This window comes from Myxine glutinosa, chromosome 5, assembly GCF_964187855.1.
Source record: "Myxine glutinosa chromosome 5, kmMyxGlut1.1, whole genome shotgun sequence".
Classification (NCBI taxonomy): Eukaryota; Metazoa; Chordata; class Myxini; order Myxiniformes; family Myxinidae; genus Myxine; species Myxine glutinosa.
In genome coordinates, this window is record NC_136265.1 from 84,182,877 (window position 1) to 84,304,680 (window position 121,804).

At 46.5% G+C, this 121,804-nt stretch overlaps 1 protein-coding gene across 4 annotated transcripts; it reads right to left on the reverse strand.

Annotated features, from left to right (window-relative positions):
- Window positions 1-10,755: 10,755 nt before the first annotated feature.
- LOC137427403 (galactose-3-O-sulfotransferase 2) lies at window positions 10,756-109,844 on the reverse strand. Of its 4 annotated transcripts, XM_068116871.2 has the most exons (7): window positions 109,720-109,844; window positions 45,192-45,237; window positions 44,839-44,967; window positions 17,380-17,450; window positions 16,826-17,166; window positions 13,421-13,798; window positions 10,756-12,948 (listed from the first exon to the last, which is right to left on the reverse strand). In XM_068116871.2, exons 1-7 carry the CDS (start codon window positions 109,808-109,810, stop codon window positions 12,475-12,477), a joined length of 1,530 nt encoding a protein of 509 aa, XP_067972972.2. In that variant the 5' UTR covers window positions 109,811-109,844; the 3' UTR covers window positions 10,756-12,474. The 4 variants fall into 4 exon arrangements, with proteins under 4 accessions (XP_067972972.2, XP_067972974.2, XP_078634365.1 ...); XM_068116873.2 differs by lacking the exon at window positions 45,192-45,237 and having other exon boundaries at window positions 109,720-109,823; XM_078778239.1 differs by lacking the exons at window positions 45,192-45,237; window positions 109,720-109,844 and adding an exon at window positions 57,769-57,867.
- Window positions 109,845-121,804: the final 11,960 nt, after the last annotated feature.

Genomic DNA, 121,804 nt, shown 5'->3' on the forward strand with positions numbered 1-121,804 from the left:
GCATGTCCAGAGTAGAGTGACCTGGTCTGAAACCAAATTGATGATCAGAGATCAAGCCATTGGAGAAGAGGAAAGATTTCATATCAGAAGCAATGATGGATTCCATGACTTTGCTGATAATTGGGAGAAGGCTGATTGGTCTGTAGTTGCTAGGATCTGTTTTTGCACCTTTTTTGTGCAAATGACATCAGAGTAGGGGGTACCGGCTACATTGGGCAAGTGACCCTCTCCCAGCTGCAGCAGCCACTTGGCATATTCCTGTAGTCTCTGGTGGTTGGTTCCATCACCATCGTTCAGGAGATCAAGGACACGCATGTTGGTACGGAGGTAGAGTTGTTGGCTGTGTCTCGACAATGGAGACCTGGTGAGGCAGACGCCTACAATGTTAGGCCACCGTCCTCGGCGAACAACTGGAAGGATTTGACAGAAATCACCTCCAAAGATGAGTATCTTTCCGCCAAATGGTATATCAATCCTCATTCGGTCCCTGAGAGAACGATCGAGGACTTCAAAAAGATGACGATGGCTCATGGGTGCTTTGTCCCACACCAGGAGGTCTGCAGCCTTGAGAAGTCGTCCAGTTTTGTCTCGCGGCGTGAAGTTGTTGCAGGTTGAAGTATGTTCTGGCGGGATGGGTAGCTTGAAGCGTGAATGAGCAGTGCGGCCGAGTCGCAAAAGTAAAGAAGCAATTCCAGAAGATGCCGTGGGCATCGCAATGCGGTTTTGCATATGGACGTATTTATAGAATTATATTGAGGAGGAAAGTCTTGCCGGTGCCACCAGGTGCATCCAGGAAGAAGATGCGCCCTTCTTTATTAGCTATCAATATGCTCTCTGATTGTCTTAAAGATGGTTGCCTGTTCAGCATTGAGGAGGTTAATATGTTCACTGAAGAAGACCTTTGCTCCAGGGTCTGATTCTTCCTCAGCCATGTCCAGTTGATTGCGGTGATGATGATCTGAAGCTGGAAGGTGGCACTTGATTGTTGTGCGACCATGCTGCTTCAGGCGATCATCGAGATTGCAGAGTACGTCATTTTCAGATGCAGATTCCAGTTCCTCTGCATTCATGCCTTGTTGCCGTCGGCGGTAGCAGAAGTCTTCTGAAAGAGCCAGCAGCATAAAGACATTCAATGGATCGCCATGCTCACAGAACAGCAACACAGTGACAAACAGGTGTCTGAGGGTTGATGGCATGTTGGTCTCTGCAGCCTCGGCCAAAGACGGCACCCACTTGTGGTCATCTTCGAGGAGATTCAAATGTTGGCAGGCTTGTTTGAATGTCGCAAACACCTGTCCATCGATCGTCCGTAGATCTGGGAAGCTGGTGCGACTGGTCTTGTGATTCAGCAGGAGGCGAAGGTAAAAGATTTCACCATGACGTGGGTGAACCATGTTTACCTTGCCTATCGCCTGCGGTCTGGGTCCAGGTAGCCGCTGCCAAATTTTGCGGGTATTTTGCCAAGTGAAGTGCTCTGGGAAGTCGCAATACAGGATGTCACATGCACTCGGATCATCTGCATTCTTTGCAAAGAAGGAAGTTAGCTTTGTAGTTTCTGCTGCAGCCAATGCATGGTGCAGGTTGGTAGAGGTGCGGGTTGTATGGAACAACATGGCTGTTATTAACATGATGTTCCTTTCCAGAGACTCTGACCGTTGCTGTATGACCACCTTCAGCAGGACTGCAGCACCTGTAGGTAGGATATGATTACTCTACGAGTTGCGTTTGCTCTCAGAAAAGCATTGGGAAGTCCTTGGAGCACCATCTATTCACCATGTATGAGGAGCTGGGATGACGATTTCCACACGGCCCGTGAACCATATATTTCTTGACGCACTCGTAGAGCTCCCGAGTATGAAGGCTAGCCGGGTCAGGGAATTAGGCACTGACTACCTTGTCAACTCACCATTTTATATAAACCCAAACCGACATTGTAGTGAAAATGTATCAAAGTTGAACCCAGGTGTGATGCTCACTTAAACCACTGAGAGGCGTCTATAAGACCTCGGACGTCCGCGACTCCGAGCCACTTCTGCGACATTTACTCTATGACATGTAGACTCGAATGGTATGTGCATGCAGATATTCTAGGCTTGCTTGCATTGACTAATATTATCGATCCTTCCTATATGATGCCAAGACCCTGATATATATTGCATGATTGTATTCTACAGGATGATGCCAGAGATCTGATTGTTATTAAACCTACCTATGGGACAAAGTTGTGGACTTGATTGATTTCTACAACACTTAATAACAATCAGTCTCGCCGTCCACTCGAGAACAAGAGCCGAACATGGCGGGACACAGGATGATCCAGGTGCCGCAATTTGCAGCCGACCCACAAGCAGCGGATTCGGGCTCAGAGATGACGCATTGGCTCAAGACTCTGGACAATCAGTTCAAAGCCCAGGATGCCGCTGTCACTGATGAAACGAAACTAGAAGTACTTCAGACTAAAGTACACCATAGCGTCTACAGGGGAATCGAACAGTGTACTACATTCAATGCAGCTGTGACAGAGCTAAAACGAATTTACATTAAGAAACGAAGTGTGGTTTATTCCCGGCATCTGCTCGCAATGCGGAGTCAACAGCCCACTGAGACGCTGGACCATTTCGCACAAGAGCTGCGACGTCTGCTTGCTGACAGTACTCCGGAGGTACGCACACATGAGCAAGTACAAGATGATCTTGTACGTGATTCTTTTGTCTCTGGGATCAGCTCTTCAACCATTAGACAAAGACTTTTGGAAACTGCGGACTTGACGTTCACGGAAGCTTTACGGCTGGCGCACGTATACACTGAGGCTCGGGAACAATCTAATGCCTATGACCACACACGTGTCACTGCGGGGACTTCTCAACAAGCCCGACCGGAGAGAGCTACCACCGAGGACGCGGGAGTGGACTCGACCTCACTGCCGGAACCCCTGGCCTCTCCCGAGGAGGACCCAGATCCCGGCTTGGCGGCAGCCGCAGCTGCAGGACCGAAGCCTGGACGAAACGCTACGTGTTACTTCTGCGGGAATCGACAACATCCCAGGTCGGTGTGTCCGGCTCGGGAAGCGATATGTCATTTGTGTTCGACAAAAGGGCACTTTGCAAAAGTTTGCTGAAAAGCTGCGCGGGGCAAACGAACTCGCGCGGCCTTGAATGGGCTTATCGCCGAGCAAAAGGGCCGAACACAGAGCGGGGCTCCTCACCCGACTTTGATGAGCGGCGCTCCTCCTCGTGGGCCCCTGGCTGCGTGCTCGACCATGGTGAGATTCATCGGGCCGCCAAAACAAATGGCGCAAACACGACCGAACGCAGAGCGACTGTCCTTGGCTGGTATCCGAACGTCTCATGATGGCTTTGAGACTCCACGCGTGACTCGAGCGCCATCCGAAGGCTGCTCGTACGAACTACAAGCTCCTGTTTCGGCACGGGAAACTGCAGTTGGCTTCGACACTTCTCGCGTGACATGAGCGCCATCCGCAGGCTGCTCGTACGAACTACAAGCTCCTGCTTTGGCACGGCAAAATGCAGTCGGTTTTGAAACTACGTGCTTGACACGAGCGCCATCCGGAGGCTGCTCGAACGACCGGAGAACTGTAGCTGGCATTGGATCTACACGCGAGGCGCGATCATCTTGCTCGGATGGCTCGATACCTGCCGGTCCACCCGGCCTGGCTCAGGCCATTATCCCACTTATGATCGAAGGCATTTTTGCTCGGGCTTTAATCGATACGGGGTCCACGGATAGTTATGTCGATCATCGACTGGTGCAAAAACATGGCTGGCCGATCCTTGGGACAAGACGTCCGATCTTTATGGCCTCCCAAGGGCTTAGGCTCAGCACAAAAGGGGAATGTCAATTGAAGCTTGTGATAAAGGGACGCATATTTCCAGATGTACATATCATGGTCTTACCTGCATTATGCGCTGATATTTTGTTCGGACATGATTTTCTTAAGCGACATGGACGTTTCGAAATGGAATTTGGTGGTACTGATACGCTTGCTGTGTGTGCACTTGCAGGGATGGAAATTGAGCCTCTGTCGCTGTTCCCCAATATGACCACGGACTGCACACCTGTAGCAGTAAATTTGCGGCGCTACTCACGAGCTGACGCACAATTCATAGCGGAAGAAACGGCCCAGCTCTTAAAGGAAGGTATCATAGAACCTAGCCGGTCGCCGTGGCGGGCCCAGGTCTTAGTGGAGCGCATCGCAAACGCATGGTAATCGACTATTCGCAGACAATTAATCGATTTACACAGCTGGACGCCTACCCTCTACCGTGGATGGACGCACTGGTTTGACAGGTGGCCCAGTACTCGGTCTATAGCACTCTCGATCTGCGTAGTGCGTATCATCAGATCCCCATCTCCTGGGCCGATCGCATCTATACCGCCTTTGAATTGGGTCAAAAGGTTATACCAGTTCACCCGACTACCTTTTGGGGTGACGAACGTGGTTGTCTGTTTTCAGTGGGCTATGGACGACCTCATCGCTAAGGAGAACTTGACAGATGTCTTTGTATATCTGGACAATCTTACGGTTTGCGGGCATGACCAGGGGCATCATGATGCTAATCTGAAGCGCTTCCTCGAGGTTGCGCAGAGGTATCGCCTAACCATGAATGAGGCTAAGTGTCGTTACTCCATGCGCACGATAGATTTCTGGGGTACACCGTGACCCATGGCTCTGTTGCTCCAGATAAGGAGCGTCTGCGACCCTTGCTCGATATGGCCCCACCCTGCGATCGAGCTTCGCTGAAGCGTGCTCTCAGGCTGTTTGCCCATTATTCTAAGTGGGTGCAAAATTTCTCCGTGAAACTCCGCCCACTTATGGCCTGCGAAGCGTTCCCCATGAGCCCTGCCCGCCATGGCTGCTTTTCGGGGCCTTAAATCCGACATCGCTGGCGCTGCTGCGGCAACAATCGACGAGCGCAAATCTTTCGTCTTGGAAAGTGATGCCTCGGATCATGTGATAGCGGCAACTCTCTCCCAGGGGGGAGGGTGGGGGGGGGGGGCTCCCTGTGGCTTTCTTTTCGCGGACTCTCACCTCCGCTGAGCAGAGGCATTCGTCTGTCGAAAAGGAAGCGTACGCGATCGTCGAGTCGATTCGGCGTTGGCGTCCGTACTTGCTCGGACGATGCTTCCAAATCATCACGGACCAACAGAGCGTTGCGTTTATGTACGACACCTTACATGCTCAACGCATTAAGAATGAGAAAATCACTCGCTGGCGTATCGAACTCGCCGACTTCTGCTACACCATCAAATATCGCCCGGGGAGGGATAACCTGGTCGCCGACGCCTTATCGAGGCCGGCTACGTGTGCGGGTCTCATATCTTTGGAGGCACGAGCAAGTACGATCCCTTTGTGGATAAGGTGTAGGTACTCCAGACTAATCCTGAGCATGCTCGCATGGTGATGGCAGATGGACGTTGAGTCCACTGTCTCCGTACGCCATCTCGCCCCTTGTGGGGTCATCGACCCTTACGGGGACATCGACGAACCGATTTACGAGTCTATGGACTCTCCCGATGCTCCGCCTATGGAGCATCTGCCGTCCATCCCATCGCCAGATACACCCCTGCCTGAAGGCACTGTGGTGCCCCCTCCGACGCCTGCCTCCAGCGGCTACTCCGATGCAGGAGACTCAGGGCTTGGGGATGTCGTACCTGGTAGTTTCCGGACCCGTGCTGGCAGGGCAATTCGCCTCCCTGACCACTAAGAATGGACCGACTGACATGGACTGACATCACTAATCAATTATTGCTGTCGCATGCTTGATTCCTGCCTAGTGGCTGTGTAGTTCTAATGGCGGGGAGAATGTAGTGAAAATGTATCAAAGTTGAACCCAGGTGTGATGCTCACTTAAACCACTGAGAGGCGTCTATAAGACCTCGGACGTCCGCGACTCCGAGCCACTCCTGCGACATTTACTCTATGACATGTAGACTCGAATGGTACGTACATGCAGATATTCTAGGCTTGCTTGCATTGACTAATATTATCGATCCTTCCTATATGGTGCCAAGACCCTGATATATATTGCATGATTGTATTCTACAGGATGATGCCAGAGATCTGATTGTTATTAAACCTACCTATGGGACAAAGTTGTGGACTTGATTGATTTCTACAACAGACATCGCCGTAACTCACCATTTTATATAAACCCAAACAGACATCACCTTAACTCACCATTTTATATAAACCCAAACTGACATCACCTTAACTCACCATTTTATATAAACCCAAACCGACATCACCTTAACTCAACATTTTATATAAATCCAAACCGACATCACCTTAACTCACCATTTTATATAAACCCAAACCGACATCACCTTAACTCACCATTTTATATAAACCCAAAACGACATAATCTTAACTCACCATTTTATATAAACCCAAACCGACATCATCTTAACTCACCATTTTATATAAACCCAAACCGACATCGCCGTAACTCACCATTTTATATAAATCCAAACCGACATCACCTTAACTCACCATTTTATATAAATCCAAACCGACATCACCTTAACTCAACATTTTATATAAATCCAAACCGACATCACCTTAACTCACCATTTTATATAAACCCAAACCGACATCACCTTAACTCACCATTTTATATAAACCCAAAACGACATCACCTAAACTCACCATTTTATATAAACCCAAAACGACATCACCTTAACTCGCCATTTTATATAAACCCAAAACGACATCATCTTAACTCACCATTTTATATAAACCCAAACGGACATCGCCGTAACTCACCATTTTATATAAATCCAAACCGACATCACCTTAACTCACCATTTTATATAAATCCAAACCGACATCACCTTAACTCAACATTTTATATAAATCCAAACCGACATCACCTTAACTCACCATTTTATATAAACCCAAACCGACATCACCTTAACTCACCATTTTATATAAACCCAAACCGACATCATCTTAACTCACCATTTTATATAAATCCAAACCGACATCGCCGTAACTCACCATTTTATATAAATCCAAACCGACATCACCTTAACTCACCATTTTATATAAATCCAAACCGACATCACCTTAACTCACCATTTTATATAAATCCAAACCGACATCACCTCAACTCACCATTTTATATAAACCCAAACCAACATCACCTTAACTCACCATTTTATATAAACACAAACCGACATCACCTTAACTCACCATTTTATATAAACCCAAACCGACATCACCTCAACTCACCATTTTATATAAACCCAAACCGACATTGCTGCAACTCACCATTTTATATAAACCCAAACCGACATTGCTGAAACTCACCATTTTATATAAACCCAAACCAACATCACCTTAACTCACCATTTTATATTAACACAAACCGACATAGCCTTAACTCACCATTTTATATAAACCCAAACCAACATCACCTTAACTCACCATTTTATATAAACACAAACCAACATCACCTTAACTCACCATCTACTATATAAGAGAGCCGTCTGTGTGTCTGTCTGTCTGTGTGTCTGCGTTTTATTCAGACATGGCTGAACGGATCTTCCTCAAACTTTCAGAGGTTCATCAGTGAGTGCTTGGGAGTGTTTTAATCAAAAACAAGATATTGTTGAAAAAAAAGGTGTTTTTTTTGGATTAAAAATATATATAATAATAATAATAATAATAAAAATCTCTTTTGTGCTGAAGCCTTTTTGATTGACAGTTGTAATTATATACAAGTACATATTCACATAAATAAATACAAAACAATTCGCAAACATTTGAACACAAATAAATTGAACAATTCCAGAAGTGTACGAAGTTGGTAGTTGGGCTTCTTCTTCTTCCTGAACGTCATCAAACTTAACAAAGAAACATGATGAACGGCACATTCAGCAGCATATATTCAACAAAAAGGTGAAATGATGATTTGACATTTGTGATGAATTCTGATTTGGATGTAATTGCTTTTATCTATATATATATATAAAACAGTGTGTGTGTGTGTGTGTGTGTGTGTGTGTGTGTGTGTGTGTGTGTGTGTGTGTGTGTGTAATGTTACCGATAGACTCCGAAACGGAGAGGCTCACGTGCTTGATATTTGGCGTAGACATGGCCATTGAGCCTGGGACGAACATGGCTGAGACAATATTTGACGAGATCCATATTTTTCTCAGCGCATTTCAGCGAAGTACCCACTAATCTCAGCCAGTGCGAGCAGCTCGCTGATTCGCTCAGAGCGATCACGTGATGTTCCATCCCGTCACACGTTTGCACGTAATTCAGGGCGAAAAGCCATTGCGTTTTTTCACCTTTATGCGATCGTGTTTTGTGTCGATTTTGTGCGATATGAATTAAATTTAAATTCATATTTCGTGTTTACGAATTCGAATATGAAGGATTTCCCCTTTCCCCTTTCGATTTCGAATACGAATCGAATACGAGCTTGAGTCGAGAGGGTGAATGTACGGGTTGGGAATGTACGGGTCTCCCTTCCCCCGCCCGGCAACGCCGGTACTGGAGGGCGTGGGTCACAGGATCGGTGAGTCTCCAAAATCCGCTTCGTGCTCTTGCGAAGATGCAGGACGATGTCGCGATTGTTGTGCTGCTCTCCGACCATGAGAACTGCAACGTAATTGTTGACTGGCCCTCCCCTTCCCCCTCCCCCATCCATCCTCCCCCTCCCTTCCCCCTCCGTCCTCCCCCTCCCCCTCCATTTTCCCCCTCCCTTTTCCCCCTCCCTTTTCCCCCTCCCTTTTCCCCCTCCCCCTCCCTTTTCCTCTCCCCCTCCCTTTTCCCCTCCCCCTCCCTTTTCCCCTCTCCCTCCCTTTTCCCCTCCCCCCTCCCCCTCCTCCCCCCTCTCCCTCCTCCCCCTCCCCCTCTCCCTCCTCCCCCTCCCCCTCTCCCTCCTCCCCCCTCCCCCTCTCCCCTCCCCCCCCCAAAATATGAGTGTTTTAAGCAAAAACAAAATATTGTTGAAAAAAAAGGTGGTTTTTTTTGGGGATAAAAAAAAATTAAAATAATAATAATAATAATAATAATAATCTCTTTTGTGCTGAAGCCTTTTTGATTGACAGTTGTAATTATATACAAGTACATATTCACATAAATAAATACAAAACAATTCGCAAACATTTGAACACAAATAAATCGAACAATTCCAGAAGTGTACGAAGTTGGTAGTTGGGCTTCTTCTTCCTGAACGTCATCAAACTTAACTCAGAAACATGATGAACGGCACATTCAGCAGCATATATTCAACAAAAAGGTGAAATGATGATTTGACATTTGTGATGAATTCTGATTTGAATGTAATTACTTTTATATTATATATTCTCTCATTTCAAATATGTTAATGTTTCTTTTTCGCTTGAGCAACACCAGGTACTCCAGCTATAAACACTTATGTACTTTACTCTGGGTGCAAATACAAATACAACTTTGGCTGGGGGGTAACATAGGCTATGTGGCCGCGGCCTCATGTGGGAGTGTGGGGAACCGGGGGAGGGGCGTAAATTATCTTTGTAAATGTGTACCGTGTAGCGCCACCTGGTGATGGTGGCAGAGGGTATTTCCATTTCCTTTTTTACCTGGGCAATACTGAGGTTAAAGCACTCTTTGCATGAGTAAAATTTTTCTCCTTCCCATCCTCCCTCCCCCAAAACAGAGGGGACGGTCAAAGCCACCCTCCCTCCTCCTCCCCACCCCCGCCTCCCTCAAAATATGTATATGCAGCATATCTTTCCCCTCCCTCTCCCCTCTTGCATCCCTCCCCCTTCCACTCCTTTCCTCACCCCTCCCCCTCCCACCTCCTCCCACCTCCCCCAAAAGATGTATATGCAGTATATCTTTCCCCTCCCTCTACCCTCTTGCATCCCTCCCCCTTCCACTCCTTTCCTCACCCCTCCCCCTCCCACCTCCTCCCACCTCCCCCAAAAGATGTATATGCAGTATATCTTTCCCCTCCCTCTCCCCTCTTGCATCCCTCCCCCTTCCACTCCTTTCCTCACCCCTCCCCCTCCCACCTCCTCCCACCTCCCCCAAAAGATGTATATGCAGTATATCTTTCCCCTCCCTCTCCCCTCTTGCATCCCTCCCCCTTCCACTCCTTTCCTCACCCCTCCCCCTCCCACCTCCTCCCGCCTCCTCCCGCCCCCCCACAATATGTATATGCAGCATATCTTTCCCCTCCCTCTCCCCTCTTGCATCCCTTCCCCTTCCTTCCCTCTCCCACCTCCTCCCTCTCCCCCCCCCATACTCCTGCTAGTTTTATATCAACCCAAACCGACATCGCCTTAACTCACCATTTTATACTCATCAACATCTCGATCCAGCTGTACACCGTCATCTGGTGTTTGAGGGTGAGACAGGGTGCTCTGTCCCTCACGTGGACATTAAGCCGGGTGTCCCATCTGCCAGCCTTTCTGAGTGGACTATAAATATCCCATGGTGTTCTTCACGAAGAGTCGTCGAGTTATCGCTGAAAAAATTACAAATTCCTGTTCTAACCTGCAGGGGGCACTGCATCAGCAGCTAAGCAGAATGTGATACAAACCAGGACCCCTCCTCCTGTGCTACCAAATAAAAGGCTTGAAGTGCTGTTTGCGCATTTAAGGACGAGTACCAACTTGTGTCATCTTTTGCCTGACTACCTTTGTCAAAAAACCTCTTTGCTTGTTCCTGATGATGAAAATTCGTTGTGGAAACCGCCACGAATGAGCCAATTTTGAGGCTGCAGCAGAAAAAGGTGATCACGTGATTTATGTTTTTATTCAATTAGAATGTCGAAGCCAAGACTGAAACAGTTCAAGTACCCGGTGTCAAGTCCATAAACTCATATAGAACCTGATTAAAAGGTATAGGTTAGAAAATGAGCTTCCATGCAAAGCATTGATCTATATTAAGTACCTTTAGAACACCACCTGCACATGTAAATATGTCCCGTATCACGTGATTCACCTTGAAGCAAACTTGTAAATTTTACCCAAATGTTTATAACAAAGTTCATGCACTTGGACTTCCAGGTCTACCTTCCAGAATAGCCATCCACACCTTGAACTTTGTCAACTTTTGCCTGAAAATTCTTTAAACGAATTCTGCTGCTATTTTAAAATCCTTACGATCTGCAATCTTAGTCACACCACCATCTTAGTTTATCAGAAAAAATAATTTAAAAAAGAAAGAAACCTTTTGTGCAATATCAATACAAAGCAGCCATTTTGCATTCCCTTCATGTTCTTATAAAGATTCAGTCTGAATGGGGACTGGTGGACGTTAAACTATGATTCCCGTCTGTATTAGTCGGTGTGCATTAAAGATCCCCACGGTGTCCTTTGCGAAGAGTAGACGAGCTATCGCCGGCACCGATAACAAATTCCAAATTCCTGCTTTAACCCACAGGGGGCACTGCGTCAGCGGCACAGGCATGCCCCAGCACACGAAGCTACCAACGACCATATGCTGCATAAATCGGGATGTGTGCCATCCTCCGGATGGACGTTAAGCCAGGTATCACATCTGCTTGCAAATCCCATGGTGCGATTCATGAACAGCAGGTGAAGTATCACCAGTGACCCTCCAGTCCAGCCGGAGCGCACCGGAGCGGCGCTCCGGCACGTCAATCCAAGGGGGCGGAGTCAATCCATCGGAGGCGGAGCTCAGCTGCACAACAGTTAAAAAATAAATGATAAACTCCCATGTTCACGATTGAGTTATTGTGATTTGTGTGCTTCATGGCCAAATAATAGGGATCGAACCTTGGATATGTCGATACACTCGAAACTTTAGGGAGAGGTATTAAAACAACACAAGTTTTGGCAAAATGCACGTATTTCATTTATCACTCATTTTGGGGACTCATAAGTTCGTGTCATATTAAAACCTGATGTAGATAAGATCTGGTGATGACGTCACAGCCGACACATTTTTCCAGGGCTCCGGTACCTCAAAATTTGGCACTACACCGCCGAGCAGCAACGAAACGCATTCCAAATTCCATCTTCACTGCGTTTAGCAAGTGGCCCGGTCTTCTCGGATATTAATCAAGCTCAGGTTGCACCGCTTGCTATCTCAGAGGGGTCGCCGTGTGGGCAGCAGCTACGACGCCAAGCAAATTCATGCTGACGCACAGGGACAAGATGGCCAATGTGGACTTCTGCGCAAAACCCCTGCTCAGGTATCCTTACATTGAGCACCGGTTCCCATGATCGAAGAGACATCGACTCACATGACGGATGCAGAGCAAAAAAAAAATATCGCGCCAATTTTTCTTTCCATGGAACTTGTCAATGGAACTCGCATTTCCTTTTCTATTCGGATGTTCAAAGAAACGGGACATTTCCATTTCGACTCGCCTTCCTTTCAAAGCCACTTTTGCGTCTTAAAATTAATGTGCATTGTTTTGACGAGGTACAGCTCCAATGATCGCAAAATGACGGTGTCAACAAGAATTTGACCTCGCAGACATCAGCCTATGTTGGTTTACCCACAAGTGGCCGACGCAAGGGAGATCCAGTGGTCCGTTTCCACTTGATGCGAACTTGAATCTTACTCGGGAACTGTCGGAGATAAATGCGATCCTTGTACTGCAACTCGGGCACAATGAAGCGTGAACAGTGAGTGAACTCCTCGCGTGATAGGCCCGGCTTCAACTGATAGCCCAGAATTTGTACCAAGCCGAACTGGAAAGGCTTAAACCGTTTGTCGCTGATGGTCTTTCCTTCCACGGCAGAGCCCTGCAGGCAAAGGGTAGCCAGAACGTTCCTTCGAGCCCTTAGTTCCTGCACTTCAGCATCTAAACGTGCCAGGCCAAAGTGGACTGCACGGTGCCAAAAGGAGGTGTTGAAATGGGAGTAGAGGGCCCAGTCGAGGCTATTCCATTGGCGAAGGCGGACAGCAGTCTCTTGAGATATAGCTTTTATTGTAGCATTGCTGCGGCTGTTAATCTGTGGGGAGGACAAGGGTGGATAAAAAGATTTAACAGTTGAAAAAGATGAGATCTTCCATGTCAGTATCCAATGGGAATTCTCAGGCTATACGGAGAGGTATAAAAGGCAATCATACTCATTAGATCTTCTTTTATCGCTTGCGATGGCTTTAATGGTCTTCCAACGTTAACTTTTTATTACAATTTCTACTTTTGCCGAAACATCCGGCTCAGGATGTCGGAGTACATAACAGCATGGATATGAACTTGAGTGACATGAAACTTCCTTGTATTTCTATTTTTCTAGAACTGCTGGACTGTAATATCTCTGTCTGTGCTTTCCTTTGTTTGAGAGAAAAAACAGGTTTGTTCCATGTGTATAAAGGCAGCGCTAAGTGGAAAAGAGAAAACTTACAAATCCTCTTACCTGAATATTAAATCAGTTTTTTTTAAATCCCTTCAATTCCGTTAACTCTCTCCATCAAACAAACCTTAAAGGTGACAACGTCGTCCAAGGACCAGCAAAGAGCATGCTGGAGCAACACCATCGACTCGTCAAAATAGTCTGCCAAGAGGACGATGCCGAAGGTGTCGTCGAGGCTGCTGAAAATCTTCTGCAGTTCAGTTTGTGTATGATTTTTCTGTGGATCCAGCCCAAGGTCAAACCACATGAGGTTACGGGCATAATTATTTCCCTGGGCACCTGGACGGAAAAACCGAAGAGGATTCTGCATGAAGGAGTCGAGCGAGCTGATGTTGCGGAAGGCCGAAGCTGTAGATTTGTAATAGGAAAAGGATGAAGCTGCCACTTCCACAGGGTGCCTCAAAATGGTAAAGTAGAAGGTGTCTGGGTGCATGACCTTTTTGACCTGCCACAAAAACCAAGAATTGAGAATAAACACTTGTAAATGAAACTTGTAACATGATAATCACAGTTATGATATTCTTTCGTTAGTCACAAGGGATATGCAAAATATGAAATTTTTTTGTCATCGTTGAGCTGATTTTATATATTATATATAGAAAAGAAGGGCCATTGGGAAAATGCCAGGGGCATAGAAAAGGCCCCTTTATATGGTGTGTGCCATGTGGCAAAGTATAGAAAATAAGGGACATTCCATAGCTTGTAGAAAATGTTGAACAATAGAAAAGAAGGGACATTAAAGAAATCTTGTTTGCATGATGTACGACCCTTTTGTTCTTCGGAGGAACGAAGTAAAGCTCTAGAAAAGTTCATGAGGACCTGCCTACTTGGTGTTATGATGTGGCGGCTGGCGCTCAATGGCCTGTTATGGTTGTTTTCATTTAACATTATTGCGGGCCGATTGGTGTGTGTGTGTGTGTGTGTGTGTGTGTGTGTGTGTGTGTGTGTGTGTGTGTGTGTGTGTGTGTGTGTGTTGTCATAAGGAACAAGGGGAAAGGTACAGAGGCCATTTACATACAGGGAATTTACCATTAATCCCTAAATAATTGACATAACCCCACCCCTCGTCATGGAAACAATTATACACTTACGTGACATCCGGTCCAACAGATTTCCTACTTATGGTACATGGGGGGTTCTTCTTCTTCATCACGACATTCAAACCACACTTCCTATACAATTCTACCTGGACTAAGGTATTTCATTGCCTATCCCCCACAAACGTAACACAGCCCCCCCCCCCCCCCCTCAAAATCCGAGGTTCTGTTGTAGAAAGCGCACATCTAAGATCTGCCTCACATTCAAGGCGGTTCCGAGACTTTGTCTTCAGCTGCACCAACGTTGAGAAGCCTGATTCACAAAGATAAGTTGTTGCAAAGGGCAGGAGTTTCCGAAGGCATTCCTTTGCAATGTTGGGGTAGCTTCCCATCATTTTTGGCCAAAACTCAGAGCTAGAGGAAGCTTCAAAGACATCTCTGCATCCAGAATAATTTTGAAATTCAATCAGTTCATCTTGCAGGTCATCCTGGACATCACTGACTTTAACAAGAAAAGGATTCCTCATGAGCGCCAGTCCTTCTCTCCCAATTTCTGGGAAGTACTGCAGAAATTCTTCTCGGAGACAGCTGAGGTGTGTCACAACATCCTTTGCAATGCCAGGATCTAACGGCTCATTAATAGTGACTTCTGAAAGAGATTCGAACATGGTAAAGTTCCCTTCCTCAGCCTTTCGTTTCCAGTTTTCAAGGTTCTGTATAAATGCACTGAAAGTGTCAATGAACTGAATGATAGTTGTTCCCTTTCCTTGCAGCTTGAGATTCAGTCTGTTAAGTTGATCAAAAATATCCACAAGGGATGCGAGGCGAAAGACCCACAGCTTTTCATGGAAGGAAGCTTCAAGTTTGTGCTTTTCTTGCATCTGTAGGAAACTCTGCATCTCTTCTCGGAGTTCAAACACTCGTACCACAACATTTCCTTTTGATAGCCAACTCACCTTGGTGTAGTAAAGCAGGTTCTTATGCTCTGAATCCATTTCTGTGCACAATTGCTTGAACAGTCAGGAATTCATAGCACTGCTTTTCACGTAGTTCACAATTTTGATGACTTGTTCAAGAACATCCTGAAGATGAGCTGGAAGGGTTTTTGAAGCAAGAGCTTGCCGATGAATCAGACAATGAACAGAAATGATGCCTGGAGATAGATTTCGAACAAGCGCTTGGAAGCCACTTTTTGCTCCGAGCATAGCTGGGGTGCCATTGTGGGGTGCACACTCCACAGAGATTGTGCCAGTTCAGTTCCTCATGGTCAAAGAACTCTGTTACTTTTTCGATCACATCCACAGCTCTGGTATTTCTTTCGAGAGAACAGCAGAATAAGAATTCTTCCTTGATGGAATCACCCTTCACATACCGAACAAAGGCAAGAAGCTGGGAACAGGATGAAACATCTGTGAATTCATCCAACTGAATTGAGAACAATCCAAATGCAGCGTCTTTGATTTCAGCAATCACGCTGAAACACGCTGCAACCTGTGCCTGCAGAAAACTGATGTTTTGGAACACCAGCCACATTTTCCATCCAATTACAATGTAACTTTAAAAAATTTTTATCCTTGGGTAGGCGCTCCTATGTTTTAGGTTTTGTGTTAATCAAGCGGTTGGGAGAAAATCAATTTAAAAGTAAATAAAAGTGAAAAAGTGAGGACAGAAGAAAGACGCATATTACTCACATATTTTATTAAAATTTTAAGGTAACAGTTCAGCTGTTATTACATCCGTCACCAAATATGGACTGAGGTTATGTTTTCACCCGTCTCAAATTGTCGTGAGCAGTATGTCTCAAAATAGTATTGTCGGATTCAGACGAAACTTGGTGGACATGGTCGGCGTGTGGCAAGCACAAATTGCTTCGATTTTGGTGAAGATCCAGATCTGGATCCGGATGCATTTCTAATCTTTTTAAAAGTGATTCTTCACCATTGAGAGACTGGGCCAACAATTATATATAGCATGATATGGTATTTTGGTTCTCATGATATGATATCTGCATATCAAGGTTATGATTCCTGCATGATATGAAATCTGAAAAAGTTGTGGACGGATTATGACAAAACTTCGTGAATGAGTCGGTTAGGCGACAATAACAAGCCAATTTGATTTTGGTGATGGTCTGGATGAAGATCCGGCCTATTTTATTGGGGTGCAAAACGTAAACCGTTCAGTCTGGCGGAGGTATGAGCTCTACCAAGTGCCATTCTACTTGATCTCGTGTTTAGCTGTGATCAGGATAATCCACCATGCATCTGCAGGAAATAAACATGAGGCAAAACATTACAGGGTGAAGGAAATGTACTCTCTAAGTTCGGGATTTATTTATTTTTTTGTATACAGAATTCAGGCTCATGTAAAAACTACAATCCATCATTTCTGGTACAGAAATCCATCATTCTTGTTGGGGAAACAGGAAGACTCACCTCAGAAAGTCGGAACCGCATATGGTTGCACATCAAGTCAAAGCGCTGGCCAGCATCATGACCTTTGACCCACATTGCCCGAAATAAGGATGGGTATCCAAATTGATAATGGACTGGCAATGCAAAGCTGAGGTTCCAGTAGTCGCCGTAGCGGTAAAGTATATTCAGAACTGTACTTCCTGCTGTCTTGTGGGTCTTCAGAAACATTATGTGATGGCGTGGTTTGCATTCCTCTGGCCTGACCTCGGTTGACTTCTGCCCCGCTGTGCTTTTTGACTGCAATAGGAGGTGATCCGTTCCATGTCCTCTGAGGGAAGTGGTGTCGATAGTGCCGACTTTCCCTGGAAGATGCAGCGATATCACATGTCTCACTTTGCTTGACAATTCACTCAATTAATCACCACATAATGGATTTATTGTCAGTAAACAACCCCTTTGTACCAATGATCCACACGTAGAACAATCCAAAAAATTCATTTTGTCCTCTGTTGCATTTCTCATCCCCACAATCCACGTGATACTGTGGAACGTATTGATAGAAACTACCACCATACCTTGGCTTTCGTTTCCGAGGATGGAAGATACAAAGCCAGCAGCGATATGTTGTAGACCAACAACCTGCTCACTGGAAATATAAAAGCACACAGAAACAGGGCTTGAAACAATTTTTTTAACAAGTTAAGCTACATTCATAGTAGACGACACCCATGCCAAATAAAGAAATAAAATATCCTCCAGCGTGCAACATATCTGGAGCGCCTCCGGCACCACAATGCAGCACATAATTAATTGATTAATTGTGTAATTACAATAAAGAAATAATAATTGTAAAAATGAATTGGCTAATAGCATACCTATTACCTAAACTACCACTGCTTCATCCGAATCTGTAGCTTTTTGAAAATTAACCAGTTGATTAATCGGAAAATTCAATAATTAATCGATAAATTGATTAATCAATAAATCAAAAATAGCCTTTCCAGCCAAATCACTTGGTCACTGTCGTGTCCAAATATCGTGCTGATGACGTCATGCAATGCCTGGAGATGGGATAGGAAAGGACCGGTGTGCAACATTTATTAATTTTACAGAAGAGAGTGGGAGAGAGAAAGGGCACAGTGAGATCGAAAGACTTCCTTTAGCTTAACGAGTGCATGTTAAAACAACCATCAGGATCATCAGTTGGGAAAGCAAGATGGAACGAGAAAGAGAGAGAGAGAGACTTTTAGACTTTTTATTACAAAAATATAAAAACTACATGCCAGTCAGTGAAGATACTATTCAATAAATAAATAAATAAATAAATAAATAAATAAATAAATAAATAAAAAAACACCTTTAGAGGCCATTTTTCCCCGCAAAGCGGGGGTTGGCCTTTTTCGGGGACCGTGGTTGTTGTTGTTTTTTGGTCCCCTTTTTGAAGCAATGTTTTACGGCCGGATGCCCTTCCTACCGCCAACCCTTTTTGTCGCCTTTTACAACAAGCAGGGAATTACCAGTGAACTGGTACTCAATTAGCCGACCTCGGAAGGATGACAGACTGAGTCAACCCCCCTGGCATCATGGTATTAAGATACTATTCTTAATACGTCATGAAGATACTATTCAATACAAGCACAATAATCAAAAACACAGAAAAGAAAAAAGAAGATAACAGGAAAGGAAAGGAATTGAACAAAAGGAAAAACAAAAAGACTGACCCCACACTAATTCATTCCAAACCAATCTACAAATATATAATTAATTCATTCTCATGCACCATGCAGATCCCATCAAAACACCAAATGTTCATAAACTCATCAATACTTTTCTTTCTTTCAGAGGAACAAAATTCAAGTTTGAGTCTTGCAGATATCAAGGCATTCAAAAAGAACATGACATTGAATTGTCCAATCGGCTTTCCCTTCAGATTTTCTTTCCTCGATAAATAAATTGACATTTTCGCCATGGCCCCTAAAAACAAAAACAACAAATGTACATGTTCTTTCATATCGTTGAAACCAAAAATAAATGATCGCAGAGAGAAAGTGATATTCATTTTTCCAGACATGTAGTTACGCCATTGAAATAAAGGCACAAGCCTTGCACAATCAACATAAGCATGGAATACATCCTATGTGCAAACGCAGAACGGGCCACATGTAGATGTGGGTGCGAAATGATTCACCAATTTATTAGACGGGATGATCCAGTGTTTCAATCGCCACTGGAGATCTCCTGTCCTTTTGCTTACCAGCTTACTGTACATCGATTCCTATGCAGGCTCAGATGGGAGTCCTTCTGGCATTAGCCCTTTCCACCTGGCCACTCCATTTAACAGTGAGTTCCCAAGCAGAACTGTAGTGCATAATAGATACAGGTCTTTACGACTACATTTCTGAAAAATGTTTTGTCCCTCACTAATTGGGGGCAAGTCTCTGTGACAAAGCTGTACAAATAAATCAGGAAATCACCAGTCATTGGATGCCACCAAAACTTCCTGGGTCCATCTTAGTCCAAGTTGAAAGCTTTTCTGTATTATTTCCTTTAGGACTCTTCCAATTATTCGATTTGACCATATTCCAGTCATATCAGCTCTCCTGCACCACCCTCCACCCCCAACCAGAATCATGGCGGAGGTCCAACACTTTGATTATGCCTGCTGTAATAAAGTGTTGATAAAAGTCTCGGCTTCTTGGAATTGCATGAAAAAGTGGGTTGTAAAAAAGGGGTTCTTCCACAAACATCTTTAGTCGCCAGCAGGAAACCTATGCTACAATCAAAAGGCTTTGCCAGGCATTCAGAAGGCTCTGATAGAATGATGGTAGATGAGATGTGTCGACATGTTGGAGTTGGATTAAGAAAAGTTCAAGGCCGTATCCGAGCCTGCTTGCTTTTCGCAACATGTGAGAGGCCAGAAGTCGGTTTGGCAGTCGTTCTTTGCACATCAACTGCTGTATGATGTATGACTTTTTATGTCGATCAGTCCTTGGCCACTTTCAGACAAGGGGTTACATATAACATTTGGCAGTAACCAATGGTGACCACTACAAATAAAATCCACCAGTAGCCTCTGCACTACCTTTAGTAGTGCCTCTGGCGGCTGAAGGCAGATAAACCTATGCCACAGAGAAGAAGCCACCAAATTATTAACCACTAGAACCCTGCCTTTGTAGGAAAGGTGGTGCAGAGCTCGTTTCCACAGTCCCAATCTTTTTTTTTTAACATGTTCAACAATCCCGTCCCAATTTTTGAGGACGTAGTGTGGAGATACCAGGAAAACCCCAAGGTATTTGACTCTGTCTTCCACCCATTTTAACTTTGTTGGTAGATGCACAAGTGGTACCCACACTGTTCTAGGTGGATTGTTCTTGAGACAGGTAATCCATAAGACTTTACTCTTGTCCCAGTTACACTTCAAAGACGAAGCGAGGCAAAAAAAGATTTAAACATTCAACAAGTGCAGGGATATCATTCTCATTCTTAAAAACCACACAGACATCATCTGCATAAGCCGATACACCACTGAAGGACTCCCAGCGGAAAAGGCACTCCTGAAATATTTTTCCTAAATAAATTAGAAGTGATTCCATTACCAAGGAGAATAACAACCCAGAAACCGGGCATCCTTGTCTCACTCCTCTTTGGACCTGTATCGGAGAGCTGAGTTTGTTATTGATTTTAAATAAACCAAATATATTGTTGTACAACAAAGTCACGTAGGCCCTAAAGTTGGCACCAAAGACACATGCTTCCAGCACACGATACAAAAAAAACATGATCAACACTATCAAAAGCCTTTTCCAAATCAAGGAATATTATCCCAAAATATTTTTCCAAGCAATCACACTCCATTAAATCCCTGATCAAAAACATATTATCATAAATAGATCTGTTTGGGATGCAGTAATTCTGATCAGGGTGGACTAGATCACCGATTACCGTCTTCAACCGACTGGCCAACACTTTTGACAATATTTTGTAATCCGTACATGATAACGACACCGGCCGCCAATTCTTTATCTGACGTAGATCTCCAGTCTTTGGAATCAGCGACACCACCGCTCTTCTAAAGCTTAGTGGTAGTTCTCCATGCACCAAGGATGATTCCAGGACACTCAATAATCCAGGGCCCAAAAAGCCAAGAAAAATTCTGCCATTAGACCGCCAATCCCAGGAGCTTTCCCCGAGTCCATTTCAGCTAGGGCCTGTGTTACCGCGTACAACGTAATTGGTGAATGCAGGCCCAGGCACTGAGGCTCAGTTAGGATGAGGCTCCTAACTGAGCCTCAGGCTCAGCTGACGCTCTGTGAGCGCTTGCTGGAGACAGAGACTACGTCTTTGCAAGTCGCGTATGACCAAGCCCGGGTACTCCAACTAGCCCAGGTTAGATCCGAAGCCTATGGGAGGCCATACCTGACGACTAGTGCTGCTGTTTCCGCGAAGCACCGTGAGGCCGACATCTCCGTGGAGAGTGCTTCCGCACGGTCTGACACGCGCCAGGATGAATCGCTAGTCGCGAGCTCGGACGCAGAGGAAAACGAACTTATAACTACGGTTGCGGTGACTCCGGCAAGAAAGACGGCAAAATGTTATTTTTGAGGCAATAGGCGACATCTGAGGTCCTTTTGTCCGGCGAGAGATGCACTGTGCAATAATTGTGGCCGGAAGGGTCATTATGCTAAAGTCTGCCGATCGAGCAAGGCCAAGCGAGTGACGCTGGCGGGGGCCTTCATGTCGAGAGTCGACCCGTTCACCACGGCTGTTCCTCGCGGGCTAGCCAAAGCTGTCATTCCGGTGGAGATTAACAGCGAAGATGCTGATGCATTGATTGACATGGGGAACAGTGACAGTTTTGTCAACCACGCTCTGGTTCGTCGTCACGGATGGCCCATCATTCCGACCTGATTGCCTACCCGGGGCAACATGGCATCCGTGTCTCTATGCCAAAGCAACAAAGGGATCTGTGTTGTAAATTTGGTGGCTAATGGGGTAATGTATACGGATGTTAAGCTGTTAGTATCACAGAATCTGAGCTCAGATGTGCTATTGGGCCACAATTTTTTTTAATTGGCATGGACGACTAGAAATGCAATTCGAGGGAGCTAATGCCAAGACCTTTTTGGTATGCAGTTTAGCGGAAATGGCGATCGATCCCCCTCTGCTTTTTCCGTGTCTAACTCACGACTGCCATCTTATCATGATAAAGTCCAGGCGTTACTCATGGCCGGACACTCAATTTATCGAGGGCGGAACTAGACGATTGCTACGGGAGGGAATTATCGAGGCCAGTATATCGCCTTGGAGAGCCCAAGTACTCGTGGTCACTAATCCTAATCACCAGAAACGAATGGCAATTGACTACTCACAAACGATTACTCATTATACTCAATTGGACGCTTACCCACTCCCCAAGATGGACGATATGGTATGGGAGGTGGCTACCTACCGGTGTTCAGCACCTTGGATCTCCGTAGTGCATACCACCAGAAACCTATCAGAGAAACCGATCGGCCATATACCACCTTTGAATCAGGGCAGCGGCTGTACCAATTTCGAATAATTCCCTTTGGAGTCATGAACGGTGTTTCCTGCTTCCAACGGGCCCTCAATTACATCATAGCAAAAGAGCAATTGAAGGATGTATTTGTGTACGTTGACAATGTGACTGTCTGTGGCCGTGATCAGGTGGACCATGACACAAATCTGCAGAGATTCTAGGCCCTGGTGCGGAAGTACAACCTGACCCTCATCGAAGATACGTGTAAGTATTCAGCCAAAACTATAGACCTGTTGGGGTAAACGGTGACCGACGGAGAGATTAGGCCAGACGCAACCCGCTTGCAACCGTTGCTCGAGATGGCCCTTCCCCCTGATCGGGCTGCGCTGCGCAGGGCGCTCGGTCTGTTCGCGCATTACTCAAAGTGGATCCGACGGTACTCAGAGAAGATCAGACCGCTGGTGGAATGTAAATTATTCCCATTGACCTTATCGGTGAAAGCTGCTTTTCAACAACTCAAAACCGACATAGCGGGGGCCGTCGTGACCTCGATGAATGAAGCGGTACCTTTCATGATCGAGACGGATGCCAGTGACAGCGAGATTGCCGCCACGCTTACAATTGCAGACGAGTACTCACGATTCCCGTTTGTGTACCCCTGTGCTGATATGTCGTCCACAACAGTCATACGCTGTCTTCAGCAACTGCTTCTCATGTTCGGCTACCCCGCTTATGTACACTCAGACCAGGGAACTGCGTTTCTATCTAGGGAAGTTAAGCAATACCTTAAGGAACAGGGAGTAGCCTCCAGCCGTACTACGGCATATAACCCCCAAGGTAACGGCCAAGTGGAACGTTACAATGGGATTGTATGGCGAGCGGTGATGATGAGCTTGAAGACGCACAGTTTGTCTCTGCAATCGTGGGAGCGAGTGTTACCTGAGGCATTGCATGCCATCCGAGCACTACTCTGTACTGCTATGAACGAAACCCCCCACAAGCGGTTATTTCGCTACCAATGGCGCAGTGCTAGCGGGTAGCCTCTACCCTCGTGGCTATCTGAGCCAGGTCCTGCCCTACTGAAGCGAGCGGTCCGGCAGAGCAAGTACGAGCCGCTGGTAGACCGGGTACATATTTTAGAGGCCAACCCGGAATACACTCATGTTAGATTGAAGGACGAGTGGGAAACTACGGTGTCGATCCGACACCTCTCACCCTGTGAAGAGATACTAAATGAGCTGGACACTAAAACTAATGGGGTCACAGAGGTCCCCGACAGATGGAAGCCGCTTGATTCGCCGGAGTCTGATAATGAGTGATCAGAGATGATACTTTGTTATCTGGGTCGCCAGTCCGGACGGTGACAGATAGTCCGCAAAGAAACCTATCTGGAGGGGACGAACTTCCCGCCACAGGCAATGAAGATTGTTTGGAGGAGATGTTTGTTTTGATTGCTTCCTTTGTAGTGCTAATGATTGTTCTTTATTTTGTGTTGCAGGATGAGTGGAGATATAGTTCAATAAAACCTCATTACTTGAAAGAGGTCTGAGTATTGATTTACAACAGGCATACAAGGCCAACTCCACTCATGGGTTTGTTTTTCTTTTTTCATAGTTGAGGCTCATGAAAGAAGACTTTGGAAGACCCTTAAGACCCCAATGACCCTTAACCTTTAGACCCCAAATACCCCTAAGACCACCAATGAACTTTAGACCCCAAAGACCCTTAAATACCCTTTAAGATCATGAAGACCCTAAATACCATTTAAGACCTTGAAGACCCTTTAAAACCCCCAAGGTCCTTAATACCTGAACACTCCCAAAACACTTAAGACCTCTGATACCCCTTAAACTCTGAAGACTCTTAAGACTCGAAGATCCTCAAGACTCCGAAGACCCTTACGACTCCGAAGACGCTTACGACTCCGAAGACGCTTACGACTCCGAAGACGCTTACGACTCCGAAGACGCTTACGACTCCGAAGATCCCGAAGACTCCAATATCCCGAAGACTCCAATATCCCGAAGACTCCAATATCCCGAAGACTCCAATATCCCGAAGACTCCAATATCCCGAAGACTCCAATATCCCGAAGACTCCAATATCCCGAAGACTCCAATATCCCGAAGACTCCAATATCCCGAAGACTCCAATATCCCGAAGACTCCAATATCACGAAGACTCCAATATCCCGAAGACTCCAATATCCCGAAGACTCCAATATCCCGAAGACTCCAATATCCCGAAGACTCCAATATCCCGAAGACTCCAATATCCCGAAGACTCCAATATCCCGAAGACTCCAATATCCCGAAGACTCCAATATCCCGAAGACTCCAATATCCCGAAGACTCCAATATCCCGAAGACTCCAATATCCCGAAGACTCCAAGATCCCGAAGACTCCAAGATCCCGAAGACTCAAAGATCCCGAAGACTCCAATATCCCGAAGACTCCAAGATCCTTTTACCTTTAACATCCTTTCAACACTTTTAGACCCCATCACCTTTTATACCCTTTAAACCCCAAGAACCTTTAGACCTTTACACCCCTCAAGTCACTTTAGACCCCTATGACCTTAGCACCATTTACAGCGGCCTGCAAGAGTATTCACCCCCTCCAAAGTTTTTACATTTTGATGCCACCCGAGCATATTTCATGATGACTTCAAATCAAACTTAATATTGTTGCGGATCCTGGGTTCGTCGATGTACTAAGGGGGGTTTATGCCCTGCTCCCCCTCAAACTCCAGGTCCACTGAGGCCGCCGTCCACGACTAAGTTTGTGGTTGACGGATTGCTAAGCAATTCCGATCGCCAATTTCCCAGCTACGCGTCGAAGAGTTTACTGGTCAATATTCCCAAATACCTTCAAGACACGTGACCGGGAAACCGGGGATCGAACCCTCGCTTCCACACACCTTATTCAATTGCGTGCCGAGCGGATTTGCAGGGTGTGGAAAGCGGCGTTACCTCACGAGATTTATGGACCTGAATCTAGCCAAATTCAGTCTCGGATGATGCTAGGCCAATGGAGAAAAGACGTATCTGAACAGGTTGGAAAGTAACCAAATGTACAGCCTTTTATTTACACATCACCATTTACACATCACCACATGTCCCCCTTTCTTTAACCACATGCATACCATAACTCAGTGACCAACAATATATATAGTTAACTAGATGAAATGTAGTAATGCCACAGCATGTATTAATCATTAAACAAGTAATCATAGACATGCAATAGTTTACCATAGCTTTTTTTTCTTACTCTCTAAGTACTTTAGGTTACATCATCACATAATCTCGTGTCCAGACTGGAGGTCTGCGATCTCTGGCATCCCGGCCGACCGGCACAGATTCTGATGCGTCTTGAGCTGGTGGTGCGGTGATGCCAGGAAGGAGTGGTTGCTCGTTATCGTCTCTTTCATTCCCTTGGCAGGCAGATGCTAAATGAGAAGCATTCCAGATCCGTCCATCGGACAGTTTGTACGTGTGAGATGCTCTTCGCTCCATAACTTGGAGAGGCACTGAAAATTTAGATTGTCCCTTCCGGAGGATGCCAGGTTTCCTCACTCGGACGAAGGGGCCACATTCAAAGTTCACATCCTTTGCCCCCCCGCCGTTTGTCGGTGTACGCCTTTTGCTTGTTCTGCTTCTCTTGTACTGTGAGTGCTGTGTCTTTGTATGACGGTGTGTTGGCCCTTGGCATCTGTAACCCAGATACATGCAGCTTGGTGTGCATCTCTCTCCCATGAAGCAGTTCAGCAGGTGATCGCTGTGTTGTGGCATGTCGGGTTGCCCGGTATGTTTGAAGAAAGTCCGTTGTAAATGTTCTCCAGTCTTTCCCCTCGATGTTAGCAGTGAGCAAGCTTTCTTTTAAGCTTTGATTGAATCATTCTATTTCTCCATTCGCTTGCGGGTAGTAGACTGCTGACTTTCTGTGTGTAATGTCTCTGTCTTTCAGAAAGGTTTCAAATTCCCGAGAGGTGAATTGTGAACCATTGTTGGATATCAACTCTTTTGGGTTACCTTCTCTGCTGAAGACAGATGACAGGACCTTGGTCACTGTAGTGGAAGTGACCTGGGAGGTGAAGGCAATTTCTGGTCATTTGCTAAAGTAATTGATGAGTGTGATAGCGAAACGCGAGTCCAGTGGTGCAGAATCGAAGGGCCCCACTATGTCGATTGCCAGTTTCTCCCAAGCTGCGTCAGGATAAGGAACTGGCTGCAGTGGTGATGCGTGTGTCACAGCTGTCTTGTCGTGCTGCTGACAAGTAATGCAAGCTTTGATTGCGGACTCTACGTGCGCGTCCATTCCCGGCCACCAGTATGGATCCCTTAACCGCTGCTTTGTCCTCACTGTGCCCTGGTGAGTGTCATGCGCTAATTTGATGAAATGTGGTTGTAGTGCATCCGGGACACGGAGGCGGTGAGTACGGTACCTGTCATCACACAGTCCTCTTGTAATGACAGTTCACTTTGCAATCTAAAGTAAGGAAGGAGATCAGGATCCAGGCCTTTCGACGTTTTCGGCCAGCACTTTGTAAGCATTTCCCGCAGCTTTGCCTGAACGGGGCAGGAAATACAGGCAGTTTTGAATTCTTCAGCTGTCACAGCAATGAGGGTTGATGCGAGCACGACAACCTCAACATCATCCTCCAGGCCTGGCTCTGAAGTAGGCAGTGGCAGGCGAGACAAGCAATCAGCTGTTACATTTTCAGAGCTAGGCTTGTACTGAATGTTATAATTAAATGACAGAAGCCATGCGGACCATCTGGCCACGCGCATTCCAGCTCTTCCCAATCCTTTTGTTGAAAGCAGTGTAGTGAGAGGACTGTGGTCAGTGCATAATGTGAAGTGTCTGCCCCAGAGATAAGTCCTCCACTTCTCTGTCGCCCACACGCATCCAAGTGCTTCCTTTTCCCCCGTGGAATATTTTCTTTCCGATTCAGTCAACGTTCGGGATGCAAATGCGATGGTTTTCTCTGTTTTGTCAGCATGGATTTGCGTCAGGACCGCTCCAAGACGAGAATCAGAGGCATCAGTTGTCACTATGGTGTATAGCTCTGGATCAAAAAGAGCGAGAGCTGGACTACTGACAATTAGTTCTTTAACTGAGTCAAAACTTTGCTGTGCCTTGACTGACCAGGAGAAGGTGGATGGTCCACTTAGTAATTCTCTCAGAGGTTCCACGACCGATGCATAGTTAGGGATGAATTTTGCATACCATGACATGAGTCCGAGAAAAGAGCGCAAACTCTGAACGTCTTTCGGTGGGGGTGCTTGGGACACAGCAACAACATGAGCAGGTTCAGGTTTAAGTCCTGCGTGTGACACCACATGTCCTAAAAAGGACAACTCCGTCTGTCTAAAGTAGCATTTTGAAAGGTTCAGTTTCAGCCCAGCTGCATCGATACGTTGTAGTACCTCTCTGAGGTTTTTGTCATGTGCTTCGGGAGTCCCTCCGAAAACGATTACATCGTCAAGGTAACACCGAGCTCCGAGTTGGTTTTTTTAAATGGCAGACATCATCCTCTGGAAACAACTGGGTACTGAAGCGAGCCGGTAAGGGATTCGTTTGTAGCGAAACAGTCCCTCATGCGTAATGAAGGCAGTGAGGTCCCTGCTATGCTCATGCAATACAACCTGGTGGTACGCACTTTGCAGATCCAGTGTGGAGAAAAGGGTGCTGCCTCGCAGCTCGGCAAACATCTCCTCCATATGCGGAAGAGGATATCCGTCAATCACCACCGATTTATTTGGTTCTCTTAAATCCACACACAGGCGAATCCCTCGGTTTTTCTTCATTGTCACTACAATTGGTGAAACCCACTCTGAAGATTCAATTGGCTCAATTACATCCAATTTAACAAACTTTTTCAACTCCTGAGAAACAGCATCTCTCACAGAAAAAGGCAAGCGGCGCAGCTTTTGCTGGACTGGAGTCACATTGGGTCGTATTTTAACGAGATGAATAAACCCCTTTGCACAGCCCAGGGTGTCCTCCTTGCTGTCACCTGTGACATTTGCGACGAGTTCGATTTGCCCTGTTTTGGGTGGTAGAGGTGATGCTACCATTCAGCAATTGCATGTCGAGTGCAGCAACCAGGTCTCTGCCCAGAATGGCAGTGCCGCTCCGCACAATGTAGAATTCAGCAGGTGCACAGTGATTCTCAAAAGTCTCATCAGCATGCAAGCAACCCCGCACAGGAATCGGGTTTCTCAGGTAGCTAACCAGGTGTAGTTTTGGCTGTCAGTGACACATTATTGAAACATTGCCTGTGGACAGATTCAGGAAGTATCGATGCTGCCGAGCCTGTATCTAACATTAGTTCAATGTCCATGGGCTCTCCCCCGGCTGCAGTAACATGTACAGTGCACATTATCTTATCAGCATCTCTAGTCCTATTGTCGACACTCAACACATGCACGTCTGGTACAGTCACTTCGTGAACGTGTTTTGAGCTCCGGCATACTTTAGCAAAATGTCCTCTCTTTTTGCAGCTGTTGCACTGTGCGTCCTTTGCTGGGCATCCATAGTCATTAGCTGTGTGGTTTACAGAACCACATCTATAACATGTCTTCCCTTGAGCCGGTCGAGATTGCTGATCTGAAATACCTCTCCCAGCGAGTCTAAAGGGTCTTTTGCTGCTCTGCGAATCCTGTGTCTGCACAGGGTGTATGGCCTGTATAGCGCTAGCAGCCCCTTGGCCTATGATCTTGGCCTCCACCATTGCCGACTCAGTCTGTCTTGCGATGGTTATAGCTTTCTGTAATGTCAGTCCCGTTTCTCGCAGTAACCACTCTCTAATGCGAGGTGAATTTGTTTTCTCGACCAGCTGGTCCCGGATCATTTCATCTGCCAGCTCTCCAAACTCACATGTGACGACCATCTCCCTTAATGAAGCGATGTATTGTGATGTAGATTCGCCATTTTCGTGACCACGTTGCCGAAATTTATATCGTTCTGCCACGACATGAACTCTTGGGACAAAAAAATTATTCAAGGCCGCAAGTGCAGTCTCATAGCTATTATCAGCTACTGTTAATGTATAGAAGAGTCTCTGACCTTCGGTGCCCAAGCAATGTATCAAAAGTGCGCGCTTTCTCGCATCAGAAAGTGCAGTCTCCTGTATCGCCAGCACGTAGTTTTCAAAGACACGAGTCCAGGCCGTAAAAGGCATCGAAGGCTCACCCGGGTTTTGCAGAAAGGGTGTCGGTGGATTCAGGTTCAATCCCATTCTCGTCGCCAGTTTGTTGTGTCGTTAGGTATTCCAAGAATGAAGAATTCAGTAAGGTCCAACAGTTTTATTCAATCCAACATCGAATGCACGTCCTGTTTCAAATCCTCTCCACGCTCCATCCTCTCCCCGGAACTCCTCTTCTTCTATGCCACGCCCCCTCTAGCATACCATCTATGCACATCACCACAAATATCCTACTCGGAATACAACTTCGCTTCAAATAACAAATTATCATCAATGCTTCCTTTCACCGTGCATGGGCTGAGGGGTTACGCCCGCTTTGCGGTGCTATTTATTGAAATATAGCTTCACCGAATTGAGAGAAAAATCTGGGACTATCCGACCTCAGTGTGTTCAGTGCCTGCAAGTCCTCGCCAATGAATCTATGAAGGAAAACAAATTAAAGCATCATTTGCATTCAATTCGTCCAAACTGTCAAAAGGCCACTGAGTTACTGGGAGGACAAAGAAGAACAGGTAAAACGAAGTCGGATTGATGCTCCCTCGAGTTCAGCCTTTTCTTTGGAGAAAGCTTCCTTGGCGTCCTTTGAAGTGGCCTGGCATATTGCAATATGCAAAAAGCCCCATAACATTGGAGAGGAGCTGGTGAAGCCAGCAGCAGTGGCAATGGTGAAAACTGTATGCAGAGCAGATGTTGCCAAGATTGAATCGGTACCACTTTCTGACAATAGCATCAAACATCAAATTGATCTCATTTCAGATGATAATTTGGCTCAACTGATTGTGGCACTGAAAAAAAGTAGGAAATTTTTCGTTGCAGACGGATAAATCAGTAGACATGGCAGGTGACGCTCAAGTTGGTGTTTGTAAGGTACAGAGGAGAAGACGACATTCTGGAAGAATTTCTTTTCTGCAATGCCCTTTCAAGTACCACCACTGGAGAAGATATCTTTGATGTGATGAACAATTTTTTTTAAAAACATGATCTGGACTGGTTGAATAGTTTGGCTGTGTGCACTGCCAGACCTCCATCGATGATGGGAAGTCGTTTGGGTTTTCACCCCTGAGCCCAAATTGGGCTCAGGGGTATTGTCGTCACGGGTGTCGTCCGGGCGTCCGTCAACTTTTGGTTTCCGTCAATTTCGAGCAGAACGGCTTGTCCGATTAAATCCATTTTTGCAGTGTGTGTTGGGGTTGAGTAGAGGAAGGTTCCTTTCGAAAATGGGCACGCTGCGATTTTCAATATGGCCGCCACGGCAGCCAACTTGAAATTGGTTTCCGTCAATTTCGAGCAGAATGGCTTGTCCGATTAAATCCATGTTTGCAGTGTGTTGTTACGTGTTCCTCCCCGACCTCCTGGTCTTGGTATACCTCCGAACCCCGAGAGGAGCCACGGCAGAAAAAATGTATTATTCCGTGTCGAAATCAATATTGAAACCACACCAATGATTATCCACAAACCAAATAATGTATTAAAAAGCACACAGGAAGAACCATACAATGATAGCAATCAACCATAGAATCAATATCTCAAGATGGCACCATCTTTTCTTTTTTTTTGTATACTGAATCGAGGCTCGTGAAAGAGCTGACATTTATTTCACAAACAAATCAACCAGACAAACAAAATATATAAAAAGAGGGAGCGGAAGACAAGAGAAGGGGAAGCACACAAACACTTGAGGGCACACAACATTTAAGAGCAGGGAGATGTGTGGGAGGGAGAGGGCTTGGGGGGAGGGGGGTGGCAGAAGTATCAAACACAAGGACACCAAGGACTTCCAGGACAGAAGTTGGTATTTCAAAAAAGTGGAATTGGGGTGAAATTAGCGGGGATAGAAAAGTTCAATGTTTTGGATGGGGGAAGATAAGAGATGGTGGTGAACAGCTGTTTTAAAGACCTGGAGAGTGGAGTTGGATTAAAGAGAGTGAGGGAGTTTGTTCCAGAGGCGGGAGAAAAGAGGAATGAAGGAGTGAAGGTGAGCAGAGACACTTGATTTTGGCAGTTTAACCATAAGAGGGTTGCAGGCAGATCTTGTGCGACCTGTAGGAATATTTGCGGCACAGAGCCCAGAGAGAGCTGGGGGGGCAAGGCCAGAGAGGAGTCGGTAGAAGACGGAAAGACCACCAACCTGCCTGCGGTGAGTGAGTGAGAGGCCCTTGGAGATTCCAATGATTCTGAATGCTTTGGTTTCAACAGCGTGAAGACGAGCTAGGTGTGAGGCAGGTGCACCAGCCCAGAGGGGAGAGCAGTATTCCATTGAGCTGTGGATGAAAGCCTTGTATGTGGTGAGGAGCTCAGGTGTGCCAAGGAAGGACTTCACACAATGGAGGATGCCCAGTCAGCGACTGGCTTTGGAGGCCAGATTTGAAATGTGGTTTTCCCAGGAAAGATCATGGCAGATAGTGAGACCCAAAAGCTTGAGTGACAGAACTTCTTGGAGAGGATTATTCAGAAAGTGGATGGGAGGGTTGTCTAGTCGGTCTTTTCGGAGAGACATCGTAAGAGTGTGAGATTTGTCAGGATTGAAAGACATGTTCCACTTGTATGCCCAGTCTGTGATTTTGTCCAGGTCTGCAGAGAGTGAGGAGGCTGCAGACTGCCGATCTGAGGGATGAAGAATGGAGCGACAGAGAGTAGAGTCATCAGCAAAGAGATAGAGAGGATTTTCAAGAGAGTCAGACAGACCATGATGAAGACCAGAAAAAGCACAGGGCCCAGAACACTGCCTTGGGGAACTCCAGCCTGAACAGGTAGAGGAGATTAGAGAAACCCATTCAGGGCCACACGTTGACTACGACTAGAGAGGAAGTCCGCCAGCCATGCGTGGAGATTTCCATGGATACCAAAAGAGGAGAGTTTGGTGAGCAGAGCGGGGTGCCAGACCGTATCGAAGGCACGTGATATGTCAAGGGAGACAGCTCTAATTTCCTGTTTGGCATTGAGGACCTCCATCCATTGTTGAGAAAGCAGAAGCAGCATGTCCAGAGTAGAATGACCTGGTCTGAATCCAAATTGATGATCAGAGATCAAGCCATTGGAGAAGAGGAAAGATTTCATATCTGAAGCAATGATGGATTCCATGACTTTGCTGATAATTGGGAGAAGGCTGATTGGTCTGTAGTTGCTGGGATCTGTTTTGCACCTTTTTTGTGCAAAGCGGTGATGTTGGCAGATGACCTTGAGCAAAAGAGAGGGTGAAGAGAACAGAGAGGGAGTGAAAGAGCGGAAGAACAGGATTTTAGGACCCGTGGGCTGATGCCGTCAGGTCCAGTTGCAGAATCAGAGTCGATGGTTGACAGAAACCTTTCCACCTTGTCAGGAGGAAAGGACACAGAGTCCAGGAGCAGCTGGGTACGACTGGGTACGGTGGGTACGGTGGGTACAGAGAGGGATGGGTTTGGGACACAAGATTTAGAGGCAAACACAGAGTTGAGGCATTCAGCTTTTTCACGTGCGGAATCAGCCGTGTGGCCGTTTGAGGTGAGGGAGGGGATGGAGGGGGAACAAACACCAGAAACAGATTTGACCAGACGCCACCAGGATTTGGAAGAGGGAGACAGATAAGAGAGTTCTGTCCTGAGAATGGCGAGATATTGTTTCCTGGCTCTCCTGAGGGTGGACACACACTTGTTTCGGGCTTTGTGAAAGGAAATGAGATTTCCTTCCGTTGGATTTGCTTTCCAGGAGACGAAAGCAAGTTGTTTCTGGGCAATAGCCTCACCACAAGATTCCGTGTACCATGGACGGGAGGAAGGGTATGACAACTGAAGACGAGATGGGATAAATCTGTGCATGAGAGAGAGCAATTTACTTTGGAAGAATTCCCAGGATGAGTTGATGTCAGAGGCGGTAGAGATGGGAGACCAGTCCAGATGATTGATGGCTGCTTGAAGACCGTGCCAGTTGGCCTGAGTGAAATGCCAGACTCGGCGACGCTGAGGAGGCTCTCTGAGAATGGTCAGAGAGATGTCCACTTTAACAAGCACATGATCAGATGAGCCGATTGGAGCAGAAGAAGAGCAGCAGACATTTTCAGGGAAGTTTGTCATAACCAAGTCCAGAAGAGAAGATGCTCCGTTGACTGAGATCCGGGTCGGGAAATTGACAGATTGTGTCAGTCCCAGTGAGTCACAGAAATCCTTTGCTGAAGAGCCATGGCTGGTGAGTGAGGAACCCACACCCAGCCAACTGGCATGGTGACAATTGAAATCACCACATATGAGGAAGAGAGAGTTGGGATGGGTAGATAGAAGTTGGTCCATATTATCAGACAGCGAGATGTAGATGGAGTCATCACTGTTTGGTGGACGGTACAACACACATATGAACAAAAGGTGGGAGCGAAGGGGAAGCCGTAGCCAAAGGTATTCCTAGGGGTGAGGTGGAGAGAGGGCAGTGCAGGGCGAGTGAGGAAGAGAGTTTTTTTATAAAGATAGCAACTCCCCCTCCAGGACGAGGCTCAGGTCTATCATACCGGAGGAGGGAGTAACCTGGGAGAGATACCAAGGAATCAGAGACATCATGAAGGAGGAAAGTTTCTGTTAAGCAGATCACGTCTTCTCGAGTAACCTAACTCAAACTCACTGTGCTCCCAGTGACTGGACAAAACACCCCTCAATGTCTCTATAACTCAGAGGGGATCCCGGAGAAGAGGCGATGAGGCGCAGAGGCGATGAGGCAAGTAAGGAGGTGTAGGCAGGGCATGGAACGGCACGTGGTCCTAACCAACATCAAACTGGCAGCGAAAAGGGAAAATCCCAAGGGCGCGATCTAGACGTGCACGTTCGCAGTTCAATCAGCGAACTGCAACGTATTCTTGAAACACCGCTTTCGCGCACACACATCCCCGGCAGACGACCGGAGGGTGAGAAAAGTTGACGCGTTACAAAACCTTTTTCGGTGAACGCAGCGCGCGGTGCAAAATGGCGGACGGCTCTTACTCGAGCCGACGCCTCTAGGCGAGGATTCTCCGGAACCTCAATGCCTATACCTGACTAAGCAGGTTTCTCAATCCTACAGCGATAACAGATATCGCACGAAATTCCTTTCAAGGACTCAAAGTTCACTCGCGATGTACGCTCAACCAAGCTCGGTACGGAGCTTCAAGACACATCTTTTTTCCTATCTCCACACGTCTTCTTCCTCCTCTCTATCGTCGTCTTCCGGTGCTCGATCCTGTTTCCTGTCTCGTTTTTCCGTGAGCGCTTTTAACCTTTTAACCACAATAACCATTTCCTTTAAACAACAATAACCATAATCACCGTTTCCTTCAAACCCCAATAATAATAATAATACAGAGAACCATAAGGGTTTCAAGTGGATGAAAACCATAACAGCGGAAGGGACGAATCCGTAACACTTCCCCCCCTCTAGAAAGAAAGTTCGAACCTAGTGAAAACTTTCTTTGTAGGCAACACCCTTTAAACAAACAAAAGCAACTCACCCCCAAATCATCAATTCCCGTGAGCAACAACAACCAATATTTCCCCAAACATAAAGCAACAAAATTCCCAACAACCTACAGGGATATCCAATGTTAATTCACTCTGGACAAAGCATCAACAACGACATTGTCCCTGCCCTTTACAGGTTCAATTTCCCAGTTGGACTCCTGCAAAGCCAAACTCCATCTCAACACCCTCTGATTTTTTTTTTGTATACAAGATCGAGGCTCGTGAAAGAGCTAACATTAATCACACAAAAAGACAAACCGACACACAAAACACAAAAAACAAGGGGAGCGGCAGACAATATGGGGAGAGCTGGAAGGACACAAACACAACATTTGAGAGCAGGGACATCGGGAGGACTTGGGGGGAGGTGGGAGAGGAATAAAACATATGAACACTGCAAGGACTCTGGGGTGAATTACCGGGGGTAGAAAAGATCAAGGTTTTCGATGGGGGAAGATAAGAGATGGTGGTGAACAGCTGTTTTAAAGACCTGGAGGGAGGAGTGGGATTGAAGGGAGTGGGGGAGTTTGTTCCAGAGGCGGGAGAAAAGGGGAATGAAAGAGTGAAGGTGAGCAGAGAGCCTAGACTTTGGCAGTTTAACCATAAGAGGGTTGCAGGCAGATCTTGTGCGACCTGAAGGAATATTGGGGGGACAGAGCACAGAGATCGCTGGGGGAGCAAGGCCGGAGAGGAGTCGGTAGAAGACAGAAAGACCACCAACCTGCCTGCGGTGAGTGAGTGAAAGGCCCTCGGAGTTGACTACATCGCAGGAGATTCCAATGATTCTGAAAGCTTTGGCCTCAACAGCGTGAAGCCGAACAAGGTGTGAGGCAGGAGCACCAGCCCAGAGGGGGGAACAGTATTCCATTGAGCTGCAGATGAAAGCCTTGTATGTGGTGAGGAGCTCAGGTGTACCAAGCAAGGACTTCGCACGACGGAGGATGCCCAGTCGGCGACTGGCTTTGGAGGCCAGCTTGGAAATGTGGTTTTCCCAAGAAAGATCATGGCAGATAGTGAGACCCAAAAGCTTGAGCGACAGAACTTCTTGGAGAGGATTGTTGAGAAAGTAGATGGGAGGGTTGTCCAGTCGGTCCTTTCGGAGAGACATTGTAAGAGTGTGAGATTTGTCAGGATTGAAAGACATGTTCCACTTGTTTGACCAGTCTGTGATTTTGTCCAGGTCTGCAGAGAGTGAGGAGGCTGCAGACTGCCGATCTGAGGGATGAGGAATGGAGCGGCAGATAGTGGAGTCATCAGCAAAGAGATAGGGAGGATTTTGCAGAGAGTCGGAGAGGTCATTGATGAAGACCAGAAATAGCACAGGGCCCAGAACACTACCTTGGGGAACTCCAGCCAGAACAGGTTGGGAAGATGAGAGAAATCCATTCAGGGCCACATGTTGCCTACGACCAGAGAGGAAATCCGCAAGCCATGAGTGGAGATTTCCCTGAATACCATAGGAGGTGAGTTTGGTGAGCAGAGCTGGGTGCCAGACCGTATCGAAGGCACATGATATGTCAAGTGAGACAGCTCTGATTTCCTGTTTGGCATTGAGGACCTCCATCCATTGTTGAGACAGCAGAAGCAACATGTCCAGAGTAGAATGACCTGGTCTGAATCCAAATTGATGATCAGAGATCAAGCCATTGGAGAAGAGGAAGGATTTGATATCTGAAGCAATGATGGATTCCATGACTTTGCTGATAATTGGGAGCAGGCTGATTGGTCTGTAGTTGCAAGGATCTGTTTTTGCACCTTTTTTGTGTAAAGCGGTAATGTTTGCTGATTTCCAAGATGCTGGCAGATGACCTTGAGCAAAAGAGAGGGTGAAAAGAACAGAGAGAGGGTGAGATAGAGCGGCAGAGCAGGATTTTAGGACCCGAGGGCTGATGCCATCTGGTCCAGTTGCAGAATCAGAGTCGACGTTCGATAAAAACTTCTCCACCTTGTCAGGAGAGAAGGACACAGAGTCCAGGAGTAGTTGGGTTCGACTGGGAAAGGTGGGAACAGAGAGAGATGGGTTTGGGACACAAGATTTTGAGGCAAACACAGAGTTGAGGCATTCGGCTTTGTCACGTGCGGTGTCAACTGTGTAGCCATTTGAGGTAAGGGAGGGGATGGAGGGGGAACAAACACCAGAAACGGATTTGACCAGACACCACCAGGATTTGGAGGAAGGAGACAGATTTGAGAGTTCAATCTTGAGTGTGGAGAGATAGTGCTTCCTGGCACTCCTGAGGGTAGAAACACACTTGTTTTGAGCTTGGTGGAAGGAACTGAGATTGCCTTCAGTTGGATTTGCCTTCCAAGATGCAAAGGCAAGTTGTTTCAGGGCAACTGCCTCACCACAAGATTCAGTGTACCATGGACAGGAGGAAGGGTAAGACAACTGAAGACGAGATGGGATAAATCTGTGCATGAGAGAGAGCAGTTTGCTTTGGAAGAATTCCCAGGAAGAATTGATGTCAGAGGCATTAGAGATGGGAGACCAGTCCAGTTGATTGATGGCTGCTTGCAGACCGTGCCAGTCGGCCTGAGTGAAATGCCAGACTCGTCGGCGCTGAGGAGGCTCTCTGAGAATGGCCAGTGAGATGTCCACTTTAACAAGCACATGATCAGAAGAACCGATTGGAGCAGAAGAAGAGCAGCAGACATTTGCAGGGAAGTTAGTCATAACCAAGTCCAGAAGAGAAGATACTCCATTGACCGAGATCCGGGTCAGGAAATTGACAGGTTGTGTCAGTCCCAATGAGTCGCAGAAGTCCTTTGCTGAGGTGCCATGGCCGGTGAGAGATGAACCCACACCCAGCCAGCTGGCATGATGACAGTTGAAGTCGCCACATATGAGGAAGAGAGAGTTTGGATGAGTTGATAGAAGTTGGTCCATGTTGTCCGACAGAGAAATGTAAATGGAGTCATCACTGTTTGGAGGACGGTACAGAACACATATGAACAAAAGGTGGGAGCGGAGAGGAAGCCGTAGCCAGAGGTACTCCTGTGGGTGGGCTGGAGAGAAGGCAGTGCAGGGAGAGTGAGGAAGAGAGTTTTTGATAAAGATAGCCACCCCACCACCAGGACGAGGATCAGGTCTATCGTACCGGAGGAGGGAGTAACCAGGAAGAGATATTAAGGAATCAGAGACATCTTGAAGGAGGAAAGTTTCTGTTAAGCAGATCAAGTCTGGATTTTCAGAAGCAACCTGAATGGAGAGGTCAATCAGGTTTGAGCGAAGGCCCCGGATGTTTGAGGTCCATACCGTTAGTGAGGAGAGAGGGGGAGCATCGGGTGCAGGACAGGGGAGGGGAGGGGTAGGGTCAGATGAAGGGTGAGAGGGGGATGTAGGAAGAGCAGTTGATAGTGTGTCAGAGATTACAGAAGAGTTACAAGAAAGGGAAGGATGAGGAGGACGAAAGGTTTGATGGTGATGGAATGAGGCACAGTGAGAGTTTGTTTGAGGGGGGCAGAGGAAAGTAGAAGGTTGGCCTTGGGGGAGGTGGAGGTATGACATAGGAGGGAGAGGAAGTGGGGAGGAGGCAGCTTTGAGAAGGAGGTGGGAGGAGGGAGAATTTGGGAGGGGTGGTTGGGGGGGAGATTTGAAGGGGAGGGGCAAGGGGGGAGTTTAGAAAGTGGATGATTAATGAAAGATGAACATATATAACAAATTGGGTTTGTTGTGATTTTCAAGTTAGCGATTCGTTTAAGAACGATGGAGGAGGGATGGAATGAATGAGAATTTAGAGCATGGAGTGATTTTGAATCATAAGAGATTGAATATTTTTTGAAATGGAATGGGTTGAAGAGGAAATTGAAAGGAGCCTTTTAAATAAGAAGAAAAACAGCGTGTTGTAATAAACCACTGAATAAAACACTGAAGGGGATAGTTGAAACATATTTAAACAGAACTGTGAAGAACAATCTTATATTCACAAAAATACCAATGGGGAGAGGAAGCCTAGAGCGACGACCACGAGTCACTTGAACAGGGCAAAAGGTGGAAGGCCTTAGTTTCTTTTGAATGAAGGTTAAGGGGCTGTGACCAAAACCCAAAGGCCAGCATATCTATAGCACTTTTCCCGGGAGGCCGAGCTGAAAGCCAGGTTCCATGGTGGTTGGGTGGTGTGGCCTGGAAGTATTCACTACATGGACGCCTTTAGGAACGTGGCGTTCACGGTTAATCCGTGTAGGAATTTTGGCTCGGCTGCTCCGCAGCATTCAGTGCTTCAACTCTTTCTCACTTTCGTATTAATCACGGTTGGACCGCTCGTCACTGTAGTCCTGGGAATAGCGGTCTCCTTCTCGGCCCCTACCCTGATAAATCCTTCCTTCGGGAGCTGCCGTAACTCTGGGAGCCTCCATAATAATATCGATTAGGGCTACCACCAAAACTACTACTCCGTTGTCCTCCTCTGTAGCCCCCTCGACACCTATGAAATGCCTTCCCTACTGTTATGGTCCGACCCTCTAGCTCCTTGCTATTCAGATCCTTTTGTGCATCTCTGGCGTCCTTTGAGTTTCCAAACGTGACAAAGCCAAACCCTCTTGACTTTTGTGTCTCCCTGTCTTTTATCAGCAGCACTTCCAAGAGTGGTCCATATTTGCTGAAGGCAGAGTCCAGAACATCTTCCTTTGTTTTGAAGTTCAGTCCACCTACAAAGAGCTTGCCAATATTGCCTCCATCCCTGACTTGCGTGTGCTGACACTTAGGTTCAGGGTACTTCATCTTCTCTTCAGGGCGTTTCCTACTAGGCTTTTCAACAACCATCGGGTTACCAGAAACTTGACCACCGGCCAAATCATTCCCGATAACAAAAGATACTCCCTCTACAGGAAGAGTGGCTTGTAAACCTACGGTGACCGGTCCTGACACCAAATCAGACTCTAAATGGATGACATGAAGTGGAGATTTAACACAGCTACCAATCCCCTGTTAACGAACATGAACACCAGTTGCCGTCTTCTCTGACAACGGCAAAATGCCTTCAAGCATCAAAGACTGATGTGCTCCTGTGTCCCTCAAGACCCTAACCGGTTTCTGGTTAGTCGAGTCTCCATCCAAGGACACAAACCCCTCTGAAATAAATGGTTGGTAACCCTTTTGAGGGCGATTTCTCACATTTGCCATTGCATTCGGAGTTGTACTAGTCGAACTCCGCTCCTGATTTTCCTTTCCCAGAGCATAACAGTGGGACATCAAGTGTCCCGGTTTATGGCAAAAAGTGCAAGTAGGCCCGGAGGGGAACCTTGTGGTCTGCCTCGAGCCCCCCGTAAGATAAGTCTGTCTTGGAACTGTTGTCTTCTGATTTCTAGAAGTCGTGGTATCAGAGTGGTCCCCATAGTCATCTCGAGGCCACCCCCATCAATTTTCGTTCTCTGCCCCTGATGTACCATAGTTCCCCTGGCTAGGTCTAGGTGAGAAGTTAGGTTTGTGGAACCCCATCCTGTGTGTTAAGGCATAGTCATCTGCCATGGTTGCTGCCTCATACAACTTTGGTACTTTCCTTTCCTCCAGATGTACTTTAATGTCCTCGTGGACACACTGTTGGAATTCCTCCACCAGGATCAATTGTCGCAATAGTTCAAAGTCTTTCCCAACCCCTTTTGAATCACACCACCTATCAAACATGGTTTCTTTCATTCTGGCAAACTCCACATGGGTCTCACTCTCCCTCTTCCTGGCATTCCGGAATTTTTGCCGGTAAGCTTCAGGGACCAATTCATAGGCTTTGAGAATGGTTTTCTTCACTATCTCATAATCTGCACATTGGTCAATTGGTAAAGCCGAATAAATATCTTGAGCTTTACCCACCAGAACACTTTGCACTAACATGGTCCAGGACTCCTCAGGCCATTTTCGGAGTTAATAGTTGAGCCACTGGAGCCACTGGAGTTGAGCCACTTTCTCAAAGTGTGAAAAAAATCTGGCTACCTCCTTTTCATTGAAGGGTGGAACCAGCCTCACATGTCTGCCAACATCCCAGGTGTTCTGACTAGGTGTCGAACCAGTCGGCATGGATGGTACCTCTCCCCGTTCTTTCATTAAATCCAGCTCCTTGAGTTTAAGTTCCTGCTGAAGCGCCATTTCACGGTCCTTTAACTCCCTTTCGGCTTTTCTCTCCTCTGCTTTTTTTCACTTCTAACCTTTCCTGGAGTTCTCGTTCAACTCTCCTTTCCTCTGCTTTTTTCTCTTCTCTTCTTTCCTCCTGTGCTGCTCTTCTTTCCTCGAGTTCTCGTTCCTGTTCTGCTCTTTCCTTTTCTGCTTTCCTTTCCTCTGCTTTTAACCTTTCCTGGCTCTGCAATTGCATCTCCAATTTCCAGAGCTCCACATTTTCTTGTTCCTCGGGTAACCAATCCAAGGCTCCCTCTTCCCATGTTCCTTGTACCACCAGAGATTCTATCACCAATCTCTGCATCTCTGCTTTCCTCATATTCGTTCGGACCTCCAAGCTAAAATGTCTGGCCAATACCAAGAGGTCCGATTTTAGTAACGCTCTGAACTGTGCCTCACTAGGGGTCGCTGCAAGCTTCTCTGTGTCAAACTCCATGGTGACTATTGTTAACACCTGTTAACCTTCACACAAGAAATCCCCAAAAAAAAAATTGGGGAAAATTTGGGAATGTTGGAAAAAGTTCCAAATTTGGGAATTCTGGGAGTGTTAGGGAATTCATTCCCGGACTAAATTTAAGGAATATATTTTTATTTTTTTTATATCCCGGACGAAGACCCAATTTCGAGCCCACGAGTCAATTGGACGAGCCCCCAATTTCTGTTACGTGTCCCTCCCCGACGTCCTGGTCTTGGTATACCTCCGAACCCCGAGAAGAGCCACGGCAAAAAAAAATGTATTATTCCGTGTCGAAATCAATATTGAAACCACACCAATGATTATCCACAAACCAAATAATGTATTAAAAAGCACACAGGAAGAACCATACAACAATGATAGCAATCAACCACATAATCAATATCTTAAGATGGTACCATCTTCTCGAGTAACCTAACTCAAACTCACTGCGCTCCCAGTGACTGGACAAAACACTCCTCAATGTCTCTATAACTCAGAGGGGATCCCGGAGATGAGGGGCAGAGGCGATGAGGTGAGTAAGGAGGTGTAGGCAGGGCATGGACCGTCACGTGGTCCGAACCAACATCAAACTGGCGGCAGAAAGGGAAAATCCCAAGGGCGCGATCCAGACGTGCACGTTCGCAGTTCAATCAACGAACTGCAAAGTATTCTTCAAACGCCGCTTTCGCGCACACACATCCCCGACAGACGACCAGAGGGTGAGAAAAGTTGACGCGTTACAAAACCTTTTTCGGTGAACGCAGCGCGTGGTGCAAAATGGCGGACGGCTCTTACTCGAGCCGACGCCTCTAGGCGAGGATTCTCCGGAACCTCCATGCCTATACCTGACTAAGCAGGTTTCTCAATCCTACAGCGATAACAGATATCGCACGAAATTCCTTTCAAGGACTCAAAGTTCACTCGTGATGTACGCTCGACCACGCTCGGTACGGAGCTTCAAGACACATCTTTTTTCCTATCTCCACACGTCTCCTTCCTCCTCTCTATCGTCGTCTTCCGGTGCTCGATCCTGTTTCCTGTCTCGTTTTTCCATGAGCGCTTTTAACCTTTTAACCACAATAACCATTTCCTTTAAACAACAATAACCATAATCGCCGTTTCCTTCAAACTCCAATAATAATAATAATAATAATAATAATAATAATACATAGAACCATACGGGTTTCAAGTGCATGAAAACCACAACAGCGGAAGGGACGAATCCGTAAGAATGTGTTGGGGTTGAGTTGAGGAAGGTGCCTTTCGAAAATTGGCACGCTGCGATTTTCAATATGGCCGCTACGGCAGCCATCTTGAAATTGGTTTCCGTCAATTTTGAGCAGAACAGCTTGTCCGATTAAATCCATTTTTGCAGTGTGTGTTGGGGTTGAGTAGAGGAAGGTTCAGGGGTGCGCTGCGATTTTCAATATGGCCGCCACGGCAGCCATCTTGAAATTGGTTTCCATCAATTTCGAGCAGAACGGCTTGTCCGATTAAATCCATTTTTGCAGTGTGTGTTGGTGTTGAGTAGAGGAAGGTTCCTTTCGAAAATGGGCGCGCAGGGATTTTCAATATGGCCGCCACGGCTTCCTTTCACCATGCACAGGCTGAGGGGTTACGCCCGCTTTGCGGTGCTATTTATTGTTACTTGTGTTAAAGCTGAAAACCCTGATATCAAAATAAATCACTGTTTCTTACATCAGGAAAACCTTGCCACTCAACGTTTGCAACAGGACCTCCATGCAGTTCTCAATGATTCTGTCCAAATTGTGAATTTTGTCAAGGCCAGCGCTGTAACCTAACACATTTTCTATAAAATGTGTGAACAGCTGGGATCACATCACCAGGTCTTGCAACAAGGCTTTCATCCGCAGCTCAATGAAATACTGCTCTCCCCTCTGGGCTAATGGAATCCTAGTCGATCGCTGAAGCCTGTCATCCTTCCGAGGTCGGCAAATTGAGTACCAGTTCACTGGTAATTCCCTGTGTCGCAAGAGTCGACTCACAGGGTTGGTGGCAGGAAGGGCATCCGGCCGTAAAACATTGCTTCAAAAAGGGGACCATGGTGCCTGAAAAAGGCCAACCCCTGCTTTGCAGGGAAAAATGGCCTCTAAAGGTGGTTCTTCCTCTGGGCTAATGCTCCTGCCTCACGCTATTAAAACCAAAACTTTCAGAATCATTGGAATCTCCCGTGATGAAGCTAACTCCGAGGACCTTTCTCTCTCTCGCCGCAGGCAGGTCGGTGGTCTTTCTGTCCTCTACCGACTCCTCTCCGGCCTTGCTCCCCCAACTCTGTCTGTGCTCTGTCCCCCAAATATTCCTTCAGGTCGCGCAAGATCTGCCAGCAACCCTCTCCTGGTGAAACTACCAAAATCAAGACTCTCTGCTCACCTTCACTCTTTCATTCCTCTTTTCTCCCGCCTCTGGAACAAACTCCCTCGCTCTCTTCAATCCCACTCCTCCCTCCAGGTCTTTAAAACAGCTGTTCACCACCATCTCTTATATCTTCCCCCATCGAAAACCTTGATCTTTTCTACCCCCGTTAATTCACCCCAGATCCACTTTTTTGAAATACCGACTTCTTTCCTGGAAGTCCTAGCAGTGTCCATGTGTTTTTTATACCTCTCCCACCCATCCACCCCCTTCCCATGCCTCATCCCCACAATCCCTCTCCCTCCCACAGATCTCCCGATGTCCTTGTCTCCACTGTTGTATTTGTGTGCTTCCCTCTCTCTCCCCATCTTGTCTCCTGCTCCCTTTATTATATGTTTTATGTGTCCATTTGTTTTTTGTGATCAATGTTAGCTCTTACACGAGCCTCGATCTTGTCTACAAAAAAAAATCCAATCCACAAAAAATTTTTTTTAAAACTCTTTGATAAATCATTGTGTTGGTAATTAATTCAATAAAACAATATTCTCCGAGATTGGATTTTCCTGATATAAGCATCATCACAAAGGTTGTCACGAGTTTCAAACGAACATTACAAATAATTAATTAAATATCCATTGCAAGATGGTACGTTCTCACGGCACTCTTCAAACGAGCTTTGAGATTATTAAAGTAAACACAACGTATCAAAATGACAGGTCATTAATCATTGCATGTGCAGCGTTTCGACTTGCCAGGCCAGGACAAGATTGTATTCAGGGTCGCCACCATAAAAGTTTGGGAACCACTGCCTGAGAAACGTACTGTTGGAATGTACCCTTTAGGCCATCTTTAACCTTTTCAGTGCATTCCACGCAAGCATCTCCAGTCTCCTTGGAAAACACAGACTATACTTTTTTTCCAGCAAATATCCATACCTTGTGAGGTCATGGTAGATTGCTAAGAAGGTTAGAATGGTGGCACCAAAGGTCACAACGATCAGGCAGTGATGACGACAAATCCGCATGGCAGCGTGAGGTTGGCCAGTAGATGTCAAGAACACACAGCTGTAAAGAACGGAATAAAAAAAAACTTCAGGTTTTAAACTTGGATATGAATCCATGTTAATAATGTTTTACATTCCCTCGCTCCCTCGCTCAATCCAATGCAGGTCATAATTTTCAAAAATAATCCCAGCCCCACTCCCCCTCAATCGACACCCCCAAACCGATAAGCTCCAATCATTATAGTTCGACAGTAAACTAGAACCAACACTCGATAGAGTGCATACCTCTGCCAGGCTGTCTCCCATCGATTGATCGGATCTGAATCCGGACCTGAAGCAAAATAGAATCAGCTTGTTCATGTCACACACCCAACATCTCCACCAAGTTTTGTCATAACCTGTCCACAACATTTTTGAAATAACAAGCCATACTATATATCGTTTTTGGATCCAATCTCTCAAATGTGAAGAATCACTCAAAAATTATAGCATCCGGATCTTCACCAAAATCGAATCAACTCTTCCTCATCACACACCTAACATCTCCACCAAGTTTTGTCATAACCTGTCCACAACTTTTTGAAATAACAAGCCATACTGTATATCGTTTTTGGATCCAATCTCTCAAATGTGAAGAATCACTCAAAACATTAGAGCATCCGGATCTTCACCAAAATCGAATCAACTCTTCCTCATTACACGCCCAACATCTCCACCAAGTTTTGTCCAAATCCATCAATAACTTGAGTTATCCTGCTCACGGCAGATACACAGACAGCCCGGCCACCTTTGGTGATGGACGTAACAACTGCAAACTCGACCACAAATTAGCCAGTCACACAAAAAAAAGGCCAACATGCTTTTGGAAGATAACATCATCAATTCCTCAAATGAATCATCTTCCGTCCATGGTTTCAAGACAGCTGTTCACCACCACCATCCCCATTCATACCCATGATATTGTTGCGGTTTTGCGAAGCCCGTTCCCTTACAGAGGGGAGATTAAGCCCCTTTTTCTCCTTGGGTCTTCGAACTGCGAGACTGAGTCGCCACCTCCGGGCAGACATGGAAAAGGGTCTCGGGACAATTTTCGCATGTACCGAAGTACCCACGCCGCCGCGGAAGCGGGGATCGAGTCTCGCACGAACCACGCGTAATTGAGTACACCCGAGCGGATGGCGTACCACGTGGTCCGTGCTGTTACCTTGCTATTGGAACCCGATCAGAGCGATCTAATTCGTACCATGCTAAGTCAATGATGGAAGGGACGAAACGGTCGAATCAGAGGAAGAACAGATTTTATTATTATTTACACAATGTACAATGGTAGAAGAAGAAGAGACACAGGGCAGTCTTAAACAGTCTTACTTATTTTCCCAGACAATGGGCCCACTTACACACACAGGGAGATGAAGGATGAATGTTCACGCGCCGAACGCGCCGGCTTTGGTCCTCCAGGAACAGCTCACCCGGCGTGGACCTCTGACGGTCACCGCACGTATCCCGGCGAAGGCAGGCAGGCAGGCGGGAAAATCCTCGCGGCGCGTATCTCAGCAAAGGCAGGCAGGCGGGAAAATACGCGCATCTGTGGCCCGGCGTAGCTGTCATTCACAGCGCGATTAATACAACTGTGCGGAGCGCGGGGAGCAGGGCAAAGTTCATATACCAACGTTCGTACCAACTGAGAACTCACGTATTCGGCCCCGAGTGATAACTCATCTGCCTTATAACTCAACGGAGGACTGAACACAGTGCATCCCTTCTCATCTCATAACTCTGGTGGGGGCTCTGGGCACAGAGTTATATGGTCCCGCCCTGGCCCAACTCGAATGTTCCAAACCCCTCCTTTTGCCGCAGTGGTAAGGCACTCCCCTCGAGCCCTGATTGGCGGCTCGCCTTACCGTCGGCTCCTCCTCCGCCTTCCTTTGGCCTTGATCGATTTGTTCAGGCCGGCCTCGTGGTATTTCGCACCAAAACCCAAAGCATCGAGGCATCGTAAAGGACCTAACTCTCATTGTCCTACTCAACGCAAAACTAAACACAGGAAAGGTCTACGCTTACATTTACTAAGAAATAACTGAGCTTAAACGAGGCTACGTGTTGTAGTGTAACTAAGCTAGGAGGGGAAATTAACCTTTATTATAAAAACACAAAACCGCAACAATATTTTCTACCCTCATCAATCCTCCCCAAACACACCTCTTTCCACATTTACCGATGCCTGTCTCTCTCTGTCTCTCTCTGTCTGCCTCTCTGTCTCTGTCTGTCTCTCTCTCTGTCCATCTCTGTCTGTCAGTCTCTCTGTCCATCTCTCTGTCCGCCTCTCTGTCTGTCTGTCTCTGTCTGTCCATCTCTGTCTCTCTCTGTCTGTCCGTCCATCTCTGTTTGTCCGTCTCTGTCTGTCCGTCTCTCTCTGTCCCTCTCTGTCTGTCTCTCTGTCCGTCTCTCTGTCCATCCATCTCTGTCTGTCCGTCTCTCTGTCCGTCTCTCTGTCTGTCCATCTCTGTCTGTCTGTCTCTGTCTGTCCATCTCTGTCTGTCCATCTGTCTCTCTGTCTGTCTGTCCGTCTCTGTCTGTCCATCTCTGTCTCTCTCTCTGTCCCTCTCTGTCTGTCTCTCTGTCTCTCTCTCTGTCCGTCTCTGTCTGTCTCTCTCTCTGTCTGTCTCTGTCTGTCCGTCTCTTTGTCCGTCTCTCTGTCTGTCCATGTCTGTCCGTCTGTCTCTGTCCGTCCGTCTCTGTCCGTCCGTCCGTCCGTCTGTCTGTCCGTCCGTCTCTGTCCGTCCGTCTCTGTCCGTCCGTCTCTGTCTGTCCGTCTCTGTCTGTCCGTCTCTGTCTGTCCGTCTCTGTCTGTCCGTCTCTGTCTGTCCATCTCTGTCTCTCTGTCTCTCTCTCTCTCTCTCTCTCTCTCTCTCTCTCTGGAATTGGACTCTTCGGATTTATAACGTGGTGAGCCTGTCTCGCTTTTGGGATGGTACTTCCAACTTCAACGTTGAGCCGCTTATTCTGCACTGTCGCTGTCGATCTGCATGTCGCAGTTGAATCCAGTTGTGAGCAGTCGAATGCTCACACAGCGTTGGAGTTGCTCACTTGTTTGCCACATTTTTGGATTTTCCTGATATTAGCATCCTTGTCACATAAAGGTTGTCACGAGTTTCAAACGAACATCACAAACAAGTAATTAAATAACCACGGCAAGATGGCACATGCCCACGCCACCCCTTCTTCAAAGGAGCAAGAAGACCTGATTGTCTTGTTTTCAGTGAGTGTGTCTACCGACCAGAGTAAGACGGATCTCATGAAGCAAAAACGTTACATTTGTGAGACTTTTGAGAGACAGCCAATATTCCAAGTCCTGTCCACAACTTTTTGAAACAACACGCCATACTGTAGGGGAAAGTGGTACAAAATGGACCCCTTGGGTTATATGGACCCCTTGGTATATTCCACCAGCAGCTGCTGCCATCTTGTGGCTGTTCATGTTAAAACATTCCTTTGTGGATTAGCAGAAAGTAACAACATGGTGGCCATCCCTATCCAGTCTTGAACTCGAGCTGAACCATCCAACATTTTGACACCTACTAGGATCTATCGGTAGGTATGTGAGAAAATTGTGTTTGTGGTGACAGAGTGACTCATATTTCCTAGTGTTACTGCATGCTTTTAGAGTATAAGTCAGTCACTAAAATTGACCTTTGAAACATTCTGCCCAGTACATGTGGTTTCCAATGATGTCAGGTTTTCATGGAGGTCGTTCATGGGGCAAAACGGTCCATTTCCCTGGGGTAAAATGGCCCGTGGGGTACCATTTTACCCTTTAGTGGGCCATTTTACCCCATACATGTTTCTTATTTTTGTTACAAATATGTAGGCCTATGTATACATGTAGGCCTACCCTATATGTATGTATGTATGTATGTCTGTATGTATGCATGCTTGCATGCTGGCTGGCTGGCTGGCTGCATGCATGCATGTAACTTATACATATCTACTTATACCATGTCATTTTATGCACTGAAATATAAGTTCATCTATTGGGCAGGGTGCTTCATGATTGTTGTCTGCTTTAGTTAGTGCTGTTCTCACCAAGTCGGGTAATGAGGGTTAGGAATAAGGGATTATGGGTCATCAAAATGGTCACTGTTTGAATTTTGATTTTCTGTGGAAGTAAGATAGAAACATTGGACCTTACTCTCACAAAGGGGCAGGGTGATTATAATAAATCTGAGAGGGCACCCGTGTACAATTGCCTAGTTGGAACAATGCATGAGTATTTATACACACATTTGTGTATTTGCAGGTGAAGATGCCCCGCAATTATGTACGGAAATCAACCAGGCAGTCTTGGACTGTGGAGGCAATGGAGGCAGCCCTTCAAGCAATAGAGAATGGTGACATGGGGTATAAAAAGGCTGCGAAAGAATTTGGAGTCCCCAAAACCACACTTAAACGACGCCACAAGGGTGGGAACAAGACTGCTAGTGCTAAGGGCTCATCAAAAACTCTTGGTCGTTACAAGATGGTCTTCTCCACAGAAATGGAAACAGCACTAGTGCAGTATATATTGAGTATGGAGCAGATGATGTTTGGGATGACCACAGTGGAGGTCCGTCGATTGGCGTACCAGATGGCAGAACAGAATCACCTCCAGCATCCTTTCAAGAATGCAATCGCTGGAAAAGATTGGTTGCGAGGCTTTTTTTCACGACATCAAGACCTTTCCATCCGTCAGCCTGAAGCGACATCTGCTGCAAGAGGCCCTGAAAATGCTGTGAGACCTGTTGGTGGTCCTGCACCTAACGTTAATGCTGTGAGAGGCCCTGAAAATGCTGTGAGACCTGTTGGTGCTCCTGCACCTGATGCTAATGCTGTGAGAGGCCCCGAAAATGCTGTGAGACCCATTGGTAACACTCAAAGACATGCTGCTGTTCCAAGACCTGCTGTTGCAAGCACCAGTAGGGAGTTCATTTCACCCTTTCAAATCAGTCCCCCACCTAAGGCTACTCCTGCTAAGGGTAGGCCTACAACACGTCAATCAAAAAGGTCAATGTCAGAGCATTTAACATCAAGCCCATACAAGAAACGACTTGCTGATGCAGCTGAAGAAAAGAAAAGACAGGAAGCACAGAAGGCAGAGAAGGCAAAGCAGAGAGCTGAAAAAAAACTTCAGAAGCAAAAGAAAGTTGCAGAAAAGCCAAAAAAGAAGATAGTGAAGGGTAAACGGGCTATATTTACGGCACCAGAAGAATCTAGCGAGTCTGAGGATGATGATGGAACAATGTGCTTATTCTGCCGGGAAAGTTATAGTGTGATAGGAGAAGGATGGATAAAGTGCACAGTCTGTCGTCTTTGGGCCCATGATGGTTGTGCAGGTGTGGATGAAGAAGATGTGAATTTCATCTGTGACTTTTGTGCCTAATTATGTGCATAATCTCACCTTGTAGTCTGTAATTTTTCACAATAAATATTATTTCAGGTTCAAAGTGTTTTGATTGGTGACTCTGAGGGTAATTATTATGTTTTTCAATGGGGTGACCATATTGCCCCACGGGTGGACCATATTGCCCCATATGTGGGGGCCATTTTGCCCAACGTGGTGTACAAAATGGCCCACTTAGCACATTTTTGGTCTTTGGTTCTCACCAGTGAATGGTTGATTTGATTCTAATACCAAGTAATTTGTGTATTTATAATGGAATAATGATTGTAAAGACACTGTCTGATTTCAGATATACTGCATCATTTTGGATAAAATTTCAAAGAAAGCTTAAGTGTGCCATTTTGCCCCACCTTCCCCTACATCGTTTTTGGATCCAATCTCTCTGAGATGATTAAACTTTGGCTGAAAAGCTGTCGTCGATTAATGTGAGGAGCTAGCTGACAAACGTCGGGAATTGACAGGATTGTGAGGAGTAGTGCGCTGCGTCAGTTACTAAATAGGCATTTTAAATGACCATAACGGCATTTGCATCACCATTCACAGTGGCTTCACTGGCAACATGATGAGGGCTTCGACAAAAATCATATCATACAATGTGACCACGTGCTGCATGCTCTTCCGGAAGCAATCACAGTATGGCTGGGTGATTTCATCAAATTCACCCTACGAAGCAAAATGATATCAATGGACACATTTGCAATGACACGTCAATTCAATGCCTCATCTATGCCTGGTGTTGGCTTAATGGTTAGGGTCCTGGCTTGGGATTCTGGGATACATACATACATACATACATACATACATACATACATATACATACATACATACATATACATACAGTCACATGAAAAAGTAAGTACACCCCATGTAAAGTTTTGACTTTTTCAACATATTTCAACATACAGCTATTTGATCTTCATTTCAACAATATTGATAGATAAAGGTGATATAATATAACAAATATCATGAAACATTTACATTTTGTAGTCCATTGTATAATTTAAATAAACATAAATGCAAATTTCGCATGTGGAAAAAGTAAGTACACCCTTGGCTCTAATAGGTGGTATTGCCCCCTTTGGCAGAAACAACATCAAGTAGGCGTTTCTTATAACTGTCTACCAGTCTCTGACATCGACTGGGAGAAATTTTTGCCCACTCCTCCATGCAGAATTCTTTCAGCTATGCGATGTTTGAGGGGTTTCCTGCATGCACAGCTCGTTTCAAATCCCCCCACAACATCTCGATGGGATTTAGATCCGGGATTTGACTTGGCCATTCCAAAACCCTCCATTTCTTTCTTTTCAGCCATTCCTTGGTGGATTTACTGATATGTTTAGGGTCATTGTCATGTTGCGAGGTCCACCTTCGGTTGAGCTTCAACTTTCCGACAGATGGCTTCACATTATCCTCAAGCACCCTCTGGTACAACGAAGAATTCATAGTCGATTCTATGATGGTGAGCTGCCCAGGCCCTGATGCAGCAAAGTTGCCCCAAACCATAATATTTCCACCACCATGCTTTACAGTTGGTATCAGGTTCTTGTGTTCAAATGCTGTCTTTGGTTTTCACCAAACATGTCTTCTGGTACTGTGGCCAAATAGCTCTACCTTTGACTCATATGTCCAGAGCACATTGTTCCAGAAGTGCTGGTCTTTGCCTCGGTGTTCATTGGCAAACTTTAGTCTTGCCCTGATGTTCTTTCTGGACAGCAAAGGTTTCCTCCTGGCACACCTCCCATGTAGATCAAATTTGTGCAGCCTCTTTCTAATGGTAGACTCGTGCACTTTGACATCAACAGTGGCAAGAGCTACCTGCAGGTCCCGTGATGACATTCTGGGGTTCTTTGAGACTTCTTTCAGCATCTTGCGGTCTGCTCTCGGGTTGAACTTGCTGGGGCGGCCTGGCCTGAACAAGTTGGCTGTTGTTTGGAATCTTCTCCACTTGTAGATGATCTTCCGGACAGTCGAATAATTGATTTCAAATTGTTTGGAGATCTTTTAAATCCCTTCCCAGACTCGTAGGCATCTATAGCCTTCTTTCTGAAGGCCTCAGAAAGCTCTTTTGATCTAGGCATGGTGACGCCGCACACTTCAACAACAAAGAGCAAACCAAACTAAATGTCTGAGGTTTAAATAAGACAGGTTCCTCCAAGATCCTCTCCAACGATGTTCTAATCATTTGCACCTGAGCTGGTGCACCTGATTCTAATTTTAGGTATTTGAAGTAGTGATAAATGTAGGGTTGTACTTACTTTTTCCACATGCAAAATTTGCATTAATTTTTATTTAAATTATACAATGGACTACAAAATGTAAATGTTTCATGATATTTGTTATATTACAGACTTGGCATTTAATATGGAATATTTTTTTTGTGGGGGTGAACTTACTTTTCAAGATGTCTTGGAACCAAAAGTTCATTGGAATTATGTTGAAATTATTCTAGATTTTGTTAATGTGACCTTTAAAAGAAACAAAAACCACATTTGACATTTCGAAACAAATAAATTGATCCTTGAAAGTGATGTAAACTGATATCGAACTCAATTCATGGACAGTACTGTGTTAAACTTCTCTACGTTTTCCAGAAGTATCTCTAAATTTTGCACATTAGCCAAAAAATTTTTATAACAAAAACTAAAGTGTAATTACGACTGGGATTACGGACAGTAAAATTACAGTTCAGTACTTCGTGTAACCCCACGAGCATTCAGGAGAGCACGTACACGTTGAGGCATGCTGTTCACGAGATTTGCCAAGGTTTGGACAGGAATCGCTTGCCATGCAGTGACAATAGCCTGCTGCAATTCACGCACAGAGGTCGGCTGCTGGTCCAAGTGGTCGATTTGACGCGTTAATTCTGCCCACAAGTTCTCTATCGGATTCATATCCGGGGACATGGCAGGCCACTCCATATGCTCGACACCATGGTCAGCAAGAAAGTGTTTGATCATGCGAGCACGATGAGGCCGTGCATTGTCATCTTGGAAGACAAAGTTTCCTCGAAAGGCTGCATGAGCAAATGGAAGCAATGTTTCTTCCAGAATGGCCCTGTGCTTGAACTGGTTCAGGTTTCCATTCAGAACAACCAGGTCAGTTTTGCCCAGTGCATGAAAAGCAGCCCAAACGGTCACCCCACCACCTCCAGCTTGGACTCTTGGCACCATAAAATCTTTGTCGTAGGCTTCATGCACTTGTCTGCACACTCGGACGTGACCATCTTGACGATAGACCAGAAATCTAGACTCGTCACTGAAGATCACGTGATTCTAGTGTCCTGGCTGCCATTGAGGGTGCTCTCTGGCCCACTGCAATCGGCGCTGGCGGTGTTGTCTGGTTAGGCGTGGCTTTCTCAGGGGATGCCTGGCACGATAGCCTGCTTGAACCAGTCGTTGGTTGACTAGCCTTCTGGATACAGGCACATTTGTCAGTTGCTGCCACTCAGCCCTAAGCCGATTAGCTGACTTGGTATGGCCATTGCGGACTAAGTGGTGCAGCTGGCGATCATCCCTCCTTGTGGTTCTGCGGGGACGTCCTGGCCTCGGTATTGGAGTAGGGACACCCCTCTGAGCATTTCGTTTCAGGATCTTTGACACCTGACCTTGAGTGATGCCATGCTGCCGAGCAATAGCACGCTGTTTCATGCCGTAATTTCGTAAAGCCACCACTCCATGACAAACAGCATTGTCGAGTTGACGGACCATCTCGAGAGGAAGCGGCAATAACTTTTGGAGACGTGCAGCAGTTGTTTTCCACTAATACAGAACGCAACAACCCTTGTATACCCGACTGTGAAGCCAATGATCAAATGCACCTGTCCGTACATTTTGCCACGCCACCTGTGATATAATCCTGTTGTTGACTTCTTGCTGCGACAGACAATCAGTGACATGGTTCTTTTAACAAATAAATCACCAAAGTGTAACAGAAACTCACTAGATTGATATACTGAGTTAAGAAAGTAAACCCAAGTCAAGAAAAAAGAAAAATTCCATATTAAATGCCAAGTCTGTATATCACCTTTATCTATCAATATTGTTGAAATGAAGATCAAATAGCTGTATGTTGAAATATGTTGGAAAAGTCAAGACTTTACATGTGGTGAACTTACTTTTTCACGTGACTCTAATATATACATATACGTATATACATATACATATACATATACATCTACATATACGTATATATATATTGTTGCGGATATGAGGATTGTATGTTTTTGATTGTGTGTATTGTATTGGAAATTGCTGTGTAACATTGTTGATTATGGCCCCTCCTGCCTCCAGAGTTGTGTAAAGGTAAAAAGGGCGTCCCGGTAGTTAATTCCATGAAACACCACATTGAAGGACACGATAAAACCCTTGTTCAGTAGCTTATATCTTTATTATGTGTTTTAGGGTAAGGCCTTGTCTTCCATTAACATGACACTCCATTGCACCAAGTGAAAGAGATAGATTCCCTTCATTCCCATTCCCAAAAACCTCCATTTCCCCTTTCGTCGAATGCCATTCGCATTGCCAACCAACAATTGCCGCCATTGACCACGAGGCAGGGTTGGGGAAGAAAGGCGGGTCCCCACCTCGTCATGGAGGGGAGGAGTGAGTCAGCCCCACTCAACCAACCACAAACAAGGGGTTGGACTTGGAGAGGGTGTGGAGAGAAACATCAAGGAGGTTCGCGAAGGTTGAGGGGCGGGGCCTATATAACCCGCCGAGGGACGTTCCCCAAAAGAGATGAGAGATGAGCTGAGAAGAGAGATGAGCTGAGATGAGAGATGAGCTGAGAAGAGATGAGCTATGACAAGAGCTGAGTTGTGAGGTCCAAAAGCAGAGATCATCCAGGGAAGCGCAAAAGCCTGCTATTCGTCACCTTGCTCGCCAGCGGCAGCGTCCCCAGCAGCAACACTTGACAGCCGTTTGGGGCCTGGATGGCGGTTTTGAGCAGGGCCGCGAAGGGACGGCGGCTGCCGAACGCGCCGATCATGCTGCCAGCTCCGGACCTTCCTCTCCTTTCCAGCCATTCCTGCCTGCAAGTTCCCCATTCGTGTACGTGAGTTTGTTCTGTTCGTTCTGTCCTGGGTAGTCAATTAAGTCTGTATAAGCTAGTAATTTGCACTGTGGCACCTGCTTTTTCATGTCCCCTGTAAATAACCGTGACTGCTCTTTTTTTTGCTTGTGTGTGTGTAAATAATAAACCCCGTTACTCTTCTGTACGTCTTCTTCTTCCTCTTTGCATTCGGTCGCTTTAGAGTTTTCCCACATTGAATAGCTGTGGCGCGATACGGCCAACGTCTGGGTGAATCGGGGAAAAACTGTTCGGCCGCGGTGCCTCCGCTCGGTAAACAAGTGAATCCTCTTGGATTGCGCTGAGGTTCGGGCATGGAATTTCGAGCCTCGATCATGGTTCGAGCCTCGATCTTGTATACAAAAATAATAATAATAATAATAATAAGAACCTTGGGCCGAATCTCGCGCTTCACCAGTGCGCGTGCGGGAATTTACGTCACGTCGGCAGCGAGAAGGGGTTCCCCAACACGAACCAATCAGGAACTGCCACGTCACACTTATATGATCTCAGAATTCCTGTGACAGGAATTCGCGTTACACTGGCTGGAAGTCATTCGCTAGAGGCGCTTCCTCAGCGCTAATAACATCTAATCCGCGGACCGTAACAATATATATATATATATATATATATATATATATATATATATATATATATATATTGTTACGGACACGACTTAGATGTTGCTTGACCGAGCGGAATGGCCGCCGTGTTCGCACAGTTTACCCGATTACACTCGAACGTTGGCCGAATCGCGCTACGCTAAATCAATGAAGGAAAGGACACAACGGCTGGGATTAATGCAACGACACAAGGGGTACAGTTCTCAAGACCTCCGGAGGAGGATATAATATTGGTGATGCAGAAACGGGTAGATTACACGGTAAGAGGTAAAGCACAGAAAAGATGGGCACTTAGACACAGTCTTATCTATCCCCGACAGACCACAGACAAATGGGACAAGACGGACTTACACGGGGATTGATGGCAAGGAAGGGCAGGCAGTCGATAGCTCAAGGTGCACCTTGGCTCAGGGGCAGAATCAAACGCGGTCCGGTCCAGAGATGCGGGGAGGTATTCAGCGCTTGGAGGTGGCGTCTTCTCTCTCCGTGCTGGGGGCGCATCTCACGTCACCTCCCTCTTCCTGCGCATGTCCAGCGGGGAGTGACACGCCCTCGGCTCGTTAGCTCCGCCCCAGATGGAATCGGTCCACCGCTTCTATTGGGTGCAGGGGTTACCGGGCTCCGCCCTTGACGAGGAGCTGACAGCGAGCCCCTGCGTGGTAACCCCGTCGGAGCACATGTTCAATGGCGGCTAACCAAGCCGGAGTGAGGACGCACACTCCCCGCGCCGCCGCCGCTGTTGTTGTAGTTGTTGTTGTACCACGAGGAAGAGCTGCGGGGAGGTATTGGGAGGTCCTAAACTTTCTAACGGTGCCATACAATCACATTCTGGTGCAACGAAGAGTCAGAATTAATGGAAACGAGTCCTTAACTGACATAGACTAAGAATAACTAGCAAGATGTCCTATAGTTGTCTACGTGAGATGCGGTGAACCTGGGTGCGACATTTAATGGGGGAAATAGGGGAAGGTCGGGGCTACAGAGTGTTGTTTACAGAAAATGGGACGAGGGAATGGGGGATTGGGGATAGTTGGGAAGCATTGGGGAAATAGGGGAATATTTACAAGCGGATATGGATGGAGGCCAAATCCCATATCCGCAACATTGCACCCTTCTCTACCTCGGGGCGTCCCGACCCGATAAATTTTTACCTGCGTTAGTGTGGCACTCAGATGTAGTTCCCTCTACTATTAACTCAACCCTGAGTGCGACAGTTTTACAGATGTTCACAAATGAGTAAATATGTCCCCCTGCGACGTTGCACCCTTCTCCTCACAGAAACACACCCACAGGATAACCGAATCGCGGAAAGAATCCTCAAACTAAACATACAGCCGTAGGGAGCATTATTTACACAAGACTGATATTTACACTACGATCCAGGACCTGTTTTTGGAGGAACACATGCAGATGTTATGCATAGAGAGAGAGCACGCATGCCAGCATCGATACACCAACCCACGAGTGCTCTGTGGCCTTACGGCCTTTAATAATGTGCAGAGCACCCCATCCAAGCACCAAAAGCACCACCCCATCATGTACAGTCAGCACCATCCGGTGCACCAATAAAGTGTTCATAGTCACCGGTGGTGTCGCAGCCGGCCGATGTTCTGGCGCTGGTCTTGCCTTCATGTGGTGTACTTGGCCTTCTTGCTTCTTTAAAAATAAAGAAAGGCGCCAACCGCGTCCATTTCTGAATTGTGGCCGTCAGGGGGGCCAACTATAAGTGGTTCACCTGTATGGCATAGGTGCCACGTTGACCCAGAGGTCCATCAACGGGTGGTGCTTGCCCGCAAAAGAACTGCGGTCCATTGTGGGCGGCCACCAAAACTGCGGTCCATATGGTGTATCGATCCAGGCAGCAAGCAGCGAAAGTGCAGGCCCACAACTGCAGAGCCAGCACCTCTCTCTCCTCTCTCTCTGCCCCAAAGCCAGATCCTCGGAGGTGGGAGACAAAAGAAGCAGACAAGTGAGTAAGGTGGTAAGGGCGCAAAAGTGCACGCAATACAAGGTGATGCACACTGGGGGCACATGGGAACCAGGTGAGACAGGTACGTTCCTACCGTACGCCCCCCCCCCCCCCCACCAGGTAACCTACATTGCCCCTCCCTTACCCCTTACTGTATCCACAAAACACAACACTACCCATAAACATCTACTTTACACATCAACAAACGTCCCTACCGTCTTCCCCGTTCCTCCCATAAACCAAATTCGTCTTCTCTCCCTCCTAACCAATCAAATTTGCCATTTCCAACTCTCATCAAAATCTGCCATCTCCAACTCAACATCAAAATTTGCCATCACCAATTCATCATCAGTCCCTCCTAAGGAGGGAGAGATGGAATCACCCCAATGTCTCATCCACGTCGTGATGCGTCTCACAAATCCACACAGCAATTCTCCCTTCCTGCAACACAGAACAAAGAAAATACAGGTGTGGAGTCATCATCATCACCTCAGGTAAGTGGCTGCGTATGGTGCGACAGGTTCGTCAATCCTAACTATTTCCTAAATGACTTTAACAACTTTACATTACCCGGGGTCTTTCCCTGCCAATCCATTGGCTAACTTACACTATGGGTTCTAAAAACCAATTCCCATTGACCAAACTGTGGTGCTTCTCAATTTGGGGTCTCACTCCCCCGATTCAACACTCGGTGCTCTCGCACAATTTCTGGGCTGTGACGTGTAGCTCTCCCAGCAGGTCTACCCACCTGCACACCTCCACCACTGTAGTTGCCACCCGAGCTTACCTGCTCCTCACCCTAACCTAACTAACTGGGGCAGGCCCTCTCCTGGCTCTGTCACCCCTTGGTGCCCTCTGGCACTGGGCTACCCGGGTCCGTCCTCCGGATCCTCGGGCCCCCACTGACACTAACGGCTCCCAGAGCCCACCTGCGGCCTCACCTGGCCGACATCCTCACAGTGGTGGAGCGCCCAACCAACTACACACACTAACAGGCTACACGCCCAGCCATTTCCACAACACTAATGCACCCATCCACAATACCATTCTGCAACCGCACCACAAATGCCAATATCCAACCACAATTTACCTATACCCTCTACCTAATACTTACACTACCCGCCCCGGGTATCCGTGATGGGGGTCCACTCTTCCCCCATTCACACCTTCGCACCATGCACACCACTCCGTACCACTTACTCCAACTCTCTCCACACACCTGTACTTGCACACCTGTGCTCTCACACCTGGTGCTACCTGCACCCTTCTCTCCCCAAGCGCATTCGCGCTGATCCACAACACTCACTACTCATAAACTGCTCCACACACCTGTCCAGTTCTCACACAGCATCATCTCATCTAACTACTCCCCTCTGAAACTTGCGCTTCCCAGTCGTCCCTTTAAACTATTGCGCTCCCTCGTCATTATAATCCACACTAATCTACCTGCGTCCCCACTACAGGTATCCTTGTCACTAACTAATCTTAACGTTACCTAATGTCATCTTCTAGGGCCCTATCAATATCCTAACCCACCCGGGCTAGTTTTCACTGCCATCAACCCCATAATCTATAGCGCATTTGCCCCCACCATGGGAAGGGTGGCAGGGATGCCACCCTTACCCACCGGGCCCATCGCTCATCAATCCCCCAGTCCTCTGGCACTAATAAGCCCCCCTTATTCAGAGGTACTGGGTCCCGCCTCGGCATCTAAAGCCGAGGCAATCCACGGGGGCGCCTGCTCGCCGGTGTAAGGCCTTATCCGGTCGGCGTGGACGATCCGAGGGAGGGCTCGTGGCCCCATTTTGATCTTTACTACCACTTCACAGACTTGCGACAGGACGACCCCCGGGCCTTGCCAGGGAGAGGTGAGTTTCGGGCACCTACCCTTCCTCCTCCGGGCATTGAAGAACCAAATCTTCATCCCCGGAGTGTACTGACTCCCCTAGCTCCGGTGGTCGTACCTGCGCTTCATCTTTTCCCCCGCCAGATGGAGTTGGCGGCGGGCAAAGGCATGGACTAGCTCCATGCCTTCCTCTAGGTGACGTGCGTACCCCTCCCTCGGCGGGTTAACCACTGTGTCTGGCACGGGACCGCATAGCAAGTCGGCGGGAGCCCGTAACTCCCGCCCATACATAAGCAACGCTGGACTGCATGCGGTGGCCCCGTGCTGGCTGGTTCGGTAGGCCATGAGCAAATAAGGGAGATGTTCGTCCCAGTCATCCTGACGGGTGGCGGTGAACAGTGCCAGTTGTTGGATTAAAGTTCGGTTGAATCTTTCCACCATCCCGTCAGATTGAGGTCTTAAAGGCGTTGTTCTGGTTTTCCGAATTGACAGGAGACTGCACACATCTTTTAGCAATTTGCTCTCAAAATTTCGTCCCTGGTCGGTGTGCAACTCCTGTGGAATCCCATGCCGGCACACAAATCCTTCCACGAAGGCCTGCGCTACCACCCCTGCTTCTTGGTTGGGGAGGGCGTAGGCCTCCGGCCACTTGGTGAAGTAGTCCATCACAACGAGGATGTACTTATTACCTAGGCGGGTGCGGGGTAGTGGGCCTAGGATATCCATGGCCACCCGCTCTAGGGGGGCCCCCACCTGGTGTAATTGAAGGGGGGCCCTCATCCTCCGTGCTGGTCCCTTTTTGGCAGTACAGTCGTCGCATCTCCGACACCAGTCCTGTATGTCGCGCCCCATATTCACCCAATAAAACCTCCGGCGTACCTGCGATGTCGTCTTTGTCCTGCCCAAATGGCCGCCGGGGCGGGTACCATGCACCTGTTGCAATATATCGGTCTTAAATTTATTTGGGACTACCACCAGCCAGGAAGTTTTATCAGAGGGAACCTCCACCCACTTGCGATACAAGATGTTATCCTTCAATTCCAGGGTTTTCCACTGAGCCCAATACGCCTTGGTCTGTGCCCCGAGGGGGGTGACCTCTTCCCCATTAGGTCTTTGCCCCAATTTGACCCAATTGAACACTGGCCCCAGGACAGGATCCTCCTGCTGGGCCGTGCTCCATGCCAAAGTTCCGAATTCCTCATCTGCGGTTAGTGGCAAAATTGGCCCTCTCACCCGGGTTGCCCGGACAACGAGGGTCGGGTCTGAATCGCCCAATTGTTCCCTCTCCTCGTGTCTCGCACAAAATTTGCAGTTTTCCCCCAGACAAGGACGCCGAGAGAGTGCGTCCGCATTACCATGGGCCTTCCCGGCCCTATGGGCCACATCAAAATCGTACTGCTGCAACGTTTCCAACCACCTTGCAATTTGGCCCTCTGGTTCCTTGAACCGAAGGAGCCATTGCAAGGAGGAATGGTCAGTTCTAACCAAAAATTTCCGCCCGTACAAGTACGGGTGGAAATGGTTCATGGCAGCCAGCATAGCCAATAACTCTTTGCGAGTGACACAATAATTTCGCTCGGGCCTACTTAAGGCCCGACTATAGTAACCAATCACTCTCTCCACGCCCTCCTGTGTCTGAGACAAAACTGCGCCCAATCCTTCCTGGCTCGCATCCGTGTCCAGGGTAAATGCCCCGTTGCTAGTGGGGTAAGCTAGAAGGGGTGCGGATGTTAGACACCCCTTCAATTTTTGGAAGGCCTCGTGGCACTCCCGTGTCCAATTAAATCGCGTCCCCTTCTCCGTAAGCCGGTGGAGGGGACGGGCCAACTCCGCAAATTTCGCCACAAAGCGCCGGTAGTAGGAGCAGAGTCCCAAAAATCCCCGCACCTCTTTGATGGTACGTGGTGCGGGCCACTCCTCTACCGCTTTAATTTTGTCTGGGTCCATTTTTACCCCCTCGCAACCGATGACGTGGCCTAAATAGGCCACCTCTTTGGCAAACAAGGTGCACTTACTCGGGTTCAGCTTCAACCCTGCCTGTCTGAGGCACCCGAACACCTGGTCCAAATTAGCTACTGCCTGGGGGAACGTTTTGGCATGTACTAGGACGTCATCCAGGTACACCAGGCATGATTGCCATGGCATGCCGCCTAGTACATGTTCCATCAATCTTTCAAAGGTGGCGGGGGCGTTACACAAACCAAACGGCATCACAGTAAACTGATACAGTCCCTTACCTGTGGAGAATGCCGTTTTCTCCTTCCCTGCCCTATCCATCTCCACCTGCCAATACCCACTCTTGAGGTCCAAAGTTGAGAACCAATTTGAGCCCGCAACGGCATCGAGGGTGTCATCAATCCTTGGCAGGGGATATGAGTCCTTGAGTGTCACGTTGTTTAGCTGGCGATAGTCCACGCAGAACCGCGTGGTCCCATCCTTCTTTTTGACCAGCACAACAGGTGACATCCAAGGACTTCCCGAGGGCTCGATCACGCCTGCGTCGAGCATTTTTTCAACCTGCTCGTCAACTTCCGCCCTCTTGCTCCAAGGGAGCCGTCGGGCGGCCTGATGAATAGGCCGGGCCTCACCGGTGTGGATCTGATGTTTCACCAGGCCCGTACGTCCAATATCCTCGGTGGACAGGGAGAAGAGGTCCAAATGGGACCCAACCAGTTTGTGTAAGGCCTCCCTCTGGGTACCTCCCAACTCTACGCTACTACGATTTACCATCTCGCAAATGGGATCGGGCCAATTCCTACTTCTTATTGAAGGCTCCCCCCGGGGCCGGCTCGGCTGGACGTTCTCGCCCCTCACTGTCGCGACTTCCTCAACTGGGGTGCAGCCAGCTACCCTCGTGCCCCTTACTATAGTGCGTGGTTCTGTACTTATATTTATTACTCGGACGGCCACTACCGGTCCGTCCGTTTTTACAAGGGTGCGGCCCACGATTAAACCCGGTATGGACTGCGCTGCCACCGGTTCGACCAGGCCGCAGGACTCCTGCCATGTTGGGCGAGCTGCCCACCGGGCCGGCACTATCGCCTCGGCCCTTGGGGGAATGGTCACGGCCTCTGAAGCCTCCAGCTCCGCTCTCTCGGCCGTGCTCACTCCCCCTAACGGCAGCTCTTCTACTCCCACCTGCAGGATCCCCCGGCACAAGTCGATTTTACAACCGCTGGCAGTCAACAAATCCAACCCTATTAAACATGGGTCGCACACCTCCGCCACCCAAACATCTATCTCCCTCCTTACCGACCCTAACTTGAGGGTCACAGAACCACGCCCTATGATCGGGGCCGTTACCCTGGTAGCGAGTTGCAAACTATAATTTTGCAGGCGCTGGATCTTATCCCAGCCACCTGCGCTCGAATTAAGGACCACAGGGCTGATGATCGTGGCGCTAGCTCCTGTGTCCACTACGGCGTCTACCCCCACGCCGGCAATTTTGCATCTGATTGTCAGGCTACCGGTTCCAATCTGGCCACAATGAATGACCTGTCGCGTCAATGAGGGCTCTCTTCCATCCTCTTCTGCCGAACACCGCCCTACGTGCCCGACACCTTCTAGTTTCCCGGGGTCTGGCGGGGGGGTGTCTGGGGTCGGCTAACCCGCTCCCCCCTGTGCGGAGTTGAGGACCTCAACCGCCGGGGATCATCCCGGCGCGTGGCTCGACAGTGCCGCGCCAGGTGACCCAGACGGTTGCAAGTATAGCACCTCACCTGATAAGGTGCTTGTCTCCGGAATTCCAAATTTCCCCCCCTGAAGGTCCGAATTGCATTACCCGCTCGTGGTCCACCGCGGGCCACCTCCGGGGCCGCCTGCCATGGTCCAGGTCCCGCCAGGCGCTGGTCCACCAGCCTCCGGACCATGCCCGCCAGGTCAGGACTCACGTCGGGGGCGGGCCCCCTAAGGGGTCCGCCCTCCATCGGAGGTCCCACCTGGCGGACCGCCATTGCGTGACGCTCGCTCCCCCGGGCCAGGGGCCTCGCTGCTTCCCAACGGGCCGCAGCGTCAGCCGCCTGGCTCAGAGTCTGCGGGCGCCACATGGCGAGCTGTTGCCGGAGCTCAATATCCGGGAGGGCCTGGATAAAATGGTCCAGCGCCAGGCTTTCCCGGGAATCCGCTGCCATGCTAGCATGTGCGATCCCCACTGCGCGGCGAATGTCGTGGGCAAGTTCCCCGATGGCTTCCTGGGGCTTGCGTTTTCGCAGCGCGAGCTGAGCTTTAACAAGCTCGCTCTGCTGTTCAATGCCGAATCGATTAATTAGGGCGTCGCGGGGGGCTGGCAGGGTGAGAGCACCCGCTGGTAATGCCGTCAGCACCTCCGCCGCCGCGCCGCGCAATGCGGCCACCAGGTGTACTCCACCTTCGTCCTCACCCCAACCGTTGCCCTTACACACACAGTCAAACTGCGCCAGGTACGCGCGTAGATCACTCTTGCCGTCATACGGCGCGAGTGGGACCTTGTGGGACCACCTCGTATGCGAGTCGTTGCCCGCCTGCTAGACCCCGTGCATCGCCCCTTGCGGGGTCAGCGCGGGGCCGAACCGGCCGGGCCCCCACAGTACATTACCCCCAAGGGGCTCTCGTGCCTCCCCTGTCCCTCTAACAACTACCCCTGTTGGTGTCGATGCATGGGTCACACTTCCGCAACCCGCTACCCATTCCATACCACCACAACCTTGCTCACCCACACCTCGCACCTCTCGTTCCATACCCTCCGGACCAGCCATACACCTCACTCTTGGCCTCTCACGAACATCCGGGTCTATCTCGACCCCCAAGCTTATTAAATCACCTGGCGCATCATACGCACGACCATATTGGTCACCACTTACACCGGGTCCTCTTTCTCTTCGCTTCTCCTCCATCACCTGCGAATCCCTCATCCGGTTAATGAGCACATCCTCACGATCCGAACACAGACTTTGGACCAATTCTTTTACTTCCTCCTTCATCTCTTTCTTATCCTCTCTCCGTCGCTTCTTAATTTCGCTCACCCCTTCTTCCACTTCTTCTAATTTCTGCTTCACCTCCTTCATCTCCTCGTGCGCCCCTTTAAGTTCTTCCTCTAACTCCACTTTTTTTCTATGTGCTCCCGCACCTCCCGCTCTTTAACCTCCATCACCTCTACCACCTTGTCCATTTTCCTCGTCAGGTCCTCATGTACCGTCTGACACTCTTTGTTAATTACCCCTACGTCCTTTTTCATCTCCTTCTGTGTCGATTTTAAACCCTCTATTACCGCTGTGTTCTTCTTTACCTGGTCCCCCAACTCCTTTTGTCCCACTGTCAGTTGTTCTACTCCCAGCGTCAACTCCTCTATACCACCTTGCAATTTTACAGTCCCCTTTCTCACCTCCTTCTCCATGCGCTCCTTACAGTGCCTCACCTCCTCGCGCACTCCTCCGACCTCCTCACTCACACCTCTTCTGATCTCTTCTCCCATCACTTGCATCTCCTGCCCAGATGCCACCCTCATCTGCTCCATTTCCTCCCTGTGAGCATCCAATTTAGTTTCTACCCCCATTCTGACCCCCTCTATCTGCTGCCCCATTTGTTTAACTTCCCTTTCCGCTTGGTCCCTCATGTCCCTCAATTTGCCTTCCATACTGTTTTCTAACCCCTCTAACCCCTTTTTCATCCCTTCCATTTGATTCTCTTGAGCGGCCATTCTGTTTTCTACCCCCATTAACCCCTCCTGTATTTCCCCTAATCTATTGTCTAATCCCTCTATTCTACTCCCTAACCCTCCGATCTGGGCCCCCATGTCCTCCCTCAATTTCTCGCTATTGGACCCCATCCTTTGTTCTAGCCGTTGGCTATTGGCCCCCATGTCCTCCCTCAATTTCTCGCTATTGGACCCCATTACCCCCCATTTGCTCACTCTGAGCCTCTATACTGTTTTTCAAACCTCCAATTTGGTCTCCCATTTGTCCCATAAGGGCCCTCATTTGCAGGAAAAAAAGGTTCGAATCCACCAACGGCGCTGCTACGGTCGCGGGCGCGGTCGCCGTGGCCATGGCCATGTGCGAGGCGCCATTTTGCGAACCTGCTGTCCTCACTGCTTCGCTCTCCTCATGTCCCTCATGTCCCTCAATTTGGTCCTGGATCGACCCTGCCTCACTCTCCTCTACCGGAACCCAGCCGTCTTGATCTGCCATAGCGCGACTTTCAAAATTCGGGTTTTTATTTTTGTAAAACACAATCAAATTTCGCCGTTATAATTTCGAGCGCGTGAAGCGCGCTTCGGGTCCAATCTCACTCCTCGACACCAATTGTTACGGACACGACTTAGATGTTGCTTGACCGAGCGGAATGGCCGCCGTGTTCGCACAGTTTACCCGATTACACTCGAACGTTGGCCGAATCGCGCTACGCTAAATCAATGAAGGAAAGGACACAACGGCTGGGATTAATGCAACGACACAAGGGGTACAGTTCTCAAGACCTCCGGAGGAGGATATAATATTGGTGATGCAGAAACGGGTAGATTACACGGTAAGAGGTAAAGCACAGAAAAGATGGGCACTTAGACACAGTCTTATCTATCCCCGACAGACCACAGACAAATGGGACAAGACGGACTTACACGGGGATTGATGGCAAGGAAGGGCAGGCAGTCGATAGCTCAAGGTGCACCTTGGCTCAGGGGCAGAATCAAACGCGGTCCGGTCCAGAGATGCGGGGAGGTATTCAGCGCTTGGAGGTGGCGTCTTCTCTCTCCGTGCTGGGGGCGCATCTCACGTCACCTCCCTCTTCCTGCGCATGTCCAGTGGGGAGTGACACGCCCTCGGCTCGTTAGCTCCGCCCCAGATGGAATCGGTCCACCGCTTCTATTGGGTGCAGGGGTTACCGGGCTCCGCCCTTGACGAGGAGCTGACAGCGAGCCCCTGCATGGTAACCCCGTCGGAGCACATGTTCAATGGCGGCTAACCAAGCCGGAGTGAGGACGCACACTCCCCGCCCCGCCGCCGCTGTTGTTGTAGTTGTTGTTGTACCATGAGGAAGAGCTGCGGGGAGGTATTGGGAGGTCCTAAACTTTCTAACGGTGCCATACAATCACATTCTGGTGCAACGAAGAGTCAGAATTAATGGAAACGAGTCCTTAACTGACATAGACTAAGAATAACTAGCAAGATGTCCTATAGTTGTCTACGTGAGATGCGGTGAACCTGGGTGCGACATTTAATGGGGGAAATAGGGGAAGGTCGGGGCTACAGAGTGTTGTTTACAGAAAATGGGACGAGGGAATGGGGGATTGGGGATAGTTGGGAAGTATTGGGGAAATAGGGGAATATTTACAAGTGGATATGGATGGAGGCCAAATCCCATATCCGCAACAATATATATATATATATATATATATATATATATATATATATATATATGTATATATATATATATATATATATATGTATATATATATATATATATATATATGTATATATATATATATATATATATATATATATATATATATATATATACATATATATATATATATATATATATATATATATACATATATATATATATATATATATACACATATATATATATATATATATATATATATATATATATATATATATATATATATATATATATACATATATATACATATATATATATATATATATATATACATATATATATACATATATATATACATATATACATATATATATACATATATATATACATATATATATATATATATATATACATATATATATATATATATATATATATATATATATATATATATATATATATATATATATATATATATATATATATATATATATATATACATATATATATATATACATATATATATATATATACATATATATATACATATATATATATATACATATATATATATATATATATATATATACATATATATATATATATATATTGTTACAGACACGACTTTGATGTTAAAGTGGGCCGAGCGGAATGGCCGTCGTGTCCGCACAAATTACCCGACTATACTCGACGTTGACGAAGTCGCGCGATGCTGGCTCAATAAGAAAAAGAAGACACCCGGCTGGATTACAATAACACAATACGACACCAGGGGTTCAGTTCTCAAGACCTCCGGAGGAGGTTATATTAAGGCGGAAGGTTAGATTACAACTACAAGAGGGACAGCATAGAAAGACAAGCACTTAGACACAATCTTATATTATTCCCAACAGACGACAGATAAACGGGACAAAGCTGACTCACACGGGGATTGATGGAAAGGACAGGCGGGTAGCGATGGCTCCAGGTGCACCTGGGCTCAAAGGTCAGAATCGACTCGGTCCGGTCCAGAGATGCGGGGAGGTCGCAGCGCTCGGATGGCGTCTTGTCTGCTCAAGCTGGGGGCGCATCTCTCTCAGCGCTCGCAGGTGGCTTTCCTTCTCCAAGCTGGGTGCGCATCTTTCGTCACATCCGGCGCGGGGCCGCGTATATCCGGCGGGGAGTGACACGCCCTCGGCTCGTTCGCTCCGCCCCAGATGGAATCGGCACGTTGCTTCTCATTGGGTGCGTGCGGGGGGTTTACCAGGCTCCGCCCTTGACGAGGAGCTGACAAGGAGCCCCTTCGTGGTAACCCCGTGGAGCGCATGGTCTATGGCGCTAATCGAGCCGGTGTGAGGACGCATCCTCCCCCGCTCCGCCGCCATCTCCTCTGTTGTTGTTGTAATTGTTGGGGAAGAAGATGGAAGGAGGTATGGGAAAGGTCCTAAACTCACTACTGATGCCATATAATCACATTCTGGTGCAACGAAGAGTCATAATTAATGGAGACGAGGCCTTAACTGACATAGAATAAGAATAACTAGGAAGATGTCCGAAAGTTGTCTACGTGTGGTGCGGTGGACCTGGGCACGACATTTAATGGGGGAATAAGGGGAAGGTCGGCTCTACTGATTGTTATTTACATGCAATGGGACTAGGGAATGGGGGATCGGGGAAAGTTGGGGAGTATTGGAGAAAATAGGGGAATATTTACAAGCGGATATGGAGGCCAAATTCCATATTCGCAACATTGCACCCTTCTCTACCCTCGGGGCGTCCCGACCCGATAAATTTTTACCTACTTTAGTGTGGCACGCAATGTAGTTCCCTCTACTATTAACTCTACCCTGAGTGCGACAGTTTTACAGATATTCACAAATGAGTAAATATGTCCCCCTGCGACGTTGCACCCTTCTCCTCACAGAAACACACCCACAGGATAACCGAATCCGGAAAGAATTCTCAAACTAAACATACAGCCGGTAGGGAGCATTATTTACAAGACTACGCTGCTATTTACACTACGATCCAGGACCTGTTTTTGGAGGAACACATGCAGATGTTATGCATAGAGAGAGCGCGCTTGCCAACATCGATACACCAACCCACGAGTGCTCTGTGGCCGACGGCCTTTAATAACGTACAGAGCACCCTTTCCCAGCATCAAAAGCACCACCCCACCACCAATCGGTGCAGTCACCATTGTTCATTGGAATAAAAATAAATTCGACAACCCCTAACCCTGCAGGTGTCTCTTGCTCTTCGTGTGGCCTTCAGTGGTGTTAATTAACAGTGGTTCACCTTTATGGCATAGGTGCCACGTTGACCCATAGGTCCATCCCCGGGTGGTGCTTGGCCGCAAACGAACTGCGGTCCATTGTGGGTGGCCACAAACATTGCGGTCCATATGGTGTATCGATCCCGGCAGCAAACAGCGAAAGTGCAGGCCCACAACTGCGCAGCCAGCACCTCTCTCTCCTCTCTCTCTACCCCAAAGCCAGATCCTCGGAGGTGGGAGACAAAAGAAGAAACAAGTGAGTAAGGTGGTAAGGGCGCAAAAGTGCACGCAATGTAAGGTGATGCACACTGGGGGCACATGGGAACCAGGTGAGACAGGTACGTTCCTATCGTACGCCCCCCCCCACCAGGTAACCTACATGGCCCCTCCCTTACCCCTTACTGCATCCACAAAACACAACACTACCCATAAACATCTACTTTACAAATCAACAAACATCCCTACTGTCTTCCCCGTTCCTCCCATAATAGTCTAGTAGGAAGACTAGGTCCCCCTGCACCCCCCGGAGATATACTTCTAATCAGTGTTTCTAGATTGGAAAAAATGTGTAGAAAATGACTAGCTATGGCCCCAAGCTGAAAAAATGTCCCACATACCATTTTTATGCAAATTACTGCTGCAAATTTTATGCAAAATTATGCAAATTTTATGCAAATTTTTGATGAGGAGTAGAGTTGAGGGGTCTTTGAGGGCTTCATCGAGGTGCTCTCGGTTGCAAGACTGGGTCATTCTGAGAAGCACAGCAGGGTCAGAGATCATGATGTTCTCCTCCTCAGTGAATCTCTCCATCAACAGCCTCTCCATTGCCTCACACACTGTTTTGAGGCAAAAGAGGGACTTTGCGTAGGCCTTTCCACTGAGAACACCTTTGAGAGATCCACTTGTTACTAGTTGTGCCTCAAAGAGAATCTCTGCATATCCAGAACCACGCATCTTGTGTCCAGTGAGCATCCCGATGTAGTTCATGGATGTGTGGAAGGGTCCAATCGTTACTACATGACTAGCAAATTCATTTGGCCAGCGCCAGATGATGGGAAGGGCTTTCATGCAGACACCCAGATCAAATGTATTCAGGACCCATCTCTGACCCACCTCAGCAGTTGCTGCCTCGGAACGCTTCAGTAGCTCACGAACAACTGCGTTGTCTGTGATCGGTCTGTGCCTGGTGCCTGCATGGCATGGCAATGGCCTGCAGCCTGTGCCTGGGCTAGGGGGTTTCACCTCTGCAACTGGTTCTCCCCCACCCAGCAAATCAACAGTCGACTACTGCACGCCTATCCACCAACCGATCACAGACAACGCAGTTGTTCGTGAGCTACTGAAGCGTTCCGAGGCAGCAACTGCTGAGGTGGGTCAGAGATGGGTCCTGAATACATTTGATCTGGGTGTCTGCATGAAAGCCCTTCCCATCATCTGGCGCTGGCCAAATGAATTTGCTAGTCATGTAGTAACGATTGGACCCTTCCACACATCCATGAACTACATCGGGATGCTCACTGGACACAAGATGCGTGGTTCTGGATATGCAGAGATTCTCTTTGAGGCACAACTAGTAACAAGTGGATCTCTCAAAGGTGTTCTCAGTGGAAAGGCCTACGCAAAGTCCCTCTTTTGCCTCAAAACAGTGTGTGAGGCAATGGAGAGGCTGTTGATGGAGAGATTCACTGAGGAGGAGAACATCATGATCTCTGACCCTGCTGTGCTTCTCAGAATGACCCAGTCTTGCAACCGAGAGCACCTCGATGAAGCCCTCAAAGACCCCTCAACTCTACTCCTCATCAAAAATTTGCATAAAATTTGCATAATTTTGCATAAAATTTGCAGCAGTAATTTGCATAAAAATGGTATGTGGGACATGTTTTCAGCTTGGGGCCATAGCTAGTCATTTTCTACACATTTTTTCCAATCTAGAAACACTGATTAGAAGTATATCTCCGGGGGGTGCAGGGGGACCTAGTCTTCCTACTAGACTATAAACCAAATTCGTCTTCTCTCCCTCCTAACCAATCAAATTTGCCATTTTCAACTCTCATCAAAATTTGCCATCTCCAACTGCACATCAAAATTTGCCATCACCAATTCATCATCAGTCCCTCCTAAGGAGGGAGAGATGGAATCACCCCAATGTCTCATCCACGTCGTGATGCGTCTCACAAATCCACAGCAATCTCATTTCCTGCACACAGAACAAAGAAAACACAGGTGTGGAGTCATCATCATCACCACAGGTAAGTGGCTGCGTATGGTGCGACAGGTTCTTCAATCCTAACTATTTCCTAAATGACTAACAACTTTACACTACCCGGGGTCTTTCTCCGGCCAAACCATTGGCCCTCTTACTCTATGGGTTCTAAAAACCAATTCCCATTGGCCAACCTGTGGTGCTTTTCAATTTGGGGTCTCACTCCCCCGATTCATCTCCCGGTGCCCTCGCACAATTTCTGGGCTGCGGCGTGTACCTCTCCCAGTGGGTCTACCCACCTGCACACCTCCACCACTGCAGTTGCCTCCGAGCTTACCTGCTCCTCACCCTAACCTAACTACCTGGGGAAGGCCCTCTGGCTCTCTCCCCACTCCGTGCCCTCTCTGGCACTGGGCTGCCCGATCCACACCCGGGATCCTCAGGCACCCACTCACAACTACCGGCTCCCAGAGCCCACCTGCGGCCTCACCTGGCCGACATCCTCACAGTGGTGGAGTGCCCAACCAACTACACACACTAACAGGCTACACGCCCAGCCATTTCCACAACACTAATGCACCCATTCACAACACCATTCTGCAACCGCACCACAAATGCCAATATCCAACCACAATTTACCTGCACCCTCTACCTAACACTTACACTACCCGCCCCGGGTACTCGTGAAAGGGGTCCACTCTTCCCCCATCCACACCTTCGCACCATGCACACCACTCCGTACCACTTACTCCAACTCTCTCCACACACCTGTACTTGCACACCTGTGCTCTCACACCTGGTGCCACCTGCACCCTTCTCTCCCCAAGCGCATTCGCGCTGATCCACAACACTCACTACTCATACACTGCTCCACACACCCGTCCAGTTGCACACCTGTGCAATCACACCTGTTCCATCCTCACACACACGGCATCATCTCAGCTAACTACTCCCTTCTGAAACTTGCGCTTCCCAGTCGTCCCTTTAAACTATTGCGCTCCCACGTCATTATCATCCACACTAATCTACCTGCGTCCCCACTACATGTATCAGTCACTAACTAAACTTAACGTTACCTACTGTCATCTTCGCTAGATCCCTACTAATAACCTAACCCACCCGGGCTAGTTTCCACTGCCATCAACCCCATAAGCTATTGCTCCTTTGCCCCACCTGTGAGGGATGGTGGATTTGCCATCCCACCACATCGGGGGTCTCTCACTACCAATTTTGCACATCAAATTTCAACAAATTAAAAATTTGCCAATCACTGCCCATCATCTGCCAATCACTACTGCCAATCCCTTGCCAATCATCAAATTTTGTTTTTCTCTAATTTTGGGTCCAAAACACTAACCTCATCACCCAGTCGACTCACTAATACCTCTCGGTGCGCCACTCCCTGTCCAAAGCCCGGCTTCGTGAAGCCAAGCAATGGATGCTGGTTGTTTTGTGCCAGCGGCTGGATGCATCCCGCATTCGGTGCAGGGAAGGAGGTTTACCCGGGCCGAGATCCCACGCACCATCTCGGCACGGAGCCATCCAATGTCCCGATCTCGACCTGCCGGCACGTCTCAACAAAACGTGGTCGCCATAACGACTCTTTCTATCGGGCCGCCCGCTCCGCCTAGTGGAGCACGGACGTTCAAAGCGAGGCCCAGCACGGATCGCGCACGGCGGTCCTTTCGAACCCGCCGTGGCTCGGATCCCCGCTGGTTCTCGCGGCACGCGAAACCCGGCACGCACCGAGGGCCCGCTTCGGCTAAAAGTCGACCTAACCTTTAACCCGGTCACCGTCGATGCTTCACCTGCATGCTTACACCCCGCAGCCCGTTCCTTGCTCACACATCCAGCCGTGCCCATGCTCCTCGTACCTTTCCTTACACACCCAGGTACACCCATTCCACTCACAGCCTTGGTCACACACCTGACCACCGAACACCTTGGCACACATTCGTTGCTCGCACACCTCACCAAAACACCTCTTCGCGCCCCCTCCTCAGTCACCTCCTCTGTGACAATCACAGGTGTGCTCTCATTCGCACACCCAACCACGTGCCTCACCACCAACTCCAGCGTGCATTCCCACTCACGCTCTACCATTCCAGGTGTGCATCCTTCCATCCCAGGTGTACATCCTCGCTCACCTGTCACAACTAACTCACGCTCCATGTCACTCTCACTACTCTCACCACCATTCTTGACAGCGCACTCACCCTTACTCTTGACAGCGCACTCTTTCCTCAGGCACCTGTCCGTTACACACCTTTCTCGCGCACACTCTCCCGTTACACCCTCTGTAACACTCACCACAGGTGGACACTCTTCCTTACTTCTGACAGCGCACTCTTTCCTCATGCACCTGTCCGTCACACACCTTTCTCGCGCACACTCTTGCGCACACTCTCCCGTCACACCCTCTGCAACACTCACCACAGGCGTGCATTCTTCCTTGCCTTTGACAGCGCACTCTTTCCCCATGCACCTGTCCGTCACACACCTTTCTCGCGCACACTCCTGCACACACTCTCCCGTCACACCCTCTGTAACACTCACCACACCGCGCTTCCATGTGCTCCCTCGCACACACGCTACGACCGACTCATTCTCGCCAACACCCTCACTCCTTGGCACACACTTTTTCCTCACACACCCCAGAGTCGGACTTTCTCGCACACCTCCTCTTTCGCACACCAGACCTGTCGCACACTTCACCAATGGCCTCTCACGAACACCCGGGTCTATCTCGACCCCCAAGCCTCTTAAATCACCTGGCGCATCATACGCACGACCATATTGGTCACCACTTACACCGGGTCCTCTTCCTCTTCGCTTCTCCTCCATCACCTGCGAATCCCTCATCCGGTTAATGAGCACATCATCACGATCCAAACACAGACTTTGGACCAATTCTTTTATCTCCTCTTTTATCTCTTTCTTATCCCCTCTCCGTCGCTTCTTAATTTCGCTCATCCCTTCTTCCACTTCTTCTAATTTGTGCTTCACCTCTTTTATTCCCCGGTACGTCTCCTCAAGCTCATCCTCTAAGGCTACCTTGACCGTTTCCAGGTGCGTCCTCACCTGCCGGTCCTTCGTCTCCATTACCTCTACCACCTCGTCCAACCTCGTTGTCAGTCCCTCTCGTACCATCTGACATTCCCTCTTCGTCGCTATCAAGTCGTTTTTTATGTCGTTTTGTGTCGCTTTTAAACCTCCCAATACCGGTGTTCCTTTGAACCTGCTCCGTTAGTCCTTTTTGTCCCTCCGTCAGCTGTTCCACCTCCTGCGTCAGGACCTCTATGCCCCCTTGTAACTTTACAGTCCCCTTTCTCACCTCCTTTTCCATGTGCTCCTCACAGTGCCTCACCTCCTCGCGCACTCCTCCGACCTCCTCACTCACTCCTCTTCTGATCTCCTCTCCCATCACTTGCATCTCCTGCCCAGATGCCACCCTCATCTGCTCCATTTCCTCCCTGTGAGCATCCAGTTTGGTTTCTACCCCCATTCTGACCCCCTCTATCTGCTGCCCCATTTGGTTAACTTCCCTTTCCGCTTGGTCCCTCATGTCCCTCAATTTGCCTTCCATACTGTTTTCTAACCCCTCTAACCCTTTTTTCACTCCCTCTATTTGATTCTCCTGGGCAGCCATTCTATTTTCTACCCCCTCTAACCCATGTCTCACCTCTTTTATCCCATTGTCTAACCCCTCAAAATTTTTGTCTAACTTCTCAAAATTATTGTCTAACTTCTCACCAGTACCCCTCGCTGCGTCCCTCATTACCCCCATTTCGTTTCCCATTACCCCCAATTGCTCATTCTGAGCCTCCATCCGGTTCCCCATTACCCCCATTTGGTTTCCCAACCGCTCACTATCAGCCCTCATTCCCACCATTTGTTCCATAAGGGCCCTCATTTGCAGGAGGAAAAGGTTCGAATCCACCAGGGGCGCTGCCGCGGGCGTGGACGCCGTGGCCACCTCGTGCGTGACAACGCTATTTTGCGACCCTGCCGCCCTCACTGCTTCGCTCTCCTCCTGTCCCTCATGTCCCTCAATTTGGTCCTGGACCGACCCTGCTTCACTCTCCCCTACCGGACCCCAGCCGTCTTGATCCGCCATAGCGCGACTTTCAAAATTCGAGTTTCGTAACACAAATCCAAATTTTGCTGTTATAATTTCGTCGAGCGCAGTAACCGCGGGACCGCGCTCCGGATCGATTTTGTCGAGCGCAGTACGCGCTCCGAATCGATTTTCCCTCCCAAAATTTGGGCCTAACTAATTTAGTCCCGGGTCCGAATCCCACTCCTGACACCAATTGTTACAGACACGACTTTGATGTTAAAGTGGGCCGAGCGGAATGGCCGTCGTGTCCGCACAAATTACCCGACTATACTCGACGTTGACGAAGTCGCGCGATGCTGGCTCAATAAGAAAAAGAAGACACCCGGCTGGATTACAATAACACAATACGACACCAGGGGTTCAGTTCTCAAGACCTCCGGAGGAGGTTATATTAAGGCGGAAGGTTAGATTACAACTACAAGAGGGACAGCATAGAAAGACAAGCACTTAGACACAATCTTATATTATTCCCAACAGACGACAGATAAACGGGACAAAGCTGACTCACACGGGGATTGATGGAAAGGACAGGCGGGTAGCGATGGCTCCAGGTGCACCTGGGCTCAAAGGTCAGAATCGACTCGGTCCGGTCCAGAGATGCGGGGAGGTCGCAGCGCTCGGATGGCGTCTTGTCTGCTCAAGCTGGGGGCGCATCTCTCTCAGCGCTCGCAGGTGGCTTTCCTTCTCCAAGCTGGGTGCGCATCTTTCGTCACATCCGGCGCGGGGCCGCGTATATCCGGCGGGGAGTGACACGCCCTCGGCTCGTTCGCTCCGCCCCAGATGGAATCGGCACGTTGCTTCTCATTGGGTGCGTGCGGGGGGTTTACCAGGCTCCGCCCTTGACGAGGAGCTGACAAGGAGCCCCTTCGTGGTAACCCCGTGGAGCGCATGGTCTATGGCGCTAATCGAGCCGGTGTGAGGACGCATCCTCCCCCGCTCCGCCGCCATCTCCTCTGTTGTTGTTGTAATTGTTGGGGAAGAAGATGGAAGGAGGTATGGGAAAGGTCCTAAACTCACTACTGATGCCATATAATCACATTCTGGTGCAACGAAGAGTCATAATTAATGGAGACGAGGCCTTAACTGACATAGAATAAGAATAACTAGGAAGATGTCCGAAAGTTGTCTACGTGTGGTGCGGTGGACCTGGGCACGACATTTAATGGGGGAATAAGGGGAAGGTCGGCTCTACTGATTGTTATTTACATGCAATGGGACTAGGGAATGGGGGATCGGGGAAAGTTGGGGAGTATTGGAGAAAATAGGGGAATATTTACAAGCGGATATGGAGGCCAAATTCCATATTCGCAACAATATATATATATATATATATATATACAGTGGGGAGAACAAGTATTTGATACACTGCCGATTTTGCAGGTTTTCCCACTTACAAAGCACGTAAAGGTCTGTAATTTTTATCATAGGTACACTTCAACTGTGGAAGACGGAATCTAAAACAAAAATCCTGAAAATCACATTGTATGATTTTTAAGTAATTAATTTGCATTTTATTGCATGAAATAAGTATTTGATACATCAGAAAAACAGAACTTAATATTTGGTACAGAAACCTTTGTTTGCAATTACAGAGATCAGACGTTTCCTGTAGTTCTTAACCAGGTTTGCACACACTGCAGCAGGGATTTTGGCCCACTCCTCCATACAGATCTTCACCAGATCCTTCAGGTTTCGGGGCTGTCGCTGCGCAACACAGACTTTCAGCTCCCTCCAAAGATTTTCTATTGGGTTCAGGTCTGGAGACTGTCTAGGCCACTCCAGGACCTTGAGATGCTTCGTACGGAGCCACTCCTTAGTTGCCCTGGCTGTGTGTTTCGGGTCGTTGTCATGCTGGAAGACCCAGCCACGCCCCATCTTCAATGCTCTTATTGAGGGAAGGAGATTGTTGGCCAAGATCTCGCGATACATGGCCCCATCCATCCTCCCCTCAATACGGTGCAGTCGTCCTGTCCCCTTTGCAGAAAAGCATCCCCAAAGAATGATGTTTCCACCTCCATGCTTCACGGTTGGGATGGTGTTCTTGGGGTTGTACTCATCCTTCTTCTTCCTCCAAACACGGCGAGTGGAGTTTAAACCAAAAAGCTCTATTTTGGTCTCATCAGACCACATGACCTTCTCCCATTCCTCCTCTGGATCATCCAGATGGTCATTGGCAAACTTCAGACGGGCCTGGACATGCGCTGGCTTGAGCAGAGGGACCTTGCGTGCGCTGCAGGATTTTAATCCATGACGGCGTAGTGTGTTACTTATGGTTTTCTTTGATACTGTGGTCCCAGCTCTCTTCAGGTCATTGACCAGGTCCTGCCGTGTAGTTCTGGGCTGATCCCTCACCTTTCTCATGATCATTGAGGCTCCACGAGGTGAGATCTTGCATGGAGCCCCAGACCGAGGGAGATTGACTGTCATCTTGACCTTCTTCCATTTTCTAATAATTGCGCCAACAGTTGTTGCCTTCTCACCAAGCTGCTTGCCTATTGTCCTGTAGCCCATCCCAGCCTTGTGCAGGTCTACAAATTTGTCCCTGATGTCCTTAGACAGCTCTCTGGTCTTGCCCATTGTGGAGAGGTTGGAGTCTGATTGATTGAGTGTGGACAGGTCTGGAGACGGCTTTGCGGTCGGTCTTTGCGGTCTTTGTGGTCGGAGACGGTCTGGAGACGTCTTTTATGCAGATAACGAGTTCAAACAGGTGCAGTTAATACAGGTAATGAGTGGAGAATGGGAGGGCTTCTTAATGAAAAAAACTAACAGGTCTGTGAGAGCCGGAATTCTTACTGGTTGGTAGGTGATCAAATACTTATTTCATGCAATAAAATGCAAATTAATTACTTAAAAATCATACAATGTGATTTTCAGGATTTTTGTTTTAGATTCCGTCTTCCACAGTTGAAGTGTACCTATGATAAAAATTACAGACCTTTACGTGCTTTGTAAGTGGGAAAACCTGCAAAATCGGCAGTGTATCAAATACTTGTTCTCCCCACTGTATATATATATATATATATATATATATAAAATAAATAAACCACACATATTTGTTCTTCCGATCTGTCTGTGCAGGTCATTTCATTCATTGGTCAAGTACAGCCCGTATTCATGGTTAGATGGGATGTTTCGGTTCCCACCAATTGGTTCCAGCCTATATCCGTGTGCACTGGCAGTTCCGCTCGTCTGCATTTGATTAAAACTTAAGATAACATCGGTGCACATCGACGGCGTGAAACCCAGTTAGAAAACCACGTCAACCCCAGGGAAACGGTAATCAGACAGAGGACCCTGGGGGTGGGGGATCTGGTAGACCAACCAACCCCCCCCCCCCTCCTCCCCCACGAGGATGACCAATGAATGATGGGCCATCGGGTCTCCATCTCGAGTGGTTATAACCATCACAGAGCAAGACCCTCAGGATCCCCATCCTTTGACCCCACGTGTCGCCAACCTCAGAGCATTCTGATCCACGTTATCAACAATGGACCAATGATCACTTCCCACGTGCCGACAGACACCTGCAGGAGAGGATGAACCTCCCTTCGCTGATGGTGAAATTGCCGTGTTGCTCCCCATCCTGCCCAGACACACTGTTCCACAGAGGACAAGAAATAAACGGACCACCTTAATCGAGCTATCTCCAAATCAGTCTACCTGTGTCCTTGGATGCAACACTTGAGACTTCTTACTATACACAAACAATAATTAATACAGGGTACAAAGTTCAAACTGCATCCATTCTGCTTCGGAGTTTCTTAGCTGAACAAAATTACCTTTTGAGTGACGAGATGACGAAGTGTTCAGGTGCAAATCTCTGTGTGCATGCCGCTTCACTTCCTTCAATTGCCATTTGGCCCTTCGTCATGTATTTGTTGCCTTTTTGCATTCATGTTTCATCATGTCAATCATCCTGTCAACAGTCGTTATATATTCATTGCGAGGCTGGTAGATCTTTCACTTTTTCACCAACACAGCGAGTACTGTATGCTGACTGGTCATACAGTGACCATACGTACACTACAGCAATATGGGTCCATTGAGAGGACCCCGTATCTGAGGCCGGGTTTCATAAAGCAACTGCGATGATGGACATCAGCCGAACCCACAACCTCCAGCCTCCTCCAACTCCAACTCTTCATGTCAGGAGGTATCAACTACTCTCAACATACAATCAGAGGATCCTTTACATTTTGTCGAGTGAACGTGCAGTTGGCGGCTGTTAACATGTACCTTCCGGGAAAGAACATGTGGAAATATTGGTTCACGAGTTATCAAGTGACCATTATATTCGTCATGGGTTTCTCCGCCATTGTGGGCGGAGCCACGCCCGAAAAAGATGTCTTTTAAGGGGGTAATCGAGTTCAAGCTACATCTTCTCCGAGAGAGTTGGTGTAATCTGACAGGGGTTTCGTTATTTGGTTGGGCCAATGTCATGTGTCTAGCCCCACGGAGCTCGATTTTTCATTTTCGCCCCAAGGTCAAGGTCACAAGGTCACGAAATTTAGAAAAGTCGATTTTTGATGGTTTTATTACATTGCTCGCTTCCTGATAGGGTGAAATGTCGTACATGATCTTATATTATCACATACATCATGAAATACAAGTTTTCCAACAAATTTCAGAATCTTCAACCTTTGACCTTTGAAGGTCACAAAGGTCAAATTTTCAAAGTTGTCGGAATCGAACCGAATTTTCAGTATTGTGTAGCTAACTAACCTCATAACTGATTATACATTATTTTCTATCTCATTTCAAGGTCAGTAACCTTCGTTTTGACATTTCAAGGTCAGTAACCTTCGTTTTGACATTTCCAGGTCAGTAACCTTCGTTTTGACATTTCAAGGTCAGCAACCTTCGTTTTGACATTTCAAGGTCTAACCTTCGTTTTGACATTTCAAGGTCAGTAACCTTCGTTTTGACATTTCAAGGTCAGTAACCTTCGTTTTGACATTTCAAGGTCAGTAACCTTCGTTTTGACATTTCAAGGTCAAATTTCAAGGTCACGTTTTGACATTTCAAAGGTCAAATTTTCAAAGTTGTCGGAATCGAACCACATTTTCGGTATTGTGCAGCTAACTAGTCTGGTAACAGATAATACATTCCTATTCATATATTTTCAATGTCGGTTTTGACCTTTGTCATTGAATACCGCTCGCTCGTGAATCGTCGTCGTCTCCTGACTTGTTCCGATTTTTTTCCAATTTACAATTTTTCCAATTTTTCAAAACCACCTGGAGTAAAATAGGCTGTATTGTTTTTCCAATTTTTTAATTTTTCCAATTTTCCAGTTTTTCCAAACACGATGGAATAATATTTACCGACCTGAACAGTGATGTGGCTTTTATTGAAATTCTACAAATACTGCTGAGATTTTGATGATTTGCGTGTGATATGATTTAACGGATGTTTATATAAATCGTTTAAAATAAAATAAAGCCTTCAATTTGTGATATTTTACCTTTTCATTTGGGCCTCCCAATTTAAGCCCTGCCCATAGGGCGGGTACTTTTGCTGGCCTCTTTAATTTACAAAATGGGCTTCTCCGTGAGACATAATCTTCAATAGCACCGTTTGGATTGACCAGTGAAAATAAGTATGTTGTTGCATTTGGATTCATCCCACAAAAACTAACAGAGGATCTGTTTTCGTCCGCACAGACTTCTACCTCAGACGTGCCTTGGTTGCCATGGTAATCCTCGTGGGAATAAGGCCAAGAATTGGGAAGTGTTGCAGAAGTAGGGGGGATTCGGGATGGAAGGAGGAGGAGAGAATATACATTCCATTTGGTGAAAAGGAGTTGTAAAACTTCTTAGATACACCCACACACAAACTAAAGCCTTGCCCTTCATTATAAATCAACCAAAAACGAATTGGTTGGTTGGAACCATCACCATATGTTACCAATGCTCGCAAGGTGTAAAAGTTTGAAAAAGCAAAGGCGGGACGTTTCCGTCAACTTTCCATGCAGGGTTTCATCCACAGCGTACAAGATGATGACAAACGACAAGGCCGACGAAGGGATCCAAATGTATACAGTACGATCGAGCCGATCTCAATGCGAAATGTTCGATACTTGGGACAGAAGCACACTGGGACAGAAGGTCTAATTGTCAGGTCAGTTTTTTGGGCCTGCCACTGGTAACATGTAACTGAGTACTACCTGCCGCATGGTCGGGTTGTCAGCAACTAAACCGACACCTCTCACTGGCTTTGCTCGTGGGGAGGGTGACTGTGACACCATGCAGGACCAAAAACAACACCTGGCAAAAAGCGGATGAGCTCCCATAGGGAGCCAACGGACATCCAGCAAGGAGATGGCGTCTCCTAACTAGAGCTTCCAGGGAAGCAGAACTCAACTGAACTGACTGGACAACTTTAAAGTAGATCAGTTGTCTGTACTAGATTTGGCTGAAATGAAAAGCCAAGAACCTTGTGTAATAATTTTAAGGACAAGCCAATAAGGCTAATAACTAGCCTTATGCCGGCCTTTGGCGGCCATTTTGTGACAGATCGGGTTGACATGCGATAGCAACCTACCTTGTGTGGTAAGAGTCTCACACACCAAGTTTGATCACAATCCATAAATATTTGTGGACGTTAAAGTCTTAACGTCGTTTTGGAGCTGAAAACAATATGGCGGCCTATGGCGGCCATTTTCTGACGGATCGGGTTGGAATGCAATAGCAACCTACCTTGTGTGGTAAGGGTTAAACATTCTAAGTTTGATCAAAATCTGTTAATATTTGTGGACGCTAGAGTGTTAACGTCGTTTTCATGACCCAAAACGAAATGGTCGCCTAAGTCCGCCATTTTTCAACGGATCGGGCTGAAATGAAATACCAACCTGGTCCTTGGGGTTAAGAATGCTGCATGTCAAGTTTGATCAGAATCGGTTGATATTTGTGGACGCTGGAGTGTTAACGTCGAAAAGTTAACGGACGACAGACGACGACAGACAACGGGTGCCGGAGGGTTCAGTATGTGATGAACTCAACTGGACGGTAGTTCAGTTGAGTTAAAAAACCACCCATCCGGTTTGGACCGGTTCAAGTCATACCAAAGACTTGATACATGGTAAAATGGTACGTGCTGCTTCCTTCCTTGAAAAGGATAGGCCACGGACAATCCCCATCGCTTAGCATCCATGGGGAGGAGGAAATTCCTTTTGAGGAAATGCCCCGCTGAGTACGGTGAGAAAAAGCGGCGCCATTGTTATGACATCACTGGTACCCAGAGCATCCCTGGAAGTGACGGTAGGGACGGCATTTATCCCAAGCTCAGTGGTTGTGTTAAGTGTTTGTCTCGTGTTACGGATTCGCCACTTCCGTTGTTGTGGTTTTAATCCACTGTAAACATTTTTGATTCCATGTACTATTATTGTTGTCGTTTAAGGGAAATAGAGATTACTATTTTCAAAAGGTAAAAAAGTTAATGTTTTAAATGAAACCAGAACCGGACGACGACGAAGAGGAAGAGGAGGAAGAGAAGGCGGAGCGAGTGAGTCGGACAAGAAGCCTAGCTGCTTTGAGGTCTTGAGCGAACGATTGGCGAATGAGGGTCACGAGTGAACTTTGGGTTTCCTGGGAAAGGGATTCCTGCGACAGAGTTGTTATCGCTGTGACAGATACACCTGCGTGACAGGTTTTGCGGTCGATTCTGAGGAGAATCATCAGAGTGCCGTTACGCCACGAGAACGAGCCGTCGGCCATTTTTACCTCGCGCAGGATTTGCGCTTCGCTCAAGGTTTTTCACTTCGCTTCAACCATTTTCACCGCATTCAGATGTTAATCTGGTGTGTGTGTGTGTAACGTGGCTTTTGAGTGGGAATTCTGCGGTTCGCCGATTGGGAGCCGTGGAACGTTCATACCCGAGGGTGTGATTTCCCAGTCGTCTTGAGGGTGCCTTTGCGCAGCTATGGCAGTGTGACTGTGACTGTCATCCGAACGGGATTCTGGTCTCGATTGGACATCGTTCTGACGATCACTGGAGCAGATCGACTTTGGCTTAATGCCGGAATAGAGACATTGGGGAATGTTCTTCTTTTCGCTCACTTGGAGCACAGCGAGTTATATTGTATGAACCTGATGGTACCATCATAGGAAATATATATTGGTTGTACAATTGATTACTATTGTTGTTGTACTGTTATTCTTGTGTGATCTTAATACAATACTTGTTTGTTGGTAACAATTGGTGTGGTTTCACCATTGATCTTTGACATACAGAATAACACATCTTTCTGCCGTGACTCCTCTCGGGGCTCAGAGGTACACCGTGACCGGGGAACGGGATTCTGGTCTCGATTGGACATCGTTCTGACGATCACTGGAGTGGATCGACTTTGGCTTGATGCCGGAATAGAGACATTGGGGAATGTTCTTCTTTTCGCTCACTTGGAGCACAGTGAGTTATATTGTACGAACCTGATGGTACCATCATAGGAAATATATTGTTGCGGTTTTCAGAACCCTCACTTTTGTAAATAAATATAACTCTTGTAAATATCCCATCATTTAATAAGGTTAAAGGTTGCACCCATAGTTAGGCCACAGCAACACATAGGACACCATAGGACTTTCAGTTATTTCCTTAGTATGTGTTTCAGATAAGGCTGTGTTCCCAATAGTTGAATCTGCGTTGCATTAATCAAATAAGATAGGCCCCATTCCGTCCATTTTGCCAGCCTCTCTCTCTCCCAAATTGTGTTACTCGCCTCTGCCAGCCGCAGCCGCCTCAACGTTCGCTCAGGCGACGCCATTACGCACGCGGTCAAGCTTGGAGAAGGGGGCGGAGCGCCAAGAACGAGGCGTGGCCCTGTCAACGAGCCATCAAGGGCGGAGCCGGTGAGCCCTCGCTAACCAACCAGGGCTGAGGTGAGCTCACTGGTGGGTGTGGCACGGATTGATCTATAATAATAATAATAATAATAATAATAATAATAATAAAGGAGTCTTATATAGCCCCATCAAGCAGAGTAAACTACCCTCATGGCACTTTACATTATCATGCGAACGCACACACACCGCACACACACACACACACACACACACACACACACACACACACACACACACACACACACACACACACACACACACACACACACACACACACACACAACATACACACACACAGACACACCTTCACTCTTGCCCTATTCCTCTCCCTCCCCATTCAAAACCCACAGATGTGCACTCCCCCTCCTCCTCCCCTCCCTCCCCCACACATGTACACAGACATACTCTCGATCTCTGTCCCACCTTAAACCAAAGGGAAAACAGGACTTAGACTTTGAAAGACTTGTGAAACAGATAGGTTTTGAGGGAGGTTTTAAAGGCAGGAAGAGAGTCAACATGTCGAACAGAGGAAGGCAAGTCATTCCAGAGCAGAAGTGCAGCAAAGGAAAAGGATTTCTCGCCAAACGACTTGTTGCTGGTGCGCGGCGGTTCTAAGGTCATAGAGTCGTCGCTTGAACGAAGCCGTCGCCGAGGTTCATAGAGAGTGAGCAAATCGGAGAGATAGTGAGGTCCCGTTCCACACAATGATTTATTTATAAGCGCACTATATAAGCGCAAGTGCTAAGCCCTATCACGGACTGCGCAGGGGACCGTCGTTATTAACAGAACTGTGCGAAGATGTCTGATTGTAATGCTATTGAGAGGACTGCGCCGGGGGACTCCTTTCGTAATGGACTGAGCGGAGGTCGGGCGAGCGAGCACATTGTTTTCTTAACGGACTGATCCAGGAGCGCTCCATTTGATACGAACTGCCTGTTTGATATGGACATTGATTGATCGGGAGAGAGAGAGCGTTTGGCACGCTATACGTACACAGCAGTCCAGCCCCTCGCATATGTAAGGTCCGGTCGTGCGCCAACGACACGCGAAGCTGCCTGCTGTTCTTCGCCCGTGGACCCAGAGCCTGGACGGGGAAGAGGAGCCTGGAACCATCTGCCTGGACCTTCCTCCCCTACCACTACCATTCCGTGTGAGTCTGTCTGTTTGTCCTGGGGTCGTGATAAGTTAAGACTGTTTAGGTAAGCTTGCCCTGTGTCCTTTTGCTCTTCTTCTTCTTGTATATTCCTTTCGTTTCCTCTTCTTTTGGTTTTGTACATAATTAATAAACCCACTCTTTGTTCTTCCCTTACTGTGGTTTCCTCTTATTCGATCACTTTAGTCTTTTCTCAATTGTGTACCTGTGGCACGATTTGGAAACCGCTCAGGATCGGGTTCAGTCATTTGTTAATGGCTCGGGCCGCGGATTGCTAACCGCTCGGCAATTTACCATCCTATCCGCGGTTCGAGCGGGAGTTATTTCCCTGCTCGCGGTCGGGGTTGGTAATTAGGTATTTGGGACCCCACATTGACCAATCACCCTACCCAAGACCGACCGGGAAGAGCGTCATAATTTCCAGGATTGGGGGACGGCCAGCTTAAAAGACAAGGGGATTAACCCCCCCTTGATAAGGGGAGAGCCGACCCCCGAATCAATATATTGGTTGTACAATTGATTACTATTGTTGTTGTACTGTTATTCTTGTGTGATCTTAATACAATACTTGTTTGTTGGTAACAATTGGTGTGGTTTCACCATTGATCTTTGACATACAGAATAACACATCTTTCTGCCGTGACTCCTCTCGGGGCTCGGAGGTACACCGTGACCGGGGTTTGGGGAGGAGCACGTAACACTCGTCAGTATGTCCTGGATACAACTATACAAAAAGAAGGATGCCATCTGTATCAGCTTTGATTTATGTGAATTCTGTGGAAGTGAAAAGAAACCGGTTTGAATACCAATAGAGGTTGTAATATGGTACAAAACCACCAGGAAAAAGATGGATGTTGACGAAAGGTTTGCGGAACCAAAAAACCACGGATAACTTGATCTGACAATTATTCAATTATTCTTAAGATACATTTTCAAATAAGCAAAATATTGCATCTTCCTTCAAATCGGATCGATAAAACCGGTAATTCTTTCAACAAGGTAAAAAGTGAATTGGAATGATAGGTAGATTAGTCACAATTAAGGAACGATTGGTCAAGGATTGGCCGGGGATGGAAAAAAAAAAGAGGGAATTCACAGCGAAACCAGAGCGTTTAAACCTACAACGTTTAAACCGTTTAAACCTTTTGGTCTATCGAAACAGCCAAAACATATTTATTTCTTAACCAATATTAACACGACAGGTATTGGGCATGTATTTTATTGTATATAACTATTCGGGAGGAAGAGGAACTGTTGCATCCAAACTCGGTGAATTGTGCTTCTGAGCCGAGTCCGAGTCGAGCCGGGTTTATTAGCTGTCAACGAGGAAAATAATTTAGATGTTTTCCTGCCGCATGAAATGTAGTAATTGCAGGTATATTGCAAATGTGTGCGGTATAAATGTGCGTTGGTGTATGAATCGGATGTGCTTCGAATGATCAGATCGTTTCCGTTTGTGAGTTTCAAATCTCAGCAGAAGCAGGCCTGTGGAGAAAATAAGTAAGTCTCCCTTTTTATAATGAATTTTGTCATCGTCACAGCTGATGGTTTCATCAAAAGAAACCATGTTGGACTTCACAAATATGCTGCATGTACATCTGTGAGTGTCACTGAGGATGTAAATCAAGTAAAAAAGAAAAGAAAAGCATCTTTTATAATACTAAGTTGTTGGTGTTGTCGTAGTGGTTGCTGCTGTAGGTGTGTTCCTTCCGTGTACTTTTATTGGTTCACGAGTTATCAAACAGAGTGACCACTATATTCGTCATGGGTGTGTGTCTGTCTGTCTGTCTGTCTGTCCGCAGCACAACTACCCGATGATAACATCCGATCTTGATGAAACTTGGGTGGGAGGTTGATATCATGATCTAGTTGTGTCCTGCCTAGAGTGGGCGTATTGCGCCCATTGTGGGCGGAGCGATGCCCGAAAAAGATGTACTGTATTTTAAGGGGGTAATCGAGTTCAAGCTACATCTTCTCCGAGAGAGTTGGTGCAATCTGACAGGGGTTTCGATATTTGGTTAGGCCAATGTCATCTGTCTAGCCCCACGGAGCTCGATTTTTAATTTTCGCCCCAAGGTCAAGGTCACAAGGTCACGAAATTTAGAAAAGTCAATTTTTTATGGTTTTATTACATTGTTCACTTCCTGATAAGGTGAAATATCATACATGATCTTATAGTATCACATACATCATGAAATACAAGTTTTCCAACAAATTTCAGAATCTTCGACCTTTGACCTTTGAAGATCACAAAGGTCAAATTTTCAAAGTTGGCGGAATCAAACCGAATTTTCGGTATTGTGTAGCTAACTAACCTCATAACTGATTATACGTTAGTTTCTATCTCATTTCAAGGTCAGTAACCTTCGTTTTGACATTTCAAGGTCACAAAGGTCAAATTTTCAAAGTTGTCGGAATCTAACCAAATTTTCGGTATTGTGTAGCTAACTAACCTCATAACTGATTATACGTTATTTTCTATCTCATGTCAAGGTCAGTAACCTTCGTTTTGACATTTCAAGGTCACAAAGGTCAAATTTTCAAAGTTGTCAGAATCTAACCAAATTTTCCGTATTGTGTAGCTAACTAACCTCATAACTGATTATACGTTATTTTCTATCTCATTTCAAGGTCAGTAACCTTCGTTTTGACATTTCAAGGTCACAAAGGTCAAATTTTCAAAGTTGTCAGAATCGAACCAAATTTTCGGTATTGTGCAGCTCACTAGTCTCATAACAGATAAATACATTCCTATTTATATTGTTGCGGATATGGGATTTGGCCTCCATATCCGCTTGTAAATATTCCCCTATTTCCCCAATACTCCCCAACTATCCCCAATCCCCCATTCCCTAGTCCCATTGTCTGTAAACAACACTCTGTAGAACCGACCTTCCCCTTTTTCCCCCATTAAATGTCGTGCCCAGGTCCACCGCATCTCACGTAGACAACTTTCGGACATCTTGCTAGTTATTCTTAGTCTATGTCAGTTAAGGACTCGTTTCCATTAATTCTGACTCTTCGTTGCACCAGAATGTGATTGTATGGCACCAGTAGTGAGTTTAGGACCTTCCCATACCTCCTCCCATCTTCCTCATGAAACAACAACAACAACTACAACAACAGCGCGCGGGGAGTGTGCGTCCTCACACCGGCTTGGTTAGCCGCCATTGCCCATGTGCGCCGACGGGGTTACCACGAAGGGGCTGACTGTCGGCCCCTCGTCAAGGGCGGAGCCCGGTAACCCCCCGCACCCAATAAGAAGCAACGGGCCGATTCCATCTGGGGCGGAGCTAACGAGCCGAGGGCGTGTCACTCCCCGCTGGATATACGCAGCGACTTACCGGATGTGAGGTGAGATGCGCCGGAACTACGGAGAGAAAAGGACGCCACCTCCAGCGCGACGATACCTCCCCGCATCTTTGGACCGGACCGGGTCGATTCTGCCCCTGAGCCAAGGTGCACCTTGAGCCTCGACTACCTGCCCTTCCTTGCCATCAATCCCGGTGTGAGTCAGTCTTGTCCCGTTTATCTGTCGTCTGTCGGGGTTACTATAAGACCGTATTTAAGTGCCTACCTTCCTATGCTGTCTCTCTCGTCCTTGTAATCTAACGTTCCGAAATATTATAACCTCCTCCGGAGGTCTTGAGAACTGTACCCCTGGTGTCATGTCATTTTAACCCAGCCGCTGTGTCCTTTCCTCAATTGATTTAGCGTAGCGCGACTCGGCCAACGTTCGAGTATAATCGGGTAAACTGTGCAGACGAGGTCATACCAAACCGCTTGGTAAACCAACATCCACAACCGCGTCTGTAACATTTGGTGTCGAGGAGTTGGATTCGGAGCTGGGACTAAATTCAGTTAGGCCCAAATTTTGGAACACCAATTGTACCATTAGGGTAACATTTTGGTGTCGGGAAGTGGGATTCGATCCGGAGCGCGTTTTTACGCGCTCGAAATTATAACAGCGAAATTTGATTGTGTTTTACAAAAAAAAAAAATAATAACCCGAATTTTGAAAGTCGCGCTATGGCAGACCAAGACGGCTGGGTTCCGGTAGTAGGGAGTGAGGCAGGGTCGATCCAGGACCAAAATGAGGGACAAGAGGAGAGCGAAGCAGTGAGGGTAGCAGATTCGCAAAATAGCGTCGTCACGCACGAGGTGGCGGGCGCGCAGAATGGCGCCTCGCGGATGGCCACGGCGACCACGCCCGCGACCGTGGTAGCGCCGCTGGTGGATTCGAACCTTTTCCTCCTGCAAATGAAGGCCCTTATGGAACAAATGGGAGACCAAATGGTGGGAATGAGGGCTGATAGTGAGCGGTTGGGAAACCAAATGGGGGTAATGGGAAACCAAATGGGGGTAATGGGGAACCGGATGGATGCTCAGAGTGAGCAATTGGGAGTAATGAGGGACGAAGCGAGGGGTACCGGTGAGGGGTTAGACAACGGGATAAAAGAGGTGAGAAATGGGTTAATGGGGGTAGAAAACAGAATGGCCGCTCAAGAGAATCAAATGGAAGGGATGCAAAAGGGGTTAGAGGGGTTAGAAAACAGGATGGAAGGCAAATTGAGGGACATGAGGGACCAAGCGGAAAGGGAAGTTAAACAAATGGGGCAGCAGATAGAGGGGGTTAGAATGGGGGTAGAAACCAAACTGGATGCTCACAGGGAGGAAATGGAGCAGATGAGGGTGGCATCTGGGCAGGAGATGCAAGTGATGGGAGAGGAGATCAGAAGAGGAGTGAGTGAGGAGGTCGGAGGAGTGCGCGAGGAGGTGAGGCACTGTAAGGAGCACATGGAGAAGGAGGTGAGAAAGGGGACTGTAAAGTTACAAGGGGGCATAGAGGACCTGACGCAGGAGGTGGAACAGCTGACGGAGGGACAAAAAGGACTAACGGAGCAGGTTCAAAGGAACACTGCGGTATTAGGAGGGTTAAAGGCGACACAGAAAGAACTAAAAGATGACTTGATAGCGACGAAGAGGGAATGTCAGATGGTACGTGAGGGACTGACAACGAGGTTGGACGAGGTGATAGAGGTAATGGAGATGACGGACCGGCAGGTGAGGACGCACATGGAAACGGTCAAGGTAGCCTTAGAGGATGAGCTTGAGGAGACGTACCGGGGAATAAAAGAGGTGAAGCAGAAATTAGAAGAAGTGGAAGAAGGGGTGAGCGAAATTAAGAAGCGACGGAGAGAGGATAAGAAAGAGATAAAGGAGGAGGTAAAAGAATTGGTCCGAAGTCTGTGTTCGGATCGTGATGATGTGCTCATTAACCGGATGAGGGATTCGCAGGTGATGGAGGAGAAGCGAAGAGGAAGAGGACCCGGTGTAAGTGGTGACCAATATGGTCGTGCGTATGATGCGCCAGGGGATTTAAGAAGCTTGGGGGTCGAGATAGACCCGGGTGTTCGTGAGAGGCCGTTGGTGAAGTGTGCGACAGGTCTGGTGTGCGAAAAAGGAGGTGTGCGAGAAAGTCCGACTCTGGGGTGTGTGAGGAAAAAGTGCGTGCCAAGGAGTGAGGGTGCTGGCGAGAGTGAGTCGGTCGTAGCGCGTGTGCGAGGGAGCACATGGAAGCGCGGTGTGGTAAGTGTTACAGAGGGTGTGACGGGAGAGTGTGCGCAAGAGTGTGCGCGAGAAAGGTGTGTGACGGACAGGTGCATGGGGAAAGAGTGCGCTGTCAAAGGCAAGGAAGAATGCACGCCTGTGGTGAGTGTTACAGAGGGTGTGACGGGAGAGTGTGCGCAAGAGTGTGCACGAGAAAGGTGTGTAACGGACAGGTGCATGAGGAAAGAGTGCGCTGTCGAGAGTAAGGGTGAGTGCACTGTCAAGAATGGAGGTGAGAGTAGTGAAAGTGACAAGGAGCGTGAGTTGGTTGTGACAGGTGAGAAAGGAAGCACACCTGGAATGGTAGAGCGTGAGTGGGAATGCACGCTGGAATTGGTAGTGAGGCACGTGGTTGGGTGTGCGAATGAGAGCACACCTGTGATTGTCACAGAGAAGGTGACCGAGGAGGGGGCGCGAAGAGGTGTGTTGGTGAGGTGTGCGACCAACGAATGTGTGCCAAAGTGTTCGGTGGTCAGGTGTGTGACCAAGGCTGTGAGTGGAATGAGGGTACCTGGGTGTGTAAGGAAAGGTACGAGGAGCATGGAAACGGCTGGATGTGTGAGCAAGGAACGGGCTGCGGGGTGTAAGCATGCAGGTGAAGCATCGACGTTAAACGGGTTAGCGGTTAGAGCGACTTTTAGCCGAATCGGGCCCTCGGTGCGTGCTGGGCCTCGCTTTGAACGGCCACGTCCGTGCTCCACTAGGCGGGGCGGGCAGCTGGATAGGAAGGGTCGTCATGGCGACCACGTTTTGTTGAGACGTGCCGGCAGGTCGAGATCGGGCAATTGGATGGCTCCGCGCCGAGGTGGTGCGTGGGATCTCGGCCCGGGTAAGCCCCCGTCCCTGCCACGAATGCGGGACGTATCCAGCCGCTGGCACCAAACAACCCGCATTCATGGCTTGGCTTTACGAAGCCGGGCTTTGGACAGGGATTGGCGCACCGAGAGGCATTAGTGAGTAGACTGTGTGATGAGGATAGTGTTTTGGCCCCAAAATTAGAGAAAAAACAAAATTTGATGATTGGCAAAGGAGTGGCAGTAATGATTGGCAGATGATGGGCAGTGATTGGCAAATTTTTGATTTGTTGAAATTTGATGTGCAAAATTGGTAGTGAGCAATGGGCCCGGTGGGTAAGGGTGGCATCCCTGCCACCCTTCCCATAGTGGGGCAAATGCGCAATAGCTTATGGGGTGTATGGCAGTGAAAACTAGCCCGGGTGGGTTAGGATATGGTGTGTAGGGCCCGAGAAGATTGACATTAGGTAACGTTAAGGTTAGATAGTGACTGATACCTGCAGTGGGGACGCAGGTAGTTTAGTGTGGATGATAATGACGTGGGAGCGCAAGAGTTTAAAGGGATGACTGGGAAGCGCAAGTTTCAGAGGGGAGTAGTTAGATGAGATGATGCTGTGGTTGAGAATTGAACAGGTGTGATTGCACAGGTGTGCAACTGGACAGGTGTGTGGAGCAGTGTGTGAGTAGTGAGTGTTGTGGATCAACGCGAATGCGCTTGGGGAGAGAAGGGTGCAGGTGGCACCAGGTGTGAGAGCACAGGTGTGCAAGTACAGGTGTGTGGAATATATGGAGCAGAGAATGAGTGGTGTGGAGAGAGTTGGAGTAAGTGGTACGGAGTGGTGTGCATGGTGCGAAGGTGTGGATGGGGGAAGAGTGGACCCCTTTCACGAGTACCCGGGGCGGGTAGTGTAAGTGTTAGGTAGAGGGTATAGGTAAATTGTGGTTGGATATTGGCATTTGTGGTGCGGTTGCAGAATGGTATTGCGGATGGGTGCATTAGTGTTGTGGAAATGGCTGGGCGTGTAGCCTGTTAGTGTGTGTAGTTGGTTGGGCACTCCACCACTGTGAGGATGTCGGCCAGGTGAGGCCGCAGGTGGGCTCTGGGAGCCGGTAGAGTTGTGGATGGGGCCCAAGGATCCGGAGGACGGACCCGGGTAGCCCAGTGCCAGAGAGGGCACCGAGTGGGGAGAGCGCCAGAGGGCCTTCCCCAGGTAGTTAGGTTAGGGTAAGGAGCAGGTAAGCTCGGAGGCAACTGCAGTGGTGGAGGTGTGCAGGTGGGTAGACCGGCTGGGAGAGCTACATGTCGCAGCCCAGAAATTGTACGAGGGCACCGAGAGATGAATCGGGGGAGTGAGGCCCCAAATTGAAAAGCACCACAGTTTGGTCAATGGGAATTGGTTTTTAGAACCCATAGTGTAAGAGGGCCAATGGTTTGGCAGGAGAAAGACCCCGGGTAATGTAAAGTGGTTAAAGTCATTTAGGAAATAGTTAGGATTGATGAACCTGTCGCACCATACGCAGCCACTTACCTGTGGTGATGATGACTCCACACCTGTGTTTTCTTTGTTCTGTGTGCAGGAAATAAGAATTGCTGTTTGGATTTGTGAGACGCATCACGACGTGGATGAGACATTGGGGTGATTCCATCTCTCCCTCCTTAGGAGGGACTGATGATGAATTGGTGATGGCAAATTTTGATGTTGAGTTGGAGATGGCAAATTTTGATGAGAGTTGAAAATGGCAAAATTTGATTGGTTAGGAGGGAGAGAAGACGAATTTGGTTTATGGGAGGAACGGGGAAGACAGTAGGGACGTTTGTTGATTTGTAAAGTAGATGTTTATGGGTAGTGTTGTGTTTTGTGGATACAGTAAGGGGTAAGGGAGGGGCAATGTAGGTTACCTGGTGGGGGGGGGGGGGGGCGTACGGTAGGAACGTACCTGTCTCACCTGGTTCCCATGTGCCCCCAGTGTGCATTACCTTATGTTGCGTGCACTTTTGCGCCCTTGCCACCTTACTCACTTGTCTTCTTCTTTTGTCTCCCACCTCCGAGGATCTGGCTTTGGGGCAGAGAGAGAGGAGAGAGAGGTGCTGGCTCCGCAGTTGTGGGCCTGCACTTTCGCTGCTTGCTGCCGGGATCGATACACCATATGGACCGCAATTTTTGTGGCCGCCCACCATGGACCGCAGTTCTCTTGCGGGCAAGCACCACCCGTGGATGGACCTATGGGTCAACGTGGCACCTATGCCAGACAGGTGAACCACTAATAGTTGGCCCCCTGACGGCCACAATAAAGAAATGGACGCGGTTGGCGCCTTTCTTTATTTTTTTAAAGAAGCCAGAAGGCCAAGTGCACCACATGAAGGCAAGACCAGCGGCAGAACATCGGCCGGCTGCGACACCACCGGTGATTTATAAACACTTTATTGGTGCACCGGATGGTGCTGACTGTACATGATGGGGTGGTGCTTTTGGTGCTTGGAAGGGGTGCTCTGCACATTATTAAAGGCCGTAAGGCCACAGAGCACTCATGGGTTGGTGTATCGATGCTGGCATGCGTGCTCTCTCTATGCATAACATCTGCATGTGTTCCTCGAAAAACAGGTCCTGGATCGTAGTGTAAATATCAGCGTAGTCTTGTAAATAATGCTCCCTACCGGCTGTATGTTTAGTTTGCGAATTCTTTCCGCGATTCGGTTATCCTGTGGGTGTGTTTCTGTGAGGAGAAGGGTGCAACGTCGCAGGGGGACATATTTACTCATTTGTGAATATCTGTAAAACTGTCGCACTCAGGGTAGAGTTAATAGTAGAGGGAACTACATCTGAGTGCCACACTAAAATAGGTAAAAATTTATCGGGTCGGGACGCCCCGAGGGTAGAGAAGGGTGCAATGTTGCGGATATGGGATTTGGCCTCCATATCCGCTTGTAAATATTCCCCTATTTCCCCAATACTCCCCAACTATCCCCAATCCCCCATTCCCTAGTCCCATTGTCTGTAAACAACACTCTGTAGAACCGACCTTCCCCTTTTTCCCCCATTAAATGTCATGCCCAGGTCCACCGCATCTCACGTAGACAACTTTCGGACATCTTGCTAGTTATTCTTAGTCTATGTCAGTTAAGGACTCGTTTCCATTAATTCTGACTCTTCGTTGCACCAGAATGTGATTGTATGGCACCAGTCGTGAGTTTAGGACCTCCCCATAACTCATCCCATCTTCCTCATGAAACAACAACAACAACTACAACAACAGCGCGCGGGGAGTGTGCGTCCTCACACCGGCTTGGTTAGCCGCCATTGCCCATGTGCGCCGACGGGGTTACCACGAAGGGGCTGACTGTCGGCCCCTCGTCAAGGGCGGAGCCCGGTAACCCCCCGCACCCAATAAGAAGCAACGGGCCGATTCCATCTGGGGCGGAGCTAACGAGCCGAGGGCGTGTCACTCCCCGCTGGATATACGCAGCGACTTACCGGATGTGAGGTGAGATGCGCCGGAACTACGGAGAGAAAAGGACGCCACCTCCAGCGCGACGATACCTCCCCGCATCTTTGGACCGGACCGGGTCGATTCTGCCCCTGAGCCAAGGTGCACCTTGAGCCTCGACTACCTGCCCTTCCTTGCCATCAATCCCGGTGTGAGTCAGTCTTGTCCCGTTTATCTGTCGTCTGTCGGGGTTACTATAAGACCATATTTAAGTGCCTACCTTCCTATGCTGTCTCTCTCGTCCTTGTAATCTAACGTTCCGAAATATTATAACCTCCTCCGGAGGTTTTGAGAACTGTACCCCTGGTGTCGTGTCATTTTAACCCAGCCGCTGTGTCCTTTCCTCAATTGATTTAGCGTAGCGCGACTCGGCCAACGTTCGAGTATAATCGGGTAAACTGTGCAGACGCGGTCATACCAAACCGCTCGGTAAACCAACATCCACAACCGCGTCTGTAACAATATATTTTCAATGTCGGTTTTGACCTTTGTCATTGAATACCGCTCGCTCGTGAACCATCGTTGTCTCCTGACTTGTATTTTTTTATATTGTTTCGAAAAAATATTACTACAGGCATTGCTCACGACACGCACTCCAGATTTACACATTTTCGCTGATATGCAATGAATAAAATAACTTGATGGTATTCATAGAATACTCACCCTGCGCAGTCAACTTGGTGCGAGCCAACTCTTCTGTTTTTGACGAGTTTTTTTTTTCTTTGATCCAATATGGCTGCCAAACCGCATGAGCGATTACATCATAAATTTACATTCTCGAATATAATTGTTGCGTAGATCACGTGAAATAAATTTCAAACTGATCAGACTAAGCGTTGTCCCAGTCAAATTATGACGTCATAATTAAGGTACCAATGACGTCATCATTAACAACACTTATTCCCCATGGGAAGTTCTTTACAATAAGCCACATGTCAAAAAAAAATTCCATGGAGCGGTTTCGTAGATATACAGGTGCAACGTTTTTGGGTTTTTCCAAGATGGAGCCTGCACCACGTGAACTATGACATCATAATTATCATTAATAAAATTATACAGGAGTTGGCACTTCTGGCATTTCTCTGGTGAAATTTTGGTCCATCGAAGCAACAGTTAGAGAATTTTTTTTTTCATCCTGATCGGATCAAGCGTTGTACTTGTCGAATTATAACGTCATAATGAAAGCACCGATGACATCATCATTGAATGATTATGAATGAATGACATCATCATTGATGACATCAATGATGACATCAATGATGACATCATCATTAACATATCTTATTCCCCATGGGGAGTACTTGACAATGAGCATTGTTTCCATTTTTGTCCATTGAGCAGTTTCGTTTTTCCATTGAGTACATCCTCATGTATATCTCTATCTATTCCTCGATGTCTGTCTTTGTGTCTGTCTGTCTTTGTGTCTGTCTGTCTTTGTGTCTGTCTGTCTTTGTGTCTGTCTGTCTTTGTGTCTGTCTGTCTGTCTTTGTGTCTGTCTGTCTGTCTTTGTGTCTGTCTGTCTGTCTTTGTGTCTGTCTGTCTGTCTTTGTGTCTGTCTGTCTGTCTTTGTGTCTGTCTGTCTGTCTTTGTGTCTGTCTGTCTGTCTTTGTGTCTGTCTGTCTGTCTTTGTGTCTGTCTGTCTGTCTTTGTGTCTGTCTGTCTGTCTTTGTGTCTGTCTGTCTGTCTTTGTGTCTGTCTGTCTGTCTTTGTGTCTGTCTGTCTGTCTTTGTGTCTGTCTGTCTGTCTTTGTGTCTGTCTGTCTGTCTTTGTGTCTGTCTGTCTGTCTTTGTGTCTGTCTGTCTGTCTGTCTGTCTGTCTCTCTCTCTCTCTCTCTCGAAAAACACCCTCATATCTACTCGTACTTTCTCAACAACCCTCTCAAATAAGTTGTCACTCAAACTCTTGGGTCTCTCTGTTTATGATCTCTCTTTGGCAAACCATATTTCAATGTTGGCCTCCAAAGCCAGCCACCAACTGGGCGTCCTCCATCGTGCAAAGTTCTTCATTGTGTTACGGGGTCCTCACCGATCCCCTGGTCTCGGTAAACCTCCAAACCCCAAGAGGAACCCCGGCAGAAAACTATATTACCCTGTGTTGAAAATCAATAATGAAACCACACCAATGATTATAAATGCACAAACTTGTATTATAAATCACACACAGGTAATACAGTACAGTAAATGGCCATTCAGAGTGCACTCCAAATATATATATCTATCTATAATTCCAGTAATCTCTGTACGTCTGTACGTTTGTACGTCTGTACGTTTGTTTGTCTGTGACCGCTGTTTCTCGACAACCACGGGTCCGATATACTTTTAACTTGCCAGGTATATTGCTGGGGACCCGAGGATGTGCCTTTTCAAGGTTTCATATTAATCGGACAATTACTTACCGAGCTATGTCCAAAAAACGATTCAACCAATCAGAGAGCAGCGAACGATCGCGTGTGCCGAACGTGGAGGACACACTCTGCCTCGGATGGCACATTTGAGAGCGTATTCATTTATTTCACGTTTGCAAACTATGTTGGCGTTAAACTATGTTTTAAAACTAATAAAACCGAATTTGCGATTCATTCGCTTTCCTGCGCGTTTGTGCACGCGATGGCGATTTCTTTACCAAACTCCGGAAGCCGTTCGCTTTGGACCAAACCATTGCATGTAAATAGAGGGGGGGGATTGTCACCGTACTCGCAAGCCGTTCGCTTTGGACCAAACCATTTCATGTAAATAGAGGGGGGGGATATAATTTTAGATATAGATATAGTACGGGCAATGCCCTAGTCTTATATAAATGAAGTCAAGTGACTCACGGCCCTGCCAGCCAATGAACGGACACTCCCCAATGTCTCTATGACTTTTCCCAAGGCGAATGGGATTCGCTCCAGCGGTCGATGGAACGAAATCCGGTCGAAGCCAGAATCTCGCTCTACCGCCTATCTCCAAAGCGTGTACAGTGGGCAAGGGTGCTCTTCCCGCCAAACTGTACAACGGCGCCCTCCAGAGACGCACATCCACCGCTCCCTCAGCAAACCGCAACGTAATTGGAGACAAAGCGGTCTCACCCACTCATCCCCGACAGACGGTAGGATGTTGGGGAGAAGACGACACGAAGCAAACCTTCACAGGTCCGAAGCACGGGGTTCAAGATGGCCGACGGCTCTGGCTTGAGCCGATGCGACGAGGCAAGGATTCGTTGGAATCTCAGCGCCCCAAATCTGTCTACGCAGATTTCTCCACTCCAGCGAATATTCGTATCACCGGGTGTCCCTTCCAGGAACTCAAAATCCCCTCGCGGCTGCCGGTAGACCTGGCTCGTTACGGAGCGCTGACGTCACCCTCTTCCCCGACTTTGCGTGCCCGCTTCTTCCTCTTCACCTCATTGTCTTCCGGCTCGGTGTCCTGTATCATTTAAAGTTAGCCTTTTTAACTTTAAATAATCGTTCCTGAATAATAAGCTGTTGGAAGATAATAATAGTACAAGATATCAGCACTATGTCAAGTGGGTGAAAACCACAATAACGGAAGTCACGAACCCGTAACACTTGCCCCCCTCAAGAAAAAGTTTGAACACAGCGAAAACTTTCTTTGCATGCAAACTTTAACAAAAAAAAACAAAAGTAAATTCACAATCCAAATCATCAATTCCCGTGGGCAACAATTATCACATCTCAAAAATAAAGCAACAAAATTTCAGACAACCCACAGAGATTTCCAAAGTTAATTCACTCTGGACAAAGAATTAGCAACGACATTGTCCCTGCCCTTTTCATGTTCAATTTCCCGTTGGACTCCTGCAAAGCCAAACTCCATCTCATTACCCTCTGACTTTTACTGTCAGTTTCTTGTGAATGAAGGTTAAGGGGTTGATCAAAGATCCAAAATCCAGCAAACCGATTGCACTTTTTCCGGGAGGCCGAGATGAAAACCAGGTTCCATGGTGGTTGGGTGGTGAGGCCTGGAAGTATTCACTACATGGACGCCTTTTGGAACGTGGCGTTCACAGTTAATCAGTGTAGGAATTTTGGCTCGGCTGCTCCGCAGCATTCAGTGCTTCAACTCTTTCTAACTTTCGTAATAATCCCAGTTGGACCGCCTGTCCCTGGGGTCACGGGAATAGCGGTCTCCTTCTCGGCCGCTACCCTGATAATCATTCTTTCAGGAGATGCCGTAACTCTGGGAGCCTCCATAGTAATATCGGCTGCGGCCACCACCAAAACTACCGCCAAGTTGTCCTCTTCTGTAGACCCCTCGATGCCTACGAAATGCCTTCCCTACTGTTATAGTCCGACCCTCCAAATCCTTGCCATTCCAATTCTTCTCTGCCTCGTTGGCGTCCTTTGTGCTTGCAAACGTGACAAAGCCGAACCCTCTTGACTGTTGCGTTTCCCTGTCTTTTACCAACCGCACTTCCACAAGCGGTCCATATTTGTTGAAGACAGAGGTCAGAACTTCTTCCTTTGTTTTGAAGTTCAGTTCCCCTACAAATAACTTGGTGCTTTTGTCGCCATCCCTAACTGGTGTGGTGTTATTTTCCCTGCTGGGCTCTTTACCAACCCTCGGGTTACCATAAACTTGACCACCGGCCAAATCATTCCCGATAACCACAGATACTCCCTCTCCAGGAAGAGTGGCTTGTAAACCGACGGTGACCGGTCCTGACACCACATCAAACTCCAAATGGATGGCATGGAGTGGACCTCTAACACAGCCACCAATCCCCTGTAAACGAACACTATCACCAGTTGCCGTCTCCTCTGACAATGGCAAGATGGCTTGAAGCATTAAAGATTGATGTGCTCCGGTGTCTCTCAATACCCTAACACGTTTCTGGGTAGTCGGGTCTCCATCCAGTGACACAAACCCCTTTGAAATAAATGGTTGGTAACCCTTTTGAGGGCGATTTCTCACACTGGCCATTGCATTCGGAGTTGTACTAGTCAAACTCCGCTCCTGAGTTTCCTTTCCCAGAGCATGACAGTGGGACATCAAGTGTCCAGGTTTATGGCAAAAAGCGCAAGTAGGCCCGGAGGAGAACCTCGTGGTCTGCCAAGGCATGGGGGCGGCGGTCTGCCTCGAGCCCACCGGACGATAGGTCTGTCTTGGAACCGCAGTCTTCTGATTTCTAGAAGTCGTGGTATCAGAGTGGTCCTCATTTTCCTCTCGAGGCCGCCCCCCTGAATCTTCGTTCCCCACACCAGATGTATCATAACTCTCCGTGTGAACTCTAGGTGGGAAGTTAGGTTTCTGGAACCTCATCCTGTGGGTTAAGGCATAGTCATCCGCCATGGTTGCTGCCTCATACAACTTTGGTACTTTCCTTTCCTCCAGGTATATTTTAATGTCCTCGTGGACACACTGTTGGAATTCCTCCACCAGGATCAATTGTCGCAATAGTTCGAAGTCTTTCCCAACTCCTTTTGAATCGCACCACCTATCAAACAAGGTTTCGTTCAATCTGGCAAACTCCACATGGGTCTCACTCTCCCTCCTCCTGGTATTCCGGAATTTTTGCCGGTAAGCTTCCGGGACTAAATTTATAAGCTTTGAGAATGTGTTTCTTCAATACCTCATAATCTGCACATTGGTCAATTGGTAAAGCCGAATAAATCTCTTGAGCTTTACCCACCAGAACACTTTGCACGAGTAAGGACCAGTACCCCTCAGGCCAGTTTAATTGTCGAGCCACTTTCTCAAAGTGTGGAAAAAACTTGGCTACCTCCTTTTCATTGAAGGGTGGGACCAGCCTCATGTCTGCCAACATCCCAGGTGTTCTGACTAGGTGTCGACCCAGTCAGCAGGGATGGTACCTCTCCCCGTTCTCTCATTAACTCCAGCTCCTTGACTTTAATTTCCTGCCGACGCGCCAATTCACGGTCCTTTAACTCCCTTTCGGCTCTTCTCTCCCCTGCTTCGAGTTCTCTTGCAGCTCTCCTTTCCTCTGCTTTTTTGTCTTCTTCCCTTTCCTGGAGTTCTCTTTCCACTCTCCTTTCTTCTGCTTGTTTCTCTTCTAACCTTTCCTGGAGTTCTCTTTCCTGTGCTGCTCTTCTTTCCTGGAGTTCTCGTTCCTGTGCTTTTTCCCTTTCCTGGCTCTGTAATTGCATCTCCAGTTTCCGGAGCTCCACATTTTCTTGTTCTTCTGGTAACCAATCCCAGGCTACCTCTTCCCATGCTTTTAATCCCACCATAGATTGTATCACCACTGTCTGCAACTCTGCGTTCTTCATACTACTTCGGACCTCCAAGCTAAAATGTTTGGCCAATTTCCAGAGGTCCGATTTTACGAACGCTCTGAACTGTGCTTCACTAGGGGTCACTGTAAACTTCTCTGCGTCAAACTTCATAGTGACTACTGGTAACACCTGTTAACCTTCACACAAGAAATTTTTAACAAACAAAAACAAATTTTTTTTTTTGTTGTTGTTGTTTGTTTTTGGAAAAAAAATTGGGAATGTTGGAAAAAGTTCCAAATTTGGGAATTCTGGGAATGTTAGGGAATTCTTTCCCGGACTAAATTTAGGAATTTTTAGATCCCGGACGCAGACCCAATTGCGAGCCCACGAACATCAATTGGACGAGCCCCCAATTTCTGTTACGGGGTCCTCACCGATCCACTGGTCTCGGTAAACCTCCGAACCCCGAGAGGAACCCCGGCAGAAAAATATATTACCCTGTGTTGAAAATCAATAGTGAAACCACACCAATGATTAATAAATGCACAAACTTGTATTAAAAATCACACACAGGTAATACGGTACAGTAAATGGCCATTCAGAGTGCACTCCATATATACAGACTTGGCATTTAATATGGCATTTTTTTTTCTTCTTGCCTTGGGTTTACTTTCTGAACTCAGTATATCAATCTGGTGAGTTTCTTTTACCCTTCGGTGATGTCTTTGTTGAAAGCACCATGTCACTGATTGTCTTTCGCAGCAAGAAGTCAATAACAGGATTATATCACAGGTGGCGTGACAAAATGTAAAGACAGGTACATTTGACGATTGGCTTCACAATCGGGTATATAAGGGTTGTTGCGTTCTGTATTAGTGGAAAACAACTGCTGCATGTCTGCAAAAGTTATTGCCGCTTCCTCTGGAGATGGTCCGTCAACTTGACAATGCTGTTTGTCATGGAGTGGTGGCTTTATGAAATTCTGGCATGAAACAGCGTGCTATTGCTCGGCAGTATGGCATCACTCAAGGTCAGGTGTCAAAGATCCTGAAACGAAATGCACAGAGGGGTGTCCCTACTCCAATACTGAGGCCAGGATGTCCACGCAGAACCACAAGGAGAGATGATCGCCAGCTGCACCGGTTAGTCTGCAATGGCCGTACCAAGTCAGATAATCGGCTTAGGGCTGAGTGGCAGCAACTGACAAATGTGCCTGTATCCAGAAGGCTAGTCAACCAACGACTGGTTCAAGCAGGCTATCGTGCCAGGTGTCCCCTGAGAAAGCCACGCCTGACCAGACAACACAGCCAGCACCGATTGCAGTGGGCCAGAGAGCACCGTCAATGGCAGCCAGGACACTGGAATCACGTGACCTTCAGTGACGAGTCTAGATTTCTGGTCTATCGTCAAGATGGCCACGTCCGAGTGCGCAGACAAGTGCATGAAGCCCACAACGAAGATTGTATAGTGCCAATAGTCAAAGCTGGAGGTGGTGGGGTGACCGTTTGGGCTGCTTTTCATGCAGGGGGCAAAACTGACCTGGTTGTTCTGAATGGAAACCTGAACCAGTTCAAGTACAGGGTCATTCTGGAAGAAACATTGCTTCCATTTGCTCGTGCAGCCTTTCGAGGAAACTTTGTCTTCCAAGATGACAATGCACAGCCTCATCGTGCTCGCATGATCCAACACTTTCTTGCTGACCGTGGTGTAGAGCATATGGAGTGGCCTGCCATGTCCCCAGATATGAATCCGATAGAGAACTTGTGGGCAGAATTAACGCATCAAATCGACAACTTGGACCAGCAATTCACCCACCTCTGTGCGTGAATTGCAGCAGACTATTGTCACTGCATGGCAAGCGATTCCTGTCCAAACCTTGCCAAATCTCGTGAACAGCATGCCTCGACGTGTACATGCTCTCCTGAATGCTCGTGGGGGTTACACGAAGTACTGAACTGTAATTTTACTGTCCGTAATAAAACCACCTTTAGAGGCCATTTTTCCCCGCAAAGCGGGGGTTGGCCTTTTTCGGGAACCGTGGTTGTTGTTGTTTTTCGGTCCCCTTTTTGAAGCAATGTTTTACGGCCGGATGCCCTTCCTGACGCCAACCCTTTTTGCCGCCTTTAACGACAAACAGGGAATTACCAGTGAACTGGTACTCAACTGGTGTCCGTAATCCCAGTCATAATTTAGCTTTTGTTTTTGATGAAAAAAAAATTTGGCTAATGTGCAAAATAAAGAGATACTTCTGGAAAACGTACAGAAGTTTAACACAGTACTGTCCGTGAATTGAGTTTGATATCAGTTTACATCACTTTCAAGGATCAATTTATTTGCTACGAAATGTCAAATGTGGTTTTTCTATCTTTTAAAGGTCACATTAACAAAATCTAGAATAATTTCAACATAATTCCAATTAACTTTTGGTTCTAAGTCATCTTGAAAAGTAAGTTCACCCCCACAAAAAAAATATTCCATATAAAATGCCAAGTCTGTATATCTTATATAAATGAAGTCAAGTGACTCCCGGCCCTGCCAGCCAATGAACGGACACTCCCCAATGTCTCTGACTTTTCCCAAGGCGAATGGGATTCGCTCCAGCGGTCGATGGAACGAAATCCGGTCGAAGCCCGAATCTCGCTCTCCCGCCGATCTCCGAAGCGTGTACAGTGGGCAAGGGTGCTCTTCCCACCAAACTGTACAACGGCGCCCTCCAGTGACACACATCCACCGCTCCCTCAGCAAACCGCAACGTAATTGGAGACGAAGCGGTCTCACTCACTCATCCCCGACAGACGGTAGGATGTTGGGGAGAAGACGACACGAAGCAAACCTTCACAGGTCCGAAGCACGGGGTTCAAGATGGCCGACGGCTCTGGCTTGAGCCGATGCGACGAGGCAAGGATTCGTCAGAATCTCAGCGCCCCAAATCTGTCTACGCAGATTTCTCCACTCCAGCGAATATTCGTATCGCCGGATGTCCCTTCCAGGAACTCAAAATCCCCTCGCGGCTGTCGGTAGACCTGGCTCGTTAGAGCGCTGACGTCACCCTCTTCCCAGACTTTGCGCGCCCGCTTCTTCCTCTTCACCTCATTGTCTTCCGGCTCGGTGTCCTGTATCATTTAAAGTTAGCCTTTTTAACTTTAAATAATCGTTCCTGAATAATAAGCCGTTGGAAGATAATAATAGTACAAGATATCAGCACTACATCAAGTGGGTGAAAACCACAATAACGGAAGTCACGAACCCGTAACAATTGGCATACCTGAGCTGTTATTCACCTGCAAGGTTTTAAATCCACAGCTTGATTGAGTATTTCTCCCCCCTCTGGCCTGGCTCCCCTGCCTCACATATTGCTGAGCTTGACGCCGTGGAAACCAAGGCTTTCGAGATTATTGGAATCTCCCACGATGAAGCTGAATGTATGGACCTATCAGCAGGGCCGGCGCCAGACTATTTTGCGCCCTAGGCAAGGCCAGCTACTTGCATCCCCTCCTCCCCCCCCCCCCCCCCCCCAAAAAATTTGCCCACTTCGATTATTAAAAAGATGTTTTGTAGAAAAAATAAAAAGCAGAAAACTTGAAACTGCTAAATTTATTTTAAATTGCAAGAATAAGTACCGTAAGATGCCAACAGCACCAATATTAAAGGCACAATATCCATTAATATGGCAGTGGCCCTGTTACCCCACGCTTTGGGGCAAATGGGCTTTCACTTAAAAAAAATATGACACTACATGTGGTTTGCAATGCAAAATAAAGAAAATGGTCCCTTTATGAGTGTGTGAATGGAAATTACAGATAAACAAAACAGTTTTTGGTTTGAGCAATAAGTTTTAGATAGGCAAAATCAAAATTTTAAATAATCAATCTTTGATTAATCTTTCGCAAATACAAAATAAAATATTTTGGCACACTGTTACGGATTCGTCACTTCCGTTGTGGTGGTTTGCATCCACTGTAAATATTTCTGATTCCATGTACTATTATTGTTTTCAAAAGGTTTATTGTCCAGGAACTGTTTTCAAAAGGTAAAAAAGTTCGTGTTAAAAGAAACAGGAAACCGGATCGGGAACCGGACGACAAAGAAGAAGAAAGAGAAAGGACGGAGCGAGTGAGTCGGACAAGAAAGCCGAGTCGCGCCGCGTTCTGAAGCGAACGTTGGCGAGCAAGAGTCACTAGTGAACTTTCGGGTTTCCGGGAAAGGAATTCCTGCGACGGAGTTGTCATCGCTGTGACCGATCAACCTGCGTGTCAGGTTTTTGGCGGTGGATTCCGAAGAGAATTATCGCCGGGCCGGTACGTCTCAAGAGCGGATCGTCGGCCATTTTGACCCGTGCAGGACTTGTGCTTCGCTCACGGTTTCGTTTCTTTTCAACCATTTTCACCGCATTCAGACGTCGATCTGGGGCGTGTGTGACGTGGCTTTTTGGAAGGTTAATTCGTCCATACCCGAGGGTGTGATCTCTCAGTCGCCTGTAGGGCGCCTTTGGATTTCCCAGTCACCTTGAGGGCGCCTTTGTACAGCTTCGGCTGTGTGACTGTTCTTGCCATCCGCACGGGATTCTGGTCTCGATTGGACATCGTTCTAGCGATCGCTGGAGCGAATCAACTTCGTCTTGAAGCCGGGAATAAGAGACATTGGGGAATGTTCTTGTTACACTCACTTGGAGCACAGTGAGTTATATATTACAAAACTGATGGTACCATCATAGGACATATTTATCGATTGTACTTTTGAATACTATTGTTGTTGTACTGTTATTCTTGTGTGATCTTAATACAATATTTGTTTGTGAGTAACAATTGGGGTGGCTTCTCCATTGATCTTTGACACACAGAATAACACATTTTTCTGCCGTGACTCCTCTCGGGGCTCGGAGGTACACCGTGACCAGGGGGTCGCGGAGGAGCACGTAACACACACAAATCATTTTGAACTAAAGGGCACTCGGTATAATGCATACCTCAGCCATTGGCAACACAACATTCAAACCTTTTACTTCACACACCTTTAAGTATATATACCATTTAAGGATACTTGGCGTAACCAACCCATCATGTCACCACAATATTTCGCTTACAGTCAGACAGAGAAACAAACAAAAAAAACAGACAAAGAGATAAAAAAATGTCTCATAAAAGTTTCAATTTCAGACACATCAGCATCTCACTTTGCGTGCCTTTTCCTTTGCAAATTTTGGCACAAATTCAACCAGATCAAGCGTTGATGCCTGGTCATGTTCAATTGATATAGTTGCCAAGCCAACTCGTCTCTTTTCCAACATTGTAGAGCGTATGTAAGTTTTTATAACTTTGAGCTTTGAGAAACTATGTTCACCACTTGCCACTGATACTGGAAGTGTGAGAAGGATCCTTAAAGCAACGGAAACATTAGGCACATTATACAGGAGTTTTTGTTGTAGTATGAAGAGAAGTACTTCTTGTGGCAGCATAGACTTTGGAAGTCTTCGAGCTATTGCTACAAGTTCAGTAATGCGCCCCTCTGATGTCTGCGCCCTAGGCGGCTGCCTAGTTGGCCTAATGGTAGCGCCGGCCCTGCCTATCAGCTTCCCATGACAGGCACGTCAGTGGTCCGTGTCTTCTTCCACCTCCTTTCTGATCTTGCAACCTCTGCACTCTCCATGCTTTGAACCACCCAGGTATTTGCAGGGTGCATGCAGTCCACCAGGCACCCCCCTCAAGAGAGAAACTGCCAAATTCCAGAATCACTGCTCACCTCCACTCATTCGTCCTCTTTTTCCCCACCTGTGGAACCAACTTTCACATTCTCATTCTTCTAGACAGCTGTTCACCACTATCTCAGATCATCCCCATCCAAAACCATGATCTTTTCTCCACCCATTAAAGCATTTCTTGCACCGATATCTGTTCTTCTGGCAGGATAGTCTTTCAGTCTTTCAGTCTTTCAAGGCCGACAGTCAAGACGCTGGTAACAGCTGGTCCAATGCAGGATCAACAACAAGTGGACGAGGATGAATTGGGGAGGGGCTGAGGAGGGAGCTCTGATCATAAAAAGGATCGACAGAGGAGTCTTGTAATTCTTCCGCTTGAGAGTTTTGCAAATTCCAGGTCAATTTAATGGACAAACAATTCAGCATTTACCCACAGACGTGTTGTGTCGCACTTCAAAGAAAACGTGGCAGTGAAACTCCCTCTCTGTTGCAATATGCAAGGCCAAAGAAAAATGTAGCTCAGCTCGTCATGACTACAATCCGATCTCGATGAAGTTGCGTTTAACAACCAACTTCACTACAACTACAAGTGGTTATATGTTGGTAACAACCTGCCAATGTGTTAAAGTGAAAATATCTAAAGATGATTGCAAATTTGCAAAGGTAACAACCACCACCGTCAACATCTGTGAAGTACAACTATCGGGGACGCCTCTTCACGGTGGTCGTACCCACCAGTTGGGGCCAAATCTTCACCACTCTTACCTGCTGCCCAGATTCGTCAGGGCAGCGCAGTCACGGTCAGAGTACCGATTGGTCCCCGTTGACCGGCCCTTTTTCTCCTTCTCTCTCGCTCTCACACTCAGACACTGTCATGGCTCTGAGTTCATGGAGGCGGGGTGCACCATTCTGTATGTGGGGGATCTCCGGGTCGCTCCTGGGAGATTGATCGGCCGTCTCCGTGCTGCGGATTCGTTTACAGAACTGTCCGGGGCTATACAACAACAACAACATCTGTTAAGTCTATTTTTCATCACAATTGCGACTTGCACCTTCCTTACAATCCCTACAGCTCGATGACGTCAGATCATCCAGTTGCTCGACACAGAAAGGCCGAAACATTACAATCCAAGAAAGCACGAAATTTGAGAAACACCAATAATTTCCGATAAAGATACAAATTTAACAATTAACGCAAATCATGATCACCGATGTCCATCATGATTTGATCCATTGCAGGGGAAATGGGCTCGTTTTGACTTCGGCACGTTTGGATAAGGAGATGACCGGTCACCAGTCTATGTCGTTTGTCCTTTAATAAATGTAACCATAGTAACAAGCACGAGGACAACAATGAAGAAACTTTCTTAAACCGACTTCGTTCGTTATATCCGTAGACTTGGTAAGCAGAAAGAGCAGCGAACGCCCGACACAAGCAGCGCTTTTGTTTGCATGTTTCGGGGAGAATACCTGGATACGAGCCATGTGTCCAACACAAAGATCCTTTATGGGGCTCTCTCTGGCTGCAGGGCCAGTCAGGCGCACCCCAGAGAGTTGACCGCACGGCGGAATAATTAAATAAATAAAATATTAAATAAATGAATAAAGAAATAAAAAATTAAATAAATACAAATTAAATAAATAAATATGGAATAATACAAAATTAAATAATTAACATTTTAATAATAAAATATTAAATAAATAAATAAATAAATAAATAAATGGCTTACAGCACGAGAACGAAAAGAGTAATAATGAATCGGTTGTCACAGGAACGTTTCAAGCCATAGCAGCATCGCTCTGCACGGTCCAGCAATGGCGTTCGAGGACCGCGGGTGGGGGGGGGGGGGGGGGGGGAGAGGTCCAGAGGGGGGGAGTTAAGGGTGTACGTGGACGATACTCGCTGTTAACGTTTCACGTAACTGTGATGAAGATGATCGATGACGTCATCGACTTGCATCATCAAACAGCATTCGATATAAATCAATATGTTCAGCAGTTCATGTTATTCGGACATGAAAATCGGAACAGAGAAAACACGTCTCGAGTTTCCTCGACGGGATCAATTACATCCACCGGACGGACGCCTGGAGTCTGCACGTCGAGGAATACATCGACATCAACATAGGCATCAACATCGACACCTCATCACATGGGTGTTAAAATCAACGCCATTACATCCATTGGTCGCTCCCTTTCCTCAGGGGAATTTGCTTACCTGCTCGTCGGCGCCGTATCGGGATGAATGGAGAATGTTCACCGAGATCCACTCGTACACGTGTGTGTACACCGTGGCTCCGCCCACACATCTCTCGATGGACGGAGCCAGACGCCTTATTCTTCTTCTTCTTCAGTTTTAATGGCGCTTTCACTTTCAGAGCCGCAGGGCTCTATATACGCCACTTACCAAAACTTGGAATTTCTAATCAGGAGAGAGCCATTAGGTTCCCCTAAAACTTTATGGGGCTTTCCCATTCTCCTTTTAAAAAATCAACACAGCTTGACAGAGTCGAGGGTGCTTCTGGTTCAACATGCTTAACATTTCCGGCAGATGTGCGACTTCGACCCCCATGTCCCTAATATTCTGGATAAGACGCTGTCTACCTCCCTCACGGAGTGGGCATTGAACAAATAGGTGCATCAAATCCTCTGCTTCCCTACAATGCTCACAATGACCTGAAGAGTGACATCCTACTCTTAGTCAGGTTCACTATGTTAACAAATAGAATTTCGTTCAAAATTTTGGGAGATTAGCAAACCTGAACATTTTTGGAATCATCAGAACATGGAGAATCCGAAAATCAATGTTGGCATTTTTTTGTAATAAATTTTTTTGTTGTAATAGACAAAAATAGGACGCAAAACACAGATGCATGGACAAGGAAACTCCTTTTTGTTCCACTGCACTCAGTCCTCAACCAACTCTCGCCACCCTCTAACTACCCACACCTTACTGATATCCCTCTTCACACAATACCCCCCCCCCCCCATCCCATCTCCACCGTGGTCTACCTATTCTCCTCCTACCTTGCTCCCTGGACCGATCTGCTCTCTTTCCCCATCTGCACCACGTGTCCAGCCAATCTAATTTGTCTTTTCACCAATCTCCTCCCTCAGTTCATCCATTCTCCTTCTATCCACCCTCTTCACTCGCACAATCCTCCGACCCAGGTGTTCTCGCAAACCTGCAGCCTCTGCTGTTGTCTCCCTGTCAGTGCCACCATCTCCAGACCATAAAGGTAGGCCGGCGTTACCCACGTCATCAGAACCTTCCATTTCAAATTCCTTGAAATCTTTCTGCCATTACTCCCTCCACGCATTCGCACCGACCTGGATCCTCCTCCGCACCTCTGCCTTTGACTTACCATCCCCTATCACTGTTCCCACCAGAAACTCAAACCAATTTCCTTGTCTGATCTCCTTCCCCTCCAACTTGATATTCATTTATTTTCTCTGCTGCCGAACTCACATCACCTCCATACTCATCTTCAGTCATACTCATTCACAGCACCATTTCGTCTGACACATTCCTCCAATCTTGGACGCCAATTATTCATGACGTTCTGCAACATGGCCACGTCAATATCATTGATTTTGTGTCTGATGTTTTCCTTAAGTTCATGAAGAGTTTGTGGATGGTTAACATACACTATGTCCTTCAGATATGACCACAATAAATAATCACATGCAGTCAAATCAGGTGACCTCGCTGGCCATGGAATATCTCCGTTTCTGGAAATGACATGCTTTGGAAAGAGCGCCCTTACAGTAGTCATGGACACTGGCGGTGTGGGAGGTTGCACCTCGCACGTCTGTATCAGACAAAATGGTGCACATCTCCTAGATGTTCTTTTCCACAAATAAATGGCATGTTATGTACTTCACTTTCTTGTAAGAATTTGTTTTGAAATACAACTTTTTATTACCTTTACACGAGTGTTAAAAATACCCATATTTCTGGCTCACCCTGTATTTAACGAAAGGACCACACTGACCCTTAGGCTGGTTAAAATGTTTTTCCTGTTTATAATCTTTTTTTTTCAAAAAAGTGGGGAGGGAGTGAGGGGTTTTTTTCTTTTTTCAGAGTGAATTTTTAATGGATATTCACCGCACAATATGTTTTTTTTCTTAAATATACCTGATCGGACATACATGATGAATCATGTTATGATTTCTAAACGAGTAAACCTTCGTATGTACGCACCGATACGATTCAAATAAAGAAAATAAAGAAACCTATGTCACATTGAGTTCTGTTTAATTTTAATATTTTCTGATACGTATAACAATGGTGGACCAAAACTTCGGCTTTTAAGAATTATGTCCGGTTGCCATACATGTATCTATCAGCAGCTATTGCCATAGCATTCATACATATTTGACTAGAATTCCTCGCCACGAAATATCACTTCATGGTACCGGTACATGCATATTGAACAGTTTGGTAGACATGGAAGAGGACATAAACCACATCAAAAGAATGTCTGGTTCGCGTTTATACATCTATCTATCAGCAGCTACTGCAATTATAGCGATCATAGATGTATCTATCTATCAGCAGCTACTGCTATTATAGCACTCATAGATGTATCTATCTATCAGCAGCTACTGCTATTATAGCACTCATAGATGTATCTACCTATCAGCAGCTACTGCTATTATAGCGATCATAGATGTATCTATCTATCAGCAGCTACTGCTATTATAGCACTCATAGATGTATCTATCTATCAGCAGCTACTGCAATTATAGCGATCATAGATGTATCTATCTATCAGCAGCTACTGCTATTATAGCACTCATAGATGTATCTATCTATCAGCAGATACTGCTATTATAGCGATCATAGATGTATCTACCTATCAGCAGCTACTGCTATTATAGCACTCATAGATGTATCTATCTATCAGCAGCGACTGCTATTATAGCGATCATAGATGTATCTACCTATCAGCAACTACTGCTATTATAGCGATCATAGATGTATCTATCTATCAGCAGCTACTGCTATTATAGCACTCATAGATGTATCTATCTATCAGCAGCTACTGCAATTATAGCGATCATAGATGTATCTATCTATCAGCAGCTACTGCTATTATAACGATCATAGATGTATCTATCTATCAGCAGCTACTGCTATTATAGCACTCATAGATGTATCTACCTATCAGCAGCTACTGCTATTATAGCGATCATAGATGTATCTATCTATCAGCAGCTACTGCTATTATAGCGATCATAGATGTATCTATCTATCAGCAGATACTGCTATTATAGTGATCATAGATGTATCTATCTATCAGGAGCTACTGCTATTATAGCACTCATAGATGTATCTATCTATCAGCAGCTACTGCTATTATAGCGATCATAGATGTATCTATCTATCAGCAGCTACTATTATAGCGATCATAGATGTATCTATCTATCAGCAGCTACTGCTATTATAGCGATCATAGATGTATCTATCTATCAGCAGCTACTGCTATTATAGCACTCATAGATGTATCTATCTATCAGCAGCTACTGCTATTATAGCGATCATAGATGTATCTATCTATCAGCAGCTACTGCTATTATAGCGATCATAGATGTATCTATCTATCAGCAGCTACTGCTATTATAACGATCATAGATGTATCTATCTATCAGCAGCTACTGCTATTATAGCGATCATAGATGAATCTATCTATCAGCAGCTACTGCTATTATAGCGATCATAGATGTATCTATCTATCAGCAGCTACTGCTATTATAGCGATCATAGATGTATCTATCTATCAGCAGCTACTGCTATTATAGCACTCATAGATGTATCTATCTATCAGCAGCTACTGCTATTATAGCGATCATAGATGTATCTATCTATCAGCAGCTACTGCTATTATAGCGATCATAGATGTATCTATCTATCAGCAGCTACTGCTATTATAGCGATCATAGATGTATCTATCTATCAGCAGCTACTGCTATTATAGCGATCATAGATGTATCTATCTATCAGCAGCTACTGCTATTATAGCGATCATAGATGTATCTATCTATCAGCAGCTACTGCTATTATAGCGATCATAGATGTATCTATCTATCAGCAGATACTGCTATTATAGCGATCATAGATGTATCTACCTATCAGCAGCTACTGCTATTATAGCGATCATAGATGTATCTATCTATCAGCAGCTACTGCTATTATAGCACTCATAGATGTATCTATCTATCAGCAGCTACTGCTATTATAGCGATCATAGATGTATCGACCTATCAGGAGCTACTGCTATTATAGCACTCATAGATGTATCTATCTATCAGCAGCTACTGCTATTATAGCACTCATAGATGTATTTATCTATCAGCAGCTACTGCTATTATAGCACTCATAGATGTATCTATATATCAGCAGCTACTGCTATTATAGCACTCATAGATGTATCTATATATCAGCAGCTACTGCTATTATAGCAATCATAGATGTATCTATCTATCAGCAGCTACTGCTATTATAGCACTCATAGATGTGTCTATCTATCAGCAGCTACTGCTATTATAGCACTCATAGATGTGTCTATCTATCAGCAGCTACTGCTATTATAGCACTCATAGATGTATCTATCTATCAGCAGCTACTTCTATTATAGCAATCATAGATGTATCTGTCTATCAGCAGCTACTGCTATTATAGCAATCATAGATGTATCTATCTATCAGCAGCTACTGCTATTATAGCACTCATAGATGTATCTATCTATCAGCAGCTACTGCTATTATAGCACTCATAGATGTATCTATATATCAGCAGCTACTGCTATTATAGCACTCATAGATGTATCTATTTATCAGCAGCTACTGCTATTATAGCACTCATAGATGTATCTATTTATCAGCAGCTACTGCTATTATAGCACTCATAGATGTATCTATCTATCAGCAGCTACTGCTATTATAGCACTCATAAATGTATCTATCTATCAGCAGCTACTGCTATTATAGTACTCATAGATGTATCTATCTATCAGCAGCTACTGCTATTATAGCACTCATAGATGTATCTATCTATCAGCAGCTACTGCTATTATAGCACTCATAGATGTATCTATCTATCAGCAGCTACTGCTATTATAGCACTCATAGATGTATCTATCTATCAGCAGCTACTGCTATTATAGCGATCATAGATGTATCGACCTATCAGGAGCTACTGCTATTATAGCACTCATAGATGTATCTATCTATCAGCAGCTACTGCTATTATAGCACTCATAGATGTATTTATCTATCAGCAGCTACTGCTATTATAGCACTCATAGATGTATCTACCTATCAGCAGCTACTGCTATTATAGCACTCATAGATGTATCTATATATCAGCAGCTACTGCTATTATAGCGATCATAGATGTATCTATCTATCAGCAGCTACTGCTATTATAGCGATCATAGATGTATCTATCTATCAGCAGCTACTGCTATTATAGCGATCATAGATGTATCTATCTATCAGCAGATACTGCTATTATAGCGATCATAGATGTATCGACCTATCAGGAGCTACTGCTATTATAGCACTCATAGATGTATCTATCTATCAGCAGCTACTGCTATTATAGCACTCATAGATGTATTTATCTATCAGCAGCTACTGCTATTATAGCACTCATAGATGTATCTATATATCAGCAGCTACTGCTATTATAGCACTCATAGATGTATCTATATATCAGCAGCTACTGCTATTATAGCAATCATAGATGTATCTATCTATCAGCAGCTACTGCTATTATAGCACTCATAGATGTGTCTATCTATCAGCAGCTACTGCTATTATAGCACTCATAGATGTGTCTATCTATCAGCAGCTACTGCTATTATAGCACTCATAGATGTATCTATTTATCAGCAGCTACTGCTATTATAGCACTCATAGATGTATCTATCTATCAGCAGCTACTGCTATTATAGCAATCATAGATGTATCTGTCTATCAGCAGCTACTGCTATTATAGCAATCATAGATGTATCTATCTATCAGCAGATACTGCTATTATAGCACTCATAGATGTATCTATATATCAGCAGCTACTGCTATTATAGCACTCATAGATGTATCTATATATCAGCAGCTACTGCTATTATAGCACTCATAGATGTATCTATTTATCAGCAGCTACTGCTATTATAGCACTCATAGATGTATCTATTTATCAGCAGCTACTGCTATTATAGCACTCATAGATGTATCTATCTATCAGCAGCTACTGCTATTATAGCACTCATAAATGTATCTATCTATCAGCAGCTACTGCTATTATAGTACTCATAGATGTATCTATCTATCAGCAGCTACTGCTATTATAGCACTCATAGATGTATCTATCTATCAGCAGCTACTGCTATTATAGCACTCATAGATGTATCTATCTATCAGCAGCTACTGCTATTATAGCACTCATAGATGTATCTATCTATCAGCAGCTACTGCTATTATAGCGATCATAGATGTATCTATCTATCAGCAGCTACTGCTATTATAGCGATCATAGATGTATCTACCTATCAGCAGCTACTGCTATTATAGCACTCATAGATGTATCTATCTATCAGCAGCTACTGCTATTATAGCGATCATAGATGTATCGACCTATCAGGAGCTACTGCTATTATAGCACTCATAGATGTATCTATCTATCAGCAGCTACTGCTATTATAGCACTCATAGATGTATTTATCTATCAGCAGCTACTGCTATTATAGCACTCATAGATGTATCTACCTATCAGCAGCTACTGCTATTATAGCACTCATAGATGTATCTATATATCAGCAGCTACTGCTGTTATAGCGATCATAGATGTATCTATCTATCAGCAGCTACTGCTATTATAGCGATCATAGATGTATCTATCTATCAGCAGCTACTGCTATTATAGCGATCATAGATGTATCTATCTATCAGCAGATACTGCTATTATAGCGATCATAGATGTATCTACCTATCAGCAGCTTCTGCTATTATAGCACTCATAGATGTATCTATCTATCAGCAGCTACTGCTATTATAGCGATCATAGATGTATCGACCTATCAGGAGCTACTGCTATTATAGCACTCATAGATGTATCTATCTATCAGCAGCTACTGCTATTATAGCACTCATAGATGTATTTATCTATCAGCAGCTACTGCTATTATAGCACTCATAGATGTATCTATATATCAGCAGCTACTGCTATTATAGCACTCATAGATGTATCTATCTATCAGCAGCTACTGCTATTATAGCAATCATAGATGTATCTGTCTATCAGCAGCTACTGCTATTATAGCAATCATAGATGTATCTATCTATCAGCAGCTACTGCTATTATAGCACTCATTGATGTATCTATCTATCAGCAGCTACTGCTATTATAGCACTCATAGATGTATATATATATCAGCAGCTACTGCTATTATAGCACTCATAGATGTATCTATTTATCAGCAGCTACTGCTATTATAGCACTCATAGATGTATCTATTTATCAGCAGCTACTGCTATTATAGCACTCATAGAGGTATCTATCTATCAGCAGCTACTGCTATTATAGCACTCATAGATGTGTCAATCAATCAGCAGCTACTGCTATTATAGCACTCATAGATGTGTCTATCTATCAGCAACTACTGCTATTATAGCACTCATAGATGTATCTATCTATCAGCAGCTACTGCTATTATAGCACTCATAGATGTGTCTATCTATCAGCAGCTACTGCTATTATAGCACTCATAGAGGTATCTATCTATCAGCAGCTACTGCTATTATAGCACTCATAGATGTGTCTATCTATCAGCAGCTACTGCTATTATAGCACTCATAAATGTGTCTATCTATCAGCAGCTACTGCTATTATAGCACTCATAGATGTATCTAACTATCAGCAGCTACTGCTATTATCACACTCATAGATGTATCTAACTATCAGCAGCTACTGCTATTATAGCACTCATAGATTTATCTATATATCAGCAGCTACTGCTATTATAACACTCATAGATGTATCTAACTATCAGCAGCTACTGCTATTATAGCACTCATATATGTATCTATATATCAGCAGCTACTGCTATTATAACACTCATAGATGTATCTAACTATCAGCAGCTACTGCTATTATAACACTCATAGATGTATCTAACTATCAGCAGCTAATGCTATTATAACACTCATAGATTTATCTATATATCAGCAGCTACTGCTATTATAACACTCATAGATGTATCTAACTATCAGCAGCTACTGCTATTATAACACTCATAGATGTATCTAACTATCAGCAGCTACTGCTATTATAACACTCATAGATGTATCTAACTATCAGCAGCTACTGCTATTATAACACTCATAGATGTATCTAACTATCAGCAGCTACTGCTATTATAGCACTCATAGATTTATCTATATATCAGCAGCTACTGCTATTATAACACTCATAGATGTATCTAACTATCAGCAGCTACTGCTATTATAGCACTCATATATGTATCTATATATCAGCAGCTACTGCTATTATAGCACTCATAGATGTATCTATATATCAGCAGCTACTGCTATTATAACACTCATAGATGTATCTATCTATCAGCAGCTACTGCTATTATAACACTCATAGATGTATCTATATATCAGCAGCTACTGCTATTATAGCACTCATAGATGTATCTATATATCAGCAGCTACTGCTATTATAACACTCATAGATGTATCTATCTATCAGCAGCTACTGCTATTATAGCACTCATAGATGTATCTATATATCAGCAGCTACTGCTATTATAGAAATCATAGATGTATCTATATATCAGCAGCTACTGCTATTATAGAACTCATAGATGTATCTATATATCAGCAGCTACTGCTATTATAGCACTCATAGATGTATCTATATATCAGCAGCTACTGCTATTACAGCACTCATAGATGTATCTATTTATCAGCAGCTACTGCTATTATAGCACTCATAGATGTATCTATCTATCAGCAGCTACTGCTATTATAGCACTCATAGATGTATCTATCTATCAGCAGCTACTGCTATTATAGCACTCATATATGTATCTATCTATCAGCAGCTACTGCTATTATAGCACTCATAGATGTATCTATCTATCAGCAGCTACTGCTATTATAGCACTCATAGATGTATCTATCTATCAGCAGCTACTGCTATTATAGCACTCATAGATGTATCTATCTATCAGCAGCTACTGCTATTATAGCACTCATAGATGTATCTATCTATCAGCAGCTACTGCTATTATAGCACTCATAGATGTATCTATCTATCAGCAGCTACTGCTATTATAGCACTCATAGATGTATCTATCTATCAGCAGCTACTGCTATTATAGCACTCATAGATGTATCTATCTATCAGCAGCTACTGCTATTATAGCACTCATAGATGTAGCTATATATCAGCAGCTACTGCTATTATAGCACTCATAGATGTGTCAATCAATCAGCAGCTACTGCTATTATAGCACTCATAGATGTGTCTATCTATCAGCAGCTACTGCTATTATAGCACTCATAGATGTGTCCAGCTATCAGCAGCTACTGCTATTATAGCACTCATAGATGTGTCTATCTATCAGCAAATACTGCTATTATAGCACTCATAGAGGTATCTATCTATCAGCAGCTACTGCTATTATAGCACTCATAGATGTGTCAATCAATCAGCAGCTACTGCTATTATAGCACTCATAGATGTGTCTATCTATCAGCAACTACTGCTATTATAGCACTCATAGATGTATCTATCTATCAGCAGCTACTGCTATTATAGCACTCATAGATGTGTCTATCTATCAGCAGCTACTGCTATTATAGCACTCATAGAGGTATCTATCTATCAGCAGCTACTGCTATTATAGCACTCATAGATGTGTCTATCTATCAGCAGCTACTGCTATTATAGCACTCATAAATGTGTCTATCTATCAGCAGCTACTGCTATTATAGCACTCATAGAGGTATCTATCTATCAGCAGCTACTGCTATTATAGCACTCATAGATGTATCTATCTATCAGCAGCTACTGCTATTATAGCACTCATAGATGTGTCTATCTATCAGCAGCTACTGCTATTATAGCACTCATAGATGTGTCTATCTATCAGCAGCTACTGCTATTATAGCACTCATAGATGTATCTATCTATCAGCAGCTACTGCTATTATAGCACTCATAGAGGTATCTATCTATCAGCAGCTACTGCTATTATAGCACTCATAGATGTGTCTATCTATCAGCAGCTACTGCTATTATAGCACTCATAGATGTGTCTATCTATCAGCAGCTACTGCTATTATAGCACTCATAGATGTATCTATCTATCAGCAGCTACTGCTATTATAGCACTCATAGAGGTATCTATCTATCAGCAGCTACTGCTATTATAGCACTCATAGATGTGTCAATCAATCAGCAGCTACTGCTATTATAGCACTCATAGATGTGTCTATCTATCAGCAGCTACTGCTATTATAGCACTCATCGATGTGTCTATCTATCAGCATCTACTGCTATTATAGCACTCATAGATGTGTCAATCAATCAGCAGCTACTGCTATTATAGCACTCATAGATGTATCTATCTATCAACAGCTACTGCTATTATAGCACTCATAGATGTATATATCTATCAGCAGCTACTGCTATTATAGCACTCATAGATGTATCTATCTATCAGCAGCTACTGCTATTATAGCACTCATAGATGTATCTATCTATCAGCAGCTACTGCTATGAAAGCACTCATACATGTTGAGTAGAGTTCAACACCAAGAGAATGTTGGTTGCCGTTTATTCATGTATCTATCATCACCTACTACTACATGTAGTGCAGCGCTCGTTTAATTTCTGACTAGGAATCCACAGCAATAATTATGACGTGAGGTCTTTAAAACAGCTGTTCACCACCATCTCTTATCTTCCCCTATCCAAAACCTTGATCTTTTCTACCCCCGCTAATTCACCCCAGAGTCCTTGCAGTGTTCATATGTTTTATACCTCTCCCACCTCCCCCCAAGTCCTCCCGATGTCCCTGCTCTCAAATGTTGTGTTTGCGTCATTCCCCCTCTCTCCCCATCTTGTCTGCTGCTCCCCTTGTTTTTTGTTTTTTGTCGGTTTGACTTTTTGTGTGATTAATGTTAGCTCTTTCACGAGCCTCGATCTTGTATATTTAAAAAAAAAAAAAAAAACCAGCTCGATGGGATTTAAGTCTTGAGACTGTGCTGGCCATTCCATGATTTGAAGCCGACCATCTTGTTCTTTTCCTCGAAGGTAGTTTTGACATAGCCTGGAGGTGTGTTTAGGGTCATTATGTTGCTGTAGGATGAACCCCTGACCAACAAAGCGTATACCAGAGGGTATTGCATGGCGCTGCAAAATGCTGTGGTAGCCCTTTTGGTTCAAGGTGCCAGTCACTCTGTGCAAGTCGCCGACTCTGGATCCAGCAAAAGAGCGCCAGACCATCACGCTTCCTCCTCCATGTTTCACAGTTGGTGTCACAAACTGAGGAACCATCCTTTCGCCTACTCGACGGTGAACAAAAACCCTGCGTGATGAACCAAAGATTTCAAATTTTGATTCATCGGTCCATAAGACCTTCTTCTTGTCTTCAGTTGTCCACTGGCGGTGCTTCATGGCCCAGGCAAGCCTCTTTTTCTTGTTTTGCCATCTTAGCAATAGCTTTCTTACTGCCACTCGACCTGTCAAACCTGCAGCTCGAAGCCTTCTCTTCACAGTTGAAACGGAGACTTGCTTACTTCGACCAGTGTTAACCTGTGCTTGAAGGTGTTGTCCTCTGAGCTGCCTATCACGCAAGCTGTTGATTCTCAGAAACCTGTCTTCTGATTCTGTTGTGGCTTTGGGTCCACCAGACCTCTTCCTGTCAGAGTTTCCTCCAGTTTCCAATATACTACTTCCTGCAGTGCAATATTGTCCAAATAATGCTTCAGAGGGTGTAATAACAGTCTGTTCCAATACTGCTTTTATACAGACAGGGGGTTTGTATTCAAGTAATCAGCAGAGGTTAGGACACCTGTAGGAATTGTTTGCATCAACTTTCAAGGCTTAATTTACTTACATTGCTGCAGAACAGCTGTAAGTTGTTAACCCATTAACTGTTCCCTGAAGAAGGCCTTTTTTTTTTACAATATAACTGTGCAATTTACATTATTTTCCCGTTTTTGCTCACCTAAACTTTTTTTTTTAACCTCGAGTAGTTTACTGCTTACCTTTGTACCACTTCA

Excerpts from the sequence above, each read along its gene's own strand:
- LOC137427403 (XM_068116871.2), bottom strand. The coding sequence starts at position 109,810 with ATGTGTGGGCGGAGCCACGGTGTACACACACGTGTACGAGTGGATCTC. Across the intron at positions 17,451-44,838 it reads ATCTACCATGACCTCACAAG|TGAGCAGGTTGTTGGTCTAC; the intron begins GTATGGATATTT and ends TTATATTTCCAG. Across the intron at positions 13,799-16,825 it reads TGCGGTTCCGACTTTCTGAG|GTCAAAAAGGTCATGCACCC; the intron begins GTGAGTCTTCCT and ends TTTTTGTGGCAG.